The 144,179-nt window shown below is 39.3% G+C and overlaps 1 protein-coding gene and 1 long non-coding RNA gene across 2 annotated transcripts; one reads left to right on the forward strand and one right to left on the reverse strand.

The window, feature by feature from the left end:
* Window positions 1–2,237: 2,237 nt before the first annotated feature.
* lysmd4 (LysM, putative peptidoglycan-binding, domain containing 4) lies at window positions 2,238–7,858 on the reverse strand. The gene is made up of 3 exons (XM_033634035.2): window positions 7,725–7,858; window positions 4,953–5,215; window positions 2,238–4,855 (listed from the first exon to the last, which is right to left on the reverse strand). Exons 2-3 carry the CDS (start codon window positions 5,199–5,201, stop codon window positions 4,322–4,324), a joined length of 783 nt encoding a protein of 260 aa, XP_033489926.1. The 5' UTR covers window positions 5,202–5,215; window positions 7,725–7,858; the 3' UTR covers window positions 2,238–4,321.
* A 2,594-nt stretch (window positions 7,859–10,452) lies between these two features.
* LOC144463602 (uncharacterized) lies at window positions 10,453–103,535 on the forward strand. The gene is made up of 4 exons (XR_013491669.1): window positions 10,453–10,703; window positions 12,246–12,311; window positions 12,440–12,542; window positions 103,444–103,535. It is a non-coding gene; the product is annotated as an uncharacterized LOC144463602 (long non-coding RNA).
* The last annotated feature ends 40,644 nt before the right edge of the window (window positions 103,536–144,179 follow it).

Here is a 144,179-nt window from a genome sequence, read left to right on the forward strand (position 1 = left end):
ATGTATTACAGTTGTATAAAATAACCTGATATTTTCTACTGTATAGGCAGATTTCCTCTGACAACATGCCATCCAAACCTTTCCCCTCACTCTCATGTGCTGTTAAACACTAATCAGACACACCATATTTGGGCTGCAGAGGAATCTGATTATATTTAGTACATCTGTTCTCTACAGGAGCAGACTTGATATGGATTTCATCAAATAAAGAAAGGCAGGGAGCAGAAGTGTCCAGGTTGGAGGTAAAAGAAAAAAGGGGGTTGGGGGGGAGGCCCATGTATCAACAGTAGGATAAGACTCAGCCTGGGAGCTGGCCGCACGCCAGAGCTTTGCGGCCTGGAGCTACATCAGAGCAGGGTTCGTGAGCTGCAGTTATGAGATGAGGGTCTCAGGTCATGGAATAATAAAAGGCATAGAGCCTCTGCAGCAATAGAGCTAAACTTTTGTTATAGAGTCTCAGAAAATACTAATAAAGCTTGGTTTCCCTTCTCACTTGTGTGCTATAGGACTACTGTTTGATGTCGAGGACTTAAACGTGCATCTTCACAAATTTTTACACGTTCACAGACTTCTCGTTCGAGCAGCTAAACATGTCCCTTCAGGATGTGTGTTTTTTGGCTTTGTAACACACAAATTATTTGAACAGCAGTGTTTGGAAATGCTATCTCTCACCCAGAATACCCAGGTTCAGACCCCATCACAATGAACGTCCATGGGCCAGAAACTGAATTTCCTATTAGCTTTAGCAGCTCTGCTCTGGTGCTGACCTCGTGCTTTGACTCCTGTACACACAGGGAGAGCTAAACAACACATTTTGCCTTAGGGCCCTTCACATCCTGCTGGTTGTGTTACTGACTGAAATCATATTTCACTTCTACACTGTCTTTTGTTTTATCTGTGTATTCATAAACACAACTGTTCACGCTGTCTGTGGTGATCGAGGGTGTTCAAGTTGCATCTTCTTAGATCTGTAAATACATATCAACATTTCAGTTCACTTTCTCACTTCAAAGAGTAAACATGGTCGACAGATTTGATGGCTAACAAGTTAGAGAGACCGGCTTTCTGTCGATGCCAAAGCAAACAAGACTTGGAGAACTGGCATCGCTCTAAAACCTTTGTATGGTGTTTGGGTCATTTAACTCAAATCTGTCTAAATCCCTGAAACACACTGCAGTTATTCCTTACATACTGTGTTTGTATACTTTATACTTCCCTGGAAATACAAAGACAAAATATGTCCAAATAGCCAACATATACAGTACATATAAGGTGCTATAATTAGATACTGATATGTTTAGTTACTACACTACACTTTATCAGCTTAGAGGTGTTGCTGCTGCACAGGTTTTGTTTATCATCATTATAAACTAACTGCCTTGACTATAATTTAATCCAAAATCAGTGTATCAAACCATTTAATCAGCCGACATTTCGTCTTGATCAGAAGATATCATGTAGTAAAATTGTCTCACTCCATTCCCCCAAAAACACCACAGAAAGTTTGTGAATGCTGCCATCTTTTGGTAGCTGTGGGTACTGCAACTCATCAAAACTATTATAAAGGTATACTGCCAAAATATATACTCCAGCTCTACACTGTACTCATATATATATTTGCTGTCCGTGGGGTTGCAAATTATCACTGTCTCAGAAAATAAAACGGTTTCATGGTATACAGTATTACACAGTTATTATTATTATTATTATTATCAGTTACAGTGACCCTTTATGCCTTTAAAACCTAGTCTCACCACCAGACAATCAGAGATCTCCGCCTTCTAAAGCGTCTAAAGTCTGACTTGTGAGTCTATTTAAAACCTGGAGCGACATCACTTTTCTGCTGCTTTCAGACACCTCTCCCAAGAAATTAAACCTTTGAGCCCTGAGCACATTGGTGTGATTTATTTCAAAAAACATTGGGAAAAAAGGCAAGATTAGACATGTCCCACAAATTGCAAACAAATAATTAAAATTAAAAAATTAAAAATAACTAGAGAAAAAGGAAAAAAATCTTGGGAAAACTATATTTATTCTGTCTTAAAATCATGTTGCAGAATTATTATAAATTTTAAGCACTTTCCAGTTCATCTACTTATTTTTCTTTTTTACTAATTTCTTTCTAATTTTTTGGGTCATTTCTTCTTTCATTGTCTTCTTCCCATGTTTTTTTTTTGTGAAAGAAATCAAGCCGATTCACTCAGGTTTTAAAGGGTTAATGAATGAAAACAAAAGAGTTTTTTGCTTGAACAAATGCTTTATTATAACTGAAGCTTAAAAATCATTTTCCCCCAATGATTTATGTGTAAAAAGTCTGCCAGGCAGTCGAGGAGGAAAAAAGATGTGCATGTGCAGGCGAGTCTCCATCCAGATGCATTTTTTCTTTCAATACCATAGATGAGCAAATGTACACAGTATGATAACCGTCAATTTTCACACCATAGTATACGGTCGACTGCTGTAACCGTAGCCGTCAGTGATGAAAAGTCTTATCCCAGCACATTGTGTTTGTGTATAACCTCAATCCACAAGTATAAGACAATGAAGATGAGAAAAATCACAGGTCCCAAACTGTCAGAATATTTTTGAGACACTTTCATGCTACAAAGTTTGTTGTCAAATATGAAGATGAATAAAAACATTTATATAAATTGACTTAATTTTTTTTTTTAAATAGACAACAGAATAACTTTTCCAGTTTTATTAAATAATTAAATTAATTAGACTTTAAAAAGTGCTTTGGACAAGCCGTGTAACTTCACCACCTGCTCATGGTGGACTTAAATACCCATCAAACAATGTTAAGATTGAGTGTGCAGCACTGTGTAAACCTGACAAAGGTTTAAGGCGCATTTTAATATCCCATAGTTAAGTCAGGGGACTAAATGTCATTTTAAAAATGCAAAACCTTACAGTTTAAAGATTGCAAAGTGTCAAATGAACACACTCAGGCTAAAAAGATAAAGTATATTGCACCAAGTAAATATAATTTACAAGTTTGGCACTGTATTCAGACCCAGAGAGGAGGCATGAGGACACAGCCACAGATAAGTTAAGTCAAACAAGGCACACCATTAATGCTCAAACCCATGTTAAACACAGCTAAACCTCACACAGTTTTCGCCCAGTTTGTCATTGTAAGGCTAAAGTTTATGAATATATTACTGTAGTGGGACAGATATCAAGATTACCCCAAATGTGGCACTGATATGGTGACACTTGATGTGTTGATACTGACAACAGGCACTGATGGTGACAAAGTAAGGCTGAGCATTTGATTGATATATTATAGTTATCATGATATGAGACTAGATATCGTCTTAGATTTTGGATATTGCAAGTGCTGTATCCTCCTGATTTTAAAGGTTGACATGTGATTTCATGACCTTACCAGATGGTTCTTTTATTTGCCTTTACCCACTTAGTCACTATATCCACATCAAAATATCGATAAAGGTATTTGCTCAGGACTACCATGATATTTGATTTTGTGCCCAGCCCTTTGATAAAGACCACACAACAGATGTTTTTGTCCCAGACAAAGTATTTTCTGTGCTGCAGGAATGACGTTTATTTGTAGGGCAGCCTTGAAGTTAATATCACCCTTGTTCCCTTGACAAAAATCCAATGAGATTTTTTTTTTAGTCGATTTTGGATTATTGCTGAAAATAAGCTCTGTGGCGAACAAAGGTTTATGATACTTACACATTATGTTCAGTAAGAGGCACAGATGAACTCCTCTTTCATGATTTTTGAAGGGTAAATGAAATCTGCTATAAACAAACTACACCACGCTGCGAAACTCGCAAGTGGATTATTTACTGACAAATTAATAAATGTAAAAGTCCCTTAAGCTTCTGTTAACCACATATTGTTTCAATCATCTAACCAAAAACCCATTAACTTTCAGACGAGGGAACCACAAGTGCTAAAATCCTTTTAGGACTCATTCCTGCAGCACCAAACCTCAGATTTGAAGCACCTGAGGAACAATAAGGATCAATGGTATCAAGAGTGATACTTCAGGAAACAGAACTCTATGACGGCTGTCTGATGAATCGCTGGTGTCCTACATTGTCACAAAAATCAGATCAGTGTGCCGCCCTCACTTCAAGACAATCACTGAAGTATCTGCCTCAAGTGTCACAGTTATCGTATGAATTACAAGGTAAAATTCACTGATACATGCTGGTGTTGCACGAGGTAAAATGTTAAAAGATTTGGCTTTATCTTGATTGTCACCTACTTCTTAACTCATCTACTCCCACAGTCTTAAAAATGATCTGACTCTGTACTATCCTGGTTCTTGACACCGCTCAGGTCAACTTGTACTTGTTCCTGAGGAGTTTGAAGAGGTTGTGGATGACTGACTAAAAGCACTGCTACCATTTGTTGGTGAAACTACTTCACTATCTTTTGTTTTGAAATAAATTACATAAAATAAAGGCAGGACGATCCCGATCAGGAGCATGGCGACCACGGCGTTCCACCACTGGATGCCCCAGTCTGCACCGTGACTGCTCAGGGGCTGTCCTTTGAGACCAAACCTCTGCTGTTTCTCCGGGTTATCCAAGAGATCGTCATCCTGATCATTTGTAGTCTGAATCAGTTTCTCAATATCTTGGTCCACCTCCATTAGAAAGTCCGTGACCTCCTGCAGATGTGGCTGGGCTCTGGCTCGATCCGGAGGCTTCGCTGGTGTAGTGGATGAACACGGCATTTCTTCTTCAGGGTCTCTGAGATCTGTGTACCTCTCTGTTAAAAAGCTGTGTTTCTGAACGGGTATTTTGATGGATTTAAGTGCAAATAAATCCTGTTCCTTCAGAAGATTGTTCACCCGCTTTATATCTGCCACCTGTTGACAGAAACAAGACCGAAGCTGAATGAATGCAAACATCTAACATGCCACTGAAGAGATCAACTCCAGAAATCAAACTATCCCTAATCTTTACCTTGCAGCCATACTGCAGTGCGAGCTTGTTGAGGTTGTCGCCATCTACCACATCCCGCTCCAGCAGCTGAATGTTCCTCAGTCTGTCCTGCTCCTGGTAAATGCGTGGCCTCATCTCCATGACGTTGAGCTCCTCGTCATCTGAGGACTCATTGGGCCTCCTGTTGAACATGTAAACCTGGCCATCTGCACTGGCATGGACGTCCACCGGGGCCTGGAAAGCCCGTGAAACGTGCTCCCCCCGCCGCATAATGAAGCACCAGTCTGTAAGGAATGTCCCAAGCCCAACGTTAAAGGATGGATATAATTAAAAACCTTTATAAACTTTTATTCCCAACTTAGATATATAATTGTAATAGTTAGACTAATTTATGCATGCTGCTAGCTGGCCCCGCTTCACTGCCTTGTGTAACTGGAATAACCAGGAATACTCCTATTGAGATTCAAATGTCTTTTGCAAGGAGTCCTGCAGCATATAGAGTTTCACATAAAGGAAAAGACTAAAAACACAACAGCAAAACATTAAGCAGCATAAAAATTTTGCATACAGGAAACAAGCAACAGCCAGAGTACAACAAACAATTCAATTAGCAGCGTTCAGTCACTGTCACATGCATTTAGTAGAGCTATTCTGATACCAGTGTCCGAATTGCCTCTGATACTGCCTAAAATGCTGGACTGGGTATTGGTGGGCATACGAATCTATGCAAAAATCCGATACAATGTAATTTATTAATAAACTTTAGTTTCACAACCGGATAAAACAGTAGTTTTGCCAGAAATCAATTCTTCTTCACAGCTCTAAAACAGTAGCCTACACAGCCAGTTGTACTGTGCAGCTACTGGCAACTACTGCTTTACAGCTGTGACAAAGAGCTGACTTCTGATAAATAGTATAATGTTTGCCATTTTAACAAGTGGAAAGTGAAAGCAATTTTTTTAGAACCAGCACAATGAACGTAAGCTTCACTTTCACTGTGCCTGGCGCTCTGCTGCTCTGTCTGTGCCCAGAGAATCCTACGCTCTGCGCTCTGAGCGTGGCACGATGAGTAACCAAACAGCACTCCAACAGCGCACATACTGAACAGTCCAGCTCCAAAAATAGAAGACATTGTGGCAGGCCGCCACAAATAAATTTATGTGTGGGAAAACCCTGTTGACAGGATTCATTCTCTGTATGCATTTGTACAAAGGGTTTAACTTGAGTTTTGCAATAACAATGACAGCGATCCTTTCGCATGCATACAGCCGTTTATTTAGAGATGCACAATACTGGATTTTTTGCCGAGATCTGATATGCCAACATAGAACAATTTATTTGGTCGTTAACAGACACATCCACTTTTTTCCCCACCTACATTTAGTAATCATCAAGTCTCTTCTGTAGTGGAATTAACATCATAAAATTCATTCATTGTTCAAAATAAGAGGCCGATTCTGATAGTTCATTTTAAAGCCGATATCAGCCGACACTGATGATGTACCGATATTATCAGCATATTGGTAGATTCTGGTAGTTCATTTTAATGCCAATATAGGCCGATAACAATGACGTGCCGATTTATTTAAAGGAAATGGTATTTGAATGGTACTTTGAATTACACACCAGGTATCAGAATCAGTATGGGAAAGGAAAAAATGGTATTAGAACATAGTATTTGGTGATCACATAGTCTTTAATCCTGTTTTAAAATCTCCCATGCTTGTAATATAATCTAGTTTAAGGTGACTGTGTAGCTGACAAACGCTTTAAAATGTGAACACATCATCAATTCTTTATTAAATCAAGAAAAAAGGAATATGAGGTATTTCCAAGTGTTTCAGTATTGGCACAGTTATCGTATCTGCATAAGTTGTTGAATGTTAAGTCCAGCAATTGAAAAATCTGTTTAACACAGAATTTCTACGGAAGCCCAGCTGTCATGTGAGATGATGTTTTGCCCCTACAGTGTGTCTCAGTCTGTATTGTTAGTCATTAATCTACTGCACCCCATGATGACAAGTGACACCATTTTCAAACCCTGACCTAACGCACCTTTAATCTGCCTTTGAATACAACACTCATCCACGTAAAGATATTGAGCCACTTGCCCTGGCCTTATAAGTACAGTATATCCGTAGTGACTCTGATCGGTCTGTTTGGCTTGCACACCACAAACAAACCGCACTAGAGTTCACTCTCAGGCCGATAGCTCCACTTGAGTGAAGAAGTCTGTGTTGAATTAACGTTATAACCTTAACACCTGCCTGGACGAGCCAAAGCAAACAGTTAACCGCACAGCAGCTCCTTTAAACCACCGTCACTGATTAACTGAGCTACAAATACACAAAAAACTACCCCACTTACTAAAGTTACAACTTATCTAATGTGTTATACGCAGTTATATGTATTGTACTTATATACAAACTGAGTTAACACCAGGTCTGTTGCTCGAGTAATTTCTAACAGTTATTTTATTCCGTATAACAGTTAAATGTGACAGTTCAGCAAGGCCTTTACAAATCATACTGTCGATAAACGAAGCTGACAAGGAGCACTTGAAGGCACCGTTAACGTTAGCTACCATGCTAACAGCAGTTAATGGTTAGCTTTAACTTTTGACGTTCAGCATATGTCATCACCGGAATATCATGGCAGAAAGCAAGTCAGCAAACTGCTTTACTTCAGCTCCAGTTACAGTTAGCTCACTAGCACCACATGGATAAATACCACTTAGAGGACGTAGTTTCACAGGCTTTTAAAACTCAGGCTGCGCTGTCCCCTTCTAATTACCTTATCCAAATGCTTTGGCAACAGTATTGCAGGACACCGCCGTCCCAGGACAGTCCTCCCCGGCTTGACTCGCCAACATTACAACAGCAACTGGTGGCGCTAGCTCGCTTGCTACTGTTTAGCCTGCTTCTTCTTCGTTCCTTCTATAAAGAGTTGACACAATAAATGCACTACCGCCACCTGCTGCTCTGGAGGTGATCTAGCATTAAAAACAATCATTTTTTATTTGGAAAGAACCCCCACAAGAAGGTTAAATATAATTAGGGAAATTATAATTATGATAATTATGATGATGACGATTATCATTATTATCATCATCACCTTGTTCATCTTTATGTAGCAATTTTATTTTATTTCACAGTCACTTTATTTTATAGTCACTTTATTTTATTCAACACTTTGTCTGTCATTTTTAGTCACTTTATTCATCTTTATGTAGCAATTTTATTTTATTTTTACCTCTTTTATCTTTATTCTATTTAATGTCTTTTTGTCTTGTGCTGCTGTATTTGAATTTCCCCTCTGGATGATCAATAAAGTATATCTTATCTTATTAATCATTATTATCATTATTATTATAATAATATATATTAATATAATTATTATTTCTCATCATGTTTTTCATCTGCAGTGTGTGACTCTGGGCGCCTCTACTGTTTAAATGCAGGCATTTTCTTTTGTGTGTGTGTGTGTGTGTGTGTGTGTGTGTGTGTGATTCTGCCACTGTTGTGCTGTTTGTGGCCCCGAACCTCGTGCATATCTGATGTGTAGCAATGAGACATAAATGATAAGATAAGATAAGATAAGATAAGAATGGGGATATTTACAACATTAGAACAGCAAAGTGACAGTGCAAACAGGAAGCATCAGTAGGAAAAATCTACAAAGTAATATTTGACAATGTAAAACAAGTAAGCTGTACAAAAATAAAGAGCAATATAATAAGGAAACAGTATAAAAACATTACGCAACATAGTAAGGAAGCATCAGACAGAAGCGGAATGTAAGATAGACTGAATGGCTGATTTTACATTATTGACATATGGAAGTATAGATATTGCACAGTATAACAGTAGTGATATTGCACCTGAGTGATTGATTGTGAGCAGTAAAAAACAGAGGCAAGATATAATAATAAATAGACAGCCCGAGTGGCAGAATTTACATTATTGCATGTAGCAAGTGTCGATATATCACAAACACTACATACAAATACAGATATTGCACATGAGTGATGATTGATTGTCCATAGTTTTTTATTGACTTTCTGCCAATGCAGTCATTTGACAAAACAGAAAGTGTACAACATAGATACCACCAGATCTCAGAGAACATAAAGGATGTGCACAATACACACTACAATACACATGATAGTTAAGTGCAATAATTTCTGGTATGGCTTACAGCTCTGCACTAAAAATGTACCCATATAATATACATTTTAGAGAATATCCTCACTATGTAGTTTCCTCTCTTCATTGGTCTCCATGGGCTTAATGAAACCCACAACTTAAAACTGAGGTGTATGATATAAAAATAGAATATGAGAATTCCCATTTAGGATATTTTCTCTTTCAAACTTCATATGCTAATCAATATTTAGTAACCAAAAAGCTGCTCTATGTCTGACATCTGTTGGTAGGAAGTCATCACTACATCTCGTCTCAGCCTCTGAAGCACAGTCAGTATTCCTCCTCTCCTCCATCCCTCTGTTAGTTTCCCAGAACAAGACCAGTGGTGGCGAGGAGAGCAACCGCACACAGCCTTGGGCTGAGAGGATGCGAGAAAGTGAATATTGGTTCCTGGGTCCTCGGGGAAAGAACCAAAGAGGTTTCAGAGAGGTCAGGGTAGTGGTGGTGCCGTCTTTGACCACTAGATGGGACTATTGATCTTTTATATCGCTTAACATCTGTTTTAAGCTGCCAATCTGTTTATCTGATGAAACTAATGCAGAGTGGTTATTTTGTATAGGGCAAAGCATTATTTTTTTTTATCCCAATTCTGTTATTGTTTGCTATTGTTAACAGGTATGGAAAATTCAGTTTGGTAGTTTTTCTTAAGATATTGCCCGATGAACACTGCCACAGAAATTAAGAACTTCCTCTATCAGACCATTTATGAGCAACATGCACAAAAAGCTTAAACAATAGTCTGCAGTCTGTCACATAACCAACATGATGAGTTATATCAGGAGGAAATGTGTGAGCCCCACACTGTATAAGCTACTCCTTTAAAAAAACAAGTTAATCAGCTCAATTACAGCCATATTGCACTGGCCTGTATACACTCCTTTTTTTTTTGCCACATGAAGAGCATGGACCAACACAATTTCCCCACAATCTCAAGTGAAAGCCACAATTTGTCTCCAGGAGTAAAGGTCCAATGTCCAAGCCATGAAAAATGTCAGATTTTACACTGGATTTGAGGGCTTATAATACATATAAATGCACAAATACACATCCAAAATAGGTTACAAGTATGAGGGTCATTACTGATCAAATGAACCACAAATACACACATTACTTACACTTCAAATTTTCTTTGCAAGACAGAATTAACATTGTATATAGAAATCATGTATTTAAAATGCCTTGTCTGTTCTTTATCATTCCTTTTAATCATGTTTCTGCGCCATCTTTACTGCGTCATGACGTCCTGCCTACAAGGAACCTGATTGGTCAGCCCTGAACAGCGCGTGAGCGTACGTAGTTCGACTGTTACGCTAGCTGCTACTCCTTCAGTGAGGTGTGCGGCATTAGCTAACAGAAAAGTGACTTTAGGAGCCTGTTATAAACGCGAAAACGACATGGAAATGGCGACACGTTTAAGTTTATGTCTGATATGAAAGCTGTATAAGACAACGCCTAAACCCAGACTACTCTTGTACTCTTCCGGTTTGTAAAGTTAATAATTAAAAACACCTGGACGTGACTCCGCCCCGCACACAGCAGCGTCCAATGCAAAGCGCAGCAGATAATGGTAAGCATCAACTTATAATGTTACACTGAAAGTTAATATCAGCGCAAGATAGTTCATTGTCAATAAAACAATCATCATTCATAGTCTTAAAATGTTACCTTCAGTGATGTCAAAACTGTGACGTCATAGCTAGCTTAAACCAAACATGCAGACACACTAGCCAAGGTAGCCCATTAGCTTAAAACTCACAAGTTTAGCTAAAAACATGAGCTCACATTCGGTGAAAATATACTAATGCTGCTTTCTTATGTTGCAGGTACTTGTGTCGTTGTGTTGCTAAGTCTAAGGCATAAAAGGCAGATGCATTTTGGCTTTGCATTGCATTCTTAAATGTATGGTTTGTTACCTACTTAAAGTTTACACAGACAAATTATTACACACCACTGGGATTAGTATAGGCTAAGTAAGTGGACTTTTTCAGATGAGTGTAACCCCATGATAAATGTTCATGCAGGGTGACTTCAGGTCCTCATAAAGTCTTCAATTCTGTTAAATTTGATTTTGTAAATATTAGGTTGTAAAAAGTCTCAATTCTGAATTTGTGAGGTCTTAATTGCCCATTTACATTTTATCTATTACATATATTAATCCATTAAACTCTTTCTATATTCATCTATTAAATTCTTTAGTCAAAATGTGTCAAGCCCTAATGCCTGAAAGTTCACATTTCCGGTGTTACAAATCTTTTAACCTACCACTGAACCAAATACTATGTTTTTACTTTATACTTGCACTTACCAGTTGGCAAAATGTAGATCAAATTCACTCAAATAATTATAATCCTAAAACTTAACTTTGCATGTTGTTAAAAATGACCTTGAAAAGGTCTTAAAAGCATTTACTTTAAGTGTCCGATACCTATAGACAGCCTGTCATGAAGGACTTGCCCTGCCAAGTTTTTGGAAATTTCTCATGTGGAGACTAGGCATATTATCCTGAAGACTTTATATTTGCCCCCAGTCCTAAATTAAGTCTTTTAATACTGAGTATCTGTAGATATCAAGTCCTATACTGTATGTACTTTAATTATATTTTTCTCACTGTGAAATATATTTGTGAAAGCACTAGTAGTGAACCATGTAATATTGTCACAATATTGATATTGAGGTATTTGTTAAAAAATATAGTGAGTTTTTTTCTCATATCGTACAGCCCCAATTTGGAACATGATAGAAATAACCTGCATGAGCTGTCCCTGATAGTTTCCTGTAATATTTTGTATACTGCAGTATGTTATGGTATAGTGTGGTGTTTTGACGTAATTAAAACTCAAAACGCTGTGTGTTTCTTTTGTTGTAGTAGAGCACAGTGGGACATTTTGGACAGTTAATATACTGCAGGAAACAATGGATTGGATAGATTTATCAGATCATCAAATATGCCCTGATCCCATCCTGGTGGAGCTGAGCCACATCATCCACATTTATACAGCATCTAGATCCAATGGGTCTAACCTTAGATTTGTGACTTTACGTGTTTGTTTTGTGAGTTGTTGCCCACAGAGCATGATATGATATTGATACTCACCTGTGGTTAATACAGGTACGGTAGCAAAATGAAGGTGATGCAGAGACAGCCCAAGCCAAGCAGGGAGAAGAGGCGGTACAGGTGAGAATTAAAGACTGGACTGTAATGTTATTTAACATGGCAGATACCTTGATTAGTTGCTGCAAGGTATGTCTTTTTTGTTATTAATATAAACTGAAAGAATGAAATTTAAAACCATGTCAAAACAGATTAAAGTATGACGCACTGGTTGGCATCGGGCATCAGAGTCTGGGACGGAGAAACTGCAGAGTGCAGGATGGAGAAAGCGCATCTACTCAGGGAAGTGATGAGGTAAGTTGTATTGTCATCGCACAGACACCATGACATTGGTATAGTGGTAGGTGTTATTGAATTTTGGTGAACATTTTGCACATGACTAATTTAATTGCAGTCCACAATATTCAAGAAAGCACTTTTTCAATGGAACCTTTTCAAGCGCTTGTTGTCGTTGGTGATAGACTCAAGGACAATGAAAATGACTGAGAGACTGAACGTGGGAGGTCGAACACTAATACAACACAATACTCAAGAGTGACCACATACTTGTTAAAATTGTAATTGTCAGTACTGTAGAGCCCCTTTCTCTCATCAGGGATGTTTTTTGTCCCAGCTGAAGTACATTTTGATATCATGAACTTGAAGTCATCTTGGTGAAACAGTGTTGAGAGATACAATGTGGAGATTGCCGTAACTGTAATTTGTCAGCAAAGGGGCTTTTGTTTTCTCTTTTTAAATTTCTGTTGCTGGTAGAGATTGTTTACAGTCAAGACAACATAATGCAGGGTACTGTGTGTTCTGCTTGTTGTGATTTCCAATCTCTATCCCCATAAATTAAGGAACGCAAACACAAGAATGACTGCCCTACAGTTGTCCCCTATTGTTGCACTATATCATGAAGTCAATGAAAGCATGTAAACACAGTTACTTTTGGGGATGTGACTAAGGCCCAATATGGCCTGATAATGCAAGATATATCCATCTACTGTTGTGGTGGTGAAATCAACAAGTGAAAATCAGCTTAACTATAAACCATTTCCTGTGTTGGAGGCACCCGTGGATGAGCGTCAAAGTGTAATTTCACCATCATATTTGCTCCTCCTAAGTGTAACTGCGTCAGTAAGCGGTCTGTGGAAATAGCTACTTACATGGTCTGTCCCCTGTGAGAATAATAGCTAAAGTTACACTGAAATCACACAGAAATTAGTGCTTGTTTTTCCTGTTGCTTGAGATGGATTGAAACAAGGCTCCTGTGATGTTGCCATATCTATCACACAAAAGGTGCACTGAGCTGTTGTAGAGTTCACCTGATCACTGATGTGATGTCAACCATTAAGTGACCTGTGTGGGTGAGAGAACAGCATGAACGAGAACCTGTGGAGATCAACCTTGTGTTAATTTAATGTTAATGGGTTAACTACTGACAATATTTTTGACAGGTCATATTGGTCTATTGGTTAATTTGCATACACACAGACACACACATATACTCCGCTAACTTCTTGAGAGAGAGATCCGCTGCCGCCAGAAGTGCCATGATGCAACTTATTGGAGGGTACCACCATTGTGCATGCTCTCTGATTCATGCAAACACACACACACACACACACACACACACACACACACACACACACACAGTGTTTGTAGAAGAACACAGAGCATTAATTGACATTAGATCCAGATCCATCCTGTTATTGTGTCAGTAGATTTAAATAAACGTTTAAGTTACGCTGCCGTGCCTCATGTGAAAATTGGCATAGCGTCTCAATAGGGAGACAGACTCATTGATTCTGCTGTTGTGGGATTGCTGCAGGAGATATAACTGCAATCTGTGCATCACTAATATACAATATGATATACCTCGATAGCTAACTCATCATTCTGTTGTGAGCTCAGCACATAAATTGGCACAGTGAAAGGAGAGAAATTGTATGAGTCCGACCCAAGTGTGGTCTATTTTATTTTTTTTTTAAATGGCCGTGATAGTCCCAAATCTTGCAGACCCCTATATTCCAACTTGGTATGTGAGAAGGGAGAGGCAGAGAGTGAGGTTGAAAGGTTTTTGAGCGAAATCTCCCTATCTGTGACATCACATTTTCCTTTGTAACGATGATCAAATTGCGGCAACAAACTTGAGCAAAGCTAACAGAAAATAAAATTAAAAGCAAGTCATGTACAAAACAAACTAAAATTTCAGCACCTCTAAATAGAAAGCTCTTCAAAATGTGGTGCTAAAGCTCATTAAATTAGTGGAGCACGGGACTAAAATGAAAGGGCTACTTGCATTTAACATCAATTTGCATTTTTTCTTTAAAAAAACTGGTTCATTTTCTTAAAATGAAGTTAGTTACTGGTCAACAGGTCGACACAGAAGCTTCTGTGATGGGCTTTTGAAAGCAAAATAAACCAATACTGACATCCCTAGTTGGAGTTTAAAGTATACAAAGTTGTTAGCTAGCTAGCTGTTACTGATAACTGTTGTTATTGTAACTAAACTTCACTTCTTTAGCAGTTGCCAAACGACCCCAGGTGCATTACCATCACCCTGTTGACTGGAGTGGAGCCAAACCTGATTTGTATGTTGGTTGAAAAGGTCTGGCATTATGCTTAGTGACCATTATTTCCATGAGCTAGAGAAACAATTGACTAATCAGAGCTATGTTGTCAGGATTTAGAATGGGAACAACATCTTTGTACATAGCTTGCAAGCTACATCAAAAATGGTGACAAGAATGAGACTGAAGGAGCTTTACAAGTTGTTGTAAATCAACTTAGAGATATAACAACTCTTTCATTAGCCACTTTTGTACTGCCTGTTTAAGGCAGGAACATCACACCATTATTCCGCCTCGCTATGCTGTATATAAGGTACGATCATGGAATGGGTGGACAGAGTGGCCTTTAATCCACCATGGGAGGTGGTGACAGTGCCAAAACAGTGTCTGTATAAACAGGACAGTCTGCAGGAGGGGATCATGGGCAGCACGGGTGTGACGTTTTGATGACATGTTACATGTGCGACCCACTGCCGGAGATTTAAAAAGTAGCTGTTAGCAGTTAGTGGCAAACAAGGGATTTCATAGCAGCCCTATAGTGTTATCTCTGTGTAAAAAGGGCTATAAATTGGGGTCTGTAACTGCTCCTACTACCCACAACTGAAGCTTCTGTTTTGACAAAAAATGTTGTACAGACAACACCAAACAAAGTAGCATGGCAACATGTTAAAGTGTGTTGTAAAATTGAATGTTAATGGAGATATTAACATAGTGCGCTGCTAAATGGAAAAGTAATAGTGATAACAGTCTACAGAGACATAATAAACAGCACCATTTTCTGTGCCGTGAGCTGAAATTGGAAGATGGAAGTAATCATATATCTGATAATAAATTACAGGGTTTGGAGTAAATTGTATACATTAGAAAAAACTGTAAGACCCTTGGTTTTCATGAGTAGAACTGTGCATTATCATGCATAAGAATTAGCTTTGTAGCTGACCTGCAAAATTATATAAAATATTTTCCCTGGTACTAGTCTGAATGAAGTGTGTAAATACAGTACAGGCCAAAAGTTTGGACACACCTTCTCATTCAATGCATTTTCTTTATTTTCATGACTATTTACATTGTAGATTCTCACTGAAGGCATCAAAACTATGAATGAACACATGTGGAGTTATGTACTTAACAAAAAAAGGTGAAATAACTGAAAACATGTTTTATATTCTAGTTTCTTCAAAATAGCCACCCTTTGCTCTGATTACTGCTTTGCACACTCTTGGCATTCTCTCCATGAGCTTCAAGAGGTAGTCACCTGAAATGGTTTCCACTTCACAGGTGTGCCTTATCAGGGTTAATTAGTGGAATTTCTTGCTTTATCAATGGGTTGGGACTATCAGTTGTGTTGTGCAGAAGTCAGGTTAATACACAGCCGACAGCCCTATTGGACAACTGTTAAAATTCATATTATGGCAAGAACCAATCAGCTAACTAAAGAAAAACGAGTGGCCATCATTACTTTAAGAAATGAAGGTCAGTCAGTCCGGAAAATTGCAAAAACTTTAAATGTGTCCCCAAGTGGAGTCGCAAAAACCATCAAGCGCTACAACGAAACTGGCACACATGAGGACCGACCCAGGAAAGGAAGACCAAGAGTCACCTCTGCTTCTGAGGATAAGTTCATCCGAGTCACCAGCCTCAGAAATCGCAAGTTAACAGCAGCTCAGATCAGAGACCAGATGAATGCCACACAGAGTTCTAGCAGCAGACCCATCTCTAGAACAACTGTTAAGAGGAGACTGCGCGAATCAGGCCTTCATGGTCAAATAGCTGCTAGGAAACCACTGCTAAGGAGAGGCAACAAGCAGAAGAGATTTGTTTGGGCCAAGAAACACAAGGAATGGACATTAGACCAGTGGAAATCTGTGCTTTGGTCTGATGAGTCCAAATTTGAGATCTTTGGTTCCAACCGCCGTGTCTTTGTGAGACGCAGAAAAGGTGAACGGATGGATTCCACATGCCTGGTTCCCACTGTGAAGCATGGAGGAGGAGGTGTGATGGTGTGGGGGTGTTTTGCTGGTGACACTGTTGGAGATTTATTCAAAATTGAAGGCACACTGAACCAGCATGGCTACCACAGCATCCTGCAGCGACATGCCATCCCATCCGGTTTGCGTTTAGTTGGACGATCATTTATTTTTCAACAGGACAATGACCCCAAACACACCTCCAGGCTGCGTAAGGGCTATTTGACCAAGAAGGAGAGTGATGGAGTGCTGCGGCAGATGACCTGACCTCCACAGTCACCGGACCTGAACCCAATCGAGATGGTTTGGGGTGAGCTGGACCGCAGAGTGAAGGCAAAGGGGCCAACAAGTGCTAAAGTGCTCTGGGAACTCCTTCAAGACTGTTGGAAAACCATTTCAGGTGACTACCTCTTGAAGCTCATGGAGAGAATGCCAAGAGTGTGCAAAGCAGTAATCAGAGCAAAGGGTGGCTATTTTGAAGAAACTAGAATATAAAACATGTTTTCAGTTATTTCACCTTTTTTTGTTAAGTACATAACTCCACATGTGTTCATTCATAGTTTTGATGCCTTCAGTGAGAATCTACAATGTAAATAGTCATGAAAATAAAGAAAACGCATTGAATGAGAAGGTGTGTCCAAACTTTTGGCCTGTACTGTAAGTATCGGTTGGATTGTGGCTTGAAGAATTATCTTGTCAAGGATACAGCGTATTTCTTCTACTCAGTGGTTACAGTCTTGCTTTTTATGAAATGCAGTATGTGTATATTATTTTTGGTCACATTTCATACAGGGCTAAGCTACAAGCAAGACTGGTTAAACATGGAGTTAATAGCAGTCATGCATATTCTAGTGTTTCTTTCCACATATGCATACTCATTCAGCTGGAAACCCCAAATGACCTCCATTTGACTCCTTTAACTAGATAGCATAGTTGACTCAAATCTGCAAATCTGATTTTGTGTTTAAGAATATAAACCCGACTCTTAAAAGAATCACCCTGTTGTTATTATCTCATATGTGTGTGCTGTTGCCCCTTTTCAACCGTGATTACTCAGAAATGATTTTTGTTATTGTATGTACGTCTGCCTGCACAACCGTGGCATTAAGTCAACCTTACTGCTTACTTCATTGTCTCATGACATCAACCTTTACACATGAAAATGCTGAACAATAGTTAAGTTAATGTTGCCTTAAAGGGAATCATCATATCATTTACATTGCATTCAGATTCAGGGTGTAACTCTGAACGATGATCAATAGAGCGGCATAATGTGCCATATTTCAGGGCCACTGAGCAGCTTGTCCAGCTGACAGAGAGAGAGAGAGAGAGAGAGAGAGAGAGAGACTGTATGGTAAGATAGAGGGGGGAGGTAGCAGAGAGAGGTAGAGAGAGGAGAAGGCAGGGAGGCAGGGACCAAGAAGTGGGGCTAAAACCGTGTACAGTGCATGCACATGTTGCCTGAAGAACAACAGTAAGGGCTTTGCTGTAAATGATTCAGAGCAAAGATTAAATATTTATTGAGGTGAAAGATTCATGTATGCCACATCTATGAACTCATTGCTGTATGGCCACATTATATCATGTTTCACTTTCTTGTGTTAAACACAGAAATTTGTGTTTTTTCCAAAGCCAAATGACTGAACTACCGCTGCTTAAACAAAACCCACAGTGTTGTATGCACAGAAACTGGCTTGACTATTTAAATGCAACATTTCCATGTTATAACTGCTGTTTGGATGAATGATGGTTAACGGTTCAGCTACAGATATGAATAAAGTGCCTCGTAGGGGGAAATATTTAAATAGCTCTCTTGTTTCTTCCCAAACTTTAGCCTCAAACCAGTTTGGGGAGCTAAAGTTTTCATGAAAATGAGACTTGTTTCAGGGAGTCATGTGATATTTAGGTGGTAAGGGTAGGGCTGGGAAATATATTGATATTATGTCAATATCGGGATAAGGCTTGGGTGTTGGTTAAAAAAATTGCAATTCAAGTACCAATACCAGTATCCTTAAAATGATACAGATACCAACACTTCATTTGATACTCGCAGTATAAATTAGGAGGTGAAAGTTTTGCTGGCATCTCGGCACACTGAACTTCCAACTTTGTCAAACACAGCGTGCTCGACTTCACTACACCACAGACTGTATGAGTTGTAGCTGCTGCTGTGGGTGAGCTCTGCGTCAGGGACAGTTGTGAGAGTCCACCTGGCCGCACACACAGTGACAAGGCTAACTGTTAGCATCAATCGGCTAACGTTACCCAACGGTTATTAATGCGTTTAACAACAGTGTCAAGCCGTTTTGGTGTCAGTGTGGATTTGTTAGGTCTGTTTAATGGCCTAGTGTTAGATGTTAACCCCTGCTGTGTTAGCTTGGGCTAACCAGGCCGAGGAGAGCAGCTCCAAAGATGGCAGCAAATGCAAGTTTGTTGGGACTGTTTAATGGCTCAGTGTTGGATGTTAGCCCCAGCTGCATTAGCTTGTTTCATGGGTGATTGTTGAACTGACTGTTGCCATGCAGAGCTGCTTTTGGAGACTGCAGTAACATAAAGTCTGCTGATCCGGTGGTGAGTCAGGACTGTCCAGGATACCCTGTTGTAAAAAGGATTGAATACAGGTATTTTTTGACAGAACACGTTACAGTACTACTTGGGACTGGATTATTTTGGTTGATACTAGGGCCGTAACGGTACATGTATTTGTGTCGAACCGTTTGGTACGCGACTTTCGGTTCGGCACGACCCTGTACCGAATTATTGGGCGCAGGATATTATTTTATTTTATTTTGTTTTATTTTAATTCCGTTTTTGCGAGCCGAATCATTTAAAATATCTAGTTCCCCGACGGACATAATTGAGTGACGGACCGAGTCCGACTGTAAATCTCCGCTTTCACTTTGTGCAGCGCATTCTCGCATTTTGACAACATGGCAAGTGAGCCTGACGAACCTGAAGACCCACCCGCAAACCTTAAGTCCTCCGTTTGGGAACACTTTGGTTTCAGGGTAAAATACGAAGATGGAAATAAACAAATTGGCAAGACAAAAGCAGTGTGCCGACACTGCAGAACAGCGGTCGGGTATGTACTTGGAAACACGTCTAACGTTAACATGCTAACGCATCTAAAGCGACACCACCTGAGTTTGAACGTTAACCGGCACGACTAGAAAAAGCAATCTGGTGCAAACTATGATACCGTCGTCGTTTAAAAAGAGAGCGTTTTCCTGACCATCACGCTAAAGAAATAACCAACGCCATTGGAGTTGAGTAAAATTGTTTAAGCTGCACTTTAGATATAAGCATGTTTTGTTTACTGCACTTTAACAAAGTGGGAAAGCTAAGTAAGTTCCTAGTAAAACTGAATCTGAGCAGGCTTTAAAGCTGACCAGCTGCACTATACTTTTTATTTTAATTGAGTAAAACTGTTAAAGCAGAAATTTATATTTATATTTTTCATTCAAAAAATGTGTTAAAAAACAGCAGGATTTTATTTTTCACTTTTATATTTCTATTTTCATTCAAACAATGTGAAAAAGCAGGATTTTATATATATTTGTTTCATTCAAAAATTGTGTAAAAAGAGTTAACTGCTATGGTGGTATGTTTTAATAAGGTTACCAATAAGTAAAAGATATTTAATAGTTGCCTATTTTTTTCATTACTGTACCGAAAAAAAACCGAACTGTGACTTGTGTACCGAGGTACGTACCGAACCGTGATTTTTGTGTACCGTTACACCCCTAGTTGATACCTTAAAGGAATTAAGCCCTTACTGTGATAAGAGACTAGATATTGCCTTAGATTTTGGACATAGTAATATCCTAAGTGTTGTCTTTTCCTGGTTTTAAAGGCTGCATTACAGTAAAGTGATGTAATTTTCTGAACTTATCAGACTGTTCTAGCTGTTCTATTATTTGTCTTTACCCACTCAATCATTGTATCCACATTTCTGATGATTTTTTATCATCATCATCATTTTATCAATCTCATTGTGTAAATATTATCTGAAAGCACAAACAGCGAACCTCACAATGTTGTCGCTATTATTATCAATATCAATATCCAGGTATTTTGGGTTTAAAAAAAAAAAAAAGTTAAAAAAAAGTGGATTCACATATTTATCCAGTAATTCTTTTTATTGTTATTGAAGTGTTGACACAGGCCTGATTACATCCTGTTGCTGTACACCATGAGAAACATTTGATTATTTGCCTTGTAGAAAATAGAGCATAAGATTTTTGTTTTCATCCGTGGGGTGTATGTTGAAATGAACCACAGGTGACTTGAGGTTTGTCTCGGAAATCCGCGGGGGTCCTGCAGCAGTCGGTGTGGGGAAAACCGAATTAAATCCTTATGGCTCAGGGTCATGGCAACAGTTCAGATGTTTATTGATTAAATGTCAACTGCCCAGGTGAACGTGATTCACAACTCAGAGGGGCCTAATTCAGCAATCCATCACCAGTGGAGGAACATTCAAACCAACACATCTCCACAGCATGTTTAGATCCCATGTATAACTCTAATATAACTGTGCAACATTGTTAAAGTGATGACAGCTTTTATGCTGGAGCAGCTGGGTTGGCAATAATGCTGTGTACAAGTTAGTTGTTGCTGAAGTTCTTTCAAGATTTAATGTTGAGTCATATGAATGTATAACTGAGTTTCCAGTAAAGAGTATGTTGTTTAAAAAGGATATAATGCCATCTTTTTTGGAGCTACAAGGAAGGGCAGATTTTGGATTAACCAATGTGCATTCGTCACTTACGGTCACCAATTCAAACTGCAGTGGTTAGTCGTTTGTGCAGATGTAGCTGATTTATAAAACATAATCTATATTATTTTGGTTTTTGATTAAGCAATCCTCAAGCAAATGTGCCAAACATTTGATGGTTCCAGCTTTTTAAAGTGGAAACAAATAACTTTTCAACTCCCTTTTCAAACCCAAAAGAAAAGGCCACATTTTTGGCCTCGGAAGGAGAAACTCACCTACTTTTAAACATTCTGAAAGGCTTGGATATTAATAGGTTTCTGGATTTGTGCCATTTTTTCTTTAAAACAACGACTTTTTCAAGAAGGTGGTTAAAGGAATGAAAGTGGGAGACTGTGTTTGCACGGTCCAACAAGTCTGCCACCCGTAAGAGAACTGAAAGAATACTATTTTAATGCAAAAATGCCAGAAAGCTCAGGCGGCTCTAGTTGCCCCATTTATCCCATATTTTAAATGATAAAAGACTTGTTAGGGCATATTAACTGAAGTATGTGCAGCTGCACATGGAGTATTTATTTTAATTAGTCATGTAGACAGCTTAGTAGGGAATTGTCTTTCTCAGGATTAGGGCAAAAATCTGGACATTTAGTGCATATAAACGTCACTGATACTCTTGGGTACTTGCCAATTGCTACCGATAGCTACCAGGGAAAACAAAAGTACGATCCTCATCCTGTTTGGTTGTGCAATGTTTGACGCACTTCCCTTGTGCTATACGTCGAGGCTTTATTTTCCTGGGAGATTAAACCCGCTGGCAGATAGAATTGCACAGTGAAAGCAACGTTTATAGGGAACCAATAAGCGCAGATGGTATCATTATTTTAGCCATTACATTGTGCAGTCAACTTCATAATGATAAGTTAAAGCAAAAAGTGTCTATTTCCATTTTAAATGTTAAGATTAGCTGCTTCACTCTTTTTTTATGTCTGTAAAAAGAGTATTTCAGGTTTTGGATTCTTGGTTGGACAAAAGAAAAAACTTAAAGAAGTCACGATTTGATCTGGGAACTTGCCATGGACATTTTTCAACATTTCCAGATGTTTTATGGACCAAAAAGGCAGATTTATTGATGATAAAAGTAGTCATTAGTTGCAATCCTATTTGGAATTGTAGATAAGTATTCAGTACGTCACTAAATATTACATTAAAAAAATTCAAGGTTCAGTATGCTTCTGTGAGAACAGCAATTGAGCAAACATGCAAATGAAAAAAGCATACATCCGTACATACCATAATGGTGTGCCAATGATGGTGTATTTCACTTTCCTTTGGGTACCATTTCAGGCAAGGAAGGCCTTCAGCCACGTTACTGAGCAATTTGCTGATAGGTGCTGTGCAACTGTAGCGTGGTATATTAATTTGGATCCCAAACCCCGAGGGTGACCCCTCACATGAGACAGAGCTCTGGCAGTCGTGGTCTTCATGCAGGCCATAAGCGTACAGTGACACATAACCTTGCCCTGTCACCACCCTCACCAGTGTGTCAGCTAACATTACTGTGATTGACGTTGAGCCAGCACTCCAGCCCTACGAGATCTGAGGCTCTGTATAACCTCGCCCTAGCTGTGTACCAGGGCTAGGGCATTTGGGGCATGGTACTGGATCATGATGCCGTCTGTGTTTGTCGCCCGTACCTCTGTTAAACAAGGGCACAAGCCTTTGTGACCTTGTTTAAATTGGAGCCTTTTTCATTGTGTTATCTGAGCCAAAATCTGAATGTTTTTGAAGAAAAAAGTGCTTTTACAGAAAAATACACGTTAACATAGTACCATAACTGAAAGGAGGCAATCTATATTTTCTCATATTGATCATTATCAGTGACAGGAAGGAAATGAAACAATACAGTCTCTCCTTGAGCTATATCATCAGCTATGTTGTCCTGTAAATGATAGAAACAATACAGGTGAACTTTTACTACAGAAGTGTCTATTGAAGTGGTTATACATGTATCACATTGCAAAAAATTATAGTAATAATGCTGCTTGCTTTTCTTGGAACACTGTTTATAGGTTGTTTCACAATGCTGGTTGCTTTTGCTATTGATAATCACTCAATCAGGATTTTGTCTAGCAAAGCCAGAAGAGAAGGTTATCTTTGGGCTTAAAACTAAAGTTTGGAGAAATGTCATTAATTCACTGTGTGCTGTGCTACACACTGGCCTGTGAAAGATGCACGGCTCACAAAGTGACCATTAGACGGTAAGCCACCAGCTGAGGAATGCTGGGACTCTAATCTAGGCAAGTGTGTTCCCAGCCTGGGAATGTCAGTGACAAGCCTCTCATTTAGCTGTTTTGGCTACAGCTGCCATGGTGAGGAAATTTTTATGACAAAATTGGTGTTACCCATTACACCAGACATGTTTGTCAGTTACGGTCAATATCTGTAGAGCTACTACTACTGCTGCTACTGCTTAACATTTAAAGCATTTCACTGGCAAAACACGAGATGACTTTAACTATGTTGTCACAGGAAGTGTAATGTGTTAATCAGTAAGATTAGCATTACCACTATTGTTCATCAAAAATCCATCTACATAGCAATACAACAGTCATTTTCAGCACTTGATGATCGTGCATTAGTTTGAAATATTGCTGGGAATAATGGAACAAGAAGGAGCCATATAACCAAGTCGTTTTCCCTCTTTAAAATAATCAGGTTCCCTATGAGCATTGGTTAAAATCTGAAATATTGCTGTATAGGCACTTTTGTTTTTAGCTTTGACCACAAATAAACCACCATTGTCATGTCGGTCAACTCTACTTATGTGATAAGTGAAATCTGAATCCTGCTACTCTGTGCTGCAACTCTGGTGCTGCTGCTGTATGGAGCACTTTCAATGTCTAATTGTAGTGTCTGTTAAGCAACTAAGTTTTGATTAAAAAAAAAACAAAACAAAATGATGGTTGAGGCAGTGGACAAGTAATTTACCTGAAAAAAGTGTAACACCAGTAACAGACTACCATGGCAAGTCTATCCCTGGCCTCCTAGTGACTAGACGGTTAGTGACTTTTTACATAAACATAGTGCCACCAGGCTCACGTTTGTCCTAGTGGCACTTTGACAGCTTTATATATAGTAGCTAAATGCAAACATTCCCATTGATACATTTACCAAATTAAGTAAATGATACATTATTTGATCATGATGTTGCTGGATAATATAGTCATCCATTCAATGTCGTGATGCTGCGTCAATCCACAGGTTAAAGTTGATTCTGAACTATGAATCAAAACTTATGGCCAAAGGCATCTACAGCCAGACCGCCGTACACCTTGATGCAGAAGCACGAGTCTAGCTCCAAATGTTTGTGGCTAAGTGCAAGAGTAGCTTCTTGCTGGGTGTTGTTAATTGTAGAACACTTCATTCTTGGGTAGAGCAATATATAGGTATTTATAAAGATAATGCTATGAGACTAGATATTGTCTTAGATTTTGAATATCGTCATATAGTATGTGTTGTCTTTCCCTTGTTTTAAAGGCTGCATTACAGTAAAGTGATGGAATCTTTGAACTTACCAGATTGTTTAGCTTATCAATTACTTCCTTTACACGCTTAGCCATTATAAACGCGTTACGGATTAGCTATCAAAAATCTTATTGTGTGAATATTTTGTGAAAGCACCAATGCTCAAGCCTTCAATATTGTTGCAATATCGATATCAAGGTTTTTGTTAAAAAATATTATGATATTTGATTTTCTCCATATCGCCCAGCCCTACTTCATTCATGCCTGTCACAGTAATTTTTTTCTACACCTCCAATGCATGTACCCTGAAGACAACATTGAGTTGAAAGGCTTCATGTAATGGGCTATGTTAGAAAAAGCAACACTCCCCATCTGAGAGGGGGCTATCTTGTAATGCTTGGTATCCTCAGTGCGAGTTCAAACTGGAGTCACAAGCGTCACTACCTTGAGCTTCCTTATGACCGTGGGATTTTAATAATGTATGCCAGTTGTGTTCAGGCACTGCAGTGTGGTTTAATGCCTTAGCTGAACCACTACATGACCTCAGCTTTCTTGCCATTAAATCATCACCGACGATGGAGAGAATGAGATGCATTGAAATATTGATTATTGTATAGAGGACTGTACTCTTTATACAGTGTACAGAGTGGATGGGCCATGTAAAAATGCCATCATGGATCTGATGGATACTCCTTAGAGTAAGCAACAGCAGTGATACTAAAAATAGGAAAACAAAAATCTTTGCCTTTTGACTTATGAAAACACAGCAGTGTTAAAACATATCCAGCTCAAGTCACAATGAAATCTAGTCTGCCTTTTTCTTACTTATTAAAATAAAGTTCAAAGACATCTTTACAGAAATGAGCCTCATATGAAGCCACCAAAATCAAAGGGAAAAAGACACAGAAAGGGTTGAAAGTTTATGTATTTGCGATGGAGGTGTAAAGATGAACTGATGCAACCATCAGAGATATAGCTACATCAATACACAACCACAGATCTCGCCTAATCTCTGTGTGGAATTTCGTCAAAAATCCACGACAGTAAAAAAAAAAAAAAAAAAAGTCACTTTCTGTGTGTTCCTGTCCCTAGTGAGTGTGTGTGTGACATGCTCTTCTCCTGCTGGCTAGCTACATTAACCATCACATACATGCTTTGACCCAAACCCCAACAAAAGGCACACTTAAGTATGCTAATGGAACGACAAACATCATTACTAATTCAACAAGGTGATGAGTGCCCTGATGGTACAGTTAAAGACAGGAGCAGTCAATGTGAAGGTGGTAATGCTAATGTGTGGAGCTAACGCCACTATTGGTACATTTGAGCTGAGGAAAATATAACAAACAGTTTTATTAGCCCTTTGTAGATAGGAATTGTGCAAATTTGCAGGAAAGCCCAACCCAGCCCTACTTTTGTTTATACAGAATGCGCCTTTTTCGGGGCAATGGGGGGCGTGAGCAAGTAACAAAACGTGTAGCTCAGCGTGTGACGTAAACAGTGACGTGGGAGGGAAGCCGCGGCTAGTCAGTCCTTAGGCGATTCTCTTGTAAGTCAGCCCGTTCTTCACCGTCCCCATCATCTGACGGTTAATGGCCTCTTCGTTTGCGAGGGCAAGGAGGGTGTGCAATTCCTTGTTTCCCCAGTTGCCCATCTTTACAGTGTCTGTCAGGTTTGCTTTTCCCTCTTGCTACTAGCTGCTCGCTAATTCCTGCTATCAGCTGTTTCCTGTTTATCCACTGCCAGTGGGTCGAACGTGTGGCGTCATCATCAGCTCCTCCCACAAGTCTTCAACAGCCCCTCCCATTGCGGAAGGCCGCCTCGGTCTGTTTAAACCTAAAGGGTTCCGCCAATATGACTACCTTATGAGGCGGAAAATTGGGCACCTCGGATCAACTCGCCAATCCAGCTCTGTGTGTCTAAACGCTCGCAGCTTGCCGGCAAAACGGCCCAACATTCGCGGAAAATCTGGCAGTGTAAAAGGGGCTATTGACAGTGACGGCGTTCTAGAAGCCAGACTTTGGTGTCAGCTCTATTGTAGTCAGTGGGGCAGCTGCATCTCAGCCTCTGCTGGACAGAGCCATGATCTGTTTGGAGACCAATAACAAGGAAAACAAATGCACATATTTAGATTAAAAAATGTCAGTAAGCCTCATGATGTATGTTTTTTAATCTGGTGGAAGGATTTTTCAGCCAAAGTTGAAACATCAAAGATATGATGATTTAAAGCGTGACTTGCAGTGCCAGCCCCCTTTGACTTGAAACTGACACAAAAGTCTGGTTTCTCAAACACTGTCACTGTCATCATGACTGTTCCTTCTTTTACATTTTTCTTGATTTGAGCCCCGTCAAAGGCAACAGCTAACTTGAATCATATTGAATTGTCTTTGAATTGCAGAGTATCAAACTGTTACATGTATTGCTTTAGTACTGAAATATTGACCATGTGTCCAGATACATATAGAGCTGCAAAAGGAGAGATACAAATTGGCAGCTTTGTGTCCTCCTGGCTATCACTGGAGGTCTACGATCTGTTTACATTCAACAATGAGTTTGTCACCAAATCCAAAATGTTCCAACAACACAGTCAGCTTTACTTGTGGGTGCATAAAGTCTATCGTCAGAATATTGTTTTGTTTGGTGTCTGCTAGGAGACTGAGTCCTGGTATAATCCTCTAAACCAGTTTATTCCTCTTTTCTTACGCCAGTAAAGAAAGCTGTACACCCTAATGAACCTAGAGTGCCTTTACCTAATTTGAGATGATAAGAACTACAGTTAATGGCTGTTTGGTGACATGAAGGATTTAGGAAATTGTTGTACTGGTTTTAACGTGAGGAAATCCCAGGTCACATAAGCAGCTGGTGACCTCTGAATGAACCACAGTATGGGATAAAAAAAGCGCCATGGGGGAGGGGTGCTATACAGTACAGCAAAGTACATGATGTAGTCACTGTAATCCAGATAATCACATGTGACTGACACGTAAAACGACATCTAGTATAGCTGGAGATAAGGTAGAAATGATCTATAGAGAGATAACACTGGAATCTAATATTTAAAGGAAGACAAAAGAAACAAAAATAGATTTTGAACAAGAGGACAAAATGATCAGCCATGATATTAATATGTAGTGTTGTACGAATCTGCCAGTTGTGTCATGAACAAAACATAGTGGCACTCGTCTCTCATTTCAACAGGAATTTTGTACAATTCAGTAAAGAGCAGCACTGTATTAACCTTCTGTAGAGAATGCCAAAACCTACTGATGAAGTACATCTTCCGTCCATTCGGTGGTCATCCACAGGGAAAGAGGACAATTAGGCCAAAAAAGGAAATGGTCAACATGCGGAAACAATGCTCCTGTTTCCAACTGTGCTATCCCTTTGCCACTTTTTCAAGAAGACAATAAAAGAAGACAGGCAAAACTGAGAGTCAAATCGAAGGTTAATTGGAGCCAAGAAAATGTCAACCAATTTTACCGATCACCCACAAGGGATACGCAGCCCTCGGTGAAAAAGATGCTGGAATATCTGCACAGTATATTAGCTTCCTATCCATAATGGCCTCCTGAAGAGAGTGATGATGACATCTTTTCAGCACTCTGTTCCCCCTCCAAGCATTTGTGTGTGTACGAAAGACAAAGCGAGAGTGTGTGTATTCAAGTATGTGTATATGTATGGAAGTGTTGTATGCTTCATGTCAAAGTCAGTATTGTTATTGGAGATGCTAGCTCCCTGGGAACCGACAGGTGTTGGCACCAGATCTCTGACACCTCTGTGGTCATGACATATCCATCCCCTCCAGTTAGTTTTACCACAACACATGGTGGTTTGACAACAACAGCCCCTGTGCTGAGGAATATAAACGGCATTTTGGCCCTGATATGTATTATGAATATGACAAATGCAGTAGCGAAAATAAAATGCACTTTTCTGTGCTTGTGTTTTGCTGTTTTAAAAATCTTTCATGGTGGCAGCTTTTGAGAAATCACAGGTGTGAATTTCAGCTACTTGTGTTACTAAGTTACTATTAAAGCATCCTTCAATGCAGTTGAAATCTTAAAACAAAGGACTGATAAGAAAATGTAAAAGGGGAAAAATAATTGCCACTTTTTATATTTGTAATTGGTTTAGGCCACATTTTCTAGTGATCTGGACCTGGATCAATCTGATGTACAGTATAATTTAGGACTGTTGTCCCTTAAAGATTTAATGAAATTCATACATTACCATCTTGTTGGATGCCTAGGAATGGGCGATAGGGCCTGAAAATAATATCTCTATATTTTCTGGTATTTTTGCGATAATGATATTCTCGATGATATGACAAAAAAAAATGAAAAATATTATTAATATCATTTATTTAAGAAACATATCATTACAACAAAATACGTCAGTTGGTAAAACATCGCCGTATATAGGCTAACTTCTTATCCCTCCTTCTGTTTAGGAAAAATCCAAAAAATGAATTAAAAATTCTTTTTCCACCTGAGCACAAAGTCGCTAAAAGGATCTAGAAAGTACAGGGCTATGTTTTAAAAACACTCAGGGCTGTCGTGTCAGATGCCCAGGCCTAACAACGCACTGATTCCAGACCACTGAAGTTGCTCCCGTTTTTGGAACTAACTCTTGTTGCGGATGCATCGATTTAGCAGCTCAACATTGCTATTGGCCGATATTCGCCTTGTGGACTGCCATCAGCCTGTCGGTAAATAAGATGACATTCACCAATGGCAGTGGCCGATGTTATTCAGTTGTGTCACATCAGTGTTTTGCACGCTAAAAAGCGTGGATTGAGACTAACATCCCAAAACTTAAAGTAATGAGCAGGTAAAATATAGAATACAATGACTGTTTGGCAAATGGGCTCTGTGGTCTTACTGTAGTGTGAAGAAATTGCTGGTAGCAGCCAGCGTCCCGTCATCCTGGGAACTATAGAAAACATGTTTGGGACGAACAGAGATCTCCCCCAGGATGCCTATGGGATGAAAGGGGATAGTAAACTCATTATTGTAGTGTCAGAGGACACAACCTATGTTTCCCTGATTATGTTACATTTTGAACAAAATATCTGGGTTGACCAGTAGTCACAACTAACATCTCACAGATGTTGTGCTGTGTTACCTTATGCATATTGTAAAATGTAGTTCTTGGTAAGAAACTGGAATAAATGTAGTTGTTTTAAGGAGCAATTTGTTGATGTTTTACAGCAATATGAAATCGACATTAGTAGAGAGGGACATGTGATATACTGTTGGGGTCGGGGAAAATAACTGATACATCATAATATTTTCGGTGTCAATGTTGTATCGTCACATAGTGTCAAGTATCGATGTGTTATATAAATTATTAATATAACAAATACAAATAAAACTTTAGGTAGCCTACTAGAATATTCTAATTGTTTTTCAGTACACTAGATACATTTTACTGCTGCAATAAATGGTGGAAGTCAGATGAACGGACTGAAAACTTATTAGGTAAAACAGATGTATACAAAGTTTTGCTTTCAGGGCATAATTCACAGTTGAAAAAAGGTAATAAATTGCACTATATTTGATCACAATACTCAGCATGTCACAACATAATCGTAGTAATATTGCATCGTAACGTAAGTATTGTGATAATAAGGTATCATGGATCCTTTGGTGATTCACACCCCTAATATACTGTATATATAGTAAAAAGACTTTTAAAGCAGTATTTTAAAAAAAGAAGATTTTTTTCTTGTGCTTATTCAAACATTGTGTAATGAAAGGGGGAATAAATAATGATAAAAGCAAAATAAACAACAATATAAAAACATTGGTATTGACTGTTGGCCAAATTATCGGTGTCAGCCCAGAATTTCAGAATCAGTGCATCCCTCATGCTTGTTGTTGCCGTGCAAACAGTTTGACATCATTACTTTAGCAAGTCAGAATATCGTTATTATAGTGATATGATTTATTTTTCGCATGTTAAAAATTATACCTGGTTTATTGTGAAAGACATGATGCCTCCTGTTCTTTAAATGGTTAGGTTAGTTAAGAGAATAGGTACCGGAAAATAATAAGAATCTTGTCTGGAAAGAATTAACAACCCACTGCAGTGACATTTACAGCTGATTTCAACCATTTCCATTATAGCGTTGTTAATTAAATTGATTTGTCAATGCAAGTGCATGTTTATTGCAACCTTATTGAGCAGTGCTGTACGGTACTTGGAGTAACCCATGTTACCACTAACATTAAATCATGCTGTCACACCCTATAGTCTTTTTTGTGCCTTTGACAAAGGGCAACTTAGGCTTGATGTTCCTTACAGGACTACAGAGACTAATGATAATAAAAAGGATTACTCTTGGTATAAGAAAAGGTGCTGTAGTCCAGTCTTAATTGGTGAGTTCCCTTGCTAAGTTGATCTAGTCTTGAGGCTGCCAGTTAGTGAACTGGTCAATTAATCTTCCCTCTCTCATAATGAGGTGGGGGATTTCAGATGGCTGGCCCTTCACACAAAGACAGACAATGTGCCCAAAGGATCCTCTGTCCCTGCACCAAGTGACCTGACAATTAAAAAATGTACCTCCCTCCTTCCCCCTCCTCACCAGGTGGCAAATTGGTCTGACCCAGCCTCATATCAAAAGGACTAACCATGACTTCAAATCAACTTCACAGGCACAGAAAGGGGAGAAAGGGCAGTATCCTCCATGAAATAAGATTGTTGTATTAAGACTTTTGGCCCCGTATCATTCTGCCTTCCTCATTTTGAGGTAAATGAAAAGAGAAGTGTTGGATCCTTCCCGCTGTGTGTCACAAAGGTTTACCGTCTCAGAGGGGAAAAAAATGTGTTGTGGCTTGACATTAATTTGACGATGCAGATGTGACAGTGGAATAAGCTAAATGTTTAGGGTTAAATGTGCTTGACCTTGCATTGTAGCATGCTTTAAATCGGTTTAGTGAGGAAGAGGATCGGAAGTAGAGTAGCCAATAATAATCAAAGGCAAAACGGAAACCAGCTATCAAAGTCCCAACATTTGACCTTTACACTTTGCTATTTTATCCAAAGAAAAAGCATCTCTTACACTCAATAAGGTTTTGAGCTGTGTTCATCAATTCCACGATAATGAATAATCTTATTGCCCTTTGAACACTGTAGCCTCATACAACAAATTATTATATGAATAAGTGTGTTGTTAGCAGGTGAGGTCCGAACTTTATAAAAGGCATTTAAGAGAAAGCAATGAAAATTGCGGACACGGTGCCGAAAAAAAGCAGATATAGTGAAGGAGAATGGATCTGGGGTTGGCTCTCACTTTCAGTAATTGACGGGTCCTGCATAGTATACCTTTAAATGTTTACTCATGCAGTCAAAGGTTTTTTTATACCAATAATCCTTAAAAACTTTTTGAATATCACAAACAAAGAGAATCAGTTTTGCTCTGCTGAATTATAAAGAGATCAAGCGTTTGGAGCCTCGGTGAGTAACAGTCCCTTGGTTACAGCTCAGTGGCTAACCATTAAGGTTGCCGATGACATTGTTTAAGTTCACTGGTGAGTGTCAGTTGCTACAATTCTCAGTGATCCATGACTTTATCAGGCGCTGCCATGCAGAATGGTGGTACAAACCAGGAATTAGTCCACTCACTGCCTCAACCGGGTTGTTTGACCCCTGACATTTGATATTGTCTGCTAGAATTCAACCACCAAAGAATATGAAAAAAAATACCTATTTAGTCTCTCTATATATATTAAAACAAACAAGAACCCCACCATTCCTGACAGTTAACAATTAAAACACAACAGGTGACATATTTAACATTTAAATAAATAAGAAACAGTTGTTGCAGCTTTGACCTTAAGCCACTAAAACACTGGATTTGAAAACTGAGTTTTGATGATGGGTAAAACTTGTACAAATTAATCAGATGATCTCAAACTAAAATTTGTTGTACATAAAACAAAAGAGTTTAATTTAGAGCTGAGTGATGTATATGTATAATACTGTTTTATGTGGATTAAGTATGGCATTCTATGGGTTCTGCCTTCTGTCATATTGTAATGCAGCTCAAGATTAGTATTTTCATAGCCTTAATGGTTACTGTACAGTTAACTGATGCAGTCTTTACATTATTAAGTGAGGCTGTGTATTGGCAAGAATCTTTCAGTATGATACATGTCACGATACAGGTGTTATGGTTAATATATTGCGATATGTTGCGATTTTTAAAAATAATCTAATTTTAGGAAATCTGTCAAACAAAAAAAAAAACACACCAAACACACTCAGAACAGTGGGATCTGCATTTGTATTTAGCACAGTCCCTGTAACATGCTAGCAATACATTGTAACTTTGGAGTGGAAGAGTAAGATGACTGAAGGATACCGACCATTGGATACTGAAGGATCCAACAGTCGGGGGCTTAGACACAACATAAAATGAGCCACTGCCACAAATCTTTGCATTTTAACTATTACTTGAAAATCAGTAGTGTTTTTGAGAATCGTTACAGTATCACAAAACATACTGCGATACAGTATATACGGTATTTTCTTACACCGCTATTTATTAGTGATGTATATTTTGCTCGTAGACTCCTATTGTGAAGCCTAAATTTAGACATTTCGGCCTTAGGGTTGCAGCGATATACTGGTTTCAAGGTATACTGTGATATAAAAGTTGAAGGTTATCATACCGTGTACATTTACTCATTTATGACATTGAAAAAAAAGCAGCTGGATGTTGAATCCCCCCTTTATTTCAGTTATTTTAAAAGGCAAGGCTTTTTAGATACCTCCATTAACAAAATGGTCTCATGTCTCAGTTATAGTAATAAAATGTTTGTTCAACGAAAAATAACCCTTCCATTTTCATTCCTTTAAGGGTCATTGTGATGGATAATAAATTCTGTAATACTGTGATACAGTAAAACCGCAGTATTTTCTGACACGGTTATCGTACCATGAAAATCTCATACTGTTGCAATGCTGTTTGGCTGCTTTGCTTTTTTGGAGCCAGAAGTGACCATATTTGTGTAAGAGGCTGGCGCTGTGGATGATTTTTTTTTTTTTTTACTAGGTTATAAACACGTTTATTTCTGCTGTAAAGTTGTGCATCTTAAATTGGTTGTTAATGAGGATTGACTGGCTTGTGGAGCCAGCCTCAAGTGGCCGTTCAGAGAACTGCAGTTTGTGGCACTTCCTGCTTTGGCTTCATTTTTCACCCGTGGAGGTTGCTGCTTGATTTTGCTTTGAAAATACTTTTCAAGACCCCAGTAAACTCAAAAAATAAGGTTAAAATACCTATAGTCAGATACACCCTCAAAATACTTATTTTATCACTCTTGTAGAGGACTCAGCAAGTGGCCTTTAGTTTCTTAACACCTCACCACCTGCTTGGATTTCTGTTTATGTAGCTTTTATACATGGCATAGAGACATATTGCATTTTCACTTAGTTGGTAGTGGCTGTTCAAACCTAACCACTTCGAGAGGTGGTTGACAGACACATGTCACATGAGTTTGTGGCCACTGTGGTATCTGTTATGGTCCACTACACCTTTACAACATTTGTCTCGGTAACAAAGAAAACTTGTTTATTGAGTCAACTATATTGTTTACCACTGAGTGGTACCACTTTTTTTTCCCAAACCTTCAAATACATGAATATTGGCCCCGAAAATGTATCATCTGTCAGGCTTGGACTTTTTGGCAGTGACATGCTTGAGTGCTTGAGTACAGTTTAAAAGACAAGAAGGATGGATGGCAGAGTCTGTGTCTTAACCAGTAGGTGGTAGTCATATTACACTAGTGACGTGCGTTCAGTCAAAGGCTTTAAAAATGCAATTTGGAGGGAATCCATCCCTTCTTATTCTGCAGCTGCTCTCTGATTGAAGTCTGCATCTCTGTGGAGACACTCTATTTTTGACCATGTTCAATTTAGAGTTACTAACAATGTCAACATGCTGCTGTATTTTACTTCTTGCTCTGTGGTTCTTTGATACATGCATGGCTTTGTGTACCTAGGGTATGATACTTTTGCATACTTTGGGGCTATTTGGGAGAATGTAGTTGTTTTGTTTTTTTATTAGTATCATTACAGACTGAAGGTTATGCACTATGCCAGTAGAGGAGCATGTGGTTCATACATTTCATCCATTGTCTAGTAAAATCTGACAGTTAGAAGGAATCCTGCATATCTTACCTTTCAGAAAATACACTTATAGCTTTCAGGAAAAAGCAAGGTTTCTCTGCTGTATAGCTCCCTAACATATATTTGGACCAGAAACCGTCTAAACATGAACTTGACCTCACTCATTTTCAATTTATAGTGACTGAATTGTTCAAATAGTAAAACCCCTGTGAGGGATGATTTAATAGTGAGAGTACCCTAAGTATGGGTCAAGATCAGAGTCAAGTTTTTTTGGCTCTGTCTTGTGGAGTAGAGACTCCACCGAGAGTAATTATTTGTGGAGGGTTTAGGGCCCTGGGGGTGACGGAGTGGGCGGGAGGGGCAGAGGGTGCGCTGAAACGGAAAGCACGCCAGTCCCACTCACGGTTGATGCTCAGTGAATCTGAAAGGTCATGTCATGTTTTCTGGCAATTGACTCGATTGGTTTGGATTCTGCAACATAAGGCCGGGACAGTGGTGTGTGTGTATGTGTGTGTGTGTGTGTGTGTGTTTGTGTGTTTGTGTGGATGTGTGTGTGTTTGTGTGGATGTGTGTGTGTTTCTGTGAATGTGTGTTTCTGCACATTTGCTGGGAAATGTGCCCCTGGGTTATTTTTTGCATTGACCTTATTACCCTGCACAGTGACGAGCTTGCCACATAACTTGCTCTCGCTGACTTTTTAACACACAAACACATGCAAATACTTTACTCGTTAATTGTTAGCATCCATAAAAACCTTTTAGATACTGTGAAATGGATTGACTATGTTCATTTAAATCCGACACTGTATGTTATGCATAACATACAGTGTATTATCGAGGAATGTTTAACGCTATATTAACCCTATCAACATGTTTTCTTTAAATGCTTCTAGGTTTTATTGTGGAATACGTTTGTTAGAAAAGACAAAGACAAGTTTGTTTTCTGTGTCCATGTTGCAGTCTCTACCTCCCAAAATGAGCAGAGACAAAGACAGTATTAGCACATTTAATTAAGGTTGATCACAATCATCAAACACAGACAGCTTACAACCAGAAGCTAGCTCAGACATATTGTACGTTCTGTGCTGCAGTCTTTAAGGATGTATCCGCTGATATGGCTTCTGCCTTGCAGCCATTCTGTGCAAGTAATTTACCAGAACAATGTAATCTTAACCTCTCCCCTTTATTCATCATCTGGGTGGCTCAACTATCCAGCTATAAATAAGGAAACTGTCGGCATCAGACAAATTTCTATATATGGTGTGAAATCGACCAGTCGCTTTAAAAGCTTTTACAACACAAGTGATGTCCAGTCGTGTCTTTAACCCATATATTTTCAGCATGTCTTATTGACACGTAAATAGTTTGTGTCTTGTTCTGTCCTAGTTATGGAAGAACATGTAATATAACCACCAAGAAAGGAACGAGTCTGTCCTCTAGGCGATAGCACACAACATGCAGTTTTACCAGCAAATCCCTTGCCAGCCTTTACTCTGCCATGCCTACGCTGTTGACTCCTGCACTCCAGCAGATCGGTGGCAGAGGTCCAGAGTCACTTAGATCATTTTACCCGGGGCACAAAGGGGGCAGAGAGGAGCCACTGACCCCGCGCTCGTCAGGCAGGGCTTTACGCCTCGCTGACTTCCCTGGTGTGACATTTCTCCTGTATTTGCCCCCTCCCAACGCCTCCCTATGTAACCACCACTGCAGTGCAGAAAAAGGATCATTGTCTGTAGAGATATCAATCAAATGAACAGCATCTGGGGTCAATCTGCTGTCAGTGCTCCCTCTTTGCTGTCCCAGCTCTCATGTAAAGTGACAATAATGACAGTATGTCAGAAATGTTGCCAAATGTGACCAGTTAACACAAGGCGACACTTTGAATTCTGGTGTTCTGAACCAGGGACATCGTACCTGTCTCCCTCCCATCGGCCATCACCAGACCCTCGCTGATGATGTGTGTGTGTGTGGAATCAAGCGCCCCCCACCCCCCACCCCCCACCTCACCCCTCCAGAACAAACACGCCCCCTGCTATGGGTCATACAATGGTCATGACATTATAAAAGGATCAATTGTGCCTTAAAACACTGCCTCTCCTCCATGGGGATATGTAGTAGAACAGATGGGGCTTATGCAGAGCGGCTTTAATATCTATTTAAAGTGCTTTAGAGACAATGATCTAATGAGACATTTACATTTTGTTCAGCTGGGTTGAGAAAGCTTATACACAGCTAGATGTCATCTGATATTTCCAGCATGAATGTCCCTTAATTTTACTGATACACTTGCACTGTATAAACATAATTAACATACAGGTATTTTTTTCAGTTTTAACCATTTTTCACCAGAAAATATACAAAACTTGACAGATTTTCAGTTGGATTTGTGTCCCTACATGCCCAGAAGTTCTTGTTTTCCCTGTAAAAGAAGATTCTGATAACTAAAGCACACTCATTGCTCTTGCTTAATAAATGCTTCTAATAAAAGTGAAGAAAAAATGCAAATTAGTTGCTAATTATGCAAAAAAGGGTAAACACTAGGGTGTTGCTGCTGCAATTGCTATTTTTAAAATCCAATTTTAACCCAATTTTTAAATTAATTAATTTCTTATTATAGTTATTGTTATTTATGTATGTGTTTATTCATGTATTTTCTTCAGTTGTCTTTTTAATATTCAAATAAACAATACTTAAAAAAGTAATGACCCCTAATTTTAGGATGAATGTAATTTTATCCCATAAAAACTATATCAGAAATTGATTATTAGGATGCTTGTCACATGGATGGGGATGTTTGGTGCATGTGATGATAAAAGGCTGCAGCAAAGTTGAGAGGCCCGGACACTCTTGCTATCCATAAGCTGCCGTCAAGGGAGTTGCGAAGAAGGGGTTGGGAAGGTAAAAGCTAGGACATACTGTGCTGGGATCAACACGTGTCTGCAAAAGCCTGGAGGTTCCACAACAATCTGTTCCAGTTGGTTCATTCTTGTGCTGTGACCTCAATTTTTGACTGCTGTTGGAGCTTCCATGCACTCTGGTTTGACATAAGAACAGTACAGGCAGCTCTACACCCGCCCAGCCAAGCGGGGGGGGGGGAGCTGCTTGAAAATCAAACAATGAAGCTGAGAAGGAACGCCGAATTAACATCCGCTCATCCTGGGCTGCAAGAGCATCTCTAACTTGGCAATCCTGTGAAATGACACTTTCAATTGGGGTCAATTGGACCCCTGCCTCTGGATTTCAGGCTGCTTTTCTGCCTGGGGGTAATCAAGGGCCGTAGATATAATTAGAGTAACAGGCTTTCATACTGTAGTTCAAACACTGCATCTGAACATTTGAGCAACACTAGGGGTCAGTGGCAGTCCATGCAATCATGTAGTGAAGAGACCCTCTCCAGCATGCATATCATCACTTATAGGTGTGATCACAGGGTAGGATTTGTAGTAGTTGCCTGAAGGTGACACATTTACACAAACTTTAGGAACAGCTGGGAATTTCTTGCAATTTCATTTGTGGTGGTGTAATTACTTTTACTAAAAAAAAAGGTTAATTATTAGACCACCTTTCAAAGCATATAACCAACATCAATTTATCATCATTTCTATTCATGCCTTTTCTTTTTTAAATCTTCATCTCTTCCCCGCCGTCTCGTTTCATGCAGAATGTGTGATTGTAGGCTCTTAGCGCTGTTCGTTACTTTCTCCGCTCTCTCACTGCGGCACAGCAAAACATCTCAGCAGTGGTGACACGGTGGTCTAGTAATTATCTAATTGTTCGAGCTATGTCTTTCTTTGATTTATGGTCTTGTATCAGTGGCTGACCTGATTTATAATGAGGTTCCCCCACTTGTGAAAATATGAACCTGAATTATGTGGCACCAGTCCAATTATTTCTTTGTTCGGCTGAGGCTCCTGTCGACATTGACGGTGTGCATCACAAATAGCTGCCATTGAGGCTTTCACCTAATAACAATAATATGATCCATCATTTTAGATTGGCCCAATCACACCTCCCACCATGTTACCTACTCCATCTATCATTGCGTAGATGCACCCTTATCCCAAAAGATTGTGATCAGACATTTTCCTCTAATGGATTATTGGTAGTTCATCAGATTGGAGTTTTCATCGCAATGTTTATCAGTTTCACACCTGCCAGGTACAGTATATGATATGATGGTCATTACTGCAATATTGTGTCTGAAAAACCGCGGCAGCTGCAGCCGGGAAGCAACATGACTGCACCTTCCATTAATCCAGCAGGCCTCCCATTATCAAGTTCAGGCCACAAAGTCAAAAAACTGGGCACTAAGTGGAGCAAGTTGCTTGGCACAAGGACAAAGTTGACAGAAAACATAAGGCCCCCACACACTGTCTGGACAGCAGGAGGCCGTGAGTACATGGGTTGAAGAATAGACCCAGCTGCAAACACATCCACTATACAGATGAGCTGCCCCCTTCAAATTAGCACCGAGCATGGAGACTGCTGCCGGTGTCTGATGAAAAGATGCACGGCTGCCACTATTTGTGCCGCTAAGGCATTCATCAAATTAATTACTGGTGGATCCAAGCACCTCTCTGATACCTCTTTATTTTGAGTCCGGTAAATGGGGACTCAGACTTGTGCTGACAGAGAGGCCTAATACACCCAGTCTTTCGCTGCACATAATTAATTGAAATCTTTGCTAGCTTGACAAATTGGAATGATGAATCTATCTTCTATGAATAGCTTAAGAAAAAAATGCATAATCAGTCAAAACCATACAGTAGAAGCAACATCTTGCTCTCTCCGTCTCACTCACTCGGTCTCTGTCCCTCTCTCTCTCTCTCTCTCTTGCTCTGTGTAGCATAGTATGATCCATTAGGCTGAGAAAGCATGGCTTGTTCAGAAGACTTCCCCTCCTTTCACCACCTCGATTGATAACTTTGGCTTCTTACTTTAATAGAGCGGTCAAGGTGGAGAGTTCCTTTGTATAGTTCAATAGAATAGGGGAGAACATAAATCAAACTCTGCTGTTCTTTGCCACAGGAAACAAATACACTGTTGTCTCTAATCTCACAAATCAGAAATGGTCATAATAGTCAATATAATTAGATAGGGCAAATCAGCAACAAGCCGATAATCAATATTTTTATAATAACAATTGATTTATGGTGCATTTTCAGCTCATTTTTTTGTTTTCTGGCTGCAACTCTACTGTTTTAGTTCACTCTCAACACTTTCAAAGCTCTTAAAACCCACTGTTTGCTACACGCCGAGCAGTTAGGGATTAGCTGCTGAATAAAGTGTAGGATTTAGTGCCTAAAAAGTCTGCACCCAAGTGGCCCCCAAAAAAATCAGTCAGTGCAGGTTTAAATTCTGAGATCAATATGAATTACAAATTAATTTGGTCACCCTTGTACACATCATAAGACTCAAACCTGTTTCTGTTACAATGCCGTATTCGTCAAGTGCTGTTTTTTTTCGTGCACTTATACCTGCTTTGGCTAATTACCTGTTTCCAGATGAACCTGTTTGCTGGTGGAGTAGTGCAGCTGAGGTAATGTTTATGCAGATCAGGTGGAATAGTGCAATTGTGGTACTGATCTGGGCGCAAAATGGCATCTATCAGCCTCCCCATTCTAACCACCTCTTATTGCCAGAGCAGACGTACACGGCTATTTCCCAGCTTTAGTTTGTAGTAGTATTAAAAATGACGGTAGCACACCAATTCATCTTTACTTTGTTGTTAAATTGCAAGTGTAGCCCCTGTGTGTAACTTCATATGTGCTGGTTGCACATGCTGTCCGATGGCTGTTTTGTACTATGACTAAGTAGCATGGGAACCAGACGAATCTGCAAACTCATGCTTTATTTGCCCCACCAGATGCGTCTGGTCCCTCTTCTGTTCAGACGATTAACACCTGACCTGGTTAGCTTCGGGCCAATCACAGTCGTTTATCTAATATGGGATGGGTTTGATACAATGACTGACAACTTGCAGAGCCTTTGCACTTTAGGAAAATATGTGATGATGTAATTTTTGGCTCACCACAGCGAGCATAAACCTTGCTTTACGAAGAGGAGTGCTGTTGAGGCATTTTCAGAAACAACCAAGATGGCTGCAGCTGATGTGAAACTTTCTAAGAACTATATTCATTTGATGGCAAAAACAGCAACACTAATTCACAGACTTGTTGACACCATCACAGCTCATCTCTGCATGCTGTAGTCTGTTTACGTTTGTCCGTCGCTCAGTTCTACATCACGTTTAGTCGCTCTTATTGGTTGTAGGTAGGCTTGGGCATATCACAGTATTGGATATTTTCAGTACCGTCAAAAATACAGATGCTTGTCCTTCAATTAACATCATACTGGAGAGGCGTAATGAGGATGTTTTGCATGTAGTGCACACCACGTGCCACCAGAGGTCAGTCTGGTGCAACAGGCAGCTGAGCTGACTGCGAGTGGTGAAGAAAACCTTACAGGACGTAAACAGCCGGCTCATGTCATGCTAGCAACAGCTGAGAGAGTCAGTAAAGATATCGCTGTGAAAAACAGTTACCGTTGTGAGGGTCCAAAGGACAGAGGGATGTTGTATGCTGTAAAGCCCTGTGAGGCAAATTGTGATTTGTGATATTGGGCTTTATAAATAAAATTGATTGATTGATTGATTGATTGATTGATTGATTGATTAACAGCGGTAGGGCCGCACACAAATACCGTCTTATATAACGTATACCTCGGTGAAATGTAAGGAGGGTATTAAGGTATGAAAAAATAGATACCGCTGTAGCCTAGTTGTAGGTCTATCAAATTGCGTTCAGAGACATAATGCCCCTTGCGAATCGAAAAATTAACTGAGAGATTTTAGACTAAAATGTATTTGCAAATTTGTCTAGTGATGAAAACTAGAAATGCGGTGAACCCCACATTGCAGTGTTCACAATCAATACCAGGTACTATAGAAATAAACTGTCTTCGTTCAGATATAAGATGCAGATTATTATTCCGAAAGCTAAGCAATTGAGCGCAAAAGTTCTGATTTGTCAGCACTTAGTAATTTGGGTACATAAATATACAAATCAGTTGAGGATTTGAGTGATATCTAATACATGAGACTGCTATATGGAGACATCATGGCGTACTGTGATGTGGTGATACCTGTCGTTTTTTTTAAATTTACAATTAGAAACTACTGATTTATGGGAATCAAGGTTTTTGTGTTCCACATTTACTGTGATCATTTTATGGAAAAAAATAAAAAAGAATATGGTTGGCATCATTTCAGCTCCTGTAACTTACATGTCCTCTCACAATTTACATTCTGAATTAGCTAAAATATGGTACTATGCTACATTTTCATGATTATCAGAGAAATACTGGTCCAGGTACACTATGTAATTTTAAAGATTTCAAGGGTATGATAAGGGTGTTTGTAGGGAGGACAATACCATCACATGTGGCAGCAGATGAAATATAACACAAAAAAATATGCACAGCAGTCTGTGTTTGTGTGTATGTGTACACGTATGTGTCTGTGTGTGTAGATTGAGAAAACACTGAATGTGAAGGTTGCTGCTGTGAAGGACATATCTTGTCTATGGTAAGTAGTCATCCTTAATAGGTTTGGTTTGGATGTGAAATATTGGTGTGCCAAGTCAGTATGTGACATTAGTGTTGTCTCTAGGGAAAACTGCAGACTGATCTCAGTTCAGCGAGTACCGAGACAGGATAGGGGGCTAAATAAAGGCTCAGATAGATGAAACTGTACCTAAACCTTACAACCCCAAGACAATCATTTCCCTCCACTTTCTCCGATGTCCATGTTCATCACAAGTGCAATATTGTTGCACGAAAATAAACCTTTTATATGAGCATGACTGTTTTTACAATCAGAGTGGACTAATTTATAGTATTCATGCTTTAGATGTTTCTAACTGAGATTATCTTGATGTTAATCAGGCTACTATTATTGGTATTATCATGACACAAGCTGCACTCATCCACTGTTAGTACTTATGCCTATGAAAAATAATGTGCTATAATGTCTATATAACCCACGTAATTGTGAGCCAGGAGGCTGTGATCATGTGACCTATGTGCTGCAGGCTGTCATCTGTCATATGACGGCAGCAAAAGAGGAAGTTAGGTCATGTAGTATGAAGAGCAACAAGGTCCACGCAGGGAGTAAAATCAGGGTGGGGGATTGGTTAAACAAACACAGGACTTTGATCCAGGAAACCAGCCTTCATGTCCTAACACAAGTGAAACCACAAGTCAATGCTGAGTTATTTTTTAAAATTCGTTGTCAAGTCATGTTTTCATGTTTTCATGCTGCATTTTTTTTTACATCGCGTTGTCATGTTACGCCATCACGTTACTTTAAGTATGTACTAGGGATAGACCGATATGGATTTTTTAGGGCCAATGCCGATACCGATTTTTTTCCATCACCCTTAGCCGATGACCGATTATGGACGGCCGATTTTCTTGAGCCGATATTTGGAGCCAATACTGTTTAACAGTTAGAGGCTTTGAAAGTTTAAAACTTACCGTTGTCCTGAAGCAGCTTCCAGGGCTGCTTTCACCACTCTACCAGTGGGGGAGGGGTAACGCTGCATGTGCGCTGCAGGGTCTTCCGGCAACACAGAGCTGCCCGTGGATGCCTGTCTGTAAATCATGCCAGGGAAAAATAAATCTGCGAACCCACGCGCATATCGGCCGATGCCGATACAAGTAAAAAACTCAAATATCGGCCCGATATATCGGCCAGCCAATGTATCGGTCTATCCTTAGTATGTACTGACATGGTGATGCCCAACCAATTCTCTTCCTAAATCTAACCTAACAATTGGGGACACTTATTTGTAAGAGATATAAGTTTTTATTTGAGGATACGCTGCATTATAACTGAAATCACAACGTGTAAAATTGAATTATAAGGATACAAAAACACTCTTTCTTTGCTGCTATCTCCAAAAATACTGCTTTCTACTTATAAAAGTGAATCAAACTTGAGTCTGATACATTATTTGGCTAATGCATTAACATTATTCTATTGCATACCAAGTGTTACTGTAACAATTATCTCTGTTATTCAAATACATTTATTATCAAAAACAAAATAATAAAAAAAATAGTAAAACAAATTGGCATGACAGGAGCAAAAATATTGCATGATGTTTCTATGGTTATTCAAAGACACTTTACTAGTGCAATCTTTTTCTTTTCTTTTTATCCCAAAATAGGTTCCTCCAAATCATGCATCCAATTAGAAAGAGGCCAACTTATAATTGTGACACAGTTACTTTCTTAAAAACAAGGCTGCAGGAAGATGAGGGTTTTACTTGTTTTAAAAAGTCTTGGCTCTCTGAATGAAGTGGTTCTTTGATTGAAATCCTTGCCATGGAGCGTGACATGAGCATTTCCTTTCTGTTCTCCTATTATCAGCTGAGCCTGTGGTGCACAACCTAATCCCTCTTCATCAAAGCGGTGTGGGCAGCAGTCAGTGAGATGTGACCATCAATTAATCACCCACTACCCCCTGACCAAGCTCAGTCCCAGCACAGATGTGAGGCCTCATTGGTTTTAAACACTCTCACTGGGAGATCTGCTGCAGACGAAAGACTGCCACAAACTGGCTTTGTCAAAGGGCTGCTGCGGACAGTGAAGCTGTCCTCAATATATGAGTCAGGCTGCTCAGAGGGGAGGTCAGTGTGAGAGAGCACCATCAGATTAACCTTTAAGCTGAGCCTTAACTACTTCCCTCTTTATAGTCCTGCTTTAGTATCTTAGCTTCATTTTTAATTGAAAGGAATGCTCCATATTTTCTGTTTCATTGTCAGTATGCCTTCACTGAGATTTAAGACCAGCCAGTGAGCTCATTTACTCAGTTTCACCCTCAGGGTTTCACTGCTCTCCAGCTAAGCTGCTTTCTGGGAAGTCCATTGTCTTATTGGAAATCTTCTGAATATTGGATAAACCAATTTCCCCAAAGCCCCTATCCCTAACCCAGCCTCCCCTGCTCCAGCCGCCCAATTCCCAACACACAAGGCAGATAAAACATCAGCTTGCTCACCTTACTTTTCATTAAAGCACAGGTAAATGTCATTTCAAAGTGCATTTTCATTCAGCCCTATGTACTTTAAACTCCAAATGCACTATACTTTTTGCCATCTAGCCATATAATATTCCATGTAAATTTAAGCATCTCAAGACCAGTAGCTTAGAGCACTGCAGAACAGAAGGGTTGCAGAGTTCATAAATGAGTAAGAATCTCCAAATGAGTTTGGTGACCTCTTAAACTCCATGAAATTAATATAAGCAGACATCCTGCACGCTGCAGGCTACTGCAGAGCTTGGGAAGATCACTTAAGCTCTCTGAGTTCCATAAAACTTTTATAAGTTGACTTTCAAGACACATTGTAGCTGCTTATTGGTGACGACAGGGAGCAATATGGAAGCAAACAAACCTTTACTACCTTCACTTAACCCCTCATACACGTACAGGGTAAATACTGGCATCAGAACATGTAACAACACCCTGGGCTCTGCACTGGAGGCAGACTGAATTTATACAGGCATGAGGGTGTGACCATGGAACACAAGTTACATGTCTGTGAGGTAGTTTACAAACTTCATTTATTACTTAAACAGAACTTAACTTAGATTGTCTTTTTATTGCTACTGTTGTTTCCTAGGATGGTGTCACACAGGATTTAATATGCTGTGGGCTCTGTGATAGAATATATATGCTCTCTGATTTCAATAACTTAGTAGGTACATCATAATTGAATGCATGGACTTTCCTACTGAAAGTTCCTTCAAATTAAATATTGCAACTCATTACTTTAGCTCTGTTAGCCATAACTCCTTATAGGCAGCAGGGATAGTTGATCATGTTAAGACTTAGCTGCTTGTTTGCTTGTGAGTCTCCATAGTCCAAAACAAGAAAGGACCAGCATGATGTCATTGATACATAGCTACCATGATGTCACCCATTGGTTTGTGGACTCCTGTTTCGAAGCCTCAACTTTGGCGTTTTGACCGTCTCCATCTTGATTTTGTTGGAGCCAAAGTGACCAAATTTGGGTGAAAGGAGTGGCGCAGTGGAAGAGTGAGGGGTGGATCTGACTGACAAGCTGAGGGCACTATTGAGACATACTGTCACTCAAAGCGGCCCGCCCTCAATTATGTGTAACTTTAAGCCTTAATAAAATGTAAATGGGGGAGCTACACATAAATTCACCGTCTGCACAGTTGATGTGGAAGTTAAATTTAGCTGTCGAGACCAAAACTGTTTTCTGTGCCAGACTATAAATGTTTATTTCTGCCAGCTTCAACTGACCTAACTGCAGTTATTGTCACTTCTGTGTTAGCTTCATTTTTCAGCCCCTGAGGTTGCTGCTTTGTTCATTTACATATTTTAGAGGTCTTTGATTACAACCAATGCAAGACAATCCCCCGATTGTATTCTCTGAGAGAACCAGGTGCTCCCACTCACATTAAAGTTGTAATCAGAGTGAGAACAACTCAATTAACGGAGCTGGGTGTCTCACCAGTCTTTTAAACGGGTCTTGACATGTATGTCTTAACATTTTCCTCTTACCCGTAGTGCTGTATATAAGTCTAGATTGTTTTGGTGTGAGTTACCGAGTGTTGGAGCTATTTCTGCCTTCTCTTGAATATAATGGAACCAGATGGCACTTCTGTGGTACTCAACACATCAAAAAAAAAGAGTTTTCATGCACCGGTTGCTCAAGATAATTGACAGACTTTGTTGTGAGCAGGAACTATTTTCTTTCTACCAAACTCCACCTACCAACTGTACCACGGCACAGAGGGAAGCGTGCACCTACTAATGAATGAGAAACTCATGCTCGTGGCAAATATGTGTTTGTCATACGGATTACTGTTAATTTATTATGCTGATCTGTTCTGTACAACATCTATTGCACGTCTGTCCGTTCTGGAAGAGGGATCCCTCCTCAGTTGCTCTTCCTGAGGTTTCTACCGTTTTTTCCCCCCGTTAAAGGGGTTTTTTTGGGGGAGTTTTTCCTTATCCGCTGTGAGGGTCCAAAGGACAGAGTAACGACATACGCTGTAAAGCCCTGTGAGGCAAATTGTGATTTGTGATATTGGGCTTTATAAATAAAATTGATTGATTGAATTGATTGATAGGATAGTGAAGGCATGACTTGCTCTACCCTGCCTTATTTTTCCTCTGATTTCTGATTGGTTTACCTTGATATTTCTACTCTAACCCTTACCGATCTTACTCCTCTTGCATTTCCTAACCAACCCAATCCTGAAGACAATGAGTACTACCCAATAAGAGGAGGTGTGTGGTGGGTCGTACCTTCACTATCCTAGAAAATGCAAATTTGTGTGCTCGGGATGGTCTAAGATGCAAACATTAATGGTATCCTCCTCAGGTGAGCTGTAATGCTAGCTAGTTAGCTTGCTCAGTGATGCTAGGTGAGCTAATGTACTTCCAGAAGACCTTATTCCACATTCAACAAAGCCTATGGAAGAAATTTTTGAGTTGTGAAATATATGTTCTCTGGAGTTGAATGAGACAAAAGCAGAGCTAACAAGTGAATGAATATTGAATTTTCATTCATAGAGTAACAGTAGTGATGTTGTTTTTTTTAATTATGAATGATGATTATGAAAGCCAATTTACCCTGCCCAACCCACATATGTGTCAATAACCAGACCTGTAAATCCACAAACTGGAGCTGAAAGTTTCTGGTAATGACCATCGCTAATAACAACCTACTTGTACAGTACACATCACAATATAAAAACACTTTTTGTGCCTCTGTGTTTCCTGTTAAAAAAAAATAAGCACGTAGGCTACTCACCCATAATTTAAGTAGTTATGTCTTAAGTATGATCTCGAGCACACAGCTGATATCTTACATGGTTTGCTAACGTTAGTGCACAGCTGATAGGTACAGTGGTTTCTTCATGTGGTGTAACAGAAGTGCATATTTAACGGATTCAGTGACAGAGAGATGCTAGCTTTTTGTTCGGACCCTGTGTTAGGCCCACATATTGTCAGAGGGAAATATTTTTCCTGGACATTATGAACAAGTAGATTTAAACATGACGGACTTCAACAGATTTTGCTTGTCAAAAAATAGATAACGGAAACCCTGAGTGCAGCGGCGCTGATGATAAAGCTGCTTGCTGTGTGTGTTTGGGAGACACAGAGAGAATCACTGAGAGAGAGAGAGAAAGAGATGGTGGAAGGTGGACTATTGCACAATGTTTCTGTAAGTGATCAATAACTAACTCAGAACACTTCTTTGTCACTTAATGACATACCCTACTAAAATTTGCAATATTTTTAGCAAGCTTACCTGAGACGACTGACCCACATGTCAACCCGCGCATCACTAGTAAACAAACAGATGATTTTAAACAAACATTAATATTGATCTGTGTCTGCAAGATGTGCAAGTCGGCAACATTTGCTAACATGTTTGAGATTCAACTTGATTAGCCAAAGGTATGGAGGTGGCTGTGTGTCTGTCAGCTTGTTCAGAAGTTTTTGTGCCTCCTAGTGGTTTTAAAGGGAAACTATTATACACCCAACATTATTCTGCTCTGTCTGTAACCTTTTCCTTAGAGCAGCACCCTTGGAAATCACACACACCTTTTTTACCTGAAGATGCGTAGGAAGTTCTTCTAATTACTTTCTTTAGCCCCGGAGGGTATATGTTAACTGAGTGTATGTTAAACTACTGTAGCCTGCTCCACCCTCATGAATCTTAATGCTGTTCTTATAAAAGGTGCTGTATTAAATCTCTTGTGTCCCAGAGTGTGACTGTCTAAGCAGTTGGTGGGATACTAATCTGAACATGCCTCTGGAAATTAAGAGAGAGAATTGGCTATTTAAATATGATCAAGCACAGAGATGCCATGGGTATTTGCTGGCGGTCATCTCATGTTCAGAAGCTGGCCCAGGTTAAGCAGCATGTTTTTGAGAAAATGGGCCAGCAAGATGAATGGGGACACTGAAATGTATTTAATGAGGATGAAATTGACTTCTCCCATTAGGATGTACTCATGCGTAATGAGTTTTACCCCAGACCCTAAGAGGAGATTTACAGGAATAATCTTGCCCAAGTTGTGAATTTGTAAGAATAAGATCAGATGTCTCTGTTTATTATGCAATCACTGTGGAAGTGTAAGAGAACTTAATAGTTCATTGTGTTTTCATGTGGAAAAGGCAGTAAAAACCAGCAAAGGATAAGAACATTTGAACAAATCATATATGAATTACTACAGAATATTAAAATAAATTACAAATACAGTTGAAGTGGAGTATTTGATGTTTAGTTTAACAGTCCAGGAAAATGTGTCAGGGTCAAATTTAGTATGAGGAACTGGTCTGGTTTACAAAGCTTCAACTTCACACCTGCTAGATACTAATAGTGTTTTCAAACGTGAGGCAGCGCGGTGGTGCACTGCCGCCTCAAGAGGGCCCTGGGTTCGAACCCGCTGGCTGGCTTGGGAGGTTGCGTGTTTCTCCATGTTAGTTAGTGTGTTTTCTCTGGCTTTTGTTCTAGTCTAGACATGCAGGTTAGGTTAATTGTTGACTCTAAATTGCTCCGAGGTGTGAGGGTGTGATGTGTGAGTCTTGTGATAGTCTGGCAGCCTGTCTGGAGTGCACCTTGTCTCTTTCCCAATGACAGCTTTGGTTGGCTCTTCATGAGTTGCAAGGGTCAGCTCTCCAGGTTGCATAAAGTTACTTTATGATGAGTTCAAGCTCTGCTCAGGAAAAATGAGTTAAGGCCTGAATAAATTATAACGTTTTCAAAATATCTTCAAATGTATTCTTGTAAAATGTAGTTTTTTGCGAGAAATTTGTTGATTTTTCACAGCAATATAGAATAGATATTAAAGAGGCAACTGGGATATATTACATATAGAAAGAAGGCTTACGGTATCCGCTATTGGCCAATTCTTATTCTAAACATCGGTATAAGCCCTGAATTTCACAATTGGTGCATCCCTTTAATAAACTCTGACCCTGAGTTGCACGGGGCATCACTGGACATGAGATGGGAAAGGAACTGTGCATTATAATCACCATAAACTTATTCTTTAAGGTACACTGACTGCGCTTCCAGTCAGAATATGCCATAACCTGCACCTAATCTCATGTTCCAGCACCTCATGTCATCTACACAGTGACAGGGGATAAGAATCTGTCATCTGCGGAGGTAACTAAGAGGTGACTAAATCAGATGTGCACTGGCCCAGAAACAAAACTGTCACACTCTGATGAACTCCATTTGACTAAAGCGTGCTAATGGTGTCAGGCTTTTAATACAATGTCTCCAACACACATCTGAAAAGAGGAGTGATGGCATTACATAAGAGTGATGTTCATATGTTTCAACGAGGAATACAGCCAAACTCTGATTTATACAGCCTGAGCTGTATTCCAGAAATAACACAGTGCTTTACATCCACAGTAAGATAAAGATAAGAGGTAAAACCTGAATCACAGAAAATAACAAATAATAATAACAGCAGTGCTAATAAATACAGTAACCATTGGCTTTGTGATGCAACCTGCTGTAAGTTCTGATCTACAGGACACTTAGATCCACAAGTATGTATTCTATTTATACTTATCACCAACCATCTTACGCATGAAGCTTACATCCTGGTTAGGCTTGTAATGATACCAAAAACTCATGGTACAATATTATCAGGTGTGTGTGTACCAGTCTTGCTCATGAGTTTTTGTTTTGTTTTGTTGTTTTATCAGCCATAAACAATTAGCTTGTGTTATTTTGGGATGTCCAAAAGTATTTGATATAACAAACAACCAAAAGCTTTTTGATACCTTGCTGGTTTCAGAACAGGTACAGTAGCTCATGCTTATACCATGACAATAAATGGGCTCAACTGATGATGTTTATCTTACTGTTGGACTATTAAAAGCACAGCTGGTGTAATGGCATATCTGCATCAGTCATACATTCTCAGATATTAAACCAACAACCCTCAATTAGAGGAAAATAAACAGCTGGTATGAGAGCAAACAAAGGCTACATAAAGTTGATGTTAATCAGAGGAAATTAAGAAGTATGTGCTGCTATGAAGTTTGAAAGTAAGGCATTTTTATCTCATTTTCAACAACAGAATACTTTAATATCTGAAATATATTAATGTAAGTACTTGGGCTGTACTATATACCTTTTGTTTGTTTGTTTGTTTGTTTGTTTCTTAACTATTGAAGCTCCTCTTGACGTTATGAATGAAGCTTTAAAGCTTCAAACTATTCGGAACAGCCCTAGAATGTACCTTGGCATGTCCTGAAAAACAAATTCCTAAGAAGTGCAGTCATACGCTGTTGACACAGTAAAATATTTCATTTGGATAATGTAAACAAGACTGGGTGTTGGAGGAGCCAAAAGCTCAAAATAATACTTAGAGCACATTTGTATGTTAGCTTTGGAAATCCTGTTGTGTTGTTAGTTTTCAGTGTTCCAGTCCATGCAGTGATTCTGTGTGCTTTCAAAGAATCAAATGCCAAATGCATTGTTTTCTATGTATCAGTTTAGGAGTGAGGAAAACATGTTTGCAGCAGTGGTAGAGAGTAACTACAGGTAACTTCATTTATTCTGGTAATGTACTTGTAGTGCACAGTTTTGAGATATTTTTGAACTTTACTTGAGTTTTTGTCATCTTTACGACTGTGTATTTAGAAGTAATTTTTACTCCACTGCGTTTATCACATATTTGACCATCTTATAAAATATGATGGATTGTTATAGATTTAAAAATCCAAAAGTATATGAAGGAGTTATAATTATCGTCACCTCTTGACGCTTAACACTAAAATGCTTCTTATACATTAATGCAGCAAGAATTATCCAAAAATAGCATATAATAATCTAGCACCCTAAAAGGAGCAATTTTGCTTAGTGCAACGTAGGCACAGATGTTTCCAGTCACCTCTCTGTTAGCTCCGCTAAATTTGGGCTAAATTAAGGCTCTTATGTCTTTTTTGCAAGCATTGGCAGTGCTATTTGTGGTTGGCTTTGGATGGTGGTGGCGTGCGGCTGTGAGTCACTAATCGGGATGTGGAAATCAACTCACCAGCCTGTAAACTCTCCTTGCTGACTTGCTAGCTGCTAGTTAGCCAGGTTGAGGTTTTTAGCTGTAAACATAAGCAAACATCAAGGAAAATATAGAGAAGAATGGGCACCAGCTGAACTAGCATTCTGCTAGCCATTGAGCTGGCACTGGAAAACAAACTGGACCACCTCCATACCACATCAGTTTCCAACGGGATATCAGGAACTTCAGTTCAACCAAGAGGCTCTTTTCCTGTATGTTGATCTGAAAGAGCAGAGGATTCTTGGGGGAGAAGGAGAGAAGGTTTGTGCTTTACGGTGAATAAGGACTGGTGTGACGGTGGAAGTGTGAGGTGCTGTCCCGTTCCTGCTGTTGATTGCTGCTGTACACTGTTCAAAGTTGGCTGCAGAGCAGGTCTGTCTGGGTTTGGCAGAAACAACCATATGGCTGTCTTGTTGGCATCGGTATATTTGGACTGTTAAATCATTCCACAACCATAGATTAGCAGAACCATCCGCAAACATGGACTATTATTACTCAGCAGCCACCAATGTAAAACCATGCTGAGAGGGACTATAATTACAGTCTGCAAGTTAAAGGCGCTGATGGGATCACATTTCACTAAAGTTAGCACTGTCGCCTCACAGGAAGAGGGTTCCTGGTTTGAACCCAGGGTGTGGGAGCCCTTCTGTGCGGAGTTTGCATGTTCTCCCTATGTCACCGTGGGTGTTCTCCAGATACTCCTGCTTCCTCCCACAGTCCAAAGACATGCAGGTTAATTGGTGACTCTAAATTGTCCGTAGGTGTGAATGTGAGTGTGAATGATTGTCTGTCTCTATGTGTCAACCCTGTGATAGTCTGGTGACCTGTCCAGGGTGTACCCTGCCTCTCGCCCAATGTCAGCTGGGATAGGCTCCAGCCCCCCTGCGACCCCCAACAGGATAAGCGGTTATTTAATTCCATGTGACAAATACATGATTGATTAATTAGTGAAGGCTTGTACTTTAAGATACACATGTATATTTTGCTTTTAATAGTTTGACATAGGTATAATTTTGCTAGCAGGACTTCTACTCTTCTGGTCGGCAGTTTAGAATTACATACACCGTCCTTTTCCATCATTTGCTTCATTCATCCCACAGCCCAGTAGTTTTGTTTGAATTTGGCTTGTGAACTACATGCATGTACAGTAAGTCACATAACATTCTCTGTCTCTCTCTCTGTGTACAAGGCTCTATATAAAACAAAGCACTGATGGTAGTCAAGGACTGAAACGTTTTATAAACTGCACTTTGAGCACTCTTGTGTGCACAGATGTCTTAAATAAATAGACTATTTTTGCATTGATCTCAGCCTGTGGGACCTTTTTGTGGCTTTCTAGCCCAGTCACATTGGTGTGCAAGTATCTCCTCTGCTGTCCTTTCTATATAGAACAAGAAATATGAGCAAACTCAGTGAGTATAAAACTTCATCTACTCTGTTCTGTTTCTTAGGCTTTAGTTTCTCAGCTTGGTGGAGCTCTGTGGTGGGGTGATATAGTGCATGGTGTGATGAGATTATTAGGCATGAGTGAGAAGGCGAGGTCAGAACCAGATCATTGTATGCAATAATCTCAGTTACATGCACCATCAGTATGGAAAATGTGTGGGTTATAAGCTCACCTAGTGTGTGTTATTGTGTGTGTGCATGAGCGAGAGAGAGATAGAGGGAGGGAGGGAGGGAGGGAGGAAAAGAGAGAGAGAGAGGGAGAGAGGCACAGACTGCTGGATGCTGCAATCTCCCCTGTGGGCTAATAGATTCGAGATGACATGCTCTCCGCTTCCGTGCTGAATGTTCACTGAACTTTCTGGCAAAAGAGGCTGCCACTAAAGAGGGTTCAACCAGAGGTTAATATAAACAAACAGCAGAAAATGGAGAGCTAGGGATTATTAAATACAGGGATGACTGACAAATCCCTCATTGCTATTAGCCCCTGGCCTCCACCTATGCCCCTTTCCAAAAATACTGTGTCTTCCCATTGTTGTCTTGATGACCCTCTCTATTAAGTTTTAGCTTTATGGGTCGGATATTCTTTATTCTTGATTGTGAAGGGACGCAAATCATGCTCTTAAAAACATCCTGTAAAATCAGTGTGATAGTATCTTATAACCTCTGTTTCCTAAATTACATCCATTTTGTAGCTGTGTTCAGAAGGTTTAATTAAGTGTAGTTTGATATTTCATCAGAGTGCCACTGTAATTTGTTAATGTGACTGGCTTGAATTTTTTACACTCGCCTTTTGGAAAACACCCCAAACATCTGCCTTAATCCACCTTCCTCTTCATTATATAATGTCACTGTGTGTAAAATACACAAGCTGATGGTGTTTAAACTGTATGCTGCCCTCCAGTGGTTGTTCCCATACATTGCTCATATTCCCAGACTGCATGTCTGACTGTGATGAGAGGGACCTACTGTAGAATAAACTCTGGTATAGTTACAGGAACCTCACTGTTTGTCATTTTAAGTTTTACAGCACAGCAATAACACCTTGTGAGTTCCAGTGTGCCAAAATATGTCGTCACAAATGTTATTTCCAAAGTTCCCATGTGTCATGCTTTATTATGAAGTTATAAAACTACACTAGCTTGTAAAGAGCGGGTTAAGTGAAGGATGTGAGTCGTCCCTGCAGGGATACTGAAATTTATCACTGCCAGCGCAAATGTGCAAATTTTGTGATGTTGGCCGCGTATTGTTAACAGTGATTGTCATCTAATTAAATCGTGGTTCGTCACAAGAGATGCTTTTAATGGCGAGATAAGCTCAGGGAGTCCACTGAAGCATTCCCAAGATCAATAAAGATGTTACAGTCTGGAGTATGAATCGTCTTAGGGTTACACAGGCCAGTTGAATTAATTAGTATTGCGTTCTAATATCCCCCACTCAAATTTTCTGACCAAGCAGCATTTGGTTGGTTGCTGGATCCATCTAGCCTCTGACTTTAATTTTATTTGCTGTTGGGTAGCTTCATTAAGGAGATTAATCTGCCATGTTGTCGTTTTTTACACATAAACGAACATGGAGACTGCTAAAAAAAACCCCCAGACATTTCATTCTGTACAGATATCGTCAAGGCTTTCCTACTGTATTCTGGTTGTTATTTATGTCCCCTTGTCCATTTTGGCCCAGTTCTTTTTCTTGCAACAGCTTTATAAATCATGTCCATCAAGCAGCTCTGGAAAAAGCTTTTCTGTCACGGCAGGGGGCCCCACACCAACAGACTGATGTCTGCCCTATTTGTAATACTGTGATTTCAATCAGCAGGCCCTGGGCAGGTAAGACAGAATAGCTTTTCTGACTTTTCTTGGCTAAAATAACATTTTTGGGGCCACATAAAAGTGCTCAATACTGAAGAAAATGATGTCCTCCTTACCTTGTAGCATGCCTCACATATAGTCTGAGAATAGTCTTATCAGGTTGGGTGTTCTCAAAGACCAGCAAAACAATATTTCCCTTTCTTTCAGTACAAGCAAAATTTGAAGACAGTGCCTCAGTTCTACTATATGGAGTTGGCATACAGTACTTTAGAGTTTTGTATAGCATCCTACAGGATATGCTCCAATTGTATAAGTGTGGGAATTATCATGAATGTATTACAGAACAAAAATATAATCATACATACATACTTTTTCCTTATTTCACTGTGTTACCTTTTAGAAAGTGAACAAAAACCTTGCAGGAATAAGAATTTGCATTTAGTCAAATTGTTTGAGTATCAAAATGTACCGGTGAATCAAATGTGTTAGTTACTGTCAGACAGCCAGAGAGAGAAGAGGAGAAACTGTGGGGTAGTGGTGTCAGTCCAAGCATGCTATAGCAGCGTCCTGCTGAGGACATGTGACTGTGACTGTGTGAACCCTGGGGTTCCACACAGACCGTGCCTTGTGTCAGTAGAGCGAGCCAGGGGCTCGACTCAGGGGCTCAGCTCAGGCCACCTAACTGGGAGTCAAATCAGAGGCGCTCAGTTGGCACCTCATGCCTCACTGGCCCATGACCCTGAGGGGCAAGACCCATGTCTGGGTCATGTACAGTCCTGTGACCCACTTACCAACTGATGGGAGGGTGACAGTCACCTTCTTACGTACGGAGCGGCATCAACTTCACCTTCAAAGAGCAGTTTCACTGTTTGCAACTTGTAGTCCCGTCACATCAGATGAACTTAATGGCTTGTTTGATGCGAAGATGCCATTTGGATCGCCCACATGTTTCTGTTGTGTTAGAATGGAAAATGAAAATTATGGCCTCAAACCAATTGTTTATTATGTAAGTCACTGTTGGAGCCTCTCATCCTGTGGCATATTATTTTAGTTTACCAAATACATCATTGACATTTTATTATAAAGATGAACAAATGGACAGCTTGCTCCAAGTTGGCAAATGTGTTCCTGTCCCCACGCTGACCAAAAATACGCAAGACACTCGACATCCTGATTGCATAATCCAGCTACTCAGTGTCCACTTCAAATACATACAAGGAAAAAATATGTAATCCAATATCTGTGCTTGAAAGTTAAGCAAAACTGTAATGATGTAATTAATTTCTCAAAAAATAATGAATACGTTTTACAATTATTTTACTATATCTTAAATAGTGTATATATATATATCAAGCAATTCTACAACACACAATGAATTAAATGTCACATTGCTGTGCGTGTCCCGAACATAATTTTTATTTCTGCTTGAAACCCCAGTGCTGAAGTTGATACAGACCTAATGCTTAACCAGAATTACATTTGCTCTGCTATCTGAGCCATATTCATCAGATCTGACATCTGATATCTTACGGGTATAAAGGAGCACACTGCAGGCTGCAAAGTGGTGGAGGGCCACTTGGAGCACATCACCTGCTTCCCTTGTCGTCACCCTCTTCCTTGCATCACCACAGGGCCTGGTCACTGCTCCGTCAGCCAGCCCTAATGCGTACCATCCCCCTCTTTGCCCTCTTAATGGCCTTTACACTTCAGTGTCACTTGGCGGTTTACCTAGAACGCTGAATTACAATGACGAGTCTCTTAGGGCTGGGAATTGTCCCATGTCATGTTCATGTCCACACTCCCCCCTTTTTAATATAAAGTATTTTTGTTTTAATAGTCGTCTGATGAAATGGAAAATATGCCTGACTGTAAATAGAATAAGTAGTATGATAATTTTAATATATATGCAGAGCCATTGTAGCTTTGAAAAAAGCAGGTACTACAGTACAGGGGAGTCGTGTTGCTTATGGGTGAAGAAAGAAGTGCACCTCTTTAGCTTAATTTGATAAGACAGAGTGAAACTGTGGTCTCTCCTTGTGCGATGGGGTCTATTAGCTCACCGACATGCTACACAGTATGTCATTTGAGTCTGTTACAGTGGCAAACTGCCTCGTTACCCCTGTGCCTTGTTGTGCAGCCTGACCAATTACTTTTGATCTTAAGAGGACATGACATTTGTAGGTTTTGCACTCTGAAATGACTGCACATGTTAAAAGATGCATCATGCCTTTTCCCTTGCAAATAATTTATAGCCCTCGCCCCCCAGGGTTTACTCTTTGAACTTAAAGGTACAAGCTTTAAATATAGTCCTTATAGCCGTGCTTTTAAAAAAATGCCACATTTGGAATTTGTCACGACAAATTGACAAATTTGTACATCTTGTGCTTAGGAGGGGGATCCATCAGATTTAATAAACGTTAAAAATTTAAACAGATTTTTCCACATGGACGACTGTTCTTTTGATCAATATTCTGCACTAGTTAAGATACAGAGCGGTAAGGAAGCATTGCCCTTAAAACAACCTTTGTGTTTCAAAACATCTTACATGCACTGTTACAACAACTGCCGGTGGGACTGCATAGAAAATACCACAGGGTAATGCAAATACCTTTTCTGATCTGTCAACAGCCTGCATATTTTCATCTTGTTTTATATGGCTAACTGGTAATGGGTGATATGATGTATTACATGTCATCTTTGTGTTATTAGGTGTACTGAAAGCCTCAGGTTTAGACATATTTTATGCTTATTCAGCCATTTGAATTGTTGCCTTTCATATCCAAATTTGCGGTGATAGATTGGCGAAAGACTCCAAGCTCCTCTGCATATGCTGATCAAAGATGTTTTTTGTAGTTGCTGATAAGATGAAGGTAAATATAGACCATTATATTCAATATGAATTCTTCAGAAGTGATTACTTTAAGAGTTTATGTGCAGTTTTCTTACATTACAATATTCTAAAATCACAACAACAGTACACAAATGTGTCACCCCTGTCTTACACCCTTTAGTATAGGTCTTTTTACCAAGTTTGCTGCCAATAATATAGCTGTAGATTAAAAAAGGAAAGCAAAAAGAAGTATTTATATTCTATTCTACCTTTGGAGACAATACTTGCACCAGTTTTATACTTAATTTAGGATATAAGTTTTACTCCCTGATCACTAACTTGTTAGTTATAGACCATGGTTAATATTGTTAAAGCATCTCCTTCCTGCAGCTGCTGGCTGTCATGATAGAGCAGATTATACACATAGAAAATCAGGGCTGGGTGGGTGGGTGGGAGGCTGGTTGTAAACCCAGTCCTATTCCGTAATTCCCTTGCTGAATACACGTGTTACCTCTGTGGCAATTTGTCAAACACAACACTGCATGCTTGAGGAATCAAGTGCCCCCTGGTGGTGATGTAATGGACCAGAAAAATAGATTTTGATTGTTCAAATTGGATGTACAAGCAGCCAAGGGCACTGTGCGTCCATTTGAGCATTAATTTGCGCAGAAAGAAACAACTTGTAAAGCCATTTATACAAGCCTCAAACAATGTGATGTTTTATGTCGGTGTTTTATGTATCTGCCAGATGGAGAGAAAAAATATTTTAATGTGCCAAATTAGTATAAGCAGAGAGATTTGTTGTGCAGTCATACATTTTGTTTTATTTTCAAAGCATAATCACAAAAATTCAGCCCCTTCCACTGTCTCACATTAAAATTGTTGTGAAGTCTTAACATGGATGAGTAACCCACAGCCTCTCACGCACAGAAACAAACACATAAGAGACATAAACAAATAAACAAGGCACATGAGGGAGCGTCCAGCCAGATGGTTTTTAGCCTTTGTGTTTCTGCGGGGAGGTCACCAAATGAAAGAGAGCCCGAGCAGGGCATTTAATCCCATCAGCAGAACTGCATTCCCATAATGAGAAATTAATAACATGAGCATGCTTTCAGATTAAACAGAGCAGTTAGGACCATTAGATCGTTTTCATTGCTGGCATTAGGGCAGCGGATCCGTTTTTTTCCCCGTATAATCCAACAAAGTAGGTCAGTGTCTATTGAGTATTAGTGCTGTGGCTGTGATCCTGTTGTTTCAGCTCCAGGACATGGAATTAACCCCAGAGACAGCTAAACTGGAGAGGGCAAAGGTTTTTGGAAGGGTAGGTTGGGGGTGGGACTTCAGGCACCCCTGGACATGGGTGTAAACTGTGGATAGTACTTCTAAACCTCTAACAGGTCCTGACACTCAGCTCCTGCTTATTCACAGAGCTAGTATGTCTGCTTCCCTCCAGCATCAACTCAGCTACTTGTTACTGCACTCTTTCCACACACACTGACCCTTACCTCCTCACTTTATAGCCCTAAATGTGCAATATACTTACTATACATTACGACATAGACTGTTAGTTTGGTTTCATACTAGATGCCCGGTTTAGCTAATGGAAAATGGAATACAAATGTAAAAGATTTTACTGTTTTATTTAAAAATCTTGTGGTCTGACCTTCGGACTTCAACACTTCAGAGACCGTACAGACAGACATTGGCAATAAAATGTGAAAAAATCTCAAAATATCCTGAATAAATAAAGCATAAATAACCAAAAATGACAAAAAAAATGTAATGTGTCTTAGCATTATTTATTTCTGTTCATTCAGCTTAGGTGCTGCACCCAAGTTTAATAATTGTCTGGTGTTTATTCTGGCATCTTACCTTGGTCATTTTTGCTGACTTTGATAAGGTGATAATGCAATTATCATTACATGTTTAAACAAATTTCATCTGCAAACTATCGTGGACACAGAGCTTAGATAAAAAGTCTATTGCAGAAATCAATTAGAAAATTGTCAGATTGGAAAACAGCAGTGTTGGTAACATAGCCTATGCACATATGCCATAGCTAGGAGCAGACACATATTAAATTTGATTCTAAATATATCTATAGATATTTTTTATTTGCATGCAGCTCTGCCCATGCAATATATCTAAACTTGCAATGCTTGAACAAGGTCTAACAGCTCAGTGATCCTGTGCACAGCTGCCCAGTGAGTAATAATCAGTGAACAAGCAGAAGGCCCACTTAAGATCAGTGTCCTTAATAACCACACCCAAGACCTCACACCCAATGAGATGATGAGGGGGAGTCACAGATCATGCCAGATTAGTGCAGCTTGTTTTGCTTTGGCGGTTAAAGTCCCTCACGCACACACACACACACACACACACACATATACACACACACCACTGCCAGCTTGTCACTGCTGCCCTCTTAATGTGGAAGCAAGTATATTTTGACAGATAAAGAATGAGTGGCAGGAGAACATAGCACAACTCCCGTCACACGCTGCGGTGATGAGTGTAAGATATGACAGTCGGACCACTGAGATGAATATTTTTAAGAAGCGCTTGTTTTCGTGAGGGCAAAGCTGGCGTAGTCTGAGAGGGAGCAACATATTCAGAGACTATAGGATCACATTTGTCGCCTCTGCTGCAGTTGCTACTGTGTGCACCCATGCTAAAAATATAAACACCACACACACGTGATGTGACTTACTTGGAAGTGTCCACCAAATGCCATGAATGTCTTTAAGATGTTTAGATTTGTAGGACATTTTATCACATTTCAACATCTGTGTTCACAATGTGCTGCAAGAAACTGTGATTTACTGTGAGAATTATTTTCAGAGATTTATAAAAAAAGCACCCCGACAATGGATGACACCCATTGGGGCGGATAATGCAACAAAGCAGTGAGGCTTTGGCTACTCTGTCCAGCTCTTACACTGAAGAACCTCCTAAAGCCAGTGGTGGTGCTTCTGAAGCAATCTATGATCCCATTAAAAGTGACAGCAGCTGCTCTGTCTGTCCTTGTGCACAGTATCAGTAATTCCCGCTGCCACTTCTTAAAGAGCCAGGTCACTTTTACCTCTGTTGACCCAAGTGGCCCTACATTGTACCTTTGCCAGAGGAAACACGATCACCTGATTTTATAAAGGCTTATGGAGTCAAGAGGAAGGATAGCAGGAAAGTAAATCCACTAGATCATTTTGGCTTGCTGCGAGCACAAACATGTTTGCTGTGCAGTTAGCTCACTACATCTGGTGATGAATTCACACAGTGGATGCCATGTCCTGATTTGCCCTATTGCCGTGATGCAGTCAAAGTTCGCCGGGGTTTAGTTGCAAGTGAACTGAGCTGTGTTGTTAGTGTGACCTAAATAGGGCAGTTTGGCACATTTACCTCAGTTGCCCCACACAGAGTCTAGAGACAGAAGAGAAGGGGGGGAGAGTGCAAAGGAGACAAGAGGTTGAGACAGGAGGAGGAGAGGCAACAAGAGAGAGATGGCTCAACAGAGTGTGAGAGCACGCACATGCATACAATGAGGGGAAAAAAAATGCTGTGGGGAGGTGATTCAAGGATACGTTCAACATTATTGCTTTTAAAAATACATCACAAATACAACATCACTTACTGTTTTGTGTAAACAGTAACAAGCTCAACAGTAACATTGTTCTGAATAATTCATATATATGCACGCCACATAATCATCTCTCTGTACTCTGAAGCTGATGGGTCATGCACTGTTGTCAAAGATCTGGCTACAGTTACTAAGTAGATAAAAAGGTTACTATTCTGTAGGTGTAAAGTGTAGATTGAAGACATTGTGCGGGGATTTCTTAAACAGATCTATACTTGTACATTAATGTTCTTTAGTAATCTTTTTTAAATGCTGTTGGACTGCAGGTTACATAGATTGCATTGACTTATTAGGTTGTGAGATTGGTAACCAGTGCCCAGACGTCTGACCTCTGCATTTGGCATGCAAGGAAGTGTGTATCCGACATTGTATGAATGTTGCATCCAAAGTCATTCTTGTTATTAAACTCTGTCAGAATAACAATTATAGGAGTGTAATCCTTGAAGAAAGTCTATAAAACATTCAGAACGTGTCTTTGACTCGGTGGTTGTCTAGACACAGTTCTCAACATGTAGGTTGCTGAACTGGCGGCTAACAGTACCAATAATGGCAGCAGTGTTGACAGAGCTAACAGTGCAACGCCATCTTCATGTTAGCATTAACCGTCATATAGGCACAAAGCAGAGCGGTGGTGATACGCAGTCAGTAGGATACACACATGACACTTGCATTAATATGCACATGCAGCCGGACTGTCTACGATAATACTCAACAGAGAAACTCAGATTACAACACAGACAGAGGTAGCGTGATTTCATTCTCTGCTCAGGACGCCATTACTCCACTAAATCTTTACATAGCACATAGGTGTTTGCTGCTATGTTAGTGCTCTGACTATTGTTTCAAGCAGTGGTTCCCAACTGCAGGGTCGTGGGTCCATTCTGAATGGACCGCAAGTGACTTACAAAGTGTCAAGTTTGTACGAAACACACTTTATTTTTAAGTACAGTGAATTTCTGGCACAGAGATTCTATTTTAAAGTGCCATTTCCTGCTGTAGAATGACTGAATAATGGACAGCTAATTGACAGAGACAGCAAACTAGTTTGATGCCAAATCTAGATGCAGTTATGACACTGAATATATCAAAATGTTTGGACCTTGAACTAATAACTAAGGATAAATCTGGACCCGTGGCTGGAACAGTTGGGAACCACTGGTGTAGAGGTCCTGAGAAATATTGTGAAAGACAGGTAGGAGAAAATTTAAGGAGAAAAACCTTGATATTGAGGTGGATTTTTTAAAGAATGTAGTAACTGGGGCGCCCAGTAGCTCGCCTGGTAGAGCTGGCGCCCCATGTACAAAGGCCATGTCCTTGCCCCAGCAGTCGGGGGCTTGATTCCAACCTATGGCCCTTTGCTACATGTCGTCCCCTCTCTCTCGCCCTTTCACTCTCACTCTCACTCTGTCCTATATCCATCAAAGGCAAAAAAGCCAAAATATCATAAAAAGAAAGGATGAAGTGACTAACATTAGAAACACAGTTGTATATGTGTGTGCATGTGGGCATGTGAGAACAGGCACATGTCTTGATATTTACGTTGATGTGTTATGTAATACAGCATTGTACTGCATGTTGATGAAGAGTCGCACCTTAATGATTATTAGATTAGTGTTGATAACAACTTACAGCTGTCTTGTATTATACTGTGCAATGTTGCTTTTATCCTTTAATAGCTGTAAAACCTTACCATAAGCAATGTCATCAAATATGCCAACATGGCCACATAATCTGTGTTTTGAGTAGTTTGGACTTTTATCAGGCGGCAGAGCACAGTGGGGGAGTAGTTTAATATTTTTTCCTTCTTGCTATCTTTCTGAACCTCCTTTCTTATGAACAATAATTGCAAAAAACATCACTTAATCAAATATTTTTCTGGTGGTGGTGCAATAGCACGCGCCTCAAGTTTGAACATGTGAGAATCGAGAACACTACACTCTAGTGAACAATTATGCTTTATTAAAACTGTGAAACTTTCAAGACTTTCAGTTCTTTGATAGTTTCTTTAAATGTTACTGAATTTGCTGTACACAATTAGGAAACTCAGAAACTTAGCAGAAGGCTCCAGTCTCATCCAGTATAATGATGGTGGCACTAGAGCAACCATCTGCTCACAGCTATAATTTGAGATTGGTGTAGATGAGTATGCACATCACCAGGCTATTTGATAACAGCAAAGACCCTCATGGTGTATCAATCAGTGTGTATTTAAATCATTTCCTGTCTCCTTTACTAATTTGTAAGTTTTAAGACAAGATTATTATGATTCTGACAAATATGTAGACGAACTAGGACGGCAGGATCGGCAGGTTTGTATAGATATCCTCAGACAACTGGCTGTTTCGGATTTGTACGTGAGTTAATTGCTGTGCTGGTTAAGCTCTTGGCCACTCAGGTCAGTGACCTTATCTCCTGATAATTTTACTCTGTGCTCTCTGAGAAGTGCAGCAGGTGACAACACGGAAACTGGCCTGAAGATAAACTGATCCACTGAGACATGGGGTAAAAATCATCACTTTTAAACCTGTGAGAGGATATAAGAGCAAACAAATAGTTAATGTGCTACCTTGTGCAGTGATACACCTAATTTAAGGTGAACACTTTATGTCCCCCCACCCTGATGAACTGTCTTTAATTAGATTAGATGTATACATATAGCTTGTTCTGTGTCCAAGTGTAAAAAGTGGAGCAAAGGCTCCTGAGTGCTGCAAGGGGTGATTGTAAAAAGTGGTGTTGAGGGGTGGGGGGGCACAAGGACATATCATAGATCATAAGGTACTCTTTATCCTGTAGAGGGCAGTGAAGACACATGGCACAGTGTAAGCCCTGGTGCTGTCCTGCCCTCTCAAAGCAGTGCATGTAATGTTCTCCAAGCATGGCATCTCTAACAGCAACACAACACATACATGCAGCTGTGACATGTAATAAAGGAAAGCTTTTTAGAGCCACTGATCTGCAGCAGAAAACTGCCACTGCTAATCCTACCAGTTGGCTGAAAACAATAGGTATAACTCAGCTAGAAGTAGTTTGTATATATTTACCTTTAATTAAGGCAAAATTAAAAGTTTACCACCCAGTACTGTTAAAAATTATTATTTTTAACAGTACTTATTAGCTTATTTAAACTGTGTTTGGAGTAAAGCTTTGCATGCTGCCCCCAAGTGGCAACTTCCAGGGCTGAAAAATGAAATACCAAAAACTGCAGTTCCTTAAATGGCCACTTGAGGCTGGCTCCAAAAGCCAGTCAATCCCTATAGACCGCCATGTTAAAATGCTAGTCTTTACAGCAGAAATAAACATGTTTATAGCCCGGTACAAAAATCATTTTGGTTTCGTTAGCTAATTTCCCTGTTCATTATAACTGTACAGGGTGAATTTTTATATAACTTAACTGTTTTAATTTTATTATGGCTTAATGTGACACCTAATTAAGGGCATGGTTGCTCTGAGTGACAGGCTTTCTGTCGGCAGTGTCCTCCACAGCTCCACTCTCTTATCCATTTATGGTCATTTCTGGCTCCAGAAAACCAAGATGGCAATGGCCAAATTTTGATCTCTGAGCTTTAAAATGGGAGTCCACACACCAATGGATGACGTCCCGCGAGCTACGTCTATTGTTGTTATACAGTCTATGGTTGCCTCCAATTATTCCCTTTTGAGATAAAAAGTCTAGGCATTTGTTTTTCCTCAAAATAAACCAGATATTTTTCTGCACTGGGTATACAGCCTTTAAAGGTATACTCTAGTGATTTACTATTTCCCTTCCATCAGGGTTGGGGACTTGTAAGAGCCAGTTTAAACAACACTATGGTTAAAAAAACAGAAGCAGCAGAGGCTAAAATATCCTCAGTTTTCATCCCCAGTATGGGTCAAGCTCCAGTAACACTGGATCCTACACTTTGACATCTCTTTGACAAAGCTTCCTATGGAGCCACAGTATACTCTATACCAGTGGTTCCCAACTGGTGCAGCCATGGGGTCCAGATTTTTCCTTGGTCATTAGTTAAAGGTCTACACAGTTTAATACATACAGCATCATACTTTGCCATGTCATCATGCTAGTTTTCTGTCTCTGTTAAGCAGCTGTCCATTATTCACCCACTCTGTAGCAGGAAACAGCACTTCAAAATAAAAAAAAAATGGTGCTAGACATTTATTGTATTTAAGAATAAAGTGTGTTTTTACAAACTTGACATGTTTGTGAGTCACTTGTGGTCCATTCACAATGGACCCACGACCCACTTTTGGACTGTGACTCACCAGTTGGGAACCACTGCATCATACAGTTGTTGTCACTAGGGTTACCCCCTTGAAAATCAGAGATTTGAATCGCCAGTTGTAGGAGACCCCCCTGTCGACTAAGATTGCTTCAAATCAAGCTAGTCAGTGTGTACTACTGGGGACGTTTTGTTCCCCAGATTTTGCTGTAGAGGGAGCGCTCTTGCTTTTATGCTACTCTTTTGTATAGACAGCTGTGGACGAGATGCAGCGGCACAGAGGAGGAGAAACTTTGCACCATAAGTCTACGAGATCACATTATCTTCTCTGTTCTGCTTGGAGGGGTTGAATTTACTGCTCACAGGTACTAAAGAAAGTCTCTGGCATTTGTGTGATATCTAGTGACGTCAAAAAATGTTGTTGCACATTTACGATCTGCCCTTAAAATCGTTGGCTTGTTTACTGTATGACATGAACGCTGCTGTCACACTGAACATCCCACTGAATGTCCCACTGAGCCTGTTCAAACTCTAAAAATTTATATGGAAAAAAACAAATTGTTGAAAATTCGTATTGAATGGTCAAATCTTATTTGACTACCATAATTCTGAGTCAGGTACAGCTCTAGTTTGCACAGGCTGAGTTGTACCCCTTGGCAGTGCTAGCAACACTTTCACAATGAAGGCAGTCATGTGCTTTAAATGTATTGTTTTTGGAGCCTTACACTAGAGTTGGGTCGATTTCAGGTTTTGCTGGTCTGGTTCTGTGTAGCTTAAACCGGTTTGATTTTCTGCAAACCAGCTTAACTGGCATTTGTCATTATGACACATTCTAGCAAATTAAAAAGTAGCCTAGATTAGATTCTGTGGTGTTGGTTTCACGGTGCTAAGTCCACCTTTTATGGCATCACTAATCAGCATTATGACAACATGATCAACATAATGATAATAATATGGTTGTTTATAAACACACTTATGGAGCCACTAGTGTCTGACAAGTGATTGTCATTATTTGGCCATAACAAATTTAGGCTACTGTGTGCATGGCGTGAGCTTTTTGGAAAAATCTTAAGTTAAAAATAAATATTTTTACTGCTGGAAAGATGGTCTGTCATAAAACTAGGCTGTCTGTGAAAAGGAAAGATGCAAATACCAGAATGCACTGTGCCACTCTGGACCATAAACACTTGTGCAGGTGGGTTTCATAATGCATGTAGCTCATCTGAAAAACAAAATATAGTGACCAGCTGGTGACAAATGATCTCATATTACAGCCAAAGAGTCCACTGAAATATGTTTCTGAAAACACAATAGGAAAATCAAACTTCTGTTTAATTTATATTTGATCAGCAATGCTTAGTTTTACCGTGTGGTCTGAGGGTGAGAAAGGGGAGCGGTTCTCTCTCTCTCTCTCTCTCTCTCTCTCTCTCTCTCTCTCTCGATCCACTTTTGTACGCTTTGTGTCCGTGGTGGCAGCAGGAATACAAAAATAAGAAAGTGCAAAGAGTGCAAAGCCCATCATCCGGTGGATTTTCGCTGGCAAATGAGCGGTGAGATCTGGGTACTGGTAACATGGAGGGAGGTTTGACAAAGGTCATTTACACATACTGCCCACTGATACAGGGCTGGTTGAAAATCAACAAAGTATCCCTTTATAGGTCCAGTGTGTAGGATTTAAGGGCATCTATTGGCAGAAATGGTATAATATTTATAATCATATCTTCATTAGTTTATAATCTTTTTCTTGCTTTATTGGTATGACTATCATGTAAAGCCTCCTACACACTGTGAGATTTAAGCAATCTTTTAATACTGGTACAAACTACATTGTGCAATGCAGATCTTATTTACTTGGGTACGACATCAAGTTTGATGTATGCAGACTGCGTGATGACAGCGCCAACTGAATTGCAGGCTACTACGTACGATGCAGCAGCTTCCCATATTCTTCAGTCTGGGACAGCCAGACTAAAGACAGCACAGTGTATACCAAGCTTAAGGAAGAACAATGGGTCAGATTTTAGCCAAACCAAGACATTGGCACATGTGTCTCAATGCCAACTGAGATGCCAGGACAGATGACTGTTTTCATTACGACTATTAATTTACTGTGACTATATGTTCTTGGTTGTCTGCTTATTTGATTTAAATCCCTTTCCCATGGTACATTTTTTAATTAACAAAACATACTTAAGGAAAACATATACAAGTCATCACTGGTATTGCTTAAAGTTGAATGACATTGAGTTGACTATTGAAATCATTATTCTCATGACGATAATTTTACCTAAATAATTGCCCAATAAAGAATCAATGTGATGTTATGAAGCATCATCAATGAAAAAAAGAACAAAAAATAGTTTTAGTTCAAGAAATCTTTCCTCCAACAGTCTTTTGTCTCTATCTTTCAAACCACAGTGCACATCCTCCGAACTCACACCATATCTAGTTCTCCTGCTGTAAAAGTATCAGGCCTCAGTAGACGCTGCACATATGAAGACAAACAATTCAACCAGTGTACACTCATTGGAGCACAGCGCTTGGTCACTTATGTCAGATGATTATTTCATGCCACTCTGAGACAGAAGGCCTCGGGATCAAATCCTCCTTGGTGCTTTAGACTATCAGAGTGCAGATTCTCATCCAACATAATGTAGAGGATTAGGCGAGTAATGCCTGCGATGGCACATCAGTGGCACATGGTCCAAATTGCTTCCTGACCTGGCTGTTTTGAAGAGGTAAGTGCAGTAGATAAACTCAATGAAAACACAACAGATAGAAGTTCAGGGTTTACAGTATTTCATTGGTGAACCTGTTGCCCAGCAGCTACAGTGGTGCATGGTCAACAAACAGACAGCTTATTACAGGGCTCAAAGTACTGCACTGATGCATGTAACTTTTAAAATTAGGCTACATGCAAATTTAATTTCTCACCTGCAACAAAACTTTTTCCTTTTTTCTTTCGGCACCATTTGGTTAACCTGACATGCCAGATGGTTTGTTGCAGAGAACCATCTGATCAGCCTTCACTGAAAACTGTTTGAAAAAGGGCAGACACTTTAAAAAAGTACTTGGCAGATGATTGGATGGTCTGTCACCGTTTATCAGGGGCCAGCCGGAAGAAGAGTGAAAACATCTTCTCCATTGAGAAAAGCTTTTAGAGCTGTTCTTTGCTCTTCTTTCAATGAAAAAAGACTCTCTGGTTCTAATAAAATTGCAGCATCTATACTAACCTCTTTAGGGGCCATCATTGTTTTGAATGAACAGTCGCTTCTCCACGTCGTCATACACACACCTAAACTACTCCTGCAGCTGTTACTTGAATCACCACAAGATGGATTCATGTGATTTCGTAACTTCTGTGATCTTGTGATATTGTGAGAATTATAACCATTTGGTGTAATTGTCCTCTTTTTCCATGTTTCTGCTACTGCCACATTGCCAACTTTTCAATTTAGTTTGGAGTGAGACAGTAAAAGGACTTCAAATTTGACATGGCCATATTCAGGATAATTCTATAGAAGATTACATTCAAAATTTCTGCAAACCTATTAAGGATTTTTTTTTTTAAATCACAGTTACAGTATGAGGAAATTATGACTGTTCTTTTGCAGATTTAGCTAGCGTTTCTTTTACTTTACTCCAAAACTGTACAGTAAAATAACAAATAAAATGTTTCATGGTCATAGTCAGGGTCATTCTGAACAGGATTACATTAAAATGTCAGCAAAACCTCTGAAGGAAAACCTTGTTTTTTAATTTTGTGAGAGTTTAAATGTGATGTGATGTGTAATGTGCAGTGACAGTACCTATTGTCACAGTTAGAAAAATCTTAGCAAAAATCCATTGTGCTCTCCGCAAACCTAATGTGAAAACTGTCATATTAGGAATTCTTTGGTGATGTCACATAGTCAACAAGACTTATTTCATATGTGATGTGTAATGTAATGTTGTTTACACTGGTATATGATATAAGTGAAATTATTGCTGTATTGTGAGTCTTTCTTTGTCCTTTTTGGCCACTCCAAGTACCCGTACCAGAACAGCACAAATAGATGCACGTCAAATACTAAGTGCTGGCTCACCTGACCTCAGTGTGTTACACTGCTGTTGCACTATGCAGCTCTGTTTGAGCCGTCTGTACATTGTCTGCATCCTCTTTTCACGCTGTGACGTTATCGATTATAATTGTGTTTTTCACTGTGTGAAAGCGTGTGAAAAGTGTCCATTGCGTGAGTCTCACAGTCAATGCGTGAGAGTTGGCAGCCATGGTTGAGCCCTGGGCGTGTGCCCTTGATGTGTATAAAATAAGACTTTGACAATCACGTTATAATATTCTTATCTCAGTTATTCCTTTGCCTTTGTCAGGTTTATCATGCATTTGAATCTTTGATTGAGCCCTGATTTATTCTCTTACACAATGGGATCTCCTTCATCACTTCCTCCTCTGTTAACCTGGGTATCAGTGCTCTGCAAAGGGACGCCTCGTGTCACATTATAAGCAGTTGAAAGTAAAAGATAGAAGACAAGCCTGGGTCATCGTGGCAATCTTCCAAACAGCTTTTAAACAGTGTTTCACAATTGATAAACAACCGCGCCTGTAATTAATATTGTACATTCATGGTAAAAGGCATTCTGCATAATTACTCCACTGTCTCCTCCAGAAATATGCACATTCAGTGTTATTATAAAGCACACCAGTATATCATATTAAGTCATAAATAATGTGCCAGTAGAATTAATTAATTTTATACACACCCCTCCCCCTTGTGTGGTACTTTACATTTAACTATGTCAGCAGTTATTGATGCACTCTTTAAACAATGACATTTTACATGCCTTTTAAAGCAAGCTGTTCTGTGAGGCGCTGATGGTGTTAGAGACAAGTTGAGGAGTTTGCCTAGCAAATATGTTTAAACTGTCCTTAATATTTTAACCATTAGTTTCCCACAGCACACATGTCGAAGTTATTTGATGGTTGTTGCTCACAAAATTATCAGATTATTTAAATTTTCCCTGTAACTACAGCATGTAGACTGAATTTTACCTGATTGTTTAAACCTTTATTTATGTAGCTGCTCACAGCAGGGTGGTGTTGGATGCATTTATTAAGTGGCTGTGTGTGGACTCTAAAGCGTAATCAGCTAATTAGCCAATTAGCCAAACTAGGACAAGTTATAGATATACTTGTAAATGATCCCTGATGATATGTTTTATGAAGTTACAAATCACCAGTGGGTATGTTTTTTTTTCCTGGCAGGATTTAAACAGATGGGTTCAGATGTTTCCAAAGTCTATATTAATGTAATTATCACGTGCCCATATGTACCATCCTGTCGTTGTAGCAAAGCAGAGCTCTCTCTTTAGTGCGCCAACAAAATCTGCGGTCCTCATTCCATGCAATGTTTTATTCCAACGTTTAGCTGATGCTAATATGTGGCTTCAACAACTGAATTATCTGAATCAATTAGCTGTCTGTGTGTGGATGTGTGTTGATCATAAGTTGCTATAATCATTATTTAGTAGAATACTATTTACAAAACAACTCAGGATTGAGCTTAAGATCATTTTTGAACACAAGAGTAAGAGATTGAACACAGCTGGCCAAGTGAGGGTTGTTTTTCTGTCTTGAGTGTACATTATCTGTACCCAATACTCGTCTCATCCAAGTATTCGGCTCAACCCATCTAGTTGCACTATGAAGAATTGCTACACTGCCAGTATGGAAAAGTAGTGCAACTGATAACTTTTTTGGACAAATTCACAAACAGCGCAGCCGTTGATACCACCATGAATTGAGATCACTTGCAATCGCTATCTACCTGAATTCAAGGTCTCATTCACTAAAGATATTGAACTAATGATGTTACAGCACAAACACGGCCATTAAGTGCAGTTTGCCTTTTATGCGTCTGATTGCAGTTATATATGTGGCAAAGTTTAAATGTTGTCTTTGTGCCAAGCAAGAGAGAGAGAGAAAAACAAAACAGAAATTTCCCGTCTTAGAGCAGGCGCCCCATGTACAAGGCTGTTGCCGCAGCGGCCCGGGTTTGACTCCAGCCTGTGGCCCTTTGCTGCATGTCCTTCCCTCTCTCTCTCCCCCCTTCACGCTTAAGCTGTCCTATCAATTAAAGGCTAAAACGCCCAAAAAATATCTTAAAAAAAAAAAAAAAAAAATCAGTGCTAATTGCTAATTGACATATGAGTGCAGTACAGAGCAACACACAGGACTTGCATGCACTAACATGCACGTGCAGCTGGATCTTCACACATACAACAGAGAAGCTCACATTACAACTTACACAGGTAGCATTGGCATGACTTAATTTTCTGCTTAGCATGCAATTAGGCAACTATATCTCTTCATGGAATAGTTGTTAGCTGTTGTATTAATGTTCTGTATGTCGTATACAGAACCTTTAGATACATACAAATAGCAGAGAAGCATTGAGACAGTATTTGCTTGGCAGTGCAGTTAGAGCCTGTGTCCACATCGTGTATTTTTCTTAGCACCAGCATTTTTTTGAGTTGTTCTCAATGAGTAGTGATTGCATGTGGCCACCTAGAGAAAAAATGCAGAGCGCTCCGCCTTTTTTGTGCTGCCGCTCCAACCGCTTAAGTTGAAAATCTCTTATCAGAAAGGCAGTGGTGATGTCACTGCCGCTTCTTTCGCTAGGCTACTGTGTACTGTAACAACAAAGACAGAAAAGTTCATTTTTTGGGAGCAGATCGGTCAGCAGACACTGGATGTTGCTAGTGAGTGTTAGCTTTGTAAGCTTGAATTTGACTGTGTAGTCAACCCTCTGTTACGTAGCGTTATGTTATGCTACCTGGCTAATGTAAGTGTCAGGATATTGTTGTCTTAGAAACAAAACACAAGCGCAGCACGTCCTTTAAAAAAAAAAAGCATCACTAGCACCATTATGTGGGAAACGCACATTCATTCATTTATTTTTTTGTATTCCTGGCTTTTATGGAAGAATTTTAAGTGTACAGCCACATTCCATGTAAAATGTATTTATTGTATTCTATCCATCTTTTGATCTGAAGTGCACCATGTAGTGCATCTCTTATCCGATAGCAAACATACTAATGAACCGGGGTTATGCTCGGATACATTCTAATAACTGGTCCTTGGATTTCTTCCTTATTGTATCAGATTAATATGTCTGAATATGAGGGCAACGGAGAACATATGACATCACTTTTGTAGTTCCTATCCTCTTGTCAGGTTTCCTTTTTTTTGATAAATACGAGATGTTGTCTTTGATGGCTGCTCAACAAAGAGAGAGCTGTCTTCAGCTGTAACCTCTCTGCACCAGAATCTGGAACATGACACATGTCAGGCTGTGATAAATGGTGCAGAGTCTCAGTAATTTCACCAGGAATGCCCTTGAGATGCCCAAAACCCCAATCGCAAATGCTATTGTTGAATTAAACCATAAAAAGAAATCCTTCCCCCTTGACATGAGAGGAACCGTGCTGAAAATGGAGGATTTTTTTTATTCTCTCCAGGATTTACCTGTAGTATTTTAGCTTTTGTACGGTGGGATAGTGTGCATGATAGAGAGAAGATAAGGAGATGCATTGTACTACAAGTTTATTTGGATGTATGGCACTGTTATTAAGGCTTTTCATTTTAAAACTATAAAGGAAAATAATTGATTGCCTAGATTTTCAAGTAATATATCACTTAAAATGCTGTGCTTATTAGTTAAAATGAGTAATCACATCAAATGCATTTTTCTTAACACATTTTATAGACACGCTGACATGGCTGGACCCATTCATAGTAGGTTTGACTGTAGCTGTCTCCTTGTTTTTCAGGTAACATAAAACACCTTTTTGTTTCATATACATCAACTAACCAAAGACCTTATTTTGTATATCGCAGTTCCTCTTTAAATGGTCAGGAGTGTAATGTTAACTCACCATTAACAAAGCAACTATCATTGTATATTTCACTTTGATAATATTACAGTGCAGTAAGAATCAATGCCATTTTTGGGAAATCGATATGGAGCATATATGGGACTTTAAATAACACTGCTGTGGTGAAGGAATTTCCTCTGCCGTAGTTAAGGGTGACTCAGTGGTGTAAATTACTTAATTTATCCTGATTTAAGTACTTTGTATATAAGCTTAATTGTTCGATTATTATCAGGTATGTTGTTGCATTTTTTAAATAATATTTTTTAAAACAAATCAAATACTTATTCATTGTTATATGCAGAGCACAGAAGACAATAAGGGGCAACAAGGAGCACAATAAAAATGTCGGCACAAGGTTGAGTAGTTGCTCTGGATGAAGGAAAGGCTGAAGCATGTGGGGAGAGAAAACGGACCTGCTGGTCTATGTGGGTTCAGTACAGGCATGTGCAGAGGAGGAGGCTGAGGGTGCTTGAGCATGTGGCCCTTTGCCCCTTGATGTCCAAAGTGCCCTTTTGCCACGGTATATTTATTTGGGTGTGTGTGTGAGAGAGTGTGTGTTTGTGTGTGAAGGCCTGCCCATGGCCCTTACCAAGAACAACATTTAGCAATAAATTTGGCTTTAAATAAAATGACCTGGCTGCCATCAGTCAGTTTATGTCACATGATGACCCTCAATTGCAGCAGGTGAAAGCTCATCCATGACATGCCCTACGTTGCAACACAGGACGCCGCAGTCAGGCTCTCAGCAACAATGTTTAGATGGTGAGTTTCATTTTTACTGTTGATTATTACCTTATATTTATAGTATTTGCGTTACACAGAGTCAAATTTAAATTGTGCAACAGTAATGCGACAGAAGTTCAGTAGTGGTCCTGACTTCTCATTCTTAATCCAGTCAAGTGAGCTCTGTTTTGTGAACACCCGCTGAAGCCGTCTGCTGCTCGTATGTTGATGCTTGTTGGATATGGCACGGGTGCTTGGAGTGGCCAGCCAATCCCCCTCTGATTTAATTGAGTGGGGGGCCAATGACAATAGCAAATGTGGTTTATTGTAAGATTTCATGTTACGCTCTGTTTGAATATGAGTTGCTATAATGCTACAGGTTATGTTGTAAATTATTAGGGGTGTAACGATACATCGATCCATCAATTCATTGATTAACGATCCGATTATATCGATGCAAAATGAAAACATCGATCCATATCGTCATCTTAAAGATACACATTTATTTTGAAATTCATATAGCAAGTCTGTGACACGATTTCTGGGCACGCGCGCCTCTGCTCAAACAATAAACAGAGCTCAGAAATAAAATGGTCAAATCATATTCTAGTTGTTTTTGTGAGTTGATGTAAATGATTGCATTAGATGGGCATATGATATCACATCATATCGACCGCAGGCTCCTGAATCGAATCGAATCAAAATCGTATCATGACAGACTTTGTGATATCGGTAAACATTGTATCATCATCCAAACAAATCGATATAATATCGTATCGTGATGAAGCTGGTGATTTACACCCCTATAAATTATGATGTTTTAAAATATTCTTCCATAGGCCTCTTTTTTAACTTTAGGCACCTACACCTGGTTCAGTATTAATTTCTCCTCCATTGTTGTTGGTTCTGAGCAATGTGGTGCTTGGTCTTTGTGGTATTTGTCCCAATCCTCTTCTGTGACTGGACAGCTGGGTAAAAAGTGACGGTGACGAGCGGCTTCAGCGTTTTACTCAAAGTTTTTAGTGTAAATACCCAGTGCTCTCATGAACAAAAGTAAAAAACATGAACATAACGGTTTTGGGGGTTGCTTGCCATCACCTCCAGTTGGCTTGTCAATAGTATTGTATTGCAATATTTCGGTTATTACCACAGCCCTGATAAAACAACTGCATCTGTGTTTACCTGGACAAATACACATTCAAGTTTGAGCAACCTTTCCTTTAAACAATGACTGCGCTCTATTAAGCATTAATAATGTAAGTGAGTTACAGGCTGTGACAAATAGTTCCTCGATCCAATTCCCCGTGGAGGCTTATCTGTAAAAATAACATGAAGAAAGAAAGACTTATTGTCACCGGTATTCTTGTTCAGGCTCACTGAGCATTCTTGCGTGTGGTGATTTGCCCAGCAATTAATCCAAAAACTGTGGCTAAACTACCCTCTGTGATATCCCTCCCATCCTATGACAAATAGAACACAGGAATCTTAATTAGGAGGGAATGTGCTGCAGATGTATTAGAGCAGCGATGGGAAAACAGATGAGGCCATCACACTGCACAGCAGGGAGCTGAGGAGTTTGGTCCCCCATCGCTGTGTCCTATCCATAATGCCACGAGTGTGCCACATGCCTCTGCTGTCATCTGCACAGTGCCACCGGGGCCCCCAGGGGCCGGGGAGGTCCTCACTATCCAGCGGTTGAGTTCAGCCTCTCACTGGTGTGCTTTGGCTCATTCACTCATTTAGAAAAACCCTCACCATCACTATGACCCTGAAAATCTGCTGCTTATAATAAAGAAAAACCAGTGTTGTTTACAAATCAATAAAATATAGTTTCAGGTTTTCTTTGTAAAGTACACAAGTTATGATTTAGTGGTGAAGCTTTTACAGTAAAGTTAACTGGATCTTTTGAGGTAAATAGATGTGAACTGGATGTAATAAATCACACGACCATATCTGCATGGCTCTGCCCCGTGTATCGGCCCTGGGACTGCTCCTTTTTTATTTATTTCTTTAACTCTCCATGTTGGTCATTGAGGTTCCCTTTTGAAAAATAGCCATACTTTGGCTATGTCTGTTCAGCTGGCTGCCTTCAATTTTATACCTGCAAAGTTTCAATCTAGGCCCTCCCTGCGTCCTTTAACATTCGGTGCCCGCGTCAACACCCTCCCCCACCTTTTTCTCCCTTTTCCAGGATTACTGGTAGAGACTGCACTACTGCTGTTATTTTCAACCTTGGTGGACAGGGGCTTGGGTATGTATTCTGGAAATACTTCAAAGAAAAGCAAAAAGGCAGCAATTTTCTGCTTGAATATCCCTCTGACTAAATCCATTGATCATCCTTGGGGTTCCTGAGAGAGAGGGAGTGAGATGGAGAGGCATGTTTTATCCTCTAATAACTCCTACCTTCACCCCTTCCTGCCTCTCTGTTGTTGTGTTGTTGTTGGTGGCACTTCTGCTCTATTCCTTGGAGAGCTGCTGAGATTGAAGTTATTTTATGCTTCGGCTCCCCGGGCCCCAATTTGAAAACTCTTGTGTGTCAGTTTTCACACACTCCTGTCATATGGCAAGGAGCACTGCAGAGTTTTGCCTTTTACGTTTTTTTTTCTGTGAATGCATCTTGTGGGGCATTCTGCATTTAGTGATAAATAGGTCAGGGAAAGATGACTGTATGTGTCTTTTAAAATAATCATAAAACTTTTGTTTTGTGAGTGCAGTTATATATGAGAAGTACTAATTTCTTCTGCTGAAAGAAAGTTGTGAACAGCACAGGTGTGAAACTGTTTTTTGTTGTTAAAATTACACTCCAGTCGGTACCTGATGGGTAACTCACAAAAAAACTAAAAATCAACTAAAAATTTTATTTTGAGTCTGGATAAATATTATTAGATGTGGGCAGACATGGACATGAGAGAGGGAGTTGCAGTTTGTAAGTTCATTTTTTTAAATCCTCATAATCAGTAAGAAGAGCATTCTCTGAGTACTGACATCTCCAAATCAGGTTTGGAGATTTGCGTACAGTGAAATTCTCACTCACTCTCTCAGTGAGGCCAGAAGGACAGTGTGAATGTAATCTGCATCTGCCTGTAGTCATCACTGAGCCCCAACATGATTGTTTTACTACACATACTTTTTTTCAATACCACTTTTTTAAAGAATGCAACAGTGTCATGTTGTCATTTACTGTGAAAATGATTATATTGGCTCTAAATTTTTTATAGGATTCCATTTTGTAGCACAAAAAGGTCCCGCTAATGTTAAGAGATAAAATGTTTCTAATTTCCTGTGCAAAATGAAAGGCATTGGTCAACCTATATTGATCTGCTAACTAAACTAATGGAAAAATCCTACATCCTTCATAAAAGTGACACTATATATTTTATTTTCAATATTTTTATAGCTTACGAACTAGTGTTTAACACTGTAGCATAATGCTATTTTTAATTTTTATTTTTTATTTTAATGTCCAAATTCTTTATTTTGTTTTATTTTATTTTATTGGTTGATTTTTGCATACTCTTATTTCATGCTCTGGAGTGACTATAATGAATCACAATTTCCCCTTGTGGATCAATTTGGTATTTCTGATTCTGATTATGAAAACCTTCATGAAGATTATAATGGCCAGTTTTTGTTTCTAAGGGGTGTTTATTCAACTTTATATTAATGTCAGAGGATGTCATTTGTGATGCTGTTGAATTAAATGTAGCTATTCTTACAGGTGTTTCTATTTTTTTGTCTAGCCCATTTATATTAATGAGGCTAAGTTAATTAACAAAACATCTCTCTGTGTAGTGCAATATAGTTCTAAATGATCACAAATGGCGTCCTCCAAAAATAATCATACAATTGAATCAATATCTCTCTATTAAAAACATTATTATAACTAGGGGTGTAATGATACATCAGTCCGGATAGATATATCAATTCAGTGATCAACTATTCAGTATTATTTATGGAAAGTGAAAACATTGACAAATATCTTCATCTTTAAGATATGCCTTTAATTTGAAATTACCATGGCACATCCATGTCACAATTTCTGTCCAAGAACACTTCCTTCACTGACATTCTATCATTGCTAGCGTCAGGCAGACAACAGTAGACAGCAAAGAAAATCATAGGTATGATATTTACTTATATTTTCTGATATCAATCAGATCCCTAAATTTAATCAAATCATGTCGTGGCAAACTTGTGATATCAGCAAGTATCGTATCATTATCCAAATAATCGATAAAACACCACATTGTGATGAAGCCCCAATTATAACCTCCATGAGGGCAGGATTTATTTGAGGGCTGCTGTATTAAACGTGTATATGTCAGCTATATTCTAGGTCTATTGGATACATTTTGATTTTTGTGTTAAAATTCAACTCCAGTTTTAAGTAAGTATAAACGTGGGGCCTGATCAGGTTCCATGCTTGTTTTTTCTGTACTGTATGTTGTCACTGCGTGTACATGAATGCATTCTGCCTCGCCTGTAAAGCCTACTGGTCAAGGTGGGGGAGGATATCTGGGTCACAAGTGAGCTCTGTCTGATTTTGGTGTACTGGCGCAGGCACCTTTCAGACACCTCTCTTCACCTGCCAGCGTCCTCCATCTCTGGCAGACTCAATAAAGTGCAGCTAATTGGAAGGTGATGACAGACAAGCCAGGCCCAATTTATTGCAGTTTGAAGACAACCCATTCACTTTCCCCTCTGTGGCCGGGGCGAGTCCCCATGTTGGAGCACTGCTTTCACCGCCCCTTAGCATGCATTTAGCGTCTGATGTCTGGTGACGGGACATTGAAACAACCTATAAGGAAAAATGAAGGAAGTGAATACTGTGCATTCTTTAAAAAAATGGTAGATTGGCCTTGCTGCTTGCCTTGCCCTCTGTCGGTGGTGTCAAAGGTATTTCCCCTTGTGTAAGCAGGTTAATGCGACAGCACAGCACAGCACAGCCCTGCCTGTCTGGGCTATTAGGGATGTTTTGTCGTGCTAAAATCAAATAAAATCACATTTTGAAGCCACAAACTTCTACATACAGCATGTTTGCCTCTAAATCAAGCAGTTTAGTTGCCATAGCTCGGAGCATTTAACATGGGGAGCTACTTAAATTGTGTAAAATGCATATCAAAGCGCGACTAGCCCAATATCATGTATTCCATGTTATAAACTTTGTTTTCTCCTGCTAGATTGCTGAAGCCCAAGCCTTGACACTTGTGATGTACTCTGCCAAGAACATTAAGTATCCGAAAGTGATAAAGCTTCAATTTGCTAGGCCATTAGACTAATTACTGCAATAATTAAGTAACTACTTGATTAGAACTAATGGGTACCTAATTATCCAGGAAGAAAGGATCAGGTGGTAATTAATAGAGTCAAGCTGATGTCTTCTGACTTACCAATGCCGATTACCAAACATACGGGACCGAAACTGGTGAGGACAGAAATGGGGGGAAAAAAAGGAGTGTTTACCTAACCCCCCGTAGCTAAGGCAAACAGTTTGTTAGTATCACATCACATGAGTGGATTGTTAATGATTGTTAGTAACAAGAACATTACACATCAATACATTATACAGGATGATTAGCCTGCATCTATTTTCTAATTTATCCCAGAGCAGGAGTTGATCTCAATAGTATTGATAATGATTACAGAGATAAGGAAGTATTACTCTGTACTTGACAGAAGTTATTTTGATGGATGGGTGACATTTGTTTTCAGTTCTGCACAAGCTTCGATTTTTTTCTTCTGTGTGTGTGTGTGTGTGTGTGTGTGGGTGGGTGTGTGTGTGGAACGGATACTATACCTGAGTAGCTGTAACTAACAAAATGAATGGTCTAAACTTGATTTTAATCACATTTCACAATGCACATCTCTCACAGACACAGAGAAAGATGAATAGAGACAAATCTAAAATTTATAGAATTCTACAATTTGCATAAAGTGTATTATCTAAACATGTAAGTGAAAAGTAAGGGTGTTGAAAAGGTCATTAAAATTTAAGTACACTGAATGCAGAGTATGGACATTATCTATCAATCCATCAATCTGCTACTTACTTAATGTATAATTGTTATAAGACGGGCAGCAGTCAAGCCTGGTCTGCATCTAATATGCATGACTATGAATGGAAGTAAAAGTGAAAGCTGACACTTTTTGATGCATAGTTCTTTTTTATATTAATGTTTGAATAATATGTGCCTGGAGGGTGGGCTATAAATTAAAATGGAGAATTGAGGTATAAATTTTTATGAGTCATCCTCATCTATTTCCATTATGTATTTAAAAATGAAAGAATCACTGTTATTTGGATTAAACAGACAACCCTGCGCTGCGTTCCATCAAGCCGACACATTGAAGATTAAAGGTGCATTCAGGAATCTTCCATTTCCCTTGGACAGCCTCACAGAGCATGCAATTAATGAAAACCACAGCGTCATCCAAATGGCACATTGTTGTGCTCAGTTTACTCAGTTCTTCATTTAAAGTTGTCGTGTGTGATTCTGGAGAGGGGTAGGTGATTGTTAAGTTTCATTCTCAGGGCGTCGAATGTCAACACTTTGGGTTGGTGGTTCGGTCTGACTACCAAGATCGTCAGTATTTGACAACCAGGAAACGAGACTCAATCCTCAACTATATTTCTCCACAATAACATTCTGAACCTTTAAAGCTGTCATGATTAGTTGACAGCTAATCAACTAATTGATGATGATTTGGATCAAGTAGTTGATCGAATGATTGGCAACTGTTTTAAATAGAAAATAGATTTTCAACTTAAAGTGCTTGGAGTCGCAGCACAAAAATGGCGGAGCACTCTGAAAAAAGACGCTAAGCACATTCGCGGAAACAGGCCCTACCTGCACTGCCAAGCAAATACTGTTTCAGTGCTCCTGTGCTATTTGTACATATTTAAAGCAGGGCTCGACAGTACCAGCGTTTCACTCGCATTTGCGACTAAAAATAGGTGTGTGCGAACTGTAAAAAATATTTAGCGGCACGTGTGCATAAAAAAAAAAACAGCCGATGCAGCCTATATTTTTGTCAATAAAAAAATATGATAATCTAACCGCAAATGTTGGAGGAACTCCAGCCGCCTTTCCTCTTCCCCATGTGAGACAGATATGGGCGGTTTTCCAAGCCACTGTCGGCACAATGAATATAAGTCCCACAGTCGGCAGTGTAGAAATAAGTCAAAGTGTGGAGGAGACGAGGGACCGGGAAAAGCGGCGGACCTCCGGGGAAGCCTGCTCCGTTCTCCCCGCAGTTAGGGACCGTTCGCCACGGTACCGCTGCTGGGCAGGGTGGAAATAAGTCCTGCAGAGTTTCAGAGGACCTGGAGAATGTTTTAGGATAATAATAACATTATATAAGATAATCATATTGCAAAGATAATATATATAAGATAATAACGTTAAAGACAAAATGAAATTGCAATACTTTTTCAAAACTTGATGATTTTACCTTTCTGTACATTTTGTATACAAATTCATTAAATAATTTTGCTTGTAAATGTCTATTTGCATCACGTTTATTACGGAAAACACATTATTTGATCAATTTACATTGTGCCCTTAAAGTTCTTTGTGCTTTTTACTTACTTACTTTTTCAACTTAGGAGCACATGTGCTACTTGGGAAAAAAGTTAGCGTCAAGCCCTGATTTAAAGGTTCTGTATACAACAAACAGAACATTAATATAGCGGCAAACAACAAGCTTACAATGGTACAAAAATGAAAACACAACACTCACCAGCACCACCAGTGTCCGGCCGATCTGCTCCCACATATGGACGTTTCTGTCTTTGTTGAATTGAGTTTCTGACTGACGTATACAGCTCAGGATAGACAGACGCTCAAAACCACCAGTGCCTTTCTCAAAAGTTTAGATATTTTCAACTGGAAGCGCTCGTAGCAGCCACACAAAAAAGCCAGCGCTTTCTCAAAAAAGAAAATTGGCCCACCTCTTTGTCTCTACTGGCAGCCGTATGTGACCACATACGCTCTCTCCTCATTGGGAACAATTGAAAAAAGATGCCAGTGCTGAGGAAAAAAGTCTGTCGACATAGGCCCTAAACACTTAATCAAAAAAAAAAAAAAAAAAAATCAGCAGGTTAATGATGGCTAGTTACAGCCCTGCATTTATTACTTATGGCATTAATCAAATTTGTCTCTGCTTTGTAACCAATTTCTCTTGGTATTTGTTGTGCAGGTTATGATATAGTGACGCTCTAGTTTAACTTCGAGGCATCATGGTCTGTAGTCTGTGTCCCACAACCTATCCAGGAAAACTCTCTTTCTTAAAATGCTGCCATCCCAGCTGTGGGAATCGCCCGGGGAGCATGCGATTACAAATAAAAGGACAGTGAAGGAGAAGGTGTGGGGTCTTCAGTTGACGGCTCCTGCGAGAGCCCCAATGAGGGTTTTTAACAAGATGAGCAGTGAGGCCAGAGTGACTGTACCTAAGCTCTCTCCCTCTGCATATTCCTGTGAGAGGATGCTTTTTTATCCGAGGGCGGGATAAAAATAACATACTTTGTGTGTGTTTCTGTCACGGTATGGCATTTGGAAGGTAGGGGCTCATATAACTGGAAACAGTGGTGTCAATTAATCAAGAGTTTATAGGCCATGCTCTACAAGACATCAAAGTTTACTGCTCTCTGCAGAGATTGCTGTTTGAAACATGGGCAGACTCTATTCAAGTGTCTAACATGCTGCAACTTTATATTCTTTATTTACACACTACAAATAGGCAATAAGTTGACAGACACACATTGTGTTTGAGTGCGTGAGATCGTATCATATCAGACTACTTGTAATGAAACAACACTTTATAACTCCGTCACTATCCACTCCTCTCCCTGTGCTCTAACACTGCGCCGAATTGATATGCAGTCTAATCGCCTGCTTGGAGCTGATGTGATGTAAATGAAAGTAATTAGGGAAATGTCAAACATAATTAATAAAACAGGTTTAAGTTGTGAAAACACTTGTCAGCGGAATGAATGAAGATTTCGCCTCCTGTCTCCCTGATGCTGCCCTCCCTTTTTTGCCGCCATTCAATTAGGTCACAGATTGCTCCTAAGTTACCGCTCCCCTCGCACTTTCCCTTTTACCCTCTATCTCTTGTTCTCGCAGCCTTTCCAATTGTATGCATGGAGACCTGAGAGAAAGGAGGGGGGAGCCACCATCCTGTGGAAGGGAAATAAATTTGCCTGTCCATCCACCGCCTGGATGAAATTAATTGCAGACTCCTCATGCTGTCTGGGTACAACTGGGGCATTAACATAAGCAATTTGCGTCCAACTTCTTCTGCCGGCTGTTTAATAGAGCATCGGACCTGGCCGATAAGGCTTAAGGTCCCTGACGCATTAGCATTTTCATAATATCAAAATATTATAGCACCATGATTTGCTAAAGCCCATTCATTATTGATAAGAACAAAAGGTTTTATAAATTACAAAAGGGGAGCATGACCTATAATTACGGCAAGCAAATTAGGGTGTGCAGTAAAGTCAGTTACATTTTGAAGGAAAATAATGATGCAGGAGACCTTTCTCCTTCCCTCAGGATTGAAAAAATAATAGATTCCTTCACAGCCTCACACGGGGTTGAGGAGCATGCTCGCAGGTTCATGAGGGACAATGTCTGCACAAGAACAAGAGCAAGTGTCCCTGGCCCGTACACCATAGTCTGCATGCATAAAACGCACCATTAGACAAGTTAGTTTTAGTTAATGAACATACTCAAACAGAGAGCGATATTTATGCAAATAAACAAAAATATAATTAACAGTTTTACCGAACATAACTGTTGAATAACAGGCTCACACAGCACCCAGAAACAGTGGCATAGATGTGTTTTTCAGGACCTTATTTATGAGGGATGTGATGACAGTTGGATGTGGTTGGAGACTTAGTCATATAGCTCTGTAAATGACACAAGAGATTTCTTTAGATAATAACTATGACCCCGTTAAACCTTACAGTAATAATCCATCTAACCCATCTACTGTACTTACTTATCTTCTCATCTACTAATCTACTGTGCATGTGTTCCATGTGTTGTAGTGATATAGATACAATTATCACTAACACTGCAGTAGTTTTAATTTCATTGTGACTTGCAGTGTGATTACTTTCACTGAAGATGGATATCTCATTCAATAATACCATATTGATTTTATTATTATTGTATAATATATGATATAATTATTTTTAAAGCACTTTTCAGAACAGGGTTACAAAGTGCTTTACATGTCAGTGATTAAAACAGACAAGTCATAAAACCGACAGTTTTTTAAAGAACCGATCAAAACACTATGGTGTATAAAAAAATGCGGAAATAAAAGAGTCTTAATGAACTTAAAACTCTTAAGCTGTAGTAATAGTAGTAATAGCAGTAGCAGCGTCATTTTATTTTTTTTGTCAGGTTCCTTCTAAACAACATATTTTTAAACACTACACTGTAACAAATTTTCCTGTTAAATTACAGTAAAGTACTGGCAGCTACAGTTGCCAGCTTGAAACTGTTATTATACGGTGTACCTACTGTGATCTACAACAAGAGTTTATTACTGTAAAAAATATTACAGTACTGTGCTGTATATAAAATACACTTTACAGTATAATACTGTCAGCTGCTTGGTTGCCGTTATACTGTTATTTTACAGTTCCTACTGTATTCTCCATAAACAATTTATTACTGTAAAATATATTAAATACTGTAGAACCCCTGAAAGCACAGAAATCGCTCAGACAAGAGATGGCCTTACAACATTAGGCATTTATTAAAGCTGAAAATTTTCAATATCCATAAAATCCATAAAAACATCATTACTTGTGCTGAACATGCTGTCATCATATTCCTTTTTTCTGTAACTGTAACAAGAGATAGCTAACATTACATTTATTACCTTTTGTATTGTCTGGTTTGACTGTTTGTAAAGCATCAAGTACAAATTATCAGTCAATTCAACTTCATGTAACTCATCACCAAAGTTTGTTTCCTTCCTCCTTTTTCCCTTCCTTCCTTCTTTCCTCCCTTCTTTCCTTCCTCCCATTCTTCCTTCTTTCCTTCCTTCCTCCCCCCTACTGTCCTTCATTCTTTCCTTCCTTCCTTCTTTCCTCCCTTCCCTCCCTCCTTCTTCCCTTCCTTCTGTCCTTCCTTCTTCCCTCCCTTCCCTCTTTCCTCCCATCTTTCTTCCTTCCCTCTTCCTCCTCCTTTCCTTCCTCCCTTCCCTCTCCCTTCCTTCTTTCCTTCCTTCCTTCCCTTCTTCCTTCTTTCCTTCCTTCCTCCCCCCTACTGTCCTTCATTCTTTCCTTCCTTCCTTCCTTCCTCTTTCTTCCTTCCCGAAAACAACAGGAGTTAAAGTCACCGCATCAATTGCATAGCAGCTAAGAAAACTAACAATTTAACACATCAAACCGATTCTCAAAAATGGTGAGTCCAAAAACAAATCTGGAATGGCACATTTCAGCCCCACTCAAAGTCCACAAGATTTTTTATGAGGGTGGCCACACAGGGATTCACAGTTGCTGCCTTTTTGTGGACCATCTTCCCCGTCTTCTTTGACACCACCTTCCCCTGGCTGGCCTTTCTTCCCCTCTCGGGATTGATACCAATAAAGCGCCTAAAATGTAAAAGTAGAGAAAGTATATAAGATATTAGGTGTGGTAAGTAAAGATTATTTGCATTTAATACGGAACCCTATCACACCAAATAAAATTTTAAGATGTTTTCTCATGATAATGACCCATGTGTCTCATAATTTTGAGAGAATGATCTTATTTTGAGAAACTATTTTATCATTATGATAAACAAAAAATTCAGGATTACAACAGATCAGTTGTTGCCATTATGACTATTTATTTCAACATTGATTTGAGGTATTATGAAACATAGGTATCTTTGGGTAATGTAGACTGCATTAGTTTACTTTGTCAGCAGTGATTTCTAGGACTTTGATCTGGAAACTTTAGATAGATACAAATATCAATACATCCCAATTACTCACACCAAGGTGGAAATCAAATCAAACGAGTGTCATAATGGCCTCATCTTCTGACAAAATATCCTGTTAAAAAACAGGACTACAGCCCAATTTTGGTATTTTTGAAGACTGTATTTCAGACTTCTCAACCATGGTGTCTATTGTCAAAACAACAATTTTGCTGATTGCAGTATTATGGAGAAAATAGTAGAAGTGAAGCCTAAGTCTACTGCAGTTGCAAATAGTTGCCATGGTTAATGTAACCTAAATAAGGTTGGCCAACCAAACTGTCCTCACAGATTTCAAAATCTGGGTAGCCATTGTCAGTCTTTATACCAAGATAAAAGAACAAAAACTTGAAACTTTCCCATCTACCTTGGATAATTGACAACGGCTGCCTGCATTCAATCATTTTGAAATCAATGAGTTTAAAAAAAGAAATTATTTTGTTGACCACCCTTATTTACTTCATGAACTTAAGTATTGAACCTGCAGTAGATGGAGGCAGACAGAGCAAGGAGAGAGGTATATTATTATATATATTAGCATGTATTGAGTATACTTTTTTGACATTTTGTTTATATATTTTGTTCGGCAGAGCTTTGACAATGCAAAAACTACTTTCATACAAACAAAGTTATTTTAAATTTGAATTTGATGACAGACAGACACACACACACACACACACACACAAACACACACACAGAAATTATCTCTCTTTATTTCTTTCAAACATGGAAGTGTCACAAAGCACAGCCCGCCTTTTTTTGAAACCATGTTAGTAGATTGGATTGTTCAGACTGGTCGTGCCGCGGTTGATGCTCTGTACAAGGCTGGTGCAACGATAGTTTCAGTGCCTAGTCAGTTTTCTCTGCATGCTACAAGCAAATTCCACAGGAAGAAGAGAATTGACAATAATGTAACCGTGCAGACTGTATTTTCTAATGTGTTCTGTTGACCTTTCAGAAAAAGCAGTGGTTCTATTTCTAACAAATACAGGTGATGGGATATTGTAAAATTTGATGAAAATATGAAAAGAAAATCAAGAAAAATGAAACGTCAGAGGAGCAGTTAGAGAAGGGCACATGGCTCATGCAGAGCTCCGCACGCAGTGACACGGCCAGTCTGAACAGCACCATCCCAAGATGGGCACCAAAAGGAAGCGGGCTATGCTTTGAGGTGCTTTCGTGTTTGAGAGGAATAAAGAGAGATCGATGGGGTGGGAGGTAAAGAGAGAGAATTATTATTAAAAAAACATGTAGTGTTATAATACATTTGGTCTGAACCCAGCGTTACACTTGAATGCACATGCTAGCTTCAACTTCCTCGCTATCAAATGGAACAACTGTAATGGTAAAGTTGATATACCAGCATGGCTTATAATAAATGACAATTCAACATTCCTGAACAGAGCTGGAAAGAGGGCTAACATATTCAAACAATATTTCTTTATCTTTGAACAAACTCCAGAGTCCTTGCGGCTTCCTCTTGGTATTGCAAGTTGAACACGTAGTAGGTGGTGAAAACTGCAGCGAGCCCTGTGATGAAGCTTCTTTGGATGCCTTCAGATGATATGGCTTTCGATGCTGATCATCTATCGTCAAAATGTGACTTCGTCTTCAGCAACTGATGCAGACAACAATTATAGGAAACAGTATCAAATATGGGTATCAGGGCCCTATCCACACATTTTAAAGGTAGTGGCTACAACACACCCGATGAAATTTTGAGCAATATATTTTCCCTGTTCTACAGTTTATATCAAGTATCATAAGTTATACTGTTGCAAATCATTACTTTCCACGACTTGAGATGGCAAAAACATTGATGAGAGAACTACATCCATGAGAGACCACAATAAAACTTAAGTTTATGAGACAGATACAGAAAGAGAAATTAGACAAACGGAGACACAGAAAGACAGAATGACTTTGTTCTATACTCCATGCCATGCTTATATGACACTTACCCAGCAGTATCAGTTGTGGACTGGTTGGGAGGGTCAGGGTGCGCTCAACATCGGCTGCAGTGGCAGACATCTGTAGAGCATGGACAACAGTATCCACATTAAGAATGAAATTGTGTGTACAGTCATAGTAGACATAAGAAATAATGCTAAACAAAACTTACACCAGCAAGGAGCATCAGTCCCTCTGTTCTCTCCTCGAAGTAGGCCATCAGCACTGATAATACAAATATTACATCAAAACAAAGGCAGCTGGTTAACTAAGTGTTAGCTATATAACTTTAGTGCATATTTCAATCAACTTTTTAGCTCTTATTTGCATCAACCTGCATAACAAACAAGTTTCCCTATGAACCTGTTTACTTGAAAGAGCGCCACAATAAACGGTAAAATAGAGCTTCATACCTTCAGTAGATTTGACAACAAATCCGTGGAGGATCGCATCTTAGCTCGGACATTTGATTAGACTGCGAATTAAAATAAGTTCACCGCTAACGTTAATGACCAAGCCAGCTAACGTTAACTCAGCAGCTAAATGGAAGTAACGTTATGCTAGCTTGCTGCATGCGGTACACACGTAATTTTGACTATATCTTTAAGGCAAAAAACAGTCAATACAAAAATAATCGAACACAAAATCAAATAACAGGGTTATGCTGACTTTAATAAGATTGCATTTACCTTCTTGAGTAAGCCACAGGATCAGGATGGATGAAGGTGTGCAGGTGAGGAGGAAACGTGGAGGAGACGGGAGGAGAGCAGCAGGTGGTGACGATGCTCCGTCCAGTTTGGTGCTGGCAGTTTATGAGTCTGGGTGAAAATCACCTTGTACAGTTATTCCTCGTCTTGTTATTCTTAACTCATTCTTGAATAAAATCACTGATGTGTTTTTTTGATTTTGCTCAGATGAGTTATGAACGGACTCAAGATCAAGTCTGATTTAAAGCTAACCGAAGAAGAAAAAAAATACTGCATTATACTGTAAGATTATACTGTAGCTTGCTGTTAATATTTTGTTCCTCAAAGACGTCAGCATTGACAGTATTCAACTGTATTTAAGAAGAACGGTACATTACTGTACAAAATGTCCTGTATTTTTACAGCAATTTGTTACAGTGTACTGTACACACACACACACACACACACACACACACAAACAGGAAGATATTTGGATACAATAAGACAGCAGATAGAACTGTCTGACAGCGCCTGTGATTAGATAAGATTCAGTTCAGGTAGAAGAAAATTAGACTGAAGTGACTTTGCATGAACCCTACTTCAAAACTGTAGACAAATAATATTAAATGGCACAAATTTTGTGCTAAATTAAAAAATACAGTAAAGTCGCAACAGTTAATTGATTGTCAACTATTTCAAGGTGGCCATGGGTCCTTAAAAAGTCCTAATGTCTTAAATACACATTTACCACATTAACTAATAAAAGGACTTTTAAAAGTATTAAATTGTCTTTAATTCAGATTAGATTGGTTTTAAATGTTTTTTAGTCATGTCACTACAAGAATTTGTGGTGCTGGCACTATGGGAAACATCATTTTAACATGGGGGAACAGACTTTGACACAGCACCTGTATGACTGCAGTGCCCCTACTTTTGGCCCCTTTGCGCATTAAAATCATGAAGTGAGTCTGCATCATTAAACTAAGGCCTTGCTGGCCAGCCTGCTTGTTAGCTTATTTTTCCTTGCAGAGCATGGAGCACAGCGAGTATCATCATTGTCACTTTACCTTACCGTTCATTTTGAGCTTACATCAGTGTGTTTACTTGGGAAGTGTGTGTGTGCGTGTGTGTGGTGTGTATTACCACTGCAAGTTTGGTCTTGAATTTCATTTAATGTGGTATTTAAAAGGTCCTCAAAAAATCTTAACTTTAACTTGTTTATACTTGTAGAGAAATGAATCACTACTGATAACTAATCTGATAATCAATTAATTTGTGTAAGTAATTTTTTAAGGAAAAAAAAGTTCCAGCTTCCTAAATGTGATTATTTTCATTTTTTACTAAACAAAATATCTTTGGGTTGTGGACAAAACAAGACATTTGAGAATGTCCTCTCGGACTTTCGGGAACACTGATCCACATTTCACACCATTTTCTGACATTTTACAGGCCAAAAACCTAATTGATTAATCAAGAAAATAATCAAAGGTTAACTGACAATGAAAACAATCATTATATGCAGCCCTAAAATCAAGTCAAAATAGGAGTTAGTTAGAGTGTAGGTGTATCTTAGTGCCCCTCCAGATTACATGGAAGTTAAAATGATCAAAAGATACGGTCCCACATGCAGCTGACTGACACACTGTGTGTGTGTGTGTGTGTGTGTGTGTGTGTGTGTGTGTGTACCCTTAAGCAGTTGTTGGTACTCATATGGATCAGCACAAACACTAGCAGCGCTGTATGCTGTGTCACCAGAGCACAGTGATAGCGCGCTGTTACTCTCCTCTCTTTCCATTTGTGTCATATTTTCAGGTGGGGGAACCACAGATGCCAGTTGAGGCTTCAGGGTAGATGAGATAATTGCGCAAGTTCTCTGGAGACGTCCTCCGTCATTATCCACTGTTTGTTACTGCGGAGTGTTTGCCCCAGATGACAGGAACGGAAAATTTACCAAAACACTTTGTTTAACAACAAAACACAGTTCATCTGGCCTATGCTTTCCTGCAAAGCTACACGGTTTAGTTTTAATTCTTTAAGGTGCTCTGTAGATCATTTATTATTATACTGGTGTCACCAACTTTGAAGAGCATCATAACTCTTGATTTATTAGTGACTTGCTTGGTAACTAACAATATAAAACATGTGATATGAAAGTGGTGGGGTTGTTGAAAAGTGTATTTGAACACAACTGAGCTAGTTGAACTGTTTCCCCTTGCTCTCATTGTTTTTGTGCCAGGCTTAACGTGCTGAAAACCCTAAATGGAACTTCTCATGCCCTTCTGAGTAAAGCAGCGTCTGAGTGTTTCCTTCATTTATTTATATTAACATAATTAATTTCACAGTTTGACTTGCCGCCTCATTATTGTGGAACAGGTACTCCTATCCTCTGTAATTCACATTTGATAATAAAACCAATAAGTTGTTGCGCTGTGTAAACAGAGCCATCTGGAAACGCCGTGAAACTTGACTTCAACTTCAATCTTTTATCCTATCATGACTCTGTGCACACAAACACGGTGTGTGTCTAATACCTGCGACACACACAGTTCCCTGCTTAGTTTTAGATGCTTTTGTGTAAAGACTGGCAGATTAGCTCGGCGCATCAGACTCGGGAAGTGTTGTTGGTTTCTATCATATCTAATGATAATGTATTAAAAAGATATCTCTCTCCCTTTGGTTTGGTTTTAGCTTCACTTACCTCTTTTATCTCACTCATCAACTTATAGACCAACTGGGGTGAGCGAAATGGCCCTAAAATAATATCAGAATATTTCAGGGTATTTTTTTGTGATGATGTTATTGATCATACGACAAAATACTAACAACTGTTCTTTTATTAATTTGACATACAATTGCAGCAAAAAAGTAAGCATAGTCTACCTTCTTACTCTTTTCAGAAAATGTAAGGAGATCCTCCACTCATTCTGCTGTGTGTGCTGCATACACAGAGAGCCCTGCATTTATGGTGACAGGCTGTTACGTTACAAGGACTAAAGCACATTCACATATATATAGCTTTTTTGTTGAGCGTCACCCAGGCTTACATTATGACAGGCTTACAACAAAATGACCTAGCAATTCTGATAGCTGCATGCACACAGTGAGAGACAAAAGGAAGAAAGAGATGTTCTGCTGCTGCTTCCAGAGGTGCTGATGGGACTGTAGCATTGCACCTCCAGGCCTAACTGGACTATATTGAACTAATATTGTTCCCATTTTTTGGAACTCCTCTACTGTGAAGCTGGAGGCAGTTTGCTTTCAGCCATACTTGTTGTTGCTGTGCATAATGGTATGACATCATTACATTAGCAAGTCGGAATATTGTCATTATCACATCACAGGGCTGGGCGATATGTCCTGAAAATTATATCATGATATTTTTAGGCGATGTCTCGATAGACAATATCTCAATACTTTTAAATCTTTTCAAAAGGACTTTATCGATGCTAGGACTGGGAGACAAAATCATACGTTATACCCTCACAGATGCGACAAAGCTGTCGGGGTGACCACTGAATTTTTTTTTTTTTTTTTTTTTTTTCCAGAAAATATTAACTTATAGTGAAACACTGCATAGATGCAAGTGTGCTGAAATCTTTTTCTGCCAATCCGGGCTCATTGATGTTTTCAGCACCAAGACTAAGCCGAGTGGAGAGGTAGCTATTCTGCATCATCCAGAAAATATTAACGCAATAAGATATGTGATCAGTAATCATCAATAATGTTGATATAATGACTGTGGTTTGAAGTGGTTTGCAGCAAGTGTTAAAACAAAAAGAAAAGTCTAAGTTGATACATTAAAATCACTTTTCTGTCAGGCAGCCTTTAAAACGAGGTTAAAAATCACCACTTATGCCATATCACAATACAATGATATCCAAAATCTAAGACAATATATAGTCTCGTATCTGGATAACGATATAATATGTTCATATTGCCCAGCCCTAAGACATCATGATTTTTTTTGTAATCAAATTAAAAATTATACCGGTGTTATTGTGAACGATGCACGGGGAGACAACAAGCTGCAAACATGACATTAACACATACTCGCCTTATAAAGCTGATATGACAAACTTTCTTAAACTTACTTGTCCAGCAGACACAGAGCAAGTTGTGTTTCTGTCCACCTGATAAATGTAAGTCCAATACTCACTCTTTTTCAGCTCTGTTTTTGGTCTCCACCAACTGCTGATGGAAATATGTGGTTCTTAAGCTGCTAATTGCTCCACTATGATCACCAGCTAATTGCTAACTTTATCTATTGTCTGTTTGTTGCTGGAAAAGTAGTGTACAGTGGGTTTTATCAGAGCTTTTTCCATAAAACAGCTGTCTGATGAGAATATTGATTGCCATAGCAAGCCACCCCGTTTGAATTCTTTAGTAGGGAACACTGTTGTTAAGCTAAGTTGATAGAAATCCTATTTCTTTGCTTTGTTCTTTTAGTAATTGTGCTATCTTGGCATTCATTACCCTGTTCAATGTGTATGTGCTCATAGCAAGAGAGAAACTCAAAACTTTACTGAGGTTTGATGTGCACAATATCCATAAATTACCAATTTTGGGCCACAACAATTGCAAAATCTCAAATAACCGAAATTTGCAAATATCCCCTAGAATAGCAGCTAGTTGATGCCACATTTATTTCAAGTATCAGTGTGTAGCCAGATATTTAGAGTAGCTACATAGTAATATAACCAGTGGGAATTATTCTCAGTTATCTCCCTCATCCTTGTAGAGTGGACTCAAAGTTTGATTGCGTCCTATTGGGCCTGTCTAATCACTGCCACACTGTGTCCCAGAGTGCTCCAGGCTCCTTATCATTCATTAACCTCTAACTGTGATGTGGCTCTGCCCCCCTCATTCAGACACACAGTATTTCAAGTCATAGATAGGCTATATTTTTGCACAAGAAACAATGACCATGTAGAGTTATTGTGAATTCAGGGCTTCGTTAAAGGTGACTCCTCTCTCTCTCTCTCTCTCTCTCTCTCTCTCTCTCCTTGTCCCCCCTCTCAATTTCTCTCCATCTAATCTTCCTCTGTCTATAACAATAAGAATTAATTAGCCTGCTTATTTTTCTCTGGTTGTAGAGAGGCTCCCCATCTGGATGGAAGACAGTCCTCTGTGTGCCTGATTAATGGCGTGGAGAGACAGTTGCCAGTTCTGAAGCCTTGCTGTCTGGCCTGGGTCAGAACTTCCAGACGGCAACCTAATGTTAGTCCAAGAGAGAAAAAAACCCTCAGAGATTATTGTGCTCTTTTATAATGAGCAGGACCTACCTAAGTAAGTTTTAGTCCTGACAATAAAAAGTTACCACTACAAAGTCATCCATACATAAAGGGATGTGAGAGCCCTGAAGAGAAACAGACCTAGTTGGTTCTTTAAAATGGAAATGAAGTAAAAGACTTAACTTGCTGTACTGTATTGTTGTGCCAGTGCTGGTCAACATAACTATATTTTATAATACAGATTATACAAAATCTGCTCAGCTGCTCTGGAGATTCATCACTGTCGTTTAGGCTGTTGCTCTTTAACTTCAATTGTATTCACATTTAAACTGTAACTTATATTCAAACAACGTATCCTGCCATGGTTATTACAGTTTATTTACTATGTGTCCTTAATGATGAGGAGTTTTCCTGACCATTTTTTTGTCAAAACAGTCAGGGGCTTTGGTGTATATTTAAATATTTTGTACTGAAATAAGACAGACTCTTCAAATAATTTAGCAACCTCATTGAAAAAAGAAAAAACAAACACTGATACATTATTTTCAAACCAATCGCCCCAAGGAAAAATGTTTGCATCAGACATTTCTGCCACAGATACCCTACATTCATTCATTCATTTCCATAACCGCTTATCTTGTTAGGGGTCACAGGGGGTTGCTGGAGCCTATCCCAGCTGACTTAGGTCGAGAAGCAGACACAGCAGAAACCCGGGATAGGTCGCCAAACGATCACATGGCTGACACATAAAGACAGACAACCATTGGTACTCACTGTGGCCAAATTTGAGTCACCAATTAACCAAACCTGTTTTGAACTGTGGGAGGAAGCTGGAGTACCCTGAGAAAAAACCCATGCTGACAAAGGAACATGCAAATTTCGCACAGAAGGGCTTCCCCATCCTGGGGTTCGAACCTTACATCTCTACATTATTTTGTAGAGGATGTATTGAAACTTTGTTTCTCAACATCACTGTGCTGAAAGTGTGGTTAGGCTTAGCCACAAAAACCACTTGGTTATGGTAAAGAAAAGATGATGTTTAAGCTTAAAACAACCATGTTTGGTGGATGGACAACTACTATGATATGTATAAAATGTGAAAATGTAACATAGTCATGGAAACAATAATTTTACAACATTCAAATATTATCAGGTTTGCCAGGCAGTAAAAATCCTCCTCTCTCTGATAACCAGGCTACAATTTGGAAGACTAGTCCAATCAACACGATAGCATTGTTTGAATCTTATCATTACTTATGGTATCTACATCAGCGAAGCACTGCTTGTGATATAAACCAGCTAGCTGCCTTGACCAGAGAAAGGAAGTGCAAAGCGTCTCTCTTGCCACTGGAGCTTTGGCTCATTTGTCACTAATGTGTCAAAGAGAAGATGACATTTACAGCCTGGTGAAGTGAGGGGCCTCCCGGCCCATAAGGCACCCCTGAAGTAATAAATGTTTACCGTTAAGAAAGAGGTCTGTGGGTTTTTTCTTTACAACTCAGAAGGCTCCTTCTCACACTGGGTTCTCATTTTCTCCACCTTTCACTAAATGTGTCAAACAGAACAGTTTCAGCAACATTTCTGCTTCTATTATTATTTGTAATTTACACAATTCTATCAAGTTGTACATCACAGTATGGATTAAATGAACTTAAATGGAAGTGTCTTTGGCTCAGTGATCACTTATTACACTGTTAGTCAGATATTTTTGGAACACTAGAAGAGTAATAGATGAGTGTTCGGAGGCTAATAAAAATATATGGGACACTGACGTGGTGCAATGTCTTTCATAGCATTATAATCAACTGATGGTGCTACACTGACCACAGAAGCCATACACACCTACGTGGGCATTGCGTAGCTTTTTCAAGTATTTAGGATTTAAATGACCACCTTATTGTACCAGGCGCAATGTGCAACAGCAGTAGAGCAACCTTGTGGGTGTTTTTATATTTAACATCAATCAAATCAGTGCATCCTGTTGTTAAAATGATCCAGTTAATTAATTAATAACCAATTAATACAGCCTATATTCGTCCAAACCCTGCATAACAATCTGGATTATCAATCAAAATGCATAAGCTGGCAGCAACCACAAGCTACAAAGACCAGGGCTGATATGATTTCTTTGTAGGGTTAGCCTGTCTGTGACCTGCTAGTACCCATATTTTGTCCAAGTAAATAAATACATTAATTAAAACATAAGGACAAACCATATGTAGATATCAGTATCCAACATCTTCTATCAAAAAGCCTGTTTTACAATAACATTTTGCAAGTTTGTAATGTATGACACACTTAGAAATGAAAAAAATATAGCAACTTTCAAAATTAAAGCTGCAAGCAGCGTTGGGCGGGACCTTGGACCCTCGCTGTCGACCTCCAGCTCACGTAGACGGTGTGAATTAGCCTATTCGTAGGAGTCGAAATGTCGATAAAACAAGCAATGTCAATAGAACGCAAGGTCATTTTTGGCAGTGAACCCATGACTTGGGAGTAGAACTTTGATGGCTTCTGAAAAACAAACTACTGACGAGGAAATCAATCAATCAATCAATCAATCAATATCACAAATCAAAAATATAGCAACTTTCAAAAATAAATATACAAATATGTCAATAATAATACAAACAAATATATCTAAAACATGTAAATTGGTTAAGACATGCACATTTGCTGTATATAAGCCATTTACTGTGATTTAAAAACCCGTCTGATCTCAGAAACATAATTGTTGTGCAAGGAAAGTGAAGCTATACTCATGGTCTTGTAAACTCTATTGTGAAACTGTATTTTTCTTACCAAAATAAAGGATAAATCAAATGGTGTTGAGTTTGGTGTCTAATGGTGCAGACTACAAACATGTGAGAGGTAACATCTGAGAATACTATGTATTTTTCAATGTGTTGCCCACATCTTATCATGTTTTGTCTGACAATTACTCCTGTAAGAGCTCTCACATGTGTAGACATTGTTTAAGGATCTTAATGGAATCCTGATTAATTGAGTATGTGAAGGGGATAACAGGTAGACAGTGTCTACGCCGGCCTACGCTGATAAAATTTGGACTTATCTTGAATGTTTATATTCGCGACTGTCTGTGTACAGACAACAGCACAGCAGCTAATACAGCCCTCGCTTGAACAGTCCGTGAATTGAGCTTGTACTAAATCAATGGAAAGCTGCAGAAATGTGAAAACGAGATGAAGAGAAAACCAATGTCTAGGCCTTGAGGGCCAAGATGTGCAACATCACACCAGACTCTTATCTGTGGACGCGTCTTTCCCCTGAGAAGATTCTGTACTCCAGCAAACAGTGGGATTCAAAGGTATATCAGGTGCATGACCTTAGGGTTAGTGAAATCTACAGCCAAGCAGTATCCGCTGAAAAACACAGACACAGAGCTAGACATCATGTGGCCAGCATACAATTATACACACACACACACAACCTACTTACTGCTCTTTCTGCTATGGGCACACTCATATACTCTCATAAACACAGGGTTGAACTTTCTTTGGCTGATAGATGGATATATTTATGATCAGATATCATTTGTGTATCTCTTGTTTTGCTGTCTATTGCACAGGCATTACAGACAATACATTTTTCCTGCCTCCTGCAGTACCTACTAATTACACAGGATGAGTCAATTTTTAAATTGAATTTGATTTAATACTGATTGACTTTGCATTATGCCAAAGCGTAATGCATAATATGCTGTATCTTTGAAAAAATAGATCCATTATCATTCAATTTTCCCCTCATTAACCTTTGGTTCATTGCTTAATGTGTCACAGGCCAAAGGCCATTGTAATCTCTCTCAATGGACACACTGTTCTTGATCAATATGCTTCTTGCTCAGCAACTCGCATTGTTTTATTTTCCTGCTCATGTTCCAGAGCAAGGTGTGAAAGGATCATTCCAAGTCTCAAAGGAGAGGCTTCTTTCAATATCCTCAAAGTAGCGGATCCCACCCACTCAATTGTTCTCGACATAATCATATAAAAAGATTCAGGAAGAGTTGTTTTTTATTGTTGTTGTGTTTTTCCTCTGCTGAACAATGCCCTTCCGCCACAGGGTCCCATAACAGCCTACCAGTCTGTGCTCAGCGCACCTCCACCCCTCACCCCACCCCTGCTATCTCGTTTTCCTCATCTGGCCCAGGCCCACTTCCACATCTACATCCCATTGTCTGAGTGAAGGCAGCACGCGCAGGGCTGGGGCCAGTCCAAACATACTCATCTCTTTCTCTGGACGGCTGCCAGTATTCTTTGAAGAACATAAACTTTGTTACTTTCCAAATCAATTTAACAGTTGTGTTTTGGTAATGGAACAAAGATTACAGTCTCTTTTCTTGTGAAAAAAGTGCTCATGTGTTTATTTACACGTCCTCCTGTATGTGTTGTGGCGTACGTTGGGATTCATGCATGCACGTGTGTCAGAGAAACCAAATCCCAATCCATCATGCATTCCCCAAGGTGGGCCAGCCAGTGTGTGTTTGTCACTGTCCCCTGTCAGGAAAGAGGGTTGGAGCGTGTTCTCCGGACGAACCCCCTTTGGCTGAGGAAGTGCTCCTCTATATTGGCCTCTTTGTGGCTCGCTAATCGAGCTTTCCTGTCAGCAGGCTGCACAGTCCCAGTGCAGGGTGCACTACGTGATACAGACCCACTCCGGCGCTCCAAGGGAAGTTCTGGGATCAGCAGATAACGGCACAGCTCCCTCATCTAACACGCAGAATAGTGTTGCCTCTCTCGCTCTCTCTGTCCTTGCATGAATAAGGAAAACACAGATTTGAACCATTTAAAAAATTCCATTATTCAGAGCTCCTGACTGCCAAATACTCTCCTTTGGAAAACCCCATAGTTTCCTTTTAAGTGTGTGTGTGTGTGTGTGTGTGTGTGTGTGTGTGTGTGTGTGTCACAATACCATTCTCCAAAATGTGGATGATCACATATAATCTCCTGTTACAAAGCTAAATACAGCTTGTAGTCAGAAAGTACTGCCTGTTAAACATGTACATCGCTCTACCTTTAGCATTACACTGTCTATTCTGGGTTGCCAGATTTGTGATTAAAACAGGCTATTATCCCTCCCACCTGAATTTTGTACTCCACAGTGGGCCATCGTGCAAACTGTGGCCCTCTTTTCAAATGTAAGCGGATTTTAGTACTATCTGAGCAGAGTGGTCACGGAGGACCCATGTTCTGGTATTCAAAACCAATTATAAAATAATAATCTGTAGGTGTCACTCCTATTTAAATTTTCCGGTTATTCAAGCATTCACAGATATGTCAGGGGGATTTTTCAAGGACACTGTAGGATGTGGCAGGTATCTCAGTAATGACATTACTGCTTTTCTGATTTTCTCAAGTGTCCTTGGCAGTTTATTGTAGTTGGTATATTATTGTTCACATGTAAGTGGGTTCAGTCAACTGATGTCACTGATGTTGCAGTATGTTTTTTTTTTCTAACAAAGATATTTCAAGAGCTCGATATTCTAGTGTGTGTGTGTGTGTGTGTGTGTGTGTGTAAAATACAGATTATATTTATCCGGACAGGATAGAAACACCCCAGTATGTAGTAAGAGTAATGTCTTTGTGGCAGCAGCTTGGTCAGTGGCTCTATGCTTCAACTATGACCCTTTAGGTATTCCTCCAGCTTCAGTTTTGGACCCTCCTTTTTCTGCTCTTTACATGCTATACTGTCCTTTCAAAATAAACTTCCGATTTTACAGGAAATGTTTTTGTTGAGCCAACAGTTACATGGTTAGGTTTAGAAAAAAAGTTTACCAACACAACCCAACAACAACAGAATTTCATCAGATTTGGCACAAATGTTTACTTGGACTCAACAGTGAACTGATTAGGTTTCAGGGATCAAAGGTCAAGGTCATTGTGACCTTGTCTGTCTTGTGAACGTGAAATCTCAAGAACACCTGGAGGTAGTTTCTTTAAATTTGGCACAAACTTTGAGTCAAGGATGAACTGATTTGAATTTAGTGGTCAAAGATCAAAGGCTTACTGTGACCTCGTCACAAAATCAAATCAAATGGCGTTGCTTAGGTTTCAGGGGTTTAAGTGCTTGCGAAAGGCGTCTGAATGCATCACAAAAGAGGGAGTCAATCCAGGTCCCAGGTTTCTCTGTGGATAATTCAGTTCCCAGTAAAAACATTGTGAACATCTGGATTTTATGTTATCAGAGACGAAAGGTGAGCACACATTATCAGATGCTACGCAGCAGAACTCTTTATGAGGTCTTTTTTTCCTCAGTAGCTGTTTGTGGAGTTTGAGTCGCTGGGGTTGATAAAAGGAATTAACTGGGCCCCGCCTTCGATGCTGTATCCAGTTATCTTTGTACATCCATGATTTGACATCCTGGTGATGAGAATTCGTTGGCTACGCCTACTTTGCAAGAATATTTAGTTGTCTAAGCTCATTTTGTGTTCTTTGAAAGCCCTTCTCTGTTGTGGTGAATTACACTTTGACAGATGTTTTAGGTCAGATGGTTTTAAGTAGATAAGACACTTAAGTTCTTAGTTACTTTTAACACTTGTTGGTACTTCTGTCTAGTACCACCAGCCATGTTGTGGAATAGTGGTCTCAGATTTCGGCTACCTTAGAGGATGGCCTCTATGTAAAGGAGGGTAATGGCCTCTGACCACACAAGCTAAAATTAGCTAATTTTTCAGCAAACTCATATTTACTGATAAATAGCAACCAGTTAGGTTTCACATCAGTCATATTTTGTTAAGAAAAGTGGAACTGATAATGAGATGGACCTGGTTCTTGACTTTAAACCCCTATGAGTTGTGTTAGCCCAACAGACACGTGTGTCAGGATACAATTTGTATATTGAAAAAATGTTTTTTATTTTTTTCTACAAGATCAGTGGGATTATTTATTTACATTAATCTGCATTAATTATTTTTTTTCCTGATAAATTTTGCTTTTATTGTGTGTATGATATTTTTACTATCCCACTTACCAAAAATTGGGTTAACATGCCTTTGAACATTTCTACCAAATTATACTTAAAAGAAGTGTTGCAGTTTAAAATGCAATAAGTTGTCACAATATCTTTGAACAGTTACTATTATATTGTTACTTCATACTAACTACAAAAGCAAAGTAAAGTCAGACCTAAGCTCGGGTCAGATGAAGCATGTCAATCCAAGTTTACACAGTAAAGCAACACGGACACACCAATATTGTGCCTGCCTTTAGATGTAAAGGCCAATGATTACAATTGTCTTCTGCTCACTGCTGGGCAACATATATCTCCAAAGTATGAGATGCGGGTCCCGATATTTGAAAAACAGGAATATCAAATGCGGATCTGAAGCCGGTGAATTATTATGACTTTTACTGGTGACATTTTCCAGCGGCATATGGCAGCAAGCTCATGGGAGAGCACAGCTTTTTGATGAATACTTTGAGTCAGAGGGACCAAAGGACAGTGCTGGGCATATGTTGCCTTCTGTCTTTGCCTTGTGAAATGATAATGTGGCCTCACTTAAACAAGATTCTGAAGGTACTGAGCTGCCATTTTTAGCAGCAAGAAATATTATAGGACAAACATGGAGGAACCGACTACATATGCGTGTGTGTGTGTGTGTGCGTGTGTGTGTGTGTGTGTGTGTGTGTGTGTGTGTGCGCGTATGAAGACGCATGTTTATATGTTTCTTTGTGTGTGTTTGATGTCTATCAGTTTGTTGTGTGTCTTCTCGTTATCTGTCAACTTGCCATAACTGTTGACCACAGTGAGAGTCGAGTATAGAGTTCGGTTCTTTTTGTGTTAATTTCATAGAGGTAGATTGTGCAGAAGTACATTATGTAGTTTGACATAAGTGCAGATGTGAAGATATTAATTTATCATTTATTTATTACATTAAGAAAGCTCTCATATTTACAAGGCTTCAAAGTATATATTCAGATTATTGTATAGTAGCTGATCAACAAAATAAATGTATGATAAAATCAATACTACATTGTAGAGCTGTGGTGATGAATCGATTAGTTGCCAACTACTGAATTCATCAACAACTAATATGATATTCAATTAACCAATCTGAGTGATATTCTTAGAAAATTTGCTTATTGCACCTTCTTAATTGTGAATATTTCCTGGTTTCTTTTCTCCTCTGTGACAGTATATTATTTATCTTTGCGTTGTGGACAAATGAAGACATTTTAGGATTCTTGAAACATTGATTCTGACATTTTATGGACCAAACATCATCCACTTAATCAAGAAAAGAATCTACAATTAAAATATTTGTTGCAGTCCTTAGATTGATGTGGTTTATGTATTACTGAGTTTACATATCTATTACTCATGTTGGCAAACAGTACAAATGTACAAATTCAGCATACACAGGAGAACATTAACATGCATGTGGAGTTGTGTTTTATTAATGCAAGTCCAAAATACTTTCCTTTTTTCTAAGCTTTGGTCTCCACCGACTCCTGAGGAAAATATTTGGCTCCTTAGTTTATAAATGCTACGTTCGTAGCAATGACATATTTCACTTTACACCCAGGTTTTGTTATATTGTTAGTATCTGTCTTGTTATATTGTTAGATTGATTGATCATTAGATAGATCCAGTTTTTTTTTTTGATTGTTTTTTTTTTTTTTTTAGGTTAATATTGCAGAAATGGATGGCTGGATGTGGTCTGGCAGTCATTTGGCCAACCAAGAATATCTGCTTTGTCGTCTTTCCCAGGCCACCACAAATCAGATCTTGGAGCGGTAGGGATAGTGTGTGTGCTGTGTGAGTTTGGAGGGAATGACTCTGACGAATGTGTCCATCAAAACTTGAGGTAAGTGTTTATTTCACAGCAAACATTAAAATGCATTGTTATCCTTGTTATTTTCAGAGGCTACAGCGCGGCTCTTTATTTGCTCAGACTAAAGTGAATTGTGTGATGAGGGTGAAAAGCGTCTGCCTCCGGGGTTTTTTCGGATCTAATTGTATTGCGGAGTTTTGCACAGCAGCGACTGGACCTTTGCTCTCAAACCACAAAAAAAATGTGATGGCACAACAGTCTCCTTCAGTACATTATTCTATGCTTTCTTTTGATTTTCACATTGGCTAGTCATCCAGTTTAATTTGTCTTCTGATTAAATCGGAACCGTTGAAACAAGTTGTAGGAAGCCTCTGCAAGTAATTGGTTGCTGGCAGACACTCTGTGCTGCAATAAAATGGTTAATCAGCAGTGCCGTGCACTGTAGAGCCGATGCGCTGCTGGTTCTGCCGGCCTGAATAGAATATAATGTCTATAGCCTTACTGTTGTGTACAGCCTTTATAGACTGAGCTGAGTAGTGATGCGCGGGTCAACCCGTAACCCGCAGGACCCGCAAATGGACCTGTGGGTCGGGCAGCAGTGATCGTCTGTTAAATCGGTCTGTAAATGATATTTTGACATTACTGGCTATTACTGTCATGGCATCCGAAGGTACTGATGCGTTGAGCAGGTGACAGTCTGCGGCCGTTTTCAAAACACACTTGTGTCACGCACTCCAAAAGAAACTTTAGAAACTTTAAACAATAATTTATTGTACAAAACGGGGAAAACAAAATTAAATAAAAAACAAATATCGAATAACAAATTTTCATAACGAATACCTACCCATAGAAACGAATATTCGAATATCTGAATATTTTGGTACAGCCCTAGTTATTTTGTAGATTCAGATTAACAACACAAAATATAATGACTGATTATGATAATATTATAACAATAAGGCATTTTTGGTCTCCAGGGGGAATTTCACTAGCCAACCAGCTGTATGTACAGTAATATGTATGTATATATATTCACAGGAAATAGTTTTGTCAAAATTCATCTGAAAACGCTTGCTTTACACAAACTTCCTGCAGTAATTGTGTTCACTTTTTGGGTTAATTGTGCAGATTATCAGTTCTGTTCTGTTCTGTATATCTGTATGTCTTCTTCTTCTGTATGTCTGATGTACATTGAAAATAATATGAATTATCCATAAAATAGGTCACTTAGTCAGGGGTTGTCAGTTAACTTGATAAAAAAAGGGGTCCCTTAAGGAACCACTTATGTAGAGTTTGAACATCTGATTGCTATGATAGTATACAAGGATCCACTCTGGTCAGTCGTTGAGTTCATCTTGAAGCATGCAGCTACAGCTCTCATGTGCTGGACTACATGTTTATCATTACGATAAAACCCTCTTTATCACTGTAATATGCATCTGTTTGGCCACGACGCTCTTGATTCTCTGAACTTCCCTGTAAAATTGTCATATTTATATACATATATCACATCTGGGCATGGCTAAAAGCTCTGCGAAATCTGTGTGTAACAAAACACACGCACACACATGCACACACAAACATTTGCATTCTGCAGTTTCCATAAACAAAATCAAATTGAAAAGGGTAAAGCCAGAAATTAATTATCCATCTAAAGCAAATGTACTGGAAAATATAATTTATGGAACAATTATGAAAATGGTGCGCTTAAGTGAAAACCCCACAATAATTTAATTAATATTTCATTGGATTACTCTTTTAATTCTTTGCCATAGTGAGTGTGATGGAATGTACAAGGCTGTTGAGTGGAGTGGTGTTTTAGGTTTTAGGTAGAACAAAAAAAAAACAACAAAAAAAAAAGGCTTGTGCTGCTTTCAATGAGATTGGAATTTTAAAAGCTTGCTGTTATTATAGTAAATCTGAACCAAAGGGTAAATGTTCTGCAGGTGATTAAAACATTTACAAGATGAGACCTTGACTTCTGGTGCTGAGATATGTTATATGATAAAGCATATTATTATGTGCTGAACATTTTGTAGTGGAGCGAACACATGTAGGTTTTAGTGAATAATTGTGTTTAGAGTTTCAATATCTGCGTATTAGCATGCTGTGTGGGGGATTGTGTGCATGTGTTTCACCTCAAATGCTTCCTTTGCTCAGTGTCTTTCCTCTACACACACAGTGCCTCTTTATGCCGACGAAGGACTTGTCCTTCTTCCTGTCACCCGTCCACAGGGAACACTGCTCTCTGTGCAGTCTCATTGGCATGCTAAAGAGCCCTGATATTTTTGTCTTACATTTAAAGAGGGAATTACGCTGAGCTATTGAGGGCTTATGTCCAGGGCATTTTAACTTTTTTTCATGGTTCTTGGAAGTCGTCCAAGTAGATTGAAAAGATGGGAAGGTTAGAGAATGGATAAGAGAGGTTATTGACAGCGCTGAGGTTAGTACTTTGAGGGACAAGCGGAAACAATGTGCTGACTGTTAGCCAAGGACCAGCTCTGCTGTATTGCATGGGGGACATGAGTGTCCTGAGTGGGCTTTTTTCCCAGTGTTTCTTCCCGTCTCCCCTGAAAGCTGCTACAATGAAACCAAGTCTAAAGCAGCAATTTGTAAGTCAAGAGCCTGGCAAAATGGGTAGTGTGGGGGAAAGGGAGTTGAAAGTGTATAGTGTGTAAAGTAAGAGCCTAGGGTCTGTTAAGGGCAAGTGGAGCTCTGGTCAACTTTGCATGCCACTTAAGTGGCTTCCTGCAGCATGTTGTATAGACACCACCAACACTGTTAAACCCCCTTTTTATGCATAGATATATCAGTTACTGTTATAAATTGCTGTTTGAGCCTACAAATGATGTCAGAGTAAGGTCAACCTGTAAAGTAAAATGTTAACAAGCATTGACAAGCAACTATTGTTTGCACATACAAGCAGATTTCAATTTGATTGTATAAAAGGATTTCAGTTACAGCTTAGTGGTTAAATTACCAGTTTACCAGTTAACCATGTAGTCATCTGCAAAGATGTATTCAGTAAAGAAAATTCCTAGCCCAGTCCCCAGAGGAAAATGTTAGCATTATACATTTCTGCAAATCACAAATACCCGAGGCCCTAATTACACAGAAAGCATTTTAGCAGCTGGAGGCGCCTTTTTGTAATTGTTTTTAATGAAAATGAAGCTTTTTGCTCGCTGTTTTTGCGTTGCAATACGCCTTATGTCTCTGGGCTCTAGGCACCTGGTGTTTTGCCGAAGCGCTCTGAACTCCTCAAGTTGAAAAAACGTAACTTAGAGTGGAAAAACACTCTACGTCATCTCTTCTTTCATCATATTTTTTCCCATTGTCCAATCAGATGATTTGAGAGGCGGGACTTCTGTGGTGGTCATGACAGCAAGTTTACAGTTGGTAAACAACGGAGGAGAAACTGGTGGTAGCTGTTGCAGATACCCAGAGCTATACGGCCCGACGATAGACAGCAGGTTGTCAAACTGCCCCCAAGCCATCCTAAAATATGGCTCGTGTACCCACACAGATCTCCGTTTCCCTGTACCCAACAAACTATTTACTGACAGCTTCTCACCCTCAACCAGAGCTAGAGCAAGTACCCTCTGTCTGTCCATTTAAGGGACTAGATAATAATTATTGGGGGAAAATAACGGTAGATTGATTACACGGAAAGGTTAGTGTAAGGACGTGATGGGGTGGTTGCCTGGCAACAACAGAAAGGCGCAGTAAGCTTTTTCTCTTTGTACTTGTTGCATTTAATTAAAAGAAAGGCAGTGTGGTGCGCTTCACATTTTGCAACTTGCAAAATGCTTTCAGTGTGATCGGGGCCTTAAATTTGCATATTTTATCCACCTTATTTTTCACGGAAACACGGAGGCAAAACAGAACGCAGCCAGCTTCCGTTTTTTTGTGCGACACTTCCTGTCCAGCACTCTTACCACTGTGTAAATGGGAATCGCTCTTGTTGTTTACCTTGCTGAGTTTAGCTATATATATGTATATATCACATTTTTCATGTCACTATATCACCGTTTAGACTAATCTGATGTTTGTAAAGTCTATAAACACAATGACTGAACAAACATTAGTATTTTCTCTGTGTGTAATTAATAACATGGTTATCGTAGATTAGCTGGGCTAACCGTTAGCTGTTAGCCATTAGCCGTGTCTGTAATAACTCACTAAACTCACAAAGTGGCCCATGAAAAAAATATTTTCTCCAGCGGATGTCTTAGTTACAACATGATTGAGCTAACTGGAGTAGTTTCATGTCGTATCCGACAATGGGAGGCTTTTAACGGATGACGATCCTGATGTTAGCTTTGCTGCTAGTGTTAACGTTAGCTGTCCCTGTCAGCTGCAGCCACTGATGCTTTCTAGACATCGTGATTTCCCAAAACTGAATAAATACCACACATAGCAACACAAAACTGCTTTGCTAGCTCAATCATGTTGTAACGGCTGGATGGTTGATGCGTACATGCTGATTCAGGTGCTATCAGAGCCGATCCGCGCATCACTATGGCTTAATGATCAACTCAGTCAATTAAAACAACCTGTCCTGTGTTAGGAGTGTATGTCGCTGACAGAAAGAAAGAAAGAAAAGGGGAAAAAAGATAGAAAAGCAGCGTACACCTCACATATTTATTTCTCACAGGTGCGCACACGTTTGGCTGGCATGCAGAAGCACCGTCTGTGTGTCTGTGTGTCGAGGGTGCGAGCCGCAGCTTCAGCTGCTCAGGTAGAGAGGCTGTGTAGCCCGGTGTGTTTTTTCGCTGATTCGGTTCTGCAGGTTCTCTGCTGGTACACTGGAGACGGGGATCAAGCAGTTTGTCTCACTCGGGATAGATTGTGCTTTTTTGGTTCATAGTTTATGATTGACGTGCGATTTATTCGCGTTTAGAGGGAATAAATTTCCGTTATAACGGAAACGTGGGCACAGTTATCTAACGTTATACAAAATACACAGACTAACTAACTAACTAACTAACTGACTGATTGACTAACATAAACAACTGAAAATTGAAAAAAAATTAGCTTGCACCGTTAGCTCCGGTAAGGGAAAGCATGAGGGAAAGCGGCTGACTGGAAGTCACGCACAAAAAAACGGAAGTTGATCACTATTTACTTCCGCGTTTGAAAATAAGGTGGATACGTATCATATTAACCTTTCTAAAGTAATATATTAGCTTACTTTGCTGTAGGGAGGTAGAGAGGATGGTGGATTGTGTGTCACCTTGGCAGGACGGCTTCCAAACTGCAGACCATTGTTTGAGACAAACAAACATTAAAACCAGTGACGTTTTAGAGACTCATTGCTTTGGTTCCACTGACTTTTTAGGCTCCAAACATGAAAAAGGGGTTGTTTTTTACTGAGACATGACTGCTTAACCTGTCGGGATTGTGCCCCCAAAACGGGTATTTAAAGCCGAAACATGATTGTTTCCCAACCATAACTATGTAGTTTTTTATGCTTAAACCTAACCACACATTGACCACAGCATTTTTGAAACATTAAAAACAGTGCTAACATTTTCCTAGTGAGTGTGTCGGAAAGTCTGTATGTTAAAATGTGGAATTTTCAATTATACAAAACTACACTGTTTGAATGTTTAATATTTTTCACACACTTGACAACATGAGGAACCGTTTCCTCCTGAAGAAAAATAGGAACGATTCATTTAGATTTGGACAAAGCAAGTACCAAAGTCAGGAAAATCTGAGGTACATATCTGAAGATTTCGATCTTTAGGCTAGTGGTTATGTTTAGTTTGTTTTTGAATTGCTGAACCAGTTCAAAAACTGGGCAAGTAATGTTTTAATCTTAATCTCACACATCATACAGTAAAAGACACCAAACACAGTCAAATACACCATGTGCAGAGACAGTGTCAGTGCACTTTTGGAATAAACTATGTTCACTGTATGGTCATGAATCCCCCATGCATCTACATCCTGCCTCACTGACATTATCCCTGTAGCCTGATTAAAACTGTATTTTCTGCTGAAAATGCAGTGCTGTTGAGCTTGTCTAATTGGCAGATGGCGACCAGTGTTAAACATTGTCATCCTTGACACCAAAATTGCAGTGCTGGCTCGCCAGTGGCACACCCCTACTGCGGCTCTCCTCCAACTTCGGCACAGGGCGAATCACCAAAATGCCAAATGGGCGCAGGTGATGAATACCCCTCTCTGCACTTCTGGAAAATGTCATCTCACCAGCACGATGCTCCCAAAATACACCCACATGAAAATTAGTCAGAGCCCTATAGTCTGACAGTTTTACATTTAACAACACTCTGCCATATATCATGGTTTCTAGGCCTAGATGTAGACACATTAAAAGATTTGGTAGACTTGAGAGATGGCTTAAAACAATGTGTATCGTGCTTTGTTGTACAGGACTGCAGCTTGGATTCACATTTACAGTGGATACTGGTGGCTAATGAGTCATTGCAAAACAAAAGCATTAAAATGCCTGCAGGAGCTCCTGAAACCACTCCTGCAGGATAATTCACTTCTCCTGTTTTGATAAATTGTTTCTCTGCTACAAAACACTGAGTGAACTGACATAGTATTAAATTAATTTGTGAATTTGTCAAAACATCAAAAGTTGCCCAAAATAAGCCAGCATAACATTGAGCTGCCTTTGACTCAAACACATAACTCATTATGTTATATATGTTATGTTGTGGTAACATTTCACTTACTGACTTAATTACAGCTTTCCCACTACAGCACACTGGTCTTCAGTGGGGTTTACACTTCTGCATTGAACTGATGCTTTACCTACAGCAAAGCCTTTGTGTTGACACTTGGCCCGTGTCATAGTCTGACATGCACCTTCCCAGAACTGTAACTACACGTTGCGGCAGTGCAGACCTTCTCTTTATTCTTGTAAAAACCATTACCCTCAGTGCAAACAGAGCCTTCATTTACTTTCATCTCACAGATAAACAGTGACAATTGTGAAGACGCTAAAGCCCCTACAAAAATCACATTTTAATTATTTTGTATGATTTATCCTGGCTTCATATGTGTAGATTAAGGTCTGCTAGCTGCTAGGCTAATTCATGCAATGTGAAATGTCATTGTGTTATGCTGATAATATTAGCATGCTATATTGGTGTGGAAAATGTGTCTAGGAAAAGCCAGTAGTTTTTCTGTGATCTTGTGAGTTATAATGGAGCTGAATTTTGTAGTTTTGCTTAATATTGTCACAATTAAGCAGTGTTTTATGTGTACACAGTGACACAGCCCACCCCACTGCTAACAAGTGTCTTGGAGATGTAATTGCAGAGCAGCAGACACATAAATATATATATGTAATATATAGTATGATGTAAAATAATGTATAAATGCCTATACTCAACTACAAATCAGTCTTTAGACTAACATATCTAGTTTAAACCTGCATTGATTTATTGAAAGTTGACTTGTAGACTTGTTAGAAAACACTTGCCTATCTGTATGACCAGTATACAGGGAGCAACAAAAGCACTCATTTGAAGTCATATTTGTATTTACCTGATGAATATAAGTCCAGTATTCACACTACTTATACCTCTGGTTTGGTCTCCACCAACTTCTGATGAAAATGTTTGGCTCTTCAGCTGAAAATTGGTCCACCATGTTCACCAGCCAGTTGTTAACTTTACCTGTTTGCTATTTGGGCAAGTAGCAACTATTGGGTTTATCAAATCTTTGTGTGAAAATAGCTGACTGCTGATGCTACTGCAAATGACACTGATGAAAGCAGTGAGAGTGACCAAGATGGTAAAGGTGTGGGCTAGAGAACCAAAACAATATCCTTAAAGTAGCTAAAGCCTCTGTACAACTGATAATTGTTTTTGGCAATTATCTGTGGGTTTGTCACTATGAGCAACACCTTCCACATTATATGCAACCACATAATTCATTACTTACATTAAAGCACTGATTGGAACAGCTTTACCTGAATTACATTTTGAATATGAAATTTCTGTTTTGTCTCAGCAACTCCCTCAGTATAAACCATATTTTAAACCAGATGAATCGATAATGTAGTGTTGTAGAAGGTGCTGCTGAATCCATGGAATATGTGCTACACAATTAAGAACAGTAGTCATGTCAAATTCTTGTAATCACTGACACCTCCTGGGCAAATGTAGAGTAAGAAACCCAGGGAAATGTGCAGAGTGACATACTAACTGTGGCCTCTTAGGCGAGCATTCTTGATAGAGTCCCTGAAGTATCAAAATGATTATGAGAGCCATGGGCTGCCACTGGAAACAAACTCACTGACACGCTGATAAAATCCCTGCCCCGTGTTTATATGCCATTTTGCAAAGAAATCAGAAAAGGTAATCATGTATGGAAGCCGAGGTTAAGAAGCAATGTAACAGTCTATTAAGTTTAATATAGATATGTAGAATAAGCATATGCAGGGAGACATTAGCATAAATCTTGGTTACACACGAATGGCGCAGTGCACTCTATTCTCTCCCTGCAGCCGGGTCTAATGACAAATACTGTGAATGAGCCATGCCAGCCTGCCGACTGCTCACTTGAGCTCTCAATTAGCCCCCTTACCAGTAAGTCTCCAGTCCATTCGGAGCTCTAGTATAATTCAGATTTCCCAAAATGAAATGCAACAAAAATTATTCAGACAACTGGAGTTAATATGATATTAAATCAAAACATTCTCCACACTAACATTTAATTTTTGAATCATAAAGAGTTTCTATCTAAGCCACCAAAAAATCAACTCAAAACAGAAAAAATTGGGTCCAGCCCAAAGCTTTTCATGACTGTCAATTTACATTTGAAGCTGTTAGCAGAAGCTGTTATTCAGAGTGACTAATAATGACTCAACATGTACAAGCTCAGTGTCTTGCTCAAGGATACTTCAGTGGCACACGCAACTCTTCTCTCTTACTACCACAAGTCTGAAAAGAATAAAAAGAATGGCAGAGTGTTAATTGTCATGGACTTTAAAGTCAGTGTTGTTTCTTGCCAAATAAATCCTTAAAGCTTTTCTGTTTTATCCCATTCATGGGATTTTTCTCGAATGGGATACAGTTGAGTTTGTTTGACAATGCAAATCACAGTAAGCAGCGCGTTTTTTGTAAATAAAATAAATTGAAGTTTAAAAATAAAAATGCTTTGAAGTGTTTCTGCAGTGGTACTCAAAATGTTTGCCACCTCAAAGATATTAGCTCTCTTTTTTTTTTTTTTTTTTTTTTTTAATATTTTGGAGACTCCTCCACGTACTGCTAGAGGAAGCTTGTGTGCCATCAGTGGAACATGTACCATTGTTTGAGAACCAGCGATTTAGAGAGTTCATGTCCCTCCAAATCAACAGCGTTTCTGAAGTTCAAAGATGTTTTATTTATGCTCTGAATGGCTTTTGAAAACTTCTAAAAATACTCACGGTGACATACAAGCAACTCTATGGATGCAAATACTGCACATGCTTGCTTTCATGGGACACCATTGTTGAATTTTATTGTCCTTGGAAAAGAGTTGTTCAGTTCCAAGAACTGTTTTATCTTCAGTAACAAAAGGGGGAGTTTTTGACCGCTAGTGGCGCTATAGAGGAATGTGTCGATTATCGTCTCTATTCATATACTATTATGCTCTGCTAGCAAGAGCACAAGCTTGTAGGTGACATGCTATTCCACTGTAGGGGTGGGGGAAGTAATCACTTCTTAGAAGCCATGCGGACATGGACAATTTGGCATCGATTCACAAATGTCAATAATAGATTATCTAAATGTTTTAAATAATTTGATGTTGGTGGAATGAGAGAGGCGGAACTCAACTGAGTGGGAATGGCTGCCCCGATACAGTCTACAGTGTAGTACATACTAGAGTTAACTTGTAAGTTATCGTCACAAAAGGTAGCAGTTGCAAATCTATTTTATTTTGACATTGAAATAATTACGTATATGTATTAAGTATATTGTGAATACTTTCTCAGTCTTCACCCAGAGACGAACGTTACCAGAGCGTAGCAGCAATCAGCAATAAACAAAAGAGAGCGGCTCACTGTAGCATTAAACAACTAATAATACCTCTGTAAAGAAGAAAATAATTCTCTGCTCAGTCCCTTTTACTTCAAAAACACCTTCACCCAGCCTGCTCAGCGTCTTTGCTTTTCTCAGAGCTACAGGTGCAGCAGAGAGGCCGCTCTCCGCTGCTGGAGACATTAAAGCAACACAGCAGAGCACGTCGCCTCCCCCTTATTTTGTTATTGTTATACAGGCAGGAGACTGTGAGATGCTTTTATATGAACTAATTTATTCATTCATGCTCTGTCAGCACTGTTGCTCTTGTTAGCACTGTTTATGCTGTTAGCACCGTTAGCTGCTAGCCTCTGGCTCAGTCACCTCCATGTTGAGAAATGTGTGCAGTCGGACCCTGAATTACAGATACATTCTGATTGTACTATAGAGCTTTTTTAATACATACAATTTGTTTGGTTAGAGGTACAGAATGTTAACATGGGTGTTTGTTTACGAGAAATATGCACATGCGACCTTAAATTTTGGCATCTCAGACCACTCTGCCAGGTAAGATGGCTGTGTACATAGAGGATCTGTGTTTCCTTGACTCAAGTCATCATCTTTTTTTGAGTGTCAACGCTGACAATAAACAGCTATAAACATTATTATAAAAGAGATATATCACATGATAGAAAACCCATTCTCAACTGAGTTGGTGCTCAGTGTAGCGCCTTCAGGGGCTAATTGGATTGATGTTTAGCAAGACCTGCAGATGAGGCAAGGATTACCTTCATGCATAAAATTGTCTTTGTTTTTCTCTCTTGTCTCGTCTCTCCCTTTTCTTCCTTGGTTGCGTTTCCCACTGCCTCCCCCATCTGCACAGGCCATCGAAGGAGTCATGTAAGCATACCTTTGTCCCTGCATGGGAGGAAGAAGAAATGATCTGGTATTAAATTTCAATAACACGTTTTCCCAGGTCCTCCAGAGTACAAGCAATCAAGGGTTAAATTGGATCTGTAACGTATGCTCGGTGACCCACAAATCGCTTACCCATCAAACAGACTCATTACGAGCCGGCAAGCAGATGAGTGTTTGTGAGCCTTGCCTCTGAGCGGTGGGGATTGTGTGTATTACCGCTAACACGGCTGAGGTATTTAAATTTTGATTTTTTTGTAATGGGTTTTGACATGTTTCATTTCCTCTGGGGGAAGCGCTCGAGACCTCAGAAAGTAAATGTTGCTAAAAAGTCATCAAGGCAGAATATTAAAATGCCATCAAATAAGAATTTCACTAATGCGATGGGGCTTGGGCTTCAGGTACGCAGGGCCGGGGTCAGAAGGGCTTGGTTCTGGGAGAAACACTATTTGTTCCCCTTGGCTGCCTTCTTTCCCTCTTAAATAAATTATTAAACTACTTCAACCCCCTCCTTCTCCTCCTCCTCCTCCTCCTCCTCCTCCTCCTTCTTCTCTGCCCGTCCACCTCTTGTGCCTCTCACAGTTTAGCTCTTGCTTTTGAAATGAAAGGCCAGCAAGGGGAGGAACTGGTAGAGCACTAAAATAGCACACCTTTGGTTGAAGTGAGATTAGCTGAATATATGTGCATTTCCTCAAGGCTCAACAATTGACGCTGTCTTCCTATATTTATTTTCTTGTATTAATACCATGTATTAAAAAACAACTTGTACATTTTACAGTTTAGAAAATGGAGATCAATGGAGATGAGCTTCCACACTGCAAGCTTTCTGTTTTGACTTTTATCGCCAAGGTTTAAACCGTTGCATCGCTGGTAGTTTTTGTATTCCATGGGTACTCCTTTTGAGGCCATTACCAAGCTGACAACCCACCAGCTGTCACTAATTGCCCACTAATGGGGTTTGGTGGTCTGATGGTTTGTCTGTGAGGGGCGTTCCAATTCTACACTGGAGGTCCTTCTGGCTCGCCAAATCAAAGGGGACACATTTAAAAAAGCATGTCATGTTATTCTGTTATATTACCTCTAACTGCACCTCTACAATAACGACTAATTTACAGGGCAATATATTTGGAGGCAAAGATTCCTTATGTGTGTAATTAATCACAGATTATTTAATATTCACCTGACATTACCTTGTATTGTTTAAAAAAAAATGGCAAAGATTGCTTTGTTGGTGGCAACAGCCATTATCATGCATGGTATTTTCCATTCCTTGTCATTGAAATCTTTGCAGGAGACAAGAGGGGCTCGTGTCTGCCCTCTGCGTCAGCCAGCCCGCTAATAGATGTGAGAAGGTCATCTGGCATTAGTGGCAGAAGTACGTTAGCATTTGTGCTGAGCGTCTCTTGCCAGACTGTGTGCATGTTTGAAGGCGCTTGGACAAGCAGGCCCTTTCATGGTGATGAATGGCTTTTTTCAAGCGTTCTGCTCCCTAGTTATGAGAAGGGTGACCTGGTCATTGGACGACTTTATGAAGCTATAAAAAATGTATGTCAGTCTGCAGTCTCTAATGCCATCCCTAAACGGGGGAAGGGGGGCAGGGGTAGCTGAAATGGTAAAAAGGCCATTTACCGTCACTCTAAATAGCTCTCTGACTGCCCTTCTCCACTTATCTGACAATGTCCTTGTCGTCAAGACAATTTTTTATTCTCTTTTTTATTTTTCCCCTTTGAATCAAGGGTAGACAAGCCAGTATTTCCACACAATATTTTACAGTTCAATACAGTCTACTAACGCGTAATTAGTGTGTTGATACAGCCATTTCAGGTAATATAGTGTCAGTGTGTTGCTTAAATTACAGGATTAGTGTTTAATTAAACTGCGACGTATTTATATATTAAACAATTTACCATAGCAGCATTGTGTAATGCTGCATAATTGGTCCTAAATATGTATAATACCGCATAACCAGTAATTCATACATGGGCAGAGATTTTTCTCCTCATCCACATGTGACATGGCTGGATGCCATTAATCACAAATGTCTCCTTTTTAATAAATATGCAAATTTATATTAGCCAAATGGTGTTACAGCTTTTGTGTCATTAATAAATAATGAGCTTCTTTGTTGGATATCTAAGGTGTTTAGATACAAACTCTTCATACTAGCAAACAATGATGCACAGGAAGCAAGTGCTCCTGACTCTGTTCTAATATGATATTTTACGTTAAAGGACTATGCTGTATACATGTTAGGGCATCTGACGTTGTATGAAAGCCATGCACTGAGGTCACTATTTTTCATAGATGCATTATAACCAAAAATATTATCTATTTTAAAATAAATAGATATAAATATAGTTATAGTTTAGCCTTTAGCCTAAAGTAAAGTAATAAATTATAATCCACCATATTCCATGTCAGACAGTCATGACCATGAGATGCCTTTTGGTGCACAGCATATTTATTTTCAGTAGGGTACATCCAATAAAAAAAACAACAATAAAAAGGAAAATAAATGCAGATACGCATAGAATACTTTGTATGCATGAGAAAAGTACAAAAAAGCAAAGTCTGACTACTTTGTGTTTTTCCCCTCAGAATATTCATAGTTCTTTTTACTAAACAACTTCCTCATGCTCACTTTAATTTGATATGTTTGCCAAGCTCTGTAAACTGTAATAAAGTCCAAGAACATACCGACACAATGATGGCAGAAAGAACAAGAACTGAACTGTAACATCCTCATCCAGCATTTTTCCTTCTTAGACTAGTGGCCACAGGCAAAGGGAGATCCTATCTGTAGAAATGGTGACAGCAAGTTGTAAACACTAAATATTCAGCTGGTAAAAGTACAGGTGAAAAAGGATTTTTCTCATTACAGAGCACTTGTTTGCAGTTTGCATCTGATGGGATTCCAGACAGTGTACCGCTATATTTAGACATCATCTCTCAGACTGAAAGGCTGCCTCTGTCTTTCTCATGCAGCACAATCCTGCCTTTGACATGCTATCACAGTTAGCCTGGCTCGCATTTTCAGAGGTAAGCTACAATGTCTAAAAAACAATTCTGTCTCCTAGAAACTACATTTATGTACAACTCATTTGAAGCAGCTAATACATTTAGAGGGAAACGTAATACCGAGTGAATTATGTTTTCTAAGAAAATAATGAGTAAATGTTGCTAATTAACGTATCTGGCAAGTTGCAGAAATGTTGATACTAAACGTATGAGCAAAATGTTCACCGATGTAGTTCAGTTTCATGCCAAAATAGGCAATCTTGCAATACAGTATCCACTCATAGTGACTACAGCATGATTCTTTTCGTACATTTTTCTTTAATTAACATTATTCAAAATCACAACATTTCCCTAACCAAAGTGCTTTTACTGCCTAAACCTAAGGCAGGAGTCTGCACACAAACCCAGTGTTCTGGTGTTAAGGTCTGCTGTCCTCCCCAACCACCTTGTTGTAAAGCCCATGCAGTTTATGAATGTAGTGTTATGGTACCTGAAAGTTATTATCCAGGCAGGGATAACGTCGCCGCAATGTAATTAGACGACAGAAGTTTGGTAACATACCAACTAGGGATGCACAATATTGGATTTTTTGCCGATATCCGATATGCCGCTACGTAACAACTCATTCAGCAGATAACCGATATCGATGTATCCACCCCCCAACTCCCACCAATTTTAGTGATCATCGAGTCTCTTCTCTAGTGGAATTAACATCATATTATACATGGATACTCTTTGTAATGATCCACCAGCAGATGGAGTTATAAAACACAATGCTTGTCAACGTATGTAATACTAATTCATTGTGCAAAGTAAGACAAAGCATGATGGCCGATTCTCATAGTTCATTTTAAAGCCGATATTGGCCGATACCAATGCTAGGTGATCTCTCACCAGTTGAACCGCCACTGAAACATGAACAACCCGTACTGGTTGCCCTAACAATGGCTGAGAAAAAACAATTTTACTGAATTGGAAAGACAGAAACAAACTCTCAACACTACATTTCAATAGAAGGATAAATAGCTTTAAAAGACCAATGGTGTACAGATATTATCGTACATCCCAAATACAAATGTAATTTCTACAAAACAGTTAACAAACCTTATATTAGCATCTACACTAAAAAAGTCTGGCGAGTGGGTATAATGATCTCCATATAAAATTATCTAGCAAAAGCAAAGGAAATCGGATATTTAAAAGTTCGTGTCAGGGTTAGTGCCTTTCCTTGTTGATAGTGTTTAAATGTGAACTAATGACATACGATGTAATAGTGACTTAGTGTTTCAATGCTTGTAAACAAGTGAAAACAAATGAGTCAGTGATGTGTTTTTGTAAAAAATGTATAGGCTATTGTTACGTCAGCAAATATGCGAAGAATAAATCAATTGAAATGCAATATAATCTCTCAGGTTTACTTCAGCTACATGGCCCTGATGATAGTAATGTGCTCACAATGTACACAGTATTTTGTTAGATTGAACATAATGTCTTTTGCCTTTTAAAGGTTAGCCAGCAAGGTTTCCAATATAATTAAATTTGACAATATAACAATCAATGAGTATGATTTAAGTAAACTTTTCTGACATTTACTATTGACAATTTAGCCATTACAAAAACAGTGTTTAAAAGCATTGCACTTGTTGACTATTAAGATTTGCAAATACTTAAGTGGGACCCCTGGTATCTAAAATATACCAGAATTCCCAGGAAGATTAGAAATAAAGGAATTTTTCCATTATCACACTCGAGAGGCAAAAGTGAGATGTGGGGGGCTGAACTGCCTGACTCTGTCTCTTGGTGAGCAATCAATCATGGGCCTCTCTGCAGTCTCTTTGATCTGAAAACAGCTGTAATCTGTGGTCATTGTTGCTAGAGTAGATTGTTTGCCAAACTATTACCATAACTGTCAGCCCAAATCAGAGAAATAATCTCATGGCTCTGGACAGATGCGGTTCCTCTGCATTATTGATATGGTCATCTGAGAGAGAGGGGGAATTATAAAACATAGTTCTATTTACAAAGGGAGATTGGCTTGGTCCTTGAGAGTGAGTGAGTGGGACAGGCACCTCTAGAAAGTGAGATATAGCCAAGTTCAGGAGGGAGGGAAAAAAAAAAACAAATTTCCTGGCTCTTTGAGGGTCAACTCACCCCATGGGTCTACTTCCTCTGTGAAAATGAGTCACCAGAATACACAATGGACTGATTTCTGAGAACCACCTCCATATGCACCTGTATAACAACATTAAAATATGTATATATATTTTCTCATCTTTTTATATATATAAGGCTGCATGTCCCTCGTGACAAAGCAAGGTATGCATTTACTCAAGTATTCATAGTTTACCATAAAGGTTTACCTGTATTTGCCTTCTGTATGCAGCCATTTTTGTTTTACTAAATGGAATTCAGGAGTGTGACAAAGGAGGGGAAAAAAACAGCCTTTAGCGCAACATTGAATGTTTCCATTAGAGCACATGGTTGTGCCGTGTGGAAAGGTTGTGAACCTGAGCAACCAATGCATGTTTATTTAGCAGCCCTGCCAACTCAGTGAGACTGGCGAAGTTTCAGTCAGTTAGCGAGGCCAATGAAAAAATCCCACATGTTGAAATTACAATGCCTTAACAGTGTAAGTAGAAGGATGTGTGAGGTTGTCGGTGTCAGCAGTCAGACACAACATGCCCTAAGGCGGGTGGGCATGTACTGCAGGCAGAAAAGGAAGTAAAAGAAATATTTTAGTTAACAAACATAGGAAAGAACGGAGGGAAACAAAGTGAGGTGATATGCTTCTACTGACTTAAGTGGTATCAGGATTTTTTCCTACCGAAGCCCAAATTACAAAATCATCAGCGTACCACTTGCCAGACTTTCCTTTGTGGAAACATGTGGCCCTTGTTGGCAAAGGGCAAAATTTGGCAGGATCCTGAGAAACCGATTACAAGTACTGGCATATGGAAGAACAAATAGTTCCTCATTCAGTGCATCAGGTCTGTGCCATCTTCATGGACTAAAAAAGAGACATGATGGATGTGTAGAAGTGCTCACTGGGCTGTGGCCAGGCACTGCTGATGTGCAGCACAAGAGTACGGCCTGACCCTTCTGCCTGCAATGAATGTCCTTTTAACTAAGTCGTTATCTGTTTGTGTGTTTGCTTATGTTGCCTTTGAATGTTTATGAAAAGCTAATTTCCACATTCAGAATTGAAGTGATTTGATCAAGCAGTGTTTGCCTTATTGACTGATAGTTGGATATTGCACTAGTACATCTAAATAGCCCTTTTCCATGAAGCTGGCCTCAGTCGTGCCCTTCATTTTACAGTGCAACCCTATTTCAAATTATTTTACATTTTGCAATTACTTTAAATTGAACAGTACTACCCCACAGTTAATATTTCACCCACAGGTCAAGTACTAGTTGCCACTGTGGTTACCTTATTACCTTATTTTATCCACAGTCACCAGATTTACACAACATTCATTTAACCTTGTGTTTAATTCCTCCTTACAAAACACTTCTTGTCAGCATTATCACAGCTTTAATGCTGATAACATACTAAAGATGTGACAAAATGTCGATGTTGACACTAACAAAGGCTGCACATCATGGGGTTTTTTGTGATCGTGATGTCAACTTGCAAGAGAAATGCTTAGCAAAAGACTGCAACATTACAATTGAATATAGCAGCAAATTAGCTTACATTCTGTCTGTTGGCGTTATTTTGTCTGATACACGCCATGCTGTCAACTCTAAAGCCAATCTGACAGAGCCCTCGGTGTTACTCTGCATGACTGAAAGAGGTATGGATACAGAAAGACAATGTAGCACAGGGCTGTGCAAGTCTGAGTAAAGAACTGAGAGATCAGGAACACTTTGATTTTTGTGAACCAATTATTATCATGATATTCAACAATGTTAGGGCTGCCCCCGACAAAGAATTTTCCTAGTCACCCAATAGTCATCATTTAGGACCCTTAGTCAACTAGTCGCCCTCATGTTTACGATATTAATTTAATTATTAAATGATATATTTTGGGCAGGGCAACACAATGGTTTGAGTTGAAGGTGTGAGAAAGAATAGTATCAGTAACATTGTTAACACTGTGCTACATTACAGAGAAATACAAATCCTACTAATGAACCTTCAATAATATAGGCCTATATTTTATCTACAAGTGCACGTCACACACTGAGCGAGCCACCTGTTAATGACGCTGTCGGCAAAGCAGTAATGATTGTGTTAAGTGGCTAATGGGCATGTAGCTACTGACGTGTTTCACATGATACGTCATGTTTGTAGTCGACCAATGAAGATGAGTTTACATATCACCTTGGGTTCGTCCTTCACCTTCTCAAAATGATCCCACAATTTGGATTTCCTGCCCGGCATGTTATTAACTAGCCTGTGTAATAACCGCAGGTACCAGCCCTGGAAATCAGGGGCTGTACACATGCCGCATCTTTAATCGCCTGGAAAACTGGCCACTTCCTGTGTCTGTAATTTCAAATTAAATTCCCACACGGTTCAGTCATATAGGTTTTGATTTATTTTGACAACGCACGGTCGACGAACGTTTGGTCAGCTATCGGGGGGCGGTCCTAGTTATCACAATCACACATTTCCTGTGTCTGTTTCACAAAAAAACACATTCTAATTTTTGGCAGTGATGAGCCTTTCTTGTGTAACAAAGTGTTGACAATGCTCGTTAGGTTAACTGATAAAAAAAACTGTTAAAGTTGATCTGAATGGATTTAGAAAATTGCTGCTACATTTTGTCACAACGCACATTTGCCAGATCTTGTTAGTAGTAAAAACATGATACAGCACTTCCACACATGTCCTGCAAAAAGTAATACATCCAGAATTAGTGTAGTAAATATTATGTGTCACAACTGGCTGTTTACAAGGAAACTCAATCCTCAGTGCATAGTAAAATTGTCCTTATTATCCTTATTGATGTTCAAATTTCTTCATGGCTGTAACAATATAGGCACCAGTCAGTGACAGAGGCAGTGTGAACCCCTTCGATCCATAATTTACACCTGTTAGTTGACTCCCCCGTCATTTGTGAGTATACCCGGGCTTAAAGGTTAACAAAAGAGAAACAGGGCAAGCTCTGCTGCCGCTACAACAGATCAATGTCAAGTAAATAACCTTTTCTACCTTATTTCCTGACATGTATAGATCTGTCTCTCCCTTCCCCGTCTGCCTCCTGCACCCTGCTCCTTCACATTCCACCTCACTCTCCCCGTCATGTTGACTCTTTTCCACCCCTACCGTATTTTAAGACTTTTAATATGCTGTTGACGGTGAAAAGAAGCATTTTGTGTACAATCTTTTTTTCAAACATTCTTGTTTCTTAAAAGAAAACACAAAGAATGAGGCTTTCAGACGGCTTTTTGTGTGGCCTCACTCTGAGTTCTGTTAAAGGGTACTTTAAGAGGGTAACTGTCTTTGTTCTTTTTTATTTTGAATGGTTAATAAGAAACATATGAAGTGGCATTTCAAAACATATTCATGAGCTCTAACAAAATAGCCCAAAAAAGTTGTTTGGCCATTATCAACTGAATAATGCAGCTGGGATTATAAACCGTGCCTGTTGTGTCTGTGAATATTTTTTACAAAATATGTGTTTGTGGTTATAAGTGTTAATTGAATACCTTTTGAATTTGATTGTTATTTGGAAAAGATGAGCCATTTGAAGACGTGACTTCAGGTTTTCACCACTTTTTAATAGGATTTTCAAATTTCTGGAGACTTTACTGACTAAACTAATAAACCAGGCTAAAAAAAACACTTAAAAAATGATAAAAATGATGAAAATAGTCACCAGTTGACACATGTTGGTTAAGATTCATGCAGATGTCTCCCTTTTCTGACTGCAAAGCTAATGAAAGTGGGACTCTTCGTAATGGAGCACCAAGAGCTCCACTGGCGCCATTATTGTCATTATTCGAACGCCATTCTTATTTGGGCGAGCAGCAGCTGAGTCAGCGGCAGTGTGTGGTTTAGGGATTAACAAGACTAAAAGTATAAAACCTTTCCAGCAGCCGGCGATGTTCATTACACCTTGCGACACAAAAGCGTCGCACTAAACAAACAATGTTCTCAGAGCTCTGCCATTGTAGGATTGTCCTGATGGTGGAGAAATAGAAAAGGCCACGGGGTCATTCAGATAAAATGGGCTGGTCCTCTTGGGAGCGTGTATGTGCTCAGAAAATGTCTCTTTCTTACCCGGTTGTTTTAATGTCTGAGTGCACCACAACACTTAATTCGTACACATGTAAATTGTTTGTATATTTCTGGCCTAAGGTGTCATCATAATCTATGATTCATCCTCTTAGGACCAGGAACATCTAAAGGTAATTTAGAGATGTTTTATTGTTAGGTTTTAGGCTATCTTTTCATGGAGCAAGAGAAAATTTTAGGGCTATCTATACCAAATGTTATTGCAATTTTCAGGTAAAGTGAAAGTACATATTGACCAATAACCACTTGCAGGCGAATGATCTTCCATTAACACAAATTTGGGACACTTGTCACCTAAACAGTACATCATAGAGAGCAGACATGACATGTAGAATTTTGTCTTACCATTCAGCGATACACTTTGATTGAGCTCTGGGACAAAGAAACAAATTGTCTTGGCTTGTTGTGGAGGCAGGCTTTTTCTTTCTCCTTTTTAAATTTATGAATACAGCAGCTTGAAATACTTACTACCGCCTGTCTGTGGGTTAATCCTCTGTGGCATTATGTCCTGAGATGAACTTGTAAACACAGTTGTGTACATCTGTGCCCCATTGATTTTTTTTTTTTTTTTTCTACAAGCAAAAACAAGGGACAGAGAGAAAGCAGCGAGACAGAGGTTGAAAAGCAGTATGCATGCCTTTGCCCTTGTGCTACAAAAGCTCTGAATTTCCCTCTGGGAATTAAAACCCATAACCTCTATGAATGATTTTGTAGTCCAGATAATCATTGTGGGATCACCCGCCCAGTTATAGCTTTGCAGGCACACTGTCCATCATGTGTGTTTCTGAGGAATGAGAACAAGATAGGGATTTAGTCCTCTGAGATATGAAAGGTCCAGTAATACAGAGCACCTGCTTGTGTCACACAAGGCTGAGGGCATGACTGGGGTTGAATTGTATAAGTTACCTCTGTAATGCTATATGATCCTTGTGACATAATATATCACAGAGACCACCAATGTTGTCCTGCTTTACAGTGAAACACAAGTTGCCATTAGCTGTTAATGGTTACAAGCCTGAAGGTTTGTGAAACTTTGTTATTCTGTGACGCTCACGATCCACTTGAACTTTGAATGTGACTCAAGCAGCGTTCAAAGATACTTTTTGTCATGTGAAAAACTCAGCCTACTTAGTCACAAGGAGTTGATTTATCAGTCTGGAGTATCACTGATTCTTCCATGATGCAAATCTGATTTAAAAGCACTTAATGAGAAAATCCGCATGGGCTTTAATGCGACAGTAATTTCCTTCCAAAGTTTTTGTTTTTGGTACTAAATAAGCAAGAAAAAAACTTTTCTTGGCAGTAGCCAGTTTTCCTTCTCATTTCTCCTGGGTTTGCTCAGAAACAAGTTGTCTCTTTCATGTGAGTGTGGGCAGAATGACCACTAAAGTAAAAATCAATAAGCACTTAATTTATATAGACTCTCTGAATCAGCAAATGCAGCAGTGCAAAGTGCTATATTTTCATGTAGTAAGCCACAGATTTTTGGTGATCTGATCAAATATGATGCATCAAACAATTAATAATGATAAGGAGAAGAAGAAGAAACTTAATTTATAGGGCACTTTGCGAAACACAGTTACAAAGTGCTTTACAGTAAAAATGTTTAATGCCAAGAAATGGCTTGTTGACACCCAAAGATGTAAACACCGATACATGTAATATTTAACTGTAACATATGATAGTGGATTTTGTCTGTAATGGTATTATATGTGATGTGATTTTTGCTATAATGCAAAATGTTTTGACCTGTTTTGCATGCTATATTTTATAGTTGTTTTTAATTTTACTTGGATGTCTTTTTACAGCTGGCAAAGAGACTGCCCATGAAAACTAGACTTTCAGCTGATTCGGGTGCACTTACATTTGTTAAAATGTTGATTAATGCACACTCTCCTTTTCTCCTCTCCTAAATAAATTCAAAAACACAGAATGAAAAAAACTAAGAGCCAAACACTACGCACATAGCAAAAATTGGGTACAATGAATTAAAATGTCATAAAACATAAGTAAAACCACCAAAAGCAATTCTAAAAAAGTGGGTTTTTAAACGTGATTTAAAAGATGAGATTGAAATGGTCTGCCTAAGGAGGTCAGGGGCACAAACTCTAAGTCTAGGTGCTCTGACTGCAAAGGCTGTATCACCTTTGTGAATTTACCTGGACCTAGGAAGAGGAGGACCTCATGGTAAGGGAAGGGATATAGAGCGATGACAGATCAGATAATTAAATTGGAGTGAGGCATACGAACTCTGGTCAAAAATACATGACAAGCACACAACTGAATATCTGATTCACTGTGTTCTTTATGGGAACTCTATCACAGTATTTTCCACATAGCAAAAACAGGGTATGATGAATTAAAATGTCATAAAACAAGTAAAATCGCTGAAAAGCAATTCTAAAAAAGTGGGTTTTTAAATGTGATTATTAAGACGAGACAAAGTTTCCAGCCCTGATCTCCTCAGGCAGACGATTTCAGTCTACATGTAGGAGCTCTGACTGCAAAGTTTCTATCACCTTTGTGAGTTAATCTGGACCTAGGTAAGACAAGGAGAGACACATTTGAGGATCTCACGGTATGCGAAGGGATATAGGGCAATGACAAACCAGATGAGTAACTTAGAGTGAGGCGTGTGAATTCTGTGGGCAAAAATACAGAACAATTAAACAACTGATTATCTGATACACTGTTTTCTTAATGTGAACTCTATCCCACTATGCACCACTGCACATCTGATTATAAAGGAAAAGAGAGAAAGTTAGACCCAGTGAGGTTTGCAACACTGCTACTGTTAATCAAGCAACAATTTTTCATATTTTATGTTAACTTCCCTGTACTTTTAAAATTGCAAGCTCCAAAAAAGGTATATCTGATTGTGGCTGTTACAATAATACTTAAATTAAAGCCACAATGGTTCTGAAAATTGGGACCTTATTGTGTTTTAGTAATTGGTGCTCCATTTTGCAGAGGTTTATACACTTGGTGAAATAGTGCTGTTGTTCACCAGTCTCAGCTGAAGAACCTTTCCGCTAAGTGAAACCAGGCCCTCAGGTTTAAAAAAAAAAAAAAAAAAAGATAGAAAAAGAAGTTCTCTGTGGTCCAAGGTCAGTGACCTGCTCTGTAGCTGTCTCTATTCCACCTCAGGGCACCTGCTAATGTCAGCCCTCTTTTAGATTCCCCAAATCGTGGCTTGCCACTGGTTATTTTCAGCCGCAATAAGTGATCCCAGTGACCCCAGAGGTCTGACACACTGCTTTTTTTTTAGCTAGAAGTCAAATGCCATAGCATTGCCTCCGGATCAAAGCCTTCAAAGTCAAACTCTACTTAGGCATCCATTGAAATAAGAGCTCCAAGCCCAGTTAAGTGTGCAGAGCCAGACCAAGCTCATGGCTTCTGACTTTCACTCACAGTACAGCCAAGTGGTGGGCCAACATACACACATGTGCAAACACAAACACACACATACAACACAAAGAAACATATTTTTTTCTTTTAAATTTTCTTTATCCGCCCAGCCTATTGCCCTTAAGAACTTGCTATGCCAGACTGTAGACTGCCACTGGTATGACTGCCAGTGAATGCTGGAAATGTTTGCTGTGGGGGTCAGTCAGTTTGATTCCCGATGCTTGCTTTTAACCATGCTGACGTAGTACAAAACCTGTTTTTTACAGTTTTGAAAATATGACAAGGTTGTTTATAAATTATTGAAGGGAGACGGGGGATAGATATTGTACTCTGTTCCTTCCATTCTCTCACCTAATCCTGGTCGTGTCCACTTCCTTTTCCTGTTCCCGACATTGCTGCGCAACCCCTCCCCCACCTGACAGGATGCGAAGTCTGGCCTCTCAGCAGATAATGTGACGCACACGTGTGCTAGCGGAAGACGAGGCCATGAGCCACAAAGGTCCACTCTGGGTCCCGGATTATGATAACATCAGGAAGCGCAGAAAGGAAGAGGTGTCTGCAGGAAGTTGGCAGGCCTGTGAAGGCCTCAGAGAGAATCACACTTATCTTTCTCAGAAGCCTGGGTGTCACCCCGACTAACACGATGTTCATGGAGAACGGGTGACAAAGGCTTTTCATTGCTCGTCATCACAGTGCGTTGTTTTTTTTATCGGTGCTGCTGCCTAGCCCCGGGTTCTTGCTGTTAAACTGTGTGTTGAGCTAAAACGTGGCCATTCTTTATTAATCACTGACAGAAAATGGACTAAGTGAAGACAACATAAAGTGAGCCTCCTTAAGTGTAGTGATACTGAGGAGAATTCTGTCCTTAAAAGCATATTCCCAATGGAGACAGCTCAAAATAAATGTTAAGGTTGGGAAGTCCAGATGGTCTTTAAGAGCGTATTCCCCCGCCATAAGCACTCTTGATTTATGAGATTCTCTAATGGTATCTCTGTTCTGATCTGGCTTTCTTTCACCCCGCTCTCCTCTGAAGCTTTACACTCATCAGGTTCTCTCAGCCCTGTCGTTAATCCTGAAGTACAAAGGAAGGTATGGCTGTAGAAAATTAGGGATTTTTCCCCTCTCCCTTTTTCCTCTGTACTGCAACTCCCGATGTCTGATGAATGATAAACTGATGAGCAGACTTAATCCAGGAGAACTGCCCCCTGCCGCTTCACTTTACATTCCCCAAACAGATGTAGTCCGCAGTGGAAATTTGCCATGAAATTGGGAGCTGGTCGGTGAAGAATTCCTCGCATGACACTGCAGTGACTGAGCATGTACAATTGACCCCCATGCCTGCAAGTGACATTCCTAGTTTTTTGTTAAAGAGCGTGAGTGGGTGGGCCACGAGAGCTCATATGTCAGCCTCACGAGATCCATGTAAATGTGGTGTGTATTATTTCAAAGCATATATGACTGTGATACGACCAGCTCATCAGCACACTGTAGGGCAGGAGTATGTGAAAGGTCAAAGCCCCCAGAGGAGTTTAGCAATTCTAAGTGACCCTTATAGGGGAACGGTTACACAGCAGAGGCTGACAGTAAATATATACACTAATGTAGTCTTATACAACAGCCTTGAATAAAACTTAGCTTCATGAAGGTTAGTATGTCGAAACTGTTTTAGACCAACCCTGTATCATATGTTTTTCTTAATAAGCCAGTAAATTTCAACAGCAAATTTCTGTAATGGAAACACAATGCTACCTAAATACCAGGGGCTGGCTGCAAAAAAACACCTTAAATCAGGATTTTCCTTAAAGTCCATGTTAAAACATTTTAAAATAAAATCAGTTGCACAAAACACATCTTCTCCTTCAGGTTTCCTTAAAAGGAGCGAGAAATTAGCTCTTTCAGTCAATGTGACTGTTCCTAAATAATTTTAGAAATTGTATTCGCATCATATTTGTTCTTGTCCTGGACCTTGTATTTCATGTTAATTGCATACTATGGTTTTTATTAATGTATGACTGTTGCATTTGTCTGTCTGTTTGCCTTGTTGGAGCTTGTAACAATGTTTTAAGCTGCCCTCTTGGCCAGTTCAGGCTTGAAAAACTGACACCAACCTGCCACTGGGAGTGGAGATGGAAATTAGCCACCTGGCTATAATCTCGTGCATTTACATTTAAATGGCCATTAATGCACATTGTCCCATTTTAAAAAAAAATAAATTAATCTCAAATTTCAATGAGACTTTTACCTGGTTAGATAAAGGATATGTATATAAATATTCACTTAAGTATTTAAGGTTTTCTCCTTATCTTGGTCCTATACTTAAGGAATCCCTTAAAGTTAGTTAAACCATTGTGCAAAAGACTTAGGTATTACAACCTTGAGCGCAAGCAAACAAATGGTTATCATGGAAACCGTAGTATTTTACTACTGTAAAATCTATCATTGTCGTAAATGCCTTAACCTTTTTACTTACCTACAGAAACCTTCTAAGGGATTCTGTGCAACACCCCTAAGTAAGTTCCTCAGCTTAGGAAAAATTAAGTATTAAGTGTTGTATTTAAGGAGAAAACTAAAGGTGTTTTGTGTAACTGGTTCCAGATTTTTATCGACGCAAGGAAACATTATCTAACATATCTGAGAAGTTACAAAATGTTGATACGTAATGCTTCAGTAACATGTTCACTGTCAACATATTTCATTTGTTTTCCTACAACTAGGCTTGCTGCGGTAGTCTTTGTTGCTGGTGTTGCACTGGTTTCGGCATTGGGCGCTGATTGCATTACTTGTTCACCAACCCAGTTGTCATTTTGCTTTAGTTTTTAAAGTAATGAAACCTATTTAGGTCATTTTCACATATCAGTGCCCACGTTCATCAAATTAAAAAACTGTAATTCATAAAATTGTAAGCTTGTTATCAATACTTAGATGACGGATGCTAGCTACAGTAACCTGAAAGTGTCTACTAAGTATATTAATAGCAGCAGTGTTGCCGGACAGAGCTCTGCCAGAAGCAGGCTGAAACCTCACGCGCAAGACATTCATGGACTCGTGCTACCGGGGTGACTACAACCCCGGTGTTGAGGAAACCAAGACCATGATAGAGCAGTAGGCTGTCATTCTGAGGTGGAGAGTATACTGCACAGAGAAAAGGGGTGAAAAAAATCTAGCAAGTTGATTAAAAAGAAAAGCAGGCTTCTGGTTCTGTTTTGTTCATAGACAGGTGAATATCTAAAAATACTGAGCATCATCTACTATTATATTTTCTTGTTAAATGTCTGGTATAAACGGTAACACCGGTGTTTATCGACTTGTGGGAAACTTGTGGCATCCCTACCTACAGCCTCCGCTCTCGAAACCCAGTATTTACTCGCACCAACCAAAGTGGAATGAAAAGTCATAGCCTCACATCCTGTCCACAAAAGCAGTTGTAAGCCATGTAAATTAATTAAACAGGTACATCTGGTTCAAAGAGTTTGTTCAGGTTTGTTCAGTAATGTACTGTATATTAGAGAGACAGATCCTGTGTCATTGTTATTTAGGAGAAAAGAAACACTGTTCACACATGTCTTCAGGCCTGTTTGTTCACAGTACAGAAACCTTCTAAGGCATGGCATCAGTTAGTGTTTCAGTCTTCCTGTGGTCTCAGCACCAGCATGGAACTTTAGCCCCTGGCTGTACAGATGACAGTTTATTATGATCTCTCTGACAGGGTGTGCACCCTGGGGGACTGGGAGCTCATACTCTCATGAACACACACACACACACACACTCATACTGACTATGCCATCCCTGCACTGGCTGCCATTCATGCATGCTTTTCTCTCTCAAATTTCCCTTTTCACTCTTCATATGAATCTTTCTCCTTTTGGTCCTCTGTCTCCCCCTTGATGCAATCTTTATAGACAAAACAAAACCCCCAGACAGAAATAAGTGCTGCATGATTTGGTGGGGCTACGTTTTTATTGTCTCTTAGTCTCTTCTGTTTGTTCCTGTTTTATCATTCTCAGAGTTTGCTGGGTAAATGCATGGATTTTGGACAAAATAACAAGATGTAAAAAAGTGTCAGTATTTAGCTTTGCACCTGTTTTTTCTTTTCTTTTTTTAATACTATGACACACACAGATGTATTTTGTATTTTATTATGTGTTCATCCACTAAACGCTACACAACAATAGATCCAAGAATGATAAAGAGGTTGCTGGGCAAAAATTAACCCAGTGACTTGACCTAGAGGAGCTGTGACATTGATGTTGACTAGTAAGGAGAATATTGCTGCTCTTAGACACGTCTTATTGCGCAGCTTGTTTACTGCTGTTATCTGCCTCTTCTCCAGTTTCACTTTAACTTTGAGAAAGATTTTTCTCAGAGACAACACTGTGTATAAAGACAGTCCTAATCTGATAATGAAACAGAGGCATTTACATGTTGTATATAACGTACAGTCCTTCGTATTGAGAAAGAAACAGCCAGTCAAAATATTCTGGGTGTCTTTTATCTCATAGCATGAGATGTGTATTTTGAACACTACATTTTTGGTGTATTTACCATCTATGCCAGTGGTTCCCAACTGGTCCAGCCATGGGGTCCAGATATCTCGTTAGTCATTAGCTTGAGCTTCCACAATTCAATACATTCAGCGTCATACTTGTGTTTGGCCACGTCGTTAAGCTAGTTTGCTGTCTCTGTCAAGTAGCTGTCTGTTAGTCACTCAATCTACAGCAGGAAACGGCACTTCAGAATAAAAGCTCTGTGCTGGAAATTAATTGTACGTTAAAATAAAGTGTGTTTTTTACAAACTCACTTGCGGTCCATTCAGAATGGACTCGCAACTCACTTTTGGATAAGATACTGCCCTGGTACTCTTTTGCTGCTCCTCTGTAGTGAGTACTAAGATAGCTACAGCTAATGATAAATTAGACTGTATGAAAATTGCATTTACACATTTACGTGACAGTGAATAGTTTAGTACATTAAAGTAGAATTAGAATGTAGAATTTCTGATGGGGGCAGCATCCCCACTGATAGTGCATGTAAAAATGTCAGAGAGCAATGCCTCTCTCTGATGTTTGACTAACAGTAGCTCTAAAGCTAAGCTAACAGACCTGAAGCTACCAAATATTTTCACCCTTAGTTTTGCCACAGCAGCACACCTGATGTGTATTTAAAGGCATAGTATGCAGAAATTGTGGGCTGCGGTTTGTAAAAAGGCACGAAAGTGAAAGCTAAGCGATTCACTCTCGTCCGCTTGCAATTTCACCTCATATTTGCGTTTTTACACTGCTGTGTCCACATTTTTCATTGTCTCTTCCTAGATGTGTGGTGCTTATGGTCTGGCACCTGGTTGCTACCTTTCTATAAAGTCCAGACCCCACCTGCGTGCTGCCTAGGAACATCCTGGACACAGAAAATGAGAGGAAGATCAGAAAATACAAGCAGAGCGCAGAGTCTCTGCAGATAAATACACCGCCACACACTTCTAGTGGGCCATACGTGATGAGTGAGAGGAAATACTTGTGAGTCTATGCATTGTTTTTGTAGGAAAATCCTGCATAGTGTACCTTTAATGCAAAAGGATAGCTTAAGAATAGCTAAAGAATAGCTTAGGGCTCAAAAAGAGGATCTTGAACTACCCCTGTCATCATCATCTCATGTATGACTGTTACTGTACTGCGTGAAAAAGAAACATTGAAAGCATCATGCCTCGCAAAGCCTTACAATGACCATATACTTGTGCCGCTGACATAAGATTAAAATGGCAGTACGTACGCCATAAAACGGTTATGCGCCGCACGTTCAGTATTTCTGGCATATTAAGTACACCCATGTTACCCATAATAACTTAAAGCACAATTTATTGCATTAGACGGGATTATTTTACTGGACTATTATCTCTAGCACAGTTTGTACTGTCCTGCATGACTGAGGTTCACATCAGCCTTTACAGAGCGTGCTGTCACACTGTGTTAGTCAAAGAAACATTTTAGACTACAGTACATGTCAACAGGGGACGTCTCTTTGTAGCGCTGGATTATTTTTCTTGTAGTAAACAATGGAGAGGACATATCGTCTCTTGTGTGTGATAGTGTGGAGACGTTGGCTCTTTTTCATCACTAAAAAGTAGTAGCAATACATTGCACCCATAGGAATGTGTTTAGAGAAGTGGGGACCAATTAGATTTGAGTATAACAACAAAATACAGTATGACAATTAATATCTAATAAAGTATATAATTCTATTTCCTGTATACTGGTATAAAAAATTATATATATAGTAATACTCAGGGGTTATGTGACACCTTTCTTCTACCTAAAAATAAAATATCCTAATACGTCAAACAGCTGACATTGAATCAGTGAATCAGTTGACTTGAATCAGAATTTCATGTGTGTATGTGTGATTTATCTCAGCTCACAGATGTAACTAAGCATAACCTGTACATTTAAGACCCACAGTATTGTGTATGGTGTTTTATTTGTATCGTATACCCATGTAAAAGGGCCCACATCAAAAAAATGTCCTATACGTCAGCTATTAGTTCTGCCACACAGGTGCACAGTACAAGACAAAGGACCCATAGCGGTGCTAAATTGCACTTTTATTTAGCGTGTAGATTCCAGCGCTCTGTCACCTCTTGCTCTCCTCTCCCTCTAACATCCTTTGGGGTTTTGTTCACCTCTCATACTTCGCTGTCATTGTCTTGATGTTTTTGTCAGCTTGAGCCTGGAGGGCATCAGAGCAGCAGGTTTGTCCCGAGCCTCTCAGTCCTGCGCTTTTCATTACAACAGTATCCGACTTACTATTTCAGGCAGGGCGACACACAGACTCGTATGGAGGCAGAAACGGCTGTAAAAGTCATGACTGGTAACCTTGTCCACCCATGGTCATGGGTCACTTGGCAAGTGCACACTGGAATTCGCCGCACTAGGAAACCCCTCTCCAAGACGAGTAGAGTGAATGAGAGGAGCTGGGCAGGGAGAGGCACACAGAGGTGAAAGAGAGAGACAAAGCAGACTGTGAACACAGTGTTACAAAGGAAATTGTTTGAAAGGCTTGTATGCTTTCAAGATTTTGATGTTGTGGGGATGTATATTGACAGAACTGCACCACTCGAAACATCATTTGGACTTTATTATATTTAAAATATCTTTCCTTTCAGCTTGTGTCATAATGTTGGTTTGTATCAAGAATATTTTGAATTAATCTGAACCTGAAGCTGTACTGTATTAGTCCTGAAACGATCAGTCAATTCATAGTAAGAGACTTACCAATTGTGAGTTTCTCGGCTGATACTGATAGCTATGTTTTTGTTGCATATTTTGTTTTTGCTGTTATTTATTCCATCTTTTGTGCCAGAGAATCAAAGAAATCTTCATTATAAAGAAATAACTGAACTGTTTTAAAATCTTTGAATGAGCACAAATGATACAAATCATACAAATCTATGAAACAACCTTTAATATAACCTTTTACGTGAAAACCATCTTTACAAAAACAGTTAAGTTACAATATATCATTATTCCCTCTCTAATATCTTTTTTATATTGCTGTGAAAACATTAACAAATTTCTTCATTTATTCAAGTTTCATGTAAACACATCATACTAACGTTATAATTTACCTTTGCCCAATAGTAATCTACACCAAATATAGCTTGAAAGCATCATAATGTAACTCAGTGCAACCTCCAACAGCTGTTAGTTCGGGCCAGAGGCTGCTAACAGCTAACGTTAACTAGCTTTCCTCCTCCAGATTTCAACCCAGATTTGTTCACAGTGTAGCATTATCAGGGAAACAACAGGGTGTGTACCCTGATACGGCAATAGTGAGTTTATCACATCCTTTCGTCCCGATGGCTTCCCGAGGTAGATATCTCTATGTCTCTGGGACGACAAGACGACGTCAGTTTCGAGCCTGCTTTTTAGCTTGCAGAAAACAGATGTGACACAACGGAAAACATCAACCCCTGCCATTAGTGATTGTTATCATATTGCCAATAGGCCAGTGGCAGTCAACAAAGCAAATATCGTCCGATAACGATATTCGGCCTTTGAATCGTTGCACCCCTTCGACAGAAAATAATTGGTCATTTGCCTTTTTTTCAGGCAAAAATACATGTTCCAGCTGCTCAAATGTGAGGATTTGCAGCTTTTATTTGCTCTATGTGAAGGTAAACTAAATATTTTCTGGTTTTGGGCTGTTGATTATACAAAAACAAGCAATTTAAAGATGTCATTTTGTGCTTTTTATATTATGAAATGTATTTTTGACCATTTTGGTGAAAACATTTCATCAATTAATTCAAATAGAAACTGAAAATAATTGTTAGTTGCAGCTCTTTACTGTATCATTGTTTTGTGTTTACTGCTGTTCTACTTAATGTTGCCTTTAATGCATGTTTTTAATGATTCTAGGAATCTACACTGAGAAAGGCTAATTTAGTGCAGCATGAGTTGTATCAACAATGCTGCCGGGTTACATCTTGTACCACCGTATTGCACCATCACCTTAACCTGCTTCCCAACCCTACACGTCCGCTTCATTACTGCTATAAATTACAATACATACAACAGACAAAATACTGTAAAGTTATGTAACATCTTCAGCTCAAGCTGTGGCTTGAAGAAAGACAATGGCTTTTTGTATTTACTCTCATTTCCTTCCCTAATTGAGTCACAGACTAAAGTGAAGCAATACAAAGGCTTTTTTGTTAGCTACGAGAAACACCTATCCAAACACATTGTGCAAGGGCATGCTGGAGCAATTAATAACCCTCTGAGGCCAGCCAGTTGTAGGCTTGTTCAAGTGTAGTCAATTTTAGCCGGTAGGTCGACCCAGCCTGGAATGCCTAATAAATATTGAAATAATCAGGACGGTAATTACTGAGGTGTTTTTGTTATTTTAGATCTCTGAACATATGCTGAAAATTCATCACGTCCCTGTCTGGAAATGGTTCAGTACGGGGTTGTGTGTGCATGTGTGTATGTTATTATTTAATCTTTAAATTCTCAATTTCAACAATTAGACATAATAAATACAACGGCAGGTATCCTGTATGTCCACCAATAAGCACCAAATATTAGAGGCCTACATTACATTACATTAACCTTGTCACCACAAAATATAATGTTCCCAATTCCCTGGTGTCAACATCTAATGTAAGTGAAAGAAGAATCCCACTCAGTTATACAGTCCCATATGAGCATGCTTAAAGACTTCTCCTCTGACATGCTCTTGAGATATGGCGGTCCTCTTGGCAGGTAGCTTTGATTAACCGCCGCGGTCCTGAATGTGTTATGAAATGATACAGCTTTCCTTTCTACAGAGATGATCTGTTGGTTCTGTAGGTGTTAGTTATTTCCCTATGTTTTCCACAGCTTCCACCCATTAACACGTAACACTTAGGAGATCGCTGGGTAAATGATCGACTCACATGACAGTTATGGGTCTCTGGCTGCAGATGACGGGGTGCTTTAAAGGCGCAGTAAATTATTTTGAAAGTAAAAGCAAAGCCGGGCGGGTGCAGGGAGTAAGCATGCCATTAACATTCTCTCTATTAGGATATACACACTACACATTTCATTTAGCTGACATTTGTGTGGGCTTCTACAATTAAGGAAATATGAGGCTTTTCACCATGCATTGCAAACCCCAGGCATGTTCACTGCAGGAGCTGTTTTGGGGGGCTTGGAAACAAGGTTTAAAATGGTTAATTGGAGCAGTGAGGGTTTTATTGAGGAGCTGTCTTTTGTTGCATGCTTTCCCAACCCTTTGACCCACAGGCATACACCTGGTATGGGGTCAAGTTACAGCCAGGCTCCGAGGCTTGCAGGTCAAGACCTAGTGCTTCACAGACCTCTAATCCCTTGCATGGCAACATATTTGACTGAAGGGCTAGATCTACACACTCCCAGACTTCATACTTGAAGAAGTAGTAGACTATCTCTTTTGCTTGCCTGTCCCCTTTTCCTGTCTTTTCTCCCACTCCCTCCACAAAGTGATGATTTAACACTTAGAGGATGTTGAAGGGGGTTTTGTGGAGCATTAACCTGCCGTGATTTATGAGCTTACTGAATTACGAGGAGTACATTTTGTCTTTAAACGAGTTTGTGTATGTGTGAGCGTGTACAGTACGTGTGTGTGTGTGGGAAGGAAAGGGAAAGAGAGTCGCTCCATGTAGCTTTTTTTTTTTCGTTTAGAAACCCCTGATAGAGAGATAAATCTTAATTCTTCAGCATCAAGGTTTAACACTCCAGACTCAGAAATAAGCTTAAAAGACAATGCTATGACATTTTCACTGTGATATCAAATGTTTTTAATTGAGCAATCAAGTTGTGTTTTTCAGAGAATTTCTCATTTTTATTCAGTGAAGTGCTGGAATATGGCGTAGTAGTCTTTTTCTCCAGCTGCCAGGAGAGGTGAGTGAAAGGCTACCGAGCTAAAGCATTATGTGAAAACGCACTCCTACCAAGTCAGTGCTTTGACCTGAGGGTGCATACTAATTACACCGCAGATTATTCTCTCAGGCAATGCAGTGATAAGCACACCAGGGGGAGCAGTTATACTGTTATTTTGATCCTGAATCAGAGCAAAGAGGAGCTCGGAGTTCCCATCTTAGATGCTTTCACAAGCAATAGAATAGATATTTCTTGCATGATTACATAAATAAGCACATTTCTACTGGAGACCTGCTTCACAGTCTGCCCAATTGCCCTGCCTCAAGTGGCCCCTGCTGCTCCCGTTTCAGAGGATTTCAGAGCGTAATCCTGCCTGACTCCTGAACAACATGCCCGTTCACACACTCTCCCAGCTTGAACTGTTATGAAATTGCGCTCTGTGTCTATGGCTACAAGCGAAAAAATGATGGAAACAAAATAGATCTTGGAGGGAAGTTTATTTTTCTCTCTTAATTCTGCTCCCTTGTACACAATAATTACTAAGCCTCCACTGATGATAGGCTGTTTCCACAACAGATTTACCACTAGCAGCAGTGGTCGTTTTATTGTGGTTTGTTTTTTTTTTTGTTTTTTTTTTTCAGCTCCACTTTTCAGCAATCTCCGTGAGCCGGTGTGCACGCTTGTAGTTTATTGCACTCACATTACTCAGCACGTCCACGCTGCCTGTCAAACAAAAAAGAAAGCAGCACATTGAGCTAAGCTTCTGTATGTTCGCCTCCCTGCATCAGCAATCCTTAACAGTTTCAATAACACAAGTCAATGTGCTGAGCTGATGTGCATTTACGTGTGACAAGAACAGCCACAGCAATGACAACAACAATAACAAGACAAACCACAACATCGACAACATTTAATACATCATGACAAGCAGTTATGTCAGTGTTCGGAGATACATCTTATTATACGTACTTTACTGTACACACAGCGTACTCCGCAGCGCACTAATATGTGGCGACTTGATGATTTAGTCTGTATTAAAGCAAGCAGAGCACAGTGTATGTGAGGAATATAAAAGTAATTAATCACTGAATTGATTCTTCACATCTTCATTACAGTAGCTTCATGCCTGGTCTGACAAAAATAAGCGCCATGTAATTCCAAGTCATTTCAACTTGCTCCACTTAATGTTATATAATGTGTTTAATTTCCGTCACTTTCTTGTCAAAAAATTAATGTTTTAATTGCAGGGAACTGATGTGTATGACAAAGAAATAATACCAAAGAAAGCACAAACTTTATTAGAAGTAAAAGTGCTGTTCACATAGACAGACATGAAGTAACATCTTTATACTGAAGCCACAGGCTGCAACAACCAATCAAACAGGATTACAGTTACAAACACTTGAGACAATTACACCATCTGTAATTGCAGAGCTACAGCTAAAGATTATTTTCATTGTTGATTAATCTGTTGATTATTTTGTTAATTAATTAATTAGTTGTTTGGTCTATTAAATGTCAGAAAATGTTGAAAAAATGGTGAAAAAAGCCCAAGATGATGTCCATAAATGTCTTAATTTATCCACAACTCAAACAATATTTAGTTTGGTGTCATAGTGGGGTAAAAAAAAAAGAAGTTATTCACATTTAAGAAGCTGGAATCAGAGATTTTTGATATTTTTTTGCCTTAAAAAATTACTTAAAAAAAAGACAGAAGACGGAATGGTAAAATCATTTATTTTTTATTGTCTGTTTAGTATTTTTATTTCCTTTTTTTGGTATTGTACGGTACTTTATAAATCATAAAATACAATGCCTATCTCATGTTAGTAATGCTAATTTTATTAAAGTGCAAAGTCACATTTACGTTTAAATTCAAACCTTTGTGAAACACATTTAAATATTTCAAAGATCACAAACTTTACACATGTATTTGTTGCTTGTGTAGCTATTTGTGTGTGTTTGTGAATGTGTGTAAGTGGTTGTGGGGGAGGGGGGCTCTCTCTCCTCATTTTTCAGGATCAGGTAAATGGCTCTATTACCACACTTCTTTAAGTTGGTTATTGCTCCATATAACTGACATACGGCGCAGCCTCCATTTTTGTCCCAGACAGTTATGGGGCTGCGGTGATCATGTGAGGAATTTCTCTAGTGCCCTTGGTTTTATAGGATGTGTGTCTTACATCTCTGATAAATACACCCATTTGAGCAAAGTAGCTGAGAATGCTAGCAGCCCTATGCCGTCTTTATCCCGCTCCTTTTAGCAAGCGATATAACAGCCACTTAGAGATCTCAATACAAGTGTTTTAGGACATGACAACAAAACTACCAATCCTGCCTCTGACAGATGCTTTATCTGATTCAGTTATCGGCGAATAATATATCTGTAGCATCACTTTTAAGGCAGAAATGCTGAAAGGCTCTTCCAAGCAAGAGACACTCTGCCCCCTCTTTAATAGTGATTGCTGAACTCTGACTCCCAGATTCCCTCTCCTCACCCCTGACTTCCTGTCTTAACGCAGCAGAGTCCACCGCTGCGAGTCTCATTGCCATTCCTCCGCTCTTGGCCTTTCTCTTCCTGCGGGAATTACCCTAAGTTGTGCTGCAGTGAAACAACTGTTTATTAAGTTTCCACTCTGTTAATTTTCCACTTTGTTGTGCTTCTCTAAACCTCCGATGCTCGGGCTTACCGTGTCAGTTTCCTTCCCCTCTAGACTCAATGACATGAAATACGTTATGGGTATTAAGAAGGTTTACCGTCGAAAGCTGTCTGCTGAAGTCCTGCATATGTTAATGTGATTATGAATACATATTTTTAGAATAACCTTGTAGCTGACCTGCTGGTTTCTGAAATGTAAATCAAGTTTATGGATCCACTTTGCTTTTCCTCGTCTGTGTGTGTGTGTGTTGTTTTTTCTGTTTCTCTCACTGGACATGGTTTTGTTGCTAGAAAAACATAGACTGCATGCAGCCGTACTGAATAGACGAAACATTTTTAGTATTTTCCTCAGCTAGAAGCAGCATATTTTACAGAATATATGTGAAACAGGTATTTAGACTCTGCATATAGCCCTGTGTCATTTACATAAACGTTGCTTATGTAACATTTAGCAATGAACAACATAGATCACTGTCTACTGGTGCTTTCCTGCAGCGTCTGCAGAGTGTGTGGTCCTAACATTGTGTCAGTGTTACTACTGTATGTGAGCTTTTGATATATCGCAGCACAAATAAAAAAAAGCACATGAAGGTACAATTAAGATTTTAACATGTTGACTGGTTTTGATTTGGAGCCATGTTCAAAAGATACTCACATAAATCTATTTTTGAGTTTAACCGTAATGCACTTAACATAATTAGGTAAAAACGTGGAGACAAAAAATGTTATATTCGTTTGATATCGCTCAGTTTAGTACAAAACAAAGAGAAATACAGTGCTTTTACTTTAAATTCTTTGCAGAATTTATTCGTGTTTAGGTTGATTTCTTTCTTTTTAAGTTTATTGTTACCACACATGCAGGGTCCACACATACAAACATACCAAAAAGGGAAAAAAAGCTCTCTGATTAAAAAAAAAAAAAAAAAAAAAAAAGCCTGTGAACATTTCTAAGGATGGAGGTGGGGCACAGAGCCATTTACACTTCTAATTTAAGGCTTCTTTATTCCCAAATGTTAAATACTAATGATTGGCCCCCATTTTGAGCTCAACCCCCACTGGAGGCCTGTTCAGGATCTCCACTGAGGCATTTGTGTGTGTCTACCCTGCTCCTTTCTTCTACTTTTAGCCACACAGGCTCAACTTCACAGGACAGTCGACAGCCCGTGGACAGCAGATGAAAAACTAAGGCAGCATATCCTGCGCCTGTTAAGTCCTCAACTAATTAGCAAAAATGGTGTCCTTTCTTTTCTTTTTGAGCATTTAGTCTCGGGGGGTGGCAGAGGGAGAATAAGACAGAGAGGAGGAGACGGGAGAAAGAGGGGGGAGATAGCGAGCGAGGGAGAAAGGAGAGATGGGGTAATGCAGGACTGGAGCGAGGGAGTGACTGAGAGGGAGGAGAGGCATCTGAGCTCTCAGCTGGGCTGTTTTGAAAACACACTGTTGAAAGCCCTCAGTTAATTCACGGCTTTTGTTTTTAGGCCTTTTGTGTTTGCCAGTTTGACCATATAACATCATACATCTGGTCTATAGATTTTTTGAGCTTTTCTCGCTCAGGGACCCACAGAGTCCCCCTGGGCTCAAATTCGAGTGGTCGTCTAACATAAAAGCACCTCAAGTGTGGGCTGAGGGAGAGATGCAGAGAGCCAGAAATGGGGATAGATGGCTGGGATGCATTTGGAACGTGAAGTGATATGTTCACAAAATCATTTTGACTCTATTCTGCACTCGCTTATGTTGTCTCCTCAGGTACGGTTTGAGATATGGTTTATGACTCTTTAGTGGTGGTCATATCACAAGCAACACTAAATGTAACCAGGAAGAATATGCATATACCCATGAGTTCCCAATTTGACAACTTGTGTGTGTTTTTGGTGGTATTGATAATTACTGAGGCAAAAAAAGGCGCCATTTATGTTAATTTACATTAGAATAAACATGCATACACTGGGGGTGTGCCATATCATTTTGTTCATGATTACCGGTATAATTTTGAATATGAAATGAAAAAATAATATTGTGATACACGCGACATTTCGACTTGTTGACATACTGATGTCACATGGTTAAACACAACAACAACAAGCATAGCTGAAAGCGAAATTACTACAGACTCCGCAGTGGTTCCAAAAAGAGGAGCAGCTTCAGTAGTGTGGAAAAAACTGTGGCGTCCTGAATGTTTTATGAACAGCCCCAGACTCTTTCAGCAACTTACTGCTCAGAGTGAACTCATTCAGTGGCTCCTCTGGCAGCAGCACAGCATCTCTACCTCTGCTTTCTCGCATTGTGCACACAGGAGTCAGTGTCGCCAAGTGATTTTGTCTTAAAACTTTGGTAATGTAAACGTACCTGGCGCTCGTGGCTCGACAAAGAATCTTCATATGTGTGAATGTGCGATAGTTATGTTAGCATAACAGCCTGTCACAGGTTACAGCGTGATCATTAGAGGAGAAATGGCAGAGCATAAAGGTCCAGGTGGACCTTTTGATTTTGCTAAAAGAGAAGGACATCATCTGTTGATTTATATATATATATAGATCCCAGGGTACATTTTTTTGTATTTAGGAACTGTTTAAATCTGTAAATTTTTGTAGATTTTATTTTGTTGTACTATTGATATTGTATACAGAATATCTCATTCTGAGTTACTGTTGTTGTTCTTACTGAATATTTGACTGTTAGGTTGACATGTAAAACTATATCACTTATTTCATTGCAATTCTATTTTATTAGATTAAATGTAAAACATTTTTTACTCATTTGTCATATTGTCCAAAATATTGTTATCGCAAAAATACCCTGAAATCTCTGGATATTATTTTAGGGCCATATCGCCCACCCCTAGCATACACTTTGCATGGAGCTTTGCTATAGTTGTGAGGAGTTCAAAATGCAAAGTTCATTGCCTGTGATCTGTCTGCTGACAAGAGCCCCATGGCAGTGATATTTGACTTTGATTTGATTTTTATAAACAAATGAAATTCATTAACACCAGTAATTTGCCGTTTTCAAAGTCATTCTGTTCAGCTGAGATATCTTGTTCTCACATTGTTTCATCTTTTGAAGTATTTCCAGACATACACGCACAGACATTGTGTTGTGTCAGCCAAAATTAGATGGTAGAGTCTACTGAATTTGGTGGACCACATGAAAGTTACCATTGTGCTGCCGAGTTTGGCATCCCTACTGACTCTGAGAATTGCATCCACACTGAGTGACATAAAGGACTTAAGTATTTCTGATATGTATAGACTGTATCGTGTGTATGAGCCTATAGTTCACACATAGAATGTAACTCGTTTTTCTCTTTTTGGGAATCCATTTTTCACTGTTTACTAAAGCAAAACACTATTTATAGCTATATTTCAAACAAAAGTAGTGTTTTATAATTTAACATATTTTCCAAAAGTTGCAGTAAAGTATTAACATGTTTATTTCATTCAAAGGTTGAAGATGTAATGGATCTTTAGCATGTTCTGTTTAAGTATCAACATTTAAACAGCCACCATTTTTGGTACCTATAAAGCCAGTCCCCATATACACATATACAGTAGCCTACTTCTTTAGTACGTACGTATTGATCCACTCTTTCAGACCGTTCTTGCAAAGTAGAATCAGCTGTTTGTCTGAAAATAACATTGTTATATTTAACAGTGCTATTTTAGTACACAAAACAGACCATTTACCCCAATGTGAGTATTTTGCTGAAATGATAATTGCAATAATTTTAAGCAATGCTGGATAATAAAATTATCATAGTTTATCATAGTTCAAGTTTTAAATGATTCCCATTAATGCATTTGCATTTGCTTCCTTTTATACCTTAGTCTTCAGTGATATATCTTTTTTAAAGGCTAATGTTTGCCAGTTTGATATTTTGGAAATGGTTTCTTAAATGTCCTTTCCCTTGAAAGAAGATTTGCACAAATTCCAAAACATCTGTCCACTTGGCACCAAATCTTACAGTTAGTCCAGACACCACTGTTTCTGGCTGTCAAGAGTTTAAGTGTAATTGATGCAGTTATATGGCCTCTTTGAGCGTTGTGCTCAAATA

Source organism: Epinephelus lanceolatus, chromosome 5, assembly GCF_041903045.1.
Source record: "Epinephelus lanceolatus isolate andai-2023 chromosome 5, ASM4190304v1, whole genome shotgun sequence".
In the NCBI taxonomy this organism is placed as follows: domain Eukaryota; kingdom Metazoa; phylum Chordata; class Actinopteri; order Perciformes; family Serranidae; genus Epinephelus; species Epinephelus lanceolatus.

Coding starts and splice junctions, on each gene's coding strand:
- lysmd4 (XM_033634035.2), bottom strand. CDS start 5,201: ATGCGGCGGGGGGAGCACGTTTCACGGGCTTTCCAGGCCCCGGTGGAC. Junction 4,856..4,952: donor CACTGCAGTATGGCTGCAAG/GTAAAGATTAGG, acceptor TTCTGTCAACAG/GTGGCAGATATAAAGCGGGT.